This window comes from Alnus glutinosa, chromosome 4 (assembly GCF_958979055.1).
Source record: "Alnus glutinosa chromosome 4, dhAlnGlut1.1, whole genome shotgun sequence".
NCBI lineage: Eukaryota > Viridiplantae > Streptophyta > Magnoliopsida > Fagales > Betulaceae > Alnus > Alnus glutinosa.
Window position 1 is genome coordinate 714,788 of NC_084889.1, and position 139,519 is coordinate 854,306.

The following is a 139,519-nucleotide window of genomic DNA, read 5'->3' on the forward strand; positions in this document are numbered from 1 at the left end:
ATGTGGAATTTGGAACTAAAAATGAGTCATTATACATGCTAACATCAAAACATTGACCAAAATTGTAAAAATAGTTCACAAAAATATATGACAAATCTAATTATCTAGATCATTTGACATATGATTGGGGAGAACTCAGCAAAATACCCAAATAATTAACTTCAGAGTGATGAACCAGTTTAGACTTGAATTAGGTCTGTAGAACCTTAGTTTGTACACAAATGAAAACACATGAATTATATTCAAAACAACTTTTTTTTAAAGGTAAGTGTTGGTAGTGCCGAAACCACTGATTTTTGAATAAGGTACCTGTCAAACAACAATCAGGTAAGTCATTATTAATCTAAATTAATTGACTTGACCCCACAACAAAATTTGATCATGAGGTTGAATCATTATCTAGTAGCAATACATGAACGACCAACTAGCTATTTTTTCTCTTATTGTATTTAAAGGGCTAAGATTATTAACAAATTCAAAGACAAATTTATGTGACACCATGCATGGTTTACACTAGTTTTATGTATTCTAAAATTATCATGCTAACTCAATCGGTTAAGCACTCCTAATACCTCATTTGATATCTTGAGAATAGCTCCTACTATAAATTTTTTTATGGTTCTAGAGAACATATAACACAAAGCATAAAGGGCATATTCTAGAGTTACAAACATAGAAAAGTTCGTACTCTGAATGGTGCATGTCATAAAGAACCACAAGCCCATCTAAGCAATCAGTCAAAATGGGTTTTATGCCAATTCGTTGCTGCAGTTGTTTCACACTCGACTTACCAGAACCGCCTTTAATTTGCTGTCTGCTATCTCCATGAATCTTCTCGATTAACAAAAACAGTTATATGAAACTCTTCCCTTAAACAAACCATAAAATTTAGTGAGTTACAATAAAGGGAAAACTAAGATCCTCCCTTGTCGCATTTACAACAACTAAAAAAAATAGTGTAGCCACATGTTGCATTTTGAATGGTACCACATGGCGCTGACGTGGATTTTTGTCATTTTTTTTATGAAAAAATGGACGAATGTACTATTTCCATATTTTTCCATATCACAAGTACTACCTATGATAAAAATAAAAACTCAGTGAGCAAAAAATAAAGTTTTTAAACCACGTTGGGCAATTTTGTATTTAACCCTAATTAATACCTTATTGTTGAAAGCCACTCCTGGATGGATCCTCTTTCTTTTTTATTATTATTTTTTTTTTGAATGATAGTGTGATTGCATTAATCCATAGATACATCAATATCTGCTAAGACAATACTATGGATAAAAGGCAGGCACTCCTCTACCCATACCATGTCTAGCATTTGAGAAATAGCACACTTAGCCAACACATGAGCCACCTTATTGGCATCCCTCCTAACATGCCTAACATCAACAGAAGGAAAATGAGAGAAAATAGTTTTAATGTCATCTAAGAGTTGTCCACAAACCCGGTTGGCATAAACCTTCCTTCTTAGGGCTGTAACCACCTCCAAATAGTCCATTTCAAGGATGATAAGTCTTCCTCCCATTTCTCTTCCGAACTGGATAGCATACCAGGCGGCCATGGCTTCTGCAGCTTGAGGGTTAATAGGGTTGGCAATTTTTGACACGACCCGCGAACCCGACACAAACACGACGCGGGAAAATAGGGTTTGAGTTTATCATAATCGAGTTCGGGTCATAATCGAGTTGACTCGATTATGACTCGGTTAAAATCGGGTTGACCCACCAAACACGATTAGACCCGATTATATTATAAATAAATAAATAAAGAAGTCTCCAAAACAGCAAAAGTGCAAAACCCTAGCCGCAATCCGCAAATGCCCGCACCATTTTTCTTTTCCCTTCACCTTTTTCGCGCCGCACGCCTACTTGCTCCAAGCCTCCAAGAGACTGTTCAGTGTCCTCTGTTCAGACCCCTTCTTCACTTCACTATTTATCTTGCGCCGGGGATCTGAGCTTCAGGATCTTGCAGTCTTACTGTTGGAGATCATCAACGGTAGGCACGCCATCGACGTGAACTACAACCCACACTCGGTGGTCGACTAGGCGGTGCCATTGATCAAGCACAGCGAATTCGTCAAAATCTGCGACCGCCGGATCGGTTCTCGGATCTAACTGTCCAAGCCCAACCGAACCTGCTCTACCTCATGTCCTCCGTCCTCATAGCCTATGGGATGAGGCGGTGCCGGTGAGCAGTGGCCAGTGAGCCAGTGAGCAGGAATGTGTTCGTCGGGTTCGTGTCGTGTAACCCGATTCATTATTGGGTCGTGCTATAGTTTGAAGTTATGACCCGATTAATAATTGGGTCGGGTTCGTGTTGAACCCGATTATGCAATCGGGTCAGCAAGGTCGGCACGAACCCGACCCGCTTACCATAATTGCCAAGCCTAGGGGTTAATAACAAAGGGAAGATACTTCGCTTTGATTGCCACCACATTGCCATCATCATCCCGGATCACTATACCCATCCCCATCTTCAGAGTCTCCTTATTAATGGCTGCATCCCAATTTATTTTCCATTTTCCTTCCGGAGTCTTGCTCCAAGACATAACCGATGCAGGTATGAGATTAGAAGAACCCAGCCCAGGGAGGTGACTCTGTGAGAAGCAATCCAAGGAATTCTTCACAGCAGCAATTACCTTACAAGGAAGAGTGAGCCCCCTTCCAAAAACATAGTCATTTGACTCATTTCATCTTAGCCACACCAACTTGAATGTTGTAAGTACTTCCAACATATCACCTGGATCCAATTTTTCAAAGAAAAACAAGAGAAGTCCCCTACCATAGGTACTTTCACAAGACAATTTATGGAACCGCCGATTACTCTCCTACCATACTGATTTAGCTGCTGGACACCTCCAAAGGCTATGAAAGGGAGTTTCTAGTTCCCTAGAACATATTGGACAATGGGAATTTGGCACTATTTTCCTTCTATACATATTCAACATGGTGGGGGAGTAGATCATTAGCCACCTTCCAGCAAAAAGTTTTCAGCACCGGGGGTGCTTTCAACGACCAAATGAGACTCCAGATTTCATCTGAACCCTTCTCACCCGAACTTTCTCCAATTTCTCAAGCCTTATGTTTCACTTCCATATGGTAAGCACTTTTCACCGTAAAAATTCCAGAATGCGTGTCTTTTCAAATAATCTTATCAGGTTGCCCAAGTGGACTGATAACAACGCTTCCAATACATGCCACATCCTCCGACCCAAACAACCTACGAAGGAGAAGATCTAAGTTCCAACCACCCAAATCAGGATCAATGAGGGTTTCCACCCAAGCCTCAGGGCCTAATTCTCCACTAGGAGGTTGTAGTAACCGTGTATGGGGGGGAAGGTAGCCAAGCATCACCCCATATTTTAATACTAGCACCGTTTCCCACTCTCCACCCCACCCCCACCCCATTTTCCACAAGTGGTTTAGCCCCAAGAATGCTTCGCCAAGCAAAGGAAGGGCGACTCCCCAAGCGTGCCTCAAGAAAAGACCCATGCGGATAATACTTTTTCTTTAAAATTCGGGCTAATAGAGAATCAGGTGAAGAAATAAGCCTCCAACCTTGCTTTGCAAGCAAAGCTTTGTTGAAAATTTACAGATCCCGAAAACCCATACCGCGACTTTGTTTGGAAATCCCTAACCTCTTCCAACTCATCCAAGCAATACACCCCATATTGGACTTGTGTCCCCACCAGAAATGGCTCATCAAGGAATTGATGGATTTGCACAAAGCCTTTGGTAGCTGGAACATACTCATACTGTAAGTTGGAATAGCTTGTACCACCGCTTTGATGAGAACTTCTTTCCCCGCTTGAGAGATGAACTTTTCTTTCCATCCATCCAACTTTTTCTTCACCCTATCGCGGATTGCAACAAAGGTCCTTGTCTTGGATCACCCCACCAAAGCTGGAAGACCAAGATATTTTTTAAAACTCGCCAAAACAGAGACACCTGAAGAGCTACGGATGGAAGTTCTAAAGGCTGTCGGGGTATTTTTACTGAAGAATATAGAGGTCTTAGCTGCATTTAATTTATGCCTCAAGGCTTTCTCATAGACTTGCAACACTTGGGAAAGATTATTCCACTCCAAAGAATTTGCCATACAAAACAAAAGAGAATCATCTGCGAAAAAAAGGTGGCTTAGCCTGGTTCCACAGGCCACTACCGAAACTTGTGAGATGTTGGATTCAGATTTAGCCTTAAGAAGTAAAGAGCTTAGTCCCTCCGCCACCAACAAGAAAAGATAAGGCGACAGAAGGTCACCTTGTCTCAGCCCCCGAGAAGGAATAATCCTTCCAAAAGGTGTCCCATTAACCAACACTGAGTAAGAAACGCTCTTTTTAGGAATGTACGTACATGCCTTAAAATATTTTGTTTAACTTTTGTATAAAGAATTGAATATTCTTTCAAGAGGAGGCACAGTTTTGTGCAAGGGTGTTGAGTCACTTTGCCTTAGTATTGATCCCCAGGCACAGTGAATAACACCTTGCCAAATCCCCTTACAGTTTTATATTGACTTATCAAAATATTCTTTCAAGATGCCCTTAGGAGAAATTAGCACATGGACATTGGCTTTTTAATTAATTATTTCAGGTTAAACTGTTAAACTTCATTGCTATTCTCTTTAAAAAAATAAAATAAAAATTGCTCATCTTTTTTATTTGAAGTTATTCAACTTAGCTTCTTTTTTTTTTTTTTTTTTTTTTTTTTTTTCTAACATGTTGTGATGGTGGGTAAGAGTTTTTGAAGTAAGTTTTATTTTTAAATAATAATAAAAAGCGATGATTAATGTGATATAAATTATAAAGAAATTGTATGGAAAAATATTTTTTTTTTTTGTTTTATAGTAAGCTCTCTTTTTTTTAAAAAAAAAAAAAAAATTAATTTTTATTTAAATAGCAATAAAAATAATTGATGATACAAAAAAATGAAAAAAGTTAGAATGTCTTGAAGTTAATTTTTTTAAGAGAAAGTGAAAAATGAGAGGGAAGGGGAAGTAGGTTACCAAACACATTCGGTGTTTCTTGAACTCTACCCTTCTTTGAGAGCGATTTCTATGAGGTTGTGGCAATGGTTGCATAAAACCATACTTTTGTGCCATTTTGAGAGCGATATCTATGGGGTTGTGGCAATGGTGGTATAAAGCCATACTTTTGTCACATTCAATGAGAAAGTGACAAGTTAGCTTGGAACAACTTAAGAAAAATAAACCAAAACATCATATTATTTCAAATCTGAATATTTTTTTTTTACTCTCTTTAGGTTTTATCTTTAGGATAAAAAGTAAAAGGATTTTTTTTTTTTTTTTTGGTTTTTCCTTCAAATTTGCAATATGTAGTGTTTTGATTTATTTTTTTGAAGTTGTTCAAAACAAACTTATTATACTCCCATTGGAAGGCACAAAAGTATGGTCTCGTGCGACAACCCATAAAAGTTGTTGTTATAGTTTTCGGTATGGTGTGAATATGCACGCTCTTTTGATGTTTTCACGCTTCTTAATAATTATGCAAAACAACAAAAACTAAGGGACCCTTCCGGGGGTTCTCTCCGATGCCTAAATTAGCTTCTGTAAGAAAACAATACTCTGTGCATAAAAACTGAGTCATAGTTTATACCTGGGGTATGAGCCTATTTATAGGCAAAGAGGTGGAGTCAAAGCTGAATTAGAATTCCTACTCCTTGTCGATCTAGAATTGTTGTCAGAGTTCTAATCGAGATATAGAATTGATGTCAGAGTTATTATTGGACTCTGATCCTTTATTAGACTTCTAATCTAATATTTTCTTAGACTTCTGATCTGATTGGACCATAAGTCCTATCCCAATTCCACCAGGGATAGGACTACTGATCAAACTATACTTGGGCTAATTAGAGTCTTATCCCAATTTACTGAGATAACTGTTACCTGATTTTCCTGAACTCATTGGATCGGGTTAAGTGTAATTTATCCCCAACAAAAGTTATTCTAATTATTTTTAGGTCGATGACTGATTTGAGTGGGCTGATCATGTGTTTTCATCACTATTGTATTTGATTCATTTACATTTTTATTGGAGGCCGTAAAATCCTTATTTTTACGCCACATCCGAATAGAACTTAGAAGATGCTATTTTGAATGAAATGCGATAATTTAACCCATTTAATTCAAACTCCTATCAAGAATTTTACACTATGAGAGTATAATTTGTTTATTTTGAGAAAATTCAAACATATGTTAGTTGACTTATTACTTATAAAAAAAAAAAATAATAATAAAAATTTAAAGAGTGATTGCCTTTAGTAAAGGAAATAGGTGGCCAAACAGCTATTTTATTATTTTTATTTTGTAAAATAAGAAGTTAAGCGTGTTCAAGCTCTCTGATTAAGGTATTAGGGGCTAATAAGCCTCCTTTGTTCTGGAAGTGGGGGAAAAAAATAAAAATCATGTCCCACCAATTGGGGGAAATTGTGGAGATTCACTTTGTATCATGAAAGTTTTCCTTTCTTTGTTTATTTAAACGCAAAGTAAAAAATATTTACAATCTATTTAAAAAGATTTCGAGTGAGGTTATTGGGCTCTTAAAACAGGCCACTGCCCACTGGGCTTTTGTCCAATTTGGGACTGCGCAACAAAACGGTGCGTTTGTCACCGGATTCGTTGTAGCACTGCCACTGGTACGGCGCCGTTCAAATCAGGACCATGAGCTTTTTTTCCTCTCTTTCTACGAGGCCTGAGATTTTTGTGGGATTTAATCTGTGTGGGTAAGCTTTTTCTGTTTTTCGTTTCTCAGGCAGGCCTCTCTGCATTTGCTTTCTATTTCTGAAAACTACCCAACGAAGTTTTCTTTCTCTGTTTTTATTTTTTTGTTCTTTGAATAATTTATGACCAGTTTGTTAACCTTGGCACGTAGATTAATGTGCATGTATATAAGCTCACGATGTGTTTCTTTATGATCTTGCAAGATTCATTTTGATTAATCACAATTCTTGTTCCACCGGTTTTTCATGACACTTACCTGGGTGCCCACTAATTGTTTGATGAAATGCCTTACTGAGCCGGGTTCATTTGTAATCTATTAGAAAGGTGCTGAAAGAGTAACTCTTTGTGAATTTAGAAGCAAGACAATGCATACTAACTTCTCACAAATGTTCTACCCTTTGCTTATGATTGTGCATCCTGCATATATTTGGTCCTTCAAGCATTGTGCACATAGTTATATGTTGGTATATGCAGGAAATGTGTTCTTTTTAGCTTTGATTTTCGCTAGAAGAGTGATTCTTCCTTCTAGGGACATATGTATATGCCTATTTTTTTAGTAAATATTTTCATTTATTGTCACGAGGCCTGACATCAATGGTAAAGAAATCTAATTAGAGGGTGAAAATTCAGGCGTCGTCTATCTAGATCACTTTTTGTAAGCCAATTGCTTCCATAGGAAACCATCTTTCTGTAGTGTCGTCTAGGTCGCTGATTGAGGAAAGGGACGATTGTTTTTTAGTAAATACTTTGTCTCTAATTATAAGGAGAGAGGGAGGAAACAGAGGAGTTCAATAAGTGGTGGTGATGGTGTTCTCTATTCGCTTGATGTCTTAGAACATCCTTGATTTTGCATCTGCAAAATGATTATCTTGATCTTGAAGAAGCAACAAAATGCTAGTGGTCAAATTTAGTTACACTTTCATCCAACTATATTTATTCATACCTTTTTATTATTCAGGATTTATTTTTCTTGATAGATTGTGAAGCTAATTTAGTGATTCTGCATGTAATATTACAAAACCTAAAAAGTTTTATTATTTGACATTGGACTAAATCTGTGACGATTGAAATTTAGACCTACATGTATAAGCTACTTTCTACATGTGGGGCTTCACCTTTGCTTTCGACTAGTTTTGGGGTTGATGAGATTGATCTTTGTCTGTAGTCCATGGTGGGCCGGGGACACAATGTGATCATCACACAATAATTTGAAATCTCACCATGTGATGATAAATCAAGGACACACTTAAATATTTCACTACTCACTTAAAAATTTTACTGACTATTAAAGTTTTTATTGGACGGGGGAACTAAAAGATTGAGAATTTCCCGCTGCTCTAGCTTTGTCAAATGTGTATTTTACTCTTTTCCCCTTTGAAATTCAAACAAGTTTAGTTCACATCCAGAGGTTTTCCCCTTTCTTGTGGGTTAGAAGTCGGGGTATGACAATTAGGGACTTGTTAATCATTTTACCAATTATAGACTGTTAAATCAATTTGTATTAGAATTGTAGTAAAAGTTGTAGTATTTTAAAAAACTATTATTATTATTATTATTATTATTATTATTTGTAAAGGAATTGCTAAATAGCGTGGCATTCGGTAATACGTGAACGGGGCTACTCTTTCGTTGCAGTATATAACTCCAGTAGTATGCTGGAGAGAGCTACTGCCTCTGCTTCCTGTATCACGAAAAGGTAATAGTGTCTCTTTTCTGACCTTCTTTCTCTTTCTCCGTGTCAGTTACACCCACATTGTTGGAGCTAGTCATGGAAGCGTTAGTGAAGAAATATCAGCAAAAGTTCAAAAAGGTTAGGGACGAGATGAACCGTTGGGATGACCTCCAATCTCGCTTACTTTCACAGTTCAGGAATGTCTCCTCCATCATCGAGAGGTTGCAGGTTACGCTATTCTAACCCACCCTAATTTCTCTTTTTTATACAGTTATTACTGTTTATTTTTTTTCTCTCAAAATATACTTTTTAGACTTTTGACCGTTGGTTAATTTGTCTGTGATCAGGTGCTTCAGGACTCCAAAAACTATGGTGCTCTGAATTGCGTGGACAACATTGTAGACACGGTGCTAAGAAAGCAGATGGAGTCTTTGGAGATTATTTTGGTTTCTATGAAAAAAACCATGTAAGTGTTGAAAATTTGTTTTATTGGTTATTGATTAGGGAGAGTTAAATATGCATATCGGTTGTTTGATAAATTTACTTTGAGACTATTGGAGTTTAGTTGCAATAAATTGAGCAATCGCATTTTATATTATAGATCTAATCAGGTAACTCAACGGATCATGGAGATAAGCAATTTGTGTATCATACATTTTTGCCGCCTCACATGTTGTTGGCTCAGCATTTTCCGCATCTGGAGGATCTTATTTTTCCCTTTATTTGTTGTAACTCACTAAATTTTATGATTTGTTTAAGGGAAGAGTTTCATAGAATTGTTTTGTCAATTGAGAAGATTCATGGAGATAGTAGACAGCAAATTAAAGGTGGTTCTGGTAAGCCGAGTGCGAAACAACTGCAGCAACGAATTGGCATAAAACCCAGTCTGGCTGATTGCTTAGATGGGCTTATGGTTCTTTATGACATGCACCATTCAGAGTACGAACTTTTCTATGTCTGGAACTCTAGAATATGCCCTTTATGCTTTGTGTTATATGTTCTCTAGAACCATGAAAAAATTTATAGTATGAGCTATTCTCAAGATATCAAATGAGGTATTAGGAGTGCTTAACCAATTGAGTTAATGACTTAACTGTTTTTTATTTGTCAGGTACCTTCTTAAAAAATCAGTGGTTTCAGCACTACCAGCACTTACCTTTAAACCCAGGTGTGCGAAAAAAGAAGAAGAAGTTGTTTTGAATATAATTCCTGTATTTTCATTTGTGTACGAACTAAGGTTCTTCAGACCTAATCCAAGTCTAAACTGGTTCATCTCTGAAGTTAATTATTTGGGTAATCTGCCGAGTTCTCCCCATTCATATGTCAAATGATCTAGATAATTAGATTTGTCATATATTTTTGTGAACTATTTTTACAATTTTGGTCAATGTTTTGATGTTAGCATGTATAATGACTCATTTTTTTTTAGTTCCAAATTCCACATGCATTCTACTGGTGTTTGGCTTAGACATGAATCTTGGATTATTTACATTGCAGTGCCAGTGACCTATGTGCTCTCCAACAACTCTTGGTTGATCAGCCTAACATCCCCAAAGAGGAAGGTATGCAAAGGACAAACAATAAAATGTCAATTAAATCAAAGAAAAATATGGATAACACATAAGAAAAGGGAAATACTGGTTGTTGGCAACTGGGTTGCTGTGTTGTTGACATCGATTTGTGGGAAATTTTCTTATGGTTAAAGAATACATTGGCTCAAGGAAATAGTTATTTCTTTTACTTTACCAAGTTTTGTAGTTTATTTATATTGGTTTCGGTTCTATCTCTCATAAATGGTTGCTGATTATAATACATTTATCATTTGATTGTCTTATTTTCCCTGCAGTTCAATCCATCTTTGATGTGATATTTGCAGAAGAAATTTGTTGATTTCACCGTATGATTGGGTAGAAAGTTTTGTATTGTGGATACCTGGAGCTGTGCGCATAATGGAGTTTGTTTGAATCATGTAATGGACAACCGGATGCACTTTTCTTTAGAAAGTTTTATAGTTTTTCAATAGGATGTTGAAACATGCTTACACACTTTGGTGGTTCATAAATGATTGTTTTGCATATTGATGTTGAAGTAAAAGAGAGAGTGAGCTGATTTTGGTATGTTTGATTGGTTGATCTTGAAGTCCATATCCATGCATGAATGAAGATGTTTTATTTCTTGAGAATGCTATGAAAACCACGAGGTATTTTTCTGTTGGTTGTAGTAGACTACTATGCTCCATGTTCTTGTTTCAAACAACTCTCGATCTTAAGTGTCTTAGAGATAATTTTCTGTTTTAGAAGCTGGGTCCTTGAGCTAGTAGGTTCGGCCATGGAGGTGTTGGCTGTGAGTTTTGTAGGAAGAAGGACAGAAAACAAAACAGTAAGCACAAGGGAATACGTGTCTTACATGGGAAAAGGTAATTAAAAACACACACACACACACACACACACACACACACACACACACACACATATATATATATATATATATATATAAGTAAAGTGTGTCATGAAAATGATGGTTTGAAGGATAAATTAAAGGAAAGAAGCAAGGGGGGTGTCATGCTATTTCGTAGGATGAGTTAAGAAGGAAACAAAAATGAGTGAGGAAGAGTCCTAGACTCCTAGGGGCCTAAGAGGCATGAGAAGTGAGAGATACTAGGAATAAAATAAAAAGAATGGAAAGAGAAATGTAAGGAAAATATCAATTTGTAGGAATTCTTAGAATGAGTCCTTAAGGTTAAACAACTTTAATGTTTATGATTGATTTTTCATGCTTTTGAACGTCTTCTTCAATTCTCTGTTGCATCTTCACTCTGTCATAACTATTTGGGAGCACCTTGAGATGGATTCGGGAGATCCGTGAGGCCCAACACCACAACCACGAAGACCCCTCCGTTGAAGGACATAACCGCCGGCATTAGCAGGTACCCGATGGCCGAGTTCACCCCGAAGAGCACAGCCTCGTTGATCCTCGCCACCGACCACATCCCCCCTCCTTCGAGGGTCTTCCCCTATAGCAGAGGTGCCTTGATCTGCCCCAGCGGCTTCCCAGCCGATCCTCCAAGTACAGGTAGAAGGCAGAGACGATGAGGAAGGCGAGGAGGATGAGGCAGGCGAGGAGGGCGATGAGGCATTAGTAGTCCACGATGACGTGCGCCAGAAGTTGAACAGTAATCGCTCGGCTCTGTTGAGATTGGGGAGACGGGTTGGGGGTTTGGGGAGACCGGAGAGTGAGAGGGAGACCGAAGAGAGAGAGAAATGAAAAAAAATAAAAGAAAATGATTAAAAAATAATATTTAAAAAAAGTAGAGAGTGAACAGTAGTTAAAGTAGATAGTTGTACTTTTTCAACAGCTATTATAACTTTCATTGCTGGAGATGCTCGTATATATTCTGGAGTTGAATGCTACTACGTGGATATAGGAGGTACGCAAACAATATTTTGCGCTCAAATAGGGTACTCAGAGTTTGGAGGAATTTATTCTCAGGTCATGCCATCATGCATGTGGTGGAAGAAAGGCATATTTTACAAACACTCAGATCAAATCTTGCACGAATGGAAAACCAACGTTAGGATGTGGATGTTGTTTGCTTTCTTATTGGCTTGAAGCCAGAGTATGAACTGGCTCGTGCACAGATTTTGTGTAGTTTTAAGCTTTCCCTCTCTGCATGAGGTTTTGTTTTAAGCTCTAGCGTTCTATACTCTTAGGTTATGAGTTTAGTGGTCAATAGTGGAGATCGATTACCTTTTGTTGTATCCTGTGGTGGTTCATGTGGAGAACCTGGTAGTAGAGGCTGCCGTGGTTCAGGCTTTGGAGCTTGCAAGCTTGCGGAAATATGTGGGTGGAAGTTGAAAGAATGCCACAGCAACTGTATCTTCAGTTTGAGGAGCTGGAAGGTGGAAATGGGTTTGATTGTCGGGCATGGGGAGTTTGTTGTGATTATGATTCGAGGGTCATTCCTCCATGTCCGTACTCTCAAAGTGGTGGCAGCGGCAGCAGCAATGGACGAGGTGGCGAGTTGCATGGTTTTGCTTATGAGCCTAGACTCCGTACACTGGTCACCGGACTTCTGGACCAGCTTACCACCATCCCATTTCAGCATTTCAGTGGTTAATTAATTAGTAGTATTTAGGCAATGCAACGGTTGGGGACGGGGGTATATTTCCATCCAAAGTGACGGATAGGGAGATGGAAGGTCTTAATTGCCACATATCATTAACATTAGGGGGTCATTTACTAATTTTTAAACATTAAGAGCCATATTGTCATAGGGTGAATATATCAGAGAGGTAAAGTGTAATTTCATTTTTTTTTTTTTTAGATCAGGATATTCCAGAGTGCCTATTTGGTGGACGATACCGCGGGCTCAGGCCCCTCCTTCGGTGGAGACCTTATCTCGTGTAGAGGTCCATAAACAGCCTCAGACTAATTCCTGGCCCCAAACCTATGGCCTACTCAGAATTGGGGCGTTGAATCTCAAGCTTCACTCGAGTGGCTGGCCTCAAGATAAAAGTAACACCAAGCTGTTTCGAACTAGTGACCTTATGGGGATTATCCCCTAGAGGCCCCCATCCTTTGTTGAGTGGTAAGAATTCATTAAAATTTTATGTAATTGTCCGTTTAGATGTTGGATTTTTTGAAACTATAATTCAATTCTAATTCACTATACGAATTTTGAGGCTTGACTTTATGAGATAAAATTTGAAAAAAAAATTGAAAAAAATATGATTTGTTTTTGAAAAATGTATAAAAGAATCTTCTTTTATGTTGCCAAACCAGAATAAATCACCATGGATCGAGAGATATGATTTAGGCTATCTTTATTATTTTGAGCATTTTTTTTTTAATTTTTTTTTCTTTTATTTAATGCATTAACCCCTTTGAGTTTGTTTGTTTTTTTTTTAAAAAAATACTTTTCCCAAGAGTTTCAAGAATGTTTGCAATCAATTTGTGTCAATGCTGTGAATTTGCCGTGGAAACTAAGGGAAAAAAAATAGTGAATTAATTTGTTGATGCAATATTGAGAAGTGTACAGTGATAAAGTAGAAGTTTGGAAGAAGTTGAATGTCATATAAGAGCAGCTTCCCAACTATTTTCTCTAAATATAGGGAACTAAACTACTTTTTACTTCCCTATCAAAAAACATTTCACAGCAGCTTCCCTTTATTTTTTTCTATATCATTAAAATATTATTTTTTTACTTTTACTTTAATTAAAAGTAGGAAAAAGAAGATAAAGTAGGAGAAAAATAATATATTTTGTGAATAAACAATTGAATGAGATTGGGAAGCACTATTCACTTCCCAGGGAAAATGAAAATTTTTAGGAAAGCTGGTGTAGAGAGATTTTTGTAACTTTCTTAAAATTTTCCCTAAAACTTGGGGAACATACCCCATTTAGAGAAGCTGCTGTGAATGCTCTTAGAGACTTTGTTTTTCCATACATTCTTGAAATTCCCCCTCCCCTCCCCTTAGAATTTTTTTTTGAGTGATTGAAAAATATGATTGATGTGATATATAGTTGAAATAATTTATATGGAAAAGTGAAAAAAAAAATTATATTGTAGTGAGTTTTTTTATTTAAAAAATAATAATAAAATTGTTGATGTGATATAAAAAGTGAAAAAAGCTAAGTATGTTTTGAAGTTGATTTTTTTTTTAAGAAGTAAAAATAAGAGAATGGGAGGGGAAGATGAATTTCAAACGGGGCAAACATTCTTGAAAACACTTTTGTTATTACCTCTATCCTTTTTGCTCTTAATCCCTACTTGCTTTCTGCCTACATTAAGTTCCAAATAAAAAGTCCGATTTGAAATTGGGAATATGGATATTGACACGATCACTAATCAATGTGTGATGTAAATTCTTAGTATTTGACATCCTTTAGTGAGAGAGTAAATTATCTTTTTTGTTTGGGGGTTTTCATATGATTTATAAGCTAGATTTTTGTTTTTGTTTATATCATTCCACTCACATATGTTTTAGAGTGCGTTTGATATTGCGATTTCGTAGAGAAAAAAATGAGATTTTAAACCAAATCCAAGAAAATGAACCGTTTGAAAATTACTTTTTAAAAAAAGTGCGATTTGAAAACGTAGAAAAATGCTTATTTAAATCGTAGGCAATTGGGTGCTTTTTTGAAAACGCAGTATTTTAAAAGGTTAATCTGCGATTTTAAAAGCAAAACTGTGATTTTGCCAAACGCTTAATTGTGTTTTTAAAAATTACTTTTTAAAATCCACTTTCACTATTTTATTTAAATATTTGTTTTAAAGCACTAACATTTCAAAATCATATACATATATTTAATTGGTGAGTATTGTAGATTTATTTGAAAATAGATTTTCACCTAAATTTACATCCTTAAACTAGCTGGGTGCGAATGATCTTAGATTCTTAGAATTCGCGAATTAGCAACGACAAATTGTTTTAGTAAGAATTACTGCCGTTATTCGACCTGTTGCAGCGGGGTTTCAAAGATGGGAGTTGCATAAAGGTTAGGCAGTGGGGGGTGGAGTGGAGTGGTGGACCACTTCCATCCCGGTGTCATTCTGGAACAGAAAGAAGCCGCAGAAAGACAAACAAAAGCAAACAGAAAACGGAGAAACAATAAGATCCCGGAAATTATGAGACAATGAAAGCACATTGCGGACCAAGTTCAGAACTTTGTCTTCCTTGACTTTAAATATATATTACCAGATAAAGTAAGTAACTTGTGCCATGAAATGTTTTCCCAACAGTTTTGATGGTGGGAATTCAACCAACATATGCTCATTTCTAGCTTATATGGTTTACGCTTCAAAAGGTTGATCGAGCCTTACCAAGAAGAAGGACGTAGGGAAGGAAGATTGCAAGTATATAAAAAACATCATACTTGAAAGTTCAGCTCTACTTACGTTACGTACATTATATTGTCTGTTACATCAAACGGCTAGCGGATAAAGATATATATATATATATATATTATATAGTCTAAACAACAAGCAATTCAAGCAAACATAGAGGGAGAGAGAGAGAGAGAGAAAAAGGAGCAAAAACCTCTTCTTCTTCTTCTTCATGAATCATCTTCTGGTTCTTCTGTGATCAACAAAAGAAACCGAAATTTCCATTATCAAAGTTGAGAGCATAACTGAAGGGGTCGTAGTGGAAGCTGAACCTCTTCTGGTGCTTGGCCCGGGCCTTCACTTGTCTTCTAACCTCTGCTCTAACTCTCCAGAACAGACTCCTCAATTTCCTCTTCCCGCACATGGCCACCACGTTTGGATCAAAGCACAACCCAATCACACCCATTTTCTCCACCGCTTCCAAAAAAGCTAGCAAGCAAATTAGCAAAGAAGAAGAAGAAGAAGAAGAAGAAGAAGTAGTAGTAGGTAATTATAAGTATGCAGTAATTTATATGGGTAATGGGGAGGGTTGGAGAGGAAGGGTTTTTAAGTTAAAAAAAAAAAAAAAAGTGTTTGTGTAAATGTGTGCGGCAGGAACAGGAACAGAGACACAGACTGCTTTATATGTCTCTATGCATTGTGCGGTCGCTCTTGAGAAGTCTACGGCGCTGTCTGTCTGAAAGGGTATACGAGGGAAGGGAGGGGATAGTAGTGTGTCACATGGGTAAACCACAGAGACAGAGAGACCCTTTTTTTTTTGATTTGGAGAGACCACTGCATTGCTACCCAAGTCAACAGCCTCACAGACACACACACACAACTTACACAAGAAGAAGAAGAAAAAATAAAAAAAAACTTTCAAGAGAAGATGCCGCCCATCACAAAATTCGCTTTTTGGGGGCTTTGATGGACGGATGATTAGACATGTTCTTTTGTACTTCTCCTCTTAATTTATTTCATTCTTTCTTTTCTTTACTCTTTTTATATGAAATTTCTTTTGGAATAATGTTAGAAATGCACTTTTATTTTATCGCTATTTCTCTTAAATAAAAACATTTTTTTCCCGATACACATTATGGTCATTGACTCAAGAGTAAATACAAAATAATAATAATAAAAAAAAAATAAAAATTGAATGCTATATATATATATATATCTGCGACCAACTAAATATAGTGAATTTGCCTAGGACAGCTCAAATTCCGGGTAAAATGGGGGGAATGGTATTAGGAAGCATGAATCGGCGAGCCCAGAGAGAGAGAGAGAGAGAGAGAGAGAGAGATGGACCTGGACCGCGATTCCGCCAGGACCACTACCAGCGGCAATTGGTAACCCGTTTGAGCCGTCACTTTCAACTTTCTCTGCGAGTTTGGTGGGGAAATAAATGGATACAAAGCGGTGAATCAAGATGGAATGTAATAAATTTATGCTCTTCTATAATTTTTCTACTTCATTCTTTACATTTTGATTTGTAAATTTGTTCTATCTTAATTAATTAAATGTATTTTATTTGAAAATTTGTTTTAATGTGACTTAAAGATAAAAAAAAAAATTAATATTAATTTTATTTTATATTTTAGATTGCTTATTAATATCTAATAAATAGAAAACATAATCATGTTTGTTCATATTCGGCATAAACGTGATTACAAGCTTATCTGAAATGTTGCGCCAACGCCCTACGTACGCATGAGTCGGTGACGCAATGAATCCAATGATAATTATTGAATTATAAGCAAACATTGATTACTCCTGACATTAAAAGTTACCCCTAATTATTAATTATTTACTCTTATGGGAAAGCAACCCACTTGCTGCAAGTAAACAGGATGTTTCCGTTAAATAATTCTTAAACCTTAATTGTGAATTTAATGAAATTTGCCTTTCCGTATCAAAAAAGAATGAAAAGCCCATAACGACTTTTATTGCTGCCACTAATTTCCCTGCCAACCTCAATCTACCTTTTAATTTTTTTTGTCCACATCCGGGTACGTTGTTAATATATATATATATATATATTTTTTTTGGCCAAAATGGCACTAATAATATGGATAAAAATAAAAAATAAATATTTTTTATATGAATATTGTTTTTTACTATAATTTGATGGGTTTTGTTTTTTCAACGGACAGAAGGTTATTTGACTTACTTCAACCTTGATTCCTTGAAGAAGGTGGTCAAGTAGTTTTCGTAGATTTAAATGCAAAGGGCATTTAGGGAATCTAGACAGCAACCCCACCCGAAAAAGCATTCTGTAACTTGTAAGGAGGATCCGTCGCTTTAAGGGTATGTCTCAAGTTGATGGATGTGTGTGGGTTGAAAAGGTTCTTCTTTTATTTTAATTTTTTTTTTTGCCAATTTCGAGTTTTTGACAAACCGGGTAAAAAGTTTATTATTTTAACTTTTACCTGACAAGGACCCACGAGGGCCTGGCGGTACACAACACTCTCCGTCACTTTTTTACTCTTTATATGTATAAGTATACGCACCATCCTTCAATGTCTCCAAAGCTGCTCTGCCTCGGGCTTGCGTTTGCTTTTACGGGTTAAGCTAAGCTAAGCTAAGCTGCGACTTACTTTTTACTATAAGTATTAGGATAAGCATCTCTACAATTTTATTAAAATTTAATAAAATTATAGATTTTCAAATTATATAAATTTAATTCATTATTTGCATTCAACGGCTTAAAAAAATATAACTAATAAAAATTGGACATATTACCAAAGTGATAACTGACCTTGAATACAAACGACCCATGAGATTTCATCTCTCAGCTCATCGTAATAAAATGGAATTAAATGTGCCTTCAAATTAGTCTCTACACATCGGGTCAAAGCACACACCACTTAAAAGCACGTAAAAGTTGGTTCCGATACTTGATTCTTCATACACGGAGGGTGCCAAGTGCCAAAGTGGCAACGGCCAAGTATCTCTCACCAACAATTAGTTGGGCTTATGCCCTTTTGTCAATCGAAGCCCAGTTTCATTATGCCCAGTTTGCGCTCACGATTGCACGGATTTTTCAGTGCCATTTATGACAAATATGTTGAGCATTTTAGTCCAAAAACACCTCGCTTAAAAACATATATTATAAATTATAAATGTAAAATCAAGCATAATAATAATAATAATGATAAAAGATATATACTACTCCTCCATCTCATATCTATTTCTTTTTTTTTTTTTTTTTAAAAAAACAAAAAAAAAAAGTTTACCATCAGATCTCTACCTAGAACCCTAATACACTATATATATTTAATGGTGAATTCGAAATAAATATGAATAAAGATAAATAGAAGATGAATAAGAAATGAAAAAAATAACATTTTTTTTTCATGATAAAATCTGGTTCAAGAGATAGACTCAACTTGAGTCTTGAGACTTGAGTCATGGACAGCGGAAGGCACCTAGAGTCATTTTGTTAGGTAAAAATGAACCTTTTTACTTTTTGTTGAGGACATGTGATATAAAAGTTGAGATTCTTGCTAAGTATGACTTATGTTCCTCATCTTATGAATGGAGTATTTATAATTATGAAAATGTTTTATGGTAATTATTTTAGATGCTTAATTAACACATTTGATGCTTAAACTTTAACTACTCCCACATTTATTTATTTATTTATTTTTTCTGAACATGTAAAAAGCATATAATCTTTTAATTAGCAAGTGATAAATACATATTTTTTTTTTAATAAAATGAACATGCTCAAAAAAAAAAAAAAAACGACCCAATTTAAAGAAAATTTATGTCATTTTTTTAAAAAAGTAAAAGAAAGCTGACCATTTCTAATTGGGCCTTGATGTATTTTGGCCAATAAAAAATGTAACTTTGCTCCTCAAGGAAATCAAAACAAAAAAAGAAAAGAAAAAGTCATCCTTTACCGAAAGCATAAATTAAATATCGTCCGAATAAAATAAAAAATAAAAAAAAAAGAAAAAAAAAGGAGAAAGAATTGCTTTTATTATGTTGTGCTAAACTCATAATTATGCTAGATCTCCTTCCTTGTTCCAAACGCTACCGTTGGGTCTCTCGCTCTCTCTGATTCGGTTGACTGCAAACCCTATGAACATCTGAGAACAACAATGAGGGCCGGCAATCACGCAGGTAGGGTTTTCTCTCTCCCCCTTCTACTTCGTTCCCTTATCAATTAGCTAATCACTCTTTAAGTTTTTCTTATTGTCTCTTGCTTTTACGCGATTACTCTCCTAGTATAGGTCAATGCCCATTTCAAATTTCTAAATTTGGAAGCTTTTTCTTACTACTTACTGTCCTTTGCACTCAATTTTTAGCCCTTGGTTGACTTGTCTTTGGAATAAATTGCTGTCTTTTTTCTTTTTCTTTTTTTGTTAATGGGTAATTTTCATTTTTTTTCTTCTTTGACACAAGATAAGATAGTGCCTTTTTCTTCAAATTATGGGGGCTTGCATGCAACTTTGTGGGTGATTATCGTTTGTGTGATGGGTATGGTTGATTATTCAATTTTATTACCATAGATAGAAATTCAATTAGTACCCAATCTGGGATGATCAGGTTGTGAGAGACTTCGAGTGTTTGCATTAGGATTTGGTTGGATTCGATGAAAATGGTACTCCAATTTTCTTGAGGAGTTCAGGGTGGGTTGAACACTTATTTTTTTGGCATTCTGGTTGCCTGAATAACTTGTGCATGACAACGGTTGGAGATACGTGGCTTAATAACCTAATGCTGGTTTTGTAATTGGCAAGCCAAGTTTGAAACTTTGAGATTTCTCTCTCTCTCTCTCTCTCTCTCTCTCTCTCTCCCCCCCCCCCCCCAAAAAAAAATAAATGGACTGTTAGTGGTATTGTGAGCTTGCAACGAAATGGTGGTATTGTGAGCTTGCAACGAAATGGTGGCCTTGTGTTTCTAATTCCTTTGCGTGCTTTCTCTTTGCAATCCTTTTTCCTTTTCTCTTTTAACATTAAAATTTTTGAGTTAATGTTATACTACATGGTAGCTACATTTTCTTTGATGTAGCGACAAGCTTTCGCATTTGTAAGACTTACAGCTTTTTTCTTGTTTACGGCTTGTTATGAGTTTGATTGATTGTACACACTTTTTCCTCGTACAGAAAGGAAAAAGAGAAGTGAATTTTCTTGACAACCTTCTTTTGCTTGATGATCAACTAAGAACACAACTGAAAATTCCCTTTTAAGGTAGTGAGAAGCTTGCACCTTCATTTATTTTGATGGTGGCAGAATTTTGAGAACCTTCCCTCGGTGACTACAGGTTAAATGCTTATCCTGATACTTATCTTATACCAGCTTATTCTGTGGATGCTATCTCTGTTAAAAGGATGAAGAGATGGGTCGATCATCTCTCTCCCCCCCCCCCCCCCCCCCCCCTTCCTATCATTGCAGGATATTTTTTGAAATGTGGTCGTTTTTTCCCCTCTAATTTAATGATCGATGCCATAGTTTGTAGTAGAGAAAGTCTCTTGTTGGAGCAGTCCCACCTTTGTCTTGTTTACTGTAAGTGGAAGGAGAGGATTAGGCACAACTTTGTTTAGAGGGAGAGCACATTCCTATCTATAAGTTTAAACACAAGTTCTTAAATCTTAATTGTTCTAAATGTAATTTTTTCTCGTAAATGATACGTTATGTATACAAAATAAGTGAAGCACATCATTATATATCTACTTTTTAATAGTATTTTTGGAATAAATAAATCATTGTTTAAATGAAGAGATTGTCTTTATCAAGATAAATGAAATGAAAAAAATAACATAAATTGTGCTGGTTTTGTAGTCTTCAGGTGTTTTTCAACCTAAGAGAGGGTTTTAAAAAACTAAGGCCATGTTTGTTAATGACTTTGTTTTTTGTTTTATGTTTTCAAATTAAAGACATCTACAAACAACCCAAACATAAAACACTCCTCCAAACATAAAAGTTGTTTTCATGTTTATGTCACATCAGAATATTTTCAAACCAAAAAATAAAAAATAAAAAAATCCCCAAAACACATTAACAAATATACCCTAACATTCTTTGAAAGTGTGTCGAGGCAATCCTTAGCTATGTAATCGATTGAGTACGATGACTGTTTAAATCCTTTCTTAATCTTTGGTGAGTGGTTTATTGATGGTCCAAATAATATTTTATGTTTCTTGCTCAGTAGTGTATTGACTGTACTTCTTTTTGCATACACAGTAGTGTACTAATTACATGTATTCAGTATTCATGTAGTTTATAATCCATGTTTTGCTTCAATATCATTCTTGAAAACTGTATCCAAGAAGATTCTTGTTTATTTGTAACGAGCTTTGCTGTACCCTTTCTTTTGTGCCTTGAAATCTTATCATTTTGATAGAATGCATTTGACTTTCAAAATGAAATTTGAATGATTCCCTTTTTTTTTTTTTTTTTTTTGATATGTAATGTATATTCATTTAAAGCGTAGAGGGGTGCAACCTAGTACATATGGAGTATACAAAAGAACCCCTAAATCAAAGAGAAAGAAGAACATTATTCTAAGAACTCAAAAAAATTAGAAACATGCACACTATTCCATGCCACTCTCCATATATACATGGTGTATAGAATCATCTTCTTCAATTCTAACAATCCATTCTCACGATCGTCAAAGCTCCTTGCATGAATGTGTGAATACTTTTCCTAACAAATTCTTTTTGTTCTATCTCTTTTGTGATATACATTTTCTAAAGCTAGCCTGCTCATGAAAATACTGTTTTGAAGGAAGTGGGGTTGCGATTCATTAGATGCCTGACCATGTGGATCATCTTCGTGATTACGTTGATTCAGCTTGGAGATGTTGCTCGCTTTTAGTTGGTTGCATTTCCAGCCTACTTTCAAGACATTGCTCAGAACTGGTGAGTTGAAATATATCATCTCATAATTTGATACTCCTTTAAGTTATTTTGTATCACAATATATCACTTTTGCTTCTGAATGCAGGTTGGCTCATCTTGTGATAATTTTCTCTCTAAATTGATTGAAGAAAAGGGAAGTCACCATTCAAACCATATACCTGTGATGGATTTTATAGATATCAGTTCATCTGATGATGATGTGGAGAGTTGGGACATAGATGGTCAGAGATCTCCGCCTTCTAGGATTCTTCCTTCATGGGCTACTACTCATGGCACAAATTCAAGAACTACAGGTGTCAGACTGATTTTATAAATTATGAACCTTCTGGGTTCAAACTCAAAATTTACATGTATGAAAAATGACGTAGCCTTTTTTTACACTTGCAGGTTTCAGTGTACAGTCTTTTAACTCTCCTAAAAGAGCATATGCTTCAAATGGAAGCTCTTCAAATGTTAATACTCATTCACAAGAAAAGCTCCATTCACATCCTGGTTCTAATGACAATATTAGGATCCCGAATCGGCAGATTGCCCAAGTGGAGGATTCTGACTATTATACAGATAATGGGAATGTGAGTGAGCCTTGGACTGTTAATTCCCGAATTGCTAGCCTTTCTGGTGCTGACTATGAGAAAATTTCATCTCAACAGGCTCTTACTAGGACCCTTCCACCATCTCTACAGCCATCTGCACCAATTAGTAAATCAAACAGTTTAGCAGGGAATAAGGGCAGCAGTCAGGTTCGTGATACTTATGACAATACTTACCATTCAGCAGGGCCTAGTGTAACCAGCAGCAAGGGTTATCTGCGAGACCAGTTTAGCAGGAGCAAGAATGAAGAAGTTATTATGTACGACAACAGTGGGAACAGGATCCTACCTCCATCTTTGATGCATGGAAAGGCTATTTTTTCCAACCAATTTGCTGGTTCAAGTGACCCCTCATACCGTTCCTTGGCAGGGGAAGAAAGGCCAGCTGAAAATGATGAGAGACTGATTTATCAAGCAGCATTGGAGGTATTGGTTGCAGTTAATTGCTACCATGTTTTTCATTTTGAGCTTGGTTTATAACTTTTCCTGTTTTTAACTTTCAGTATAAATTTAAACTGTTAGATAAATTGACCTTCAATAGTGTTAGGCGCCCTTTGAATTCCCTTAAATCCATTTTGTTAAGAGTTAAGATCATTATAATTGGATAACTGTTTTAGGCAATATCCATTGTGCTTCATTTTTTGCTTTTATTGATCTTCCAAAATTTAGTTGTAACATTTGGAGATACTCTTGTATGCCTATTTTAATTTCTTTTGTTTTCAATGAATTCACCACTTATCAAAAGATGATAAAAGGATTGGGTTTTGTTGTGCAATAGATCATGACGATTACAATAAATAACACAAAACAATCACCCACAAGAACACAAGAATTTACATGGTTTTCTCGATGTGAGGCATGTCCACGGTGAGAGACGATCATGAAGAAATTCATTAATCAAAGATGGAGTACAACATTTTGGTGGAGAAAATCCACCAAAACCTAAATCCCAATACACCCATATCTCGCTCTCACAAAAGACTGAATTTTGTTTAGACACAATTCTCTGGTTCTAACATACAAAAAAGAACATGAGAATAGAAAGAGATTGTAACTCACACCAATAAACTATTTATGTGGCAGTTCAAGATCTTCTTTTTCTCATTTTTCTCATTTCCTGTGGCTTCTCTTTGTTGTGCACACCCAAACCCAAAAAGCTCCAATTTTTCTTTTGCGGTTTCTAGAATGGAGTGATTGTGTTATGCTTGCATAAAAGGAATGCCTGAAATATATTTACTTTTTTTTAAAAAAAAAAAAAAAAAAAAGGTTGGTTAGGAACCTAGGTAGGAGAAAGAAGCTAGGTTAGGTAGGTCTTTTATGCACACACATAGCTGGCTTTAACCTCTCTTAAATCACCTTTGAAAAATACTTGGGTCCACATGATTTGATGGAATATCAAATCACCTAAACCAATCTTCACCTTGATTTGTATTCCGTTATTCTAACAATGCAAATCTCTTCAAGGGACAATCATAAACTACAAGTGCCACTCAACTTCAAGCATTGCTTAAACTTGTGCATAGGACCCAGTTTTGTCATAAAACCATGCTCCTTTGCTAGTCCCTTTGCCCAAAAAATCTCTTAGCTTACTCTGTTTTCTTGTAGACTTATTTGCATCCTATAGCCTTCTTTCCACTGGGAAATTCTAGAAACTCTCGAGTTTTATTTTTCCTGTAGTGACTTCAATTCTTTTGGCATAGCTGCTATCCACTGTTACTGTTCTTCCAGTTGATAACATCCTGAACACACAATGGGGATCTCCACTGCCAGCTACTAAAGCAAAGTGGACTACCAGCAGTACGTGGAGTGCTGCTGTGTGGAAGATGGTGCCTACGGGGAGTTTATGGAGGGAAATGAATGACATATGTTTTGAGGATCGTGAGAGGACTTTGGAGGAGATTAAATTCTTTTTCTTCAAAATTTGTATCTTTGGACAACTGCTTATGTTTCTTCCTTAACAATTAGTTTTGGTCATTTCATTGTTCTTTTTTGCTCTTTCTAGTTAGGCATTTCCTCTTGTATCCTTCCTATGTACTTAGGGGCGCCTTTACGCTTTTAATGATATTTGTCGATTGCTTATAAAAAAAAAACAAAAGTACCGTTAGTTATTTTTATAACTCCATTTCTGGTTGAAAAACTATTGCCAAAAGAATTCAATGTGCCTAAAGATATTATATTTTTTTTAGAAGATGGAATATATTTAACGTTAGCAAGTGTTCTTACAACCTTATAAAACATCCTGACTTTTATGTAACATATTTCAATAAGCTTACACATAGCATCATTGCTATCAAAACAATACCAGCATTACAATATTAAATCATCTCAAATCACTACCTATTCGAACATATGATATGAGCAAGCAAAATCCAAAATCTAAGAATGTATTAGAGAATCTGTATTTGAAGAAACTGAGAGAAGATCTGCGCTAACCTCATTGTCATTAGACTCGACTTTGGCAACATTGAATAAATCTATGGAACTTTTATGATTCTTTTTATCTTCCAACCCCGTAAAATCTTCTGTAGTGCCATTTCTTGCGACAATAATAGCACTTCACATCTTTTGCATTCGACCGAGATTCTTCATCCATTGCTGATCGTGACTTAGACTGAGACTGCCTACTTTTATCATTCTTCCCCTTAGACATATCTCTTCAATGCTTTGGGTTAGATCTTGCCACAGGCCCATTAATATGATTATTGACATACTTTCTTCTTGTTTCATGTGACAAGAGAGTTCTAGTCACTTCTTTCAATTTTAGAGTCTCTTTCCCATTCAATAATGTCGTAATCAAGTGATAGTGATCATACGAGAGAGGGGTTGGGGGGGTCAATGCTAACAGAAGTATTGATTTATCTTTTGCTTCAATTTTCATTCTAAGGTTTAAAAACCGTTTTTCGACATGTTAAACTTACTGAGCTGCTCAAGAAAATCCGTCTTTTCATTTGTTTGTAAACCATATAATTGCCTTTTCACATACAACTTATTCGTCAATTGTTTTTCACCATATACAGGCTCTTTTAATTTATGCCAAATTGTCAGTTTTTTCTTAATAAATCACATTATAAATAAATTCATCTGACAAATTTAGATGAATTGCACTAGCAAGCTTGACATCCTTCTCTTCCCACTCGTCATGGTTCGTCTTTTGCTATTTTAGCCAATAATGCCTTGTAGACTCTTTGTTGAATCAAAAGATTTTTTATTCTTCTCTGCCAAAGAGAGAAGTTATTCCTATCATTGAACGTCTCCACTTCATGCTTGGTACTCACCATATTTACCGTAATTTTTTATCTGAATACCGAACTTGAGCTTTGATACCACTTGTGCAATAGATTGCGATTATAATAACTGACACAGACCAATCACGCACGAGAATACAAAAATTTACGTGGTTCCCTCGATATTAAGTACGTCAAGAAATTATTGTGAAGAAAAATCATCCAAACTCAAAATCCAATACACCAAAATTTCACTCACACAAGATGAAAATAATTGTTCTCTTACACAATTCTCTAGCTCAGCACACAATAGAGAACATGAGAAAAGAAAGAGAGCAACTCACACTTGTAAACTCTTTATATGCACAGCTCAAAATCTTATTTTTCTCATTTTTCTCCTCTCATGCTGCTTCTCTTTTCTGTGCGCACACGAACAAAAGCAACTATTTTCTTTTGTGCAGCTGCTAGAAGGGAGTGAGTGTGGGTCTGTCTGGCAAGATTTTGAAAAACTCTTTTCGCTTCTCAAACGCTGATTATCAAGTATCAGTTAACTAAATGGATTTTCAGATGTGGCCACACCATTAACACATGTTTTGAAACAAATCACAAAACTCTTATAAAAAAAAAACACTTTGCACAAATCACTATTCAATAAATAAAACATAAACATTTATCAAAAAATAACTAAACACAATCCCCTTTTTTTTGGTGTGGATGTTCCTTATATATATATATATATATATATATATATATATATATAAAAGCAGCTGGCATGGTGGCAGTCCACCTGCCATGGCCGCCAGGGCTGTATGCTGGCCTCCAAGGCCATCCGACAGCCTCGCTGGCCGCCAGAGCCATCCGGCGGCCATTGTGAGGCCACCAGATAACCACAACGGTGGTGGCCACCAACATGGAGCACTAAAACCCAAAAAATTTCTTAAAACTTTACCAAACCAACCGTGTATTGTGCTTCAATAATAGAAAGGACCAATATATATATTAAAAGTTGGTTAGGCACCTAGGTAGGAGAGAGAAGTCAAGTTAGTTAGGTCTTTTACAAACACATAGCCGACTTAAACCACCTTTGAGAAAGACTTTGGCCGACATTTTTTGATGGAATATCAAATCGCTTCAACATGTTTAAGAAGCTATTGCAAACAATTCCAACCTGAAGGTATTAATGCTAGGAAGATTCTCTTTAAGTTGATAATTATACCAACGATTGTGCCTTTATGTTTTTGATTAACATACCATAATAGCAGGGTAGAACCAGGATTTTTGGTGTGGTGGGGGAAACTTCATGATTGTTCATGGTGTTACATTTCCTTCTCTGATTGTTCACTCACTATGATTTGAAATGATGGGTGACTTTTTTCCCAAATTTTCAAGCAGGGAAGAAATGAAAGGGGAATTTGAGGAAAAAGGAAGAAATATGGTTAAGTAAATAAGACAACCATGAATGCAAAAGTCAAATGAAACTTGAACAAAATTTTGTTCTTGTCAAATTAAGAGTACCATAAAAAAAAATGTTGGAAGTAAAAACCGCTGGAACCTACTAGAGTCCTAATGAAACATTAGAATGGAAAGCGAAATTGAGGAAAAAATGAAACCCAGAAGGCATAAAAGTTTCTAAAGATTACAGCTTTAGCAAAATTTCAAAAAAAGAGAAATTTCAGAAAAGGAGAAAAAGGTACTTGAACAAATCTCAGAGAGAGAGAGAGAGACAAATTGTGAGATGGATACAGTGAGGCTAGTGAGTCATTTGGTATTATTCGTCTCAGGTTCTCAACAACAAAGACCTAACTTACGCTGGTTTTCATTCGTCAATTGTGGAGTTCTAGGGCTTTTTGCAAGAGAAACAACAACTAGATAGACGATAGTGTTGTGCCTTTCAGTCACTTTTGACATGACGCTATAGCATGGAGAGAGGCACAGAGCTCAAAGTGACAAAGTCCCACCAAAAAGAAAAGAAACCAGGTTTAGAGTTTCGTTAGAAGCAAACGATGGAAACAAATGGAATAAGGTATTTTCAGTTTTTCATGATGAAATAGGGGTCAAAACTAAAAGAAAAATGTTGAGGGTGGACAAAAATATTATTTTGGGGGGACAAATTTATCATATATTTCAAGAGGAATTTTGAAACTTTTGGGGGGACATTCGCCCCCCCACCCATACAAGTGGGTCCGCCCCTGCATAAGAGTGACAAGTTTTATTCATTTGTAGACAAGAGTCAGAAGCTTAGGTTTCATTGAGGATAAATAAACATCAATGAATACTGTCACTCTTGTGAAGCGTAGCAAGTCTACTGAACGCTGTTGACTGAATAGTCTCCATTTGGTATTGACATGAATTTTTAATCTCATGGTAACTAAAATTAAAACATGTTGTACCCTTGAAAGCCAGGAGGAGCTCAAGAAAGAAAATTTCCTGTAATTTAAAATTACTTCTAGTTGTAATGGACAATCTTAGCTTTTTTAGAAGGCTCAGAATTGGATTTGTTGGATCTTATATTCAATTTAGTAGTGTAGTACTTGAATCGCATTAACAGTGCTTGCTAGTGGTGGCTCAAATTGGCCAAGTACTCAGTTATATTCTCGACAACATGTGTCAGAAAGAAAATTATGATGTATTTCTATTTGCAAGATGCTCAGTGAGATCCCTTTTTAATCATTTTCCTGAAAAATCTTTGTTTTAATATTATTGATGTTTGTGTGCTTCATTTTCTTAGTTGCATTTTCTCTTGTCCAAATAAATTGGAACACTTTCTATATTTTTCAGCAACTCTTTATTCAAAATTTGAGGGGGTATACAGATTAGACATTATGTACTAGCACTTGACATTCATATTTGAGTTTGTGTAGGTGCAGCTTAAGGGAAGTGTTGTTTACCGTGATTGCTAGTGTAGCACGTATTTGTGTTTTTGGAACATGATTAATAATGTGATAGGTTAAGAAGTTTAAACTTTAACGACTTTGGTTTTTGCAGGATCTAAACCAGCCAAAAGTTGAAGCTACTTTACCTGATGGTCTTTTGTCTGTTCCTCTTCTAAGGCATCAGGTGTTGCTTTTTACCTTTTTATTATTGGTTCTTTTTTAGGTGTGATTTATATGGTTTTATGTTTAAATCGTTGTTTTTAACAGAAAATTGCACTGGCATGGATGCTTCAAAAGGAAACTAGAAGTTTGCATTGTTTGGGTGGAATTTTAGCTGATGATCAGGTTAGTCATCAAAAGGCTAGTTGACCTTTATATCTGGCTTCTTCCATGACATAGGATTCTTTTTTCTACTTGGACTCATTGTGCTTATATCTCACAGGGCCTTGGTAAGACAATTTCTATGATTGCCCTTATACAAATGCAGAAGTCTTTGGAGTCAAAACAAAAATCAGAAGATCTATGCAATCACAAAACTGAAGCATTGAATCTGGACGACGACGACGATGATAATGCCAGTGGCGGTGTGGATAAAGTCAAGAAGTCTGAAGAATTTGATGATTTAAAACCTATTCCAGAAGTGAGTAGCTCTACGCGGGCATTTAGTAGGCGGAGGCCAGCAGCTGGTACATTAGTTGTGTGCCCAGCGAGTGTTCTTCGACAGTGGGCTAGGGAGCTGGATGAGAAAGTTACAGATGAAGCTAAGCTTTCTGTCCTAATCTATCATGGTGGCAGTAGGACAAAGGATCCTGTTGAATTGGCAAAATATGATGTAGTTCTCACTACATATTCTATCGTAACTAATGAAGTTCCAAAACAACCTTTAGTTGAAGAGGATGATGCTGATGAAAAAAATGGGGAAATGTATGGATTATCCTCTGAATTTTCCACTAAAAAGAGGAAAAAGGCTTCTAACATTAGTAAGAGGGGAAAAAAGGGGAAGAAAGAAATTGATAGTTCTACTATTGATGGTGGTTGTGGTGCGCTAGCAAGAGTAGGTTGGTTTAGGGTGATACTAGATGAAGCTCAAACAATAAAAAACCATCGAACTCAAGTGGCTAGAGCGTGTTGCAGCCTGCGAGCCAAAAGAAGGTGGTGCTTATCTGGAACACCTATTCAAAATGCAATTGATGACTTGTACAGTTACTTCAGGTTCCTAAAATATGACCCATATGCTGTATACAAATCCTTTTACAATACGATAAAGGTACCAATATCCAGAAATTCACTACATGGGTACAAGAAACTTCAAGCAGTTTTGAGAGCTATAATGTTGCGTCGTACAAAAGGTGAATCATTTCTCTTATATTTTGAGTGTTTGGAGTTTATTTTTTCTTTTTCTTTTTTTTTCTTTTGGGGGGGGAGGAGGTTATTTCTTTTCTGCATGTATTAAAAATTGCGATGGAGATGGTCAATAAGCCCAGAAAAAAATGGAGATGCTCAATATGATCCATGCTGATGCATAGATTGTTCTCTCTTTTTGCTTGCTTTTTTGGATCTAGCCTTGTGTTCTCTTATTTCTTGTCTAACCGAGGGATGCCTCTTAAGACTTGATGCTTTGTGTTAATTCATCGCATATGCATGTTTTAATTCATTGTAGATGAAGATATCTTCATTAGAAAGATCGAGTCTTTTGGTTGAATTATTATAGAAGTTTGTTCGTTTGTTTTTTTGTTTTTTTTCTTCTATGTTGAGAACTTTCTAAGAGTAGTAAACATGTTGGCCCCATCATCTTGTGATATTGGGTCTTATATTAAATACAAATATAAAATCATTCCAATTTTCCTTGACTTGGGATGATGAATATGATGGGCCTACATCATTTTCATAAAAGAAAAAGCACAATATAAGTAGACACATGCATGAACGTGCATGCACACACGGAGAGGGGGGGTGGGGGGGGGGGGGGGGGTGGGGGGGGGGGGGGGGGGGGGGGGAGAGAGAGAGAGAACTTAGTCACCATCCACTTGGAAGGATAACCACTGAGTATCTTTCTCAATGTTTACCATTTGCAAATTTTTGTGCTCAATCGTGTAGGTTTATTTGATACTCTCTACACGATCATGTTAGCTTTAGATGACCCCAATGTGCCTCATCCTCTTCTGCCTGTTTCTCCAACATTCAGTCCCCCCTCCCGAAACAAGTTCATGCTTGAAAGAGTTGAAAGCTTCTCCTTCTCTCCCCATGCAAAGAAGTCCTAATTTGAACAACATTTTTATTGGGAGAGCATCAAAATAGAAGCTAAAGTAGATACAGGGTGCTGATCTTTAAGGATATCTAACCATGAATAGAAAAATATATGGTGCAATGAAGTTTGTTTTTGTATATGAAAATTAGAAAACAATCATTTACATGATTGGAGAAGAGCCTAATAAAGTAATTATTCTAGATATAGCTATTGTTTGGAATCATAAAGAGGATAATGGATGGATTATCTAATTTATCTTGACCATCTTGTTGACGCCGTGGTCATCTGATTTTTTGAGAGCCCTAGGAGGGTCAAATATGAGGTCTCTCTTGGATGAATCTGTTACTTGACTTAGCAATGCGCCCGAGCAGATGCTTCTATAGTTTTTATAAGGTATATTTATCTTATTAACTGATATTGAATATTTTTTAGATCATAAAGAGTATAATGGATGAATAATCTTGATCATCTTGTTGACGCCATGGTCATCTGATTTTTTGGAGCTCTAGGAGGTCAATTATGGGGTCTCTCTTGGATGAATCTGTTACTTGACTTAGCAATGCGCCCGAGCGGGCCAGAGACCATAGATGCTTCTATAGTTTTTATAAGGTATATTCTTATAAAAAAAAAGTTTTTATAAGGTATATTTATCTTATTAACTGATATTGATAAATTTTTAGGGCTTAAGGAGTCACTTTTCTTGTTTTCTTACACTGGCTACTTGGAAAGGCCAATTCGTGGGCAAAGAAAGGAGCTTTGACTTTTGGAGTTTCTTTGTTGTTTCCATTTCTAACTTCTTTTGACAATATCTATGGCAGTTTTGCATTGTGGACATTCTAGATTTATAGCGGTTTATACTTCATATTGAGTTCTTTAAATCGTTTTTCTTCTCATTCTTTTTTGGGGATCCGTTGTGCACTTAAGTATCTTGTTTTGTCTTCTCAAAACTTTTCTTACTATGTTGTTCTACTGAGCCAAATCTATACTTGAGGTTGCATGTATTCTTTTTGGTGTTTATATACCCATGTTCCTTTTACTCACATTAAATAATTCAAGCAGGCCAACACATGTCCACCACTCCTACTGAACCTATTCTGTAGAGCTTGTGAGGGGTCAATGAGAGAGAAAAAGGTTTTTGTTTGTTTGTTTTGGGGGGGGGGGGTGGTTGAGGAAGGAATTGTTGGCATTGTGCAAGATGGTAACCCATATCCTCATCCAAACATCGATCAACTATTTCTGCTTGATCTAAAAAGAGCAAGGATTTCTATTGACGAATGTGATTGTTTGGATTTTGCCTTATGTGTACTATTATAGATACTACAAATTTTTTTGCTGATGTGGCATGTATCATTTGAACGTTCAACAACATTTGATGTTAAGGTGCTGATTCCAGTTAGTTTTTATTGTTTAGGAACATTGATTGATGGGGAGCCTATAATTAAGTTACCACCAAAAACAATTCACTTGACTAAGGTGGACTTCTCAACAGAGGAGCGGGCCTTCTACACCAAGCTAGAAGCCGACTCACGTTCACGATTCAAGGTTCTGATCATTCCATTTGTTTCCCACCTTGGAAAGTCGATTATGATAGTGCCGGATTTTTTTATTTTATTTAACTTGGGATACTTGGCAACTAGCAAGTGTGCTATTTCTGATAAGCCAAGCCTAGTATATGGTGCTTAATTAAAATGATAATGTGTTATGCACTTGATTTTGTTTATTTAATCTTGGAACTTCTTGGGAAGTTTGCAACATTGCACTTGTAGCATACCTTTGTTTCATTGTGATATGTCATGCACGAACTTAGAAAGTAATAGTAGCCATTGTATGACATTTTGAGATCTGAAAATGTGATTGTTTCACCATCAAATTTTGTGACGATATTGTTTTAAGTAAATAGTTGGTTCAAAACATTTGGGTGTAACCTCCCCCCAACCCAAAAAAGAAAAAAAGAGGAATGTATAAAGAGGAATACAAACTCAAAGTTTTAGGGACCTTGTTGGGTGTAGTATTGGATTTAGGCATTGGGACAGGTAAATGTAAGAAGTACTGATGGAATAAGGATTGAATTAATCATACATGCTTATTTTCCCCCTCGATTTATAATTCCTGTATTTTGGTTGTTCTGCAAATGATAAAATCATCAATATAACAAGGAAATTTTGTATTGATATTTACCTCAATTTAAGATATGTATGGTATCGTGGTATCATGGTTTTCAAATGATACTTTAAATCCTAATGAAATTTTATATGGTGTTAGAATCAGAGTATATGACAATAAGGATACCGATACAATGCTATTAGTACCTTCAACTTTCTATGAGATTCTTCTTTTTCTGATTTTGTAAAGACTGAGTTCTGTTTTATGTGATGCTCTATGCTGAATTTTTGTGTAACTTGAAATTATGAGTTTGTATTTTGTAGGCATATGCTGCTGCTGGTACCGTGAATCAGAATTATGCAAATATTCTTTTGATGCTTTTGCGCCTCCGTCAGGCTTGTGACCATCCACTTCTTGTCAAAGAATATAAATCTGACTCTGTTGGAAAAATTTCTCTTGAAATGGCGAAGAAACTTCCTAGAGATATGCTGCTTAATCTATTGAATTGCTTGGAAACTTCCTTTGCCATCTGTCGTGTATGCGATGTGAGTTTTCTGAATATGGGACACTTTGCCTTTCCCTCTTTTGCAATTAGCTGAATGTGGCTTCTAGAAACTTTTGATGTAACTCTTTGCATCTACTGGAAAACACATGGTCTGAATGTTCTCATTGTTGTTATGATTTATACAAGGTTTTTGTAGATTTACGTTGCTTATTTCTTAGGGCTATATAAATAATTAGATACATGTGGGTGTTCTAAATTTTGAAGTGAAAGCAGGGTGTTTTCATCAAATAAGTTTGTTAAGGGCTCATCTATGAAATGTGTACTGTGGCCTCATTTTGTCACAGGAAGCACTTCAAGAAATGTGTGTGATGCAGGAACAAGGAGGATGAAGAAGCTTAATTAGTTATTGATTACCGTACGATTATGATTTTCAGTTTCTATTTTTAGTAATGGTATACAAACTTAGTCAAATCTGGAAAGGAACAGATCTATTGGCTTTTATGACGATGGATTCTATGTTTCCTCACTGAGGCTTGAGTTTGTTTTATTTGTGGGTTTAACTAGTGTCCTATGTAACTTGGTGATCATTATAAATAGTTTGTTATAGGCGTTGGGTTTAAACCTGAATTGAATTATTTGAGTTGAAACACGCATGTTTTCTTTTGCTTATGTTTTCTAAGCAAACCTTTGTAGATCAGGGTTTTCTTCTTCTCTCTTGCTTGATGGAGACATCTTTTTGTATTTTTACATGTTTTTGTATCTTTATGCATGTATGTATAATATGCCCAATCTACTTAATCATATCACATTTAAGCAATTTTTTCCTCAGATTTATCATTGATTCCTTGTGTATTTGGTCGTTGTTGTCATTCTTATTTTATCTTTTAGCAAAACAACAATAGATAACTACGTAAAAAGAATTTTCTGTCACATGACCTTCCTATCTAATTCTTCTAGCATCTGATGCTTTTACAGGATCCACCTGAGAACCCTGTTGTTACCATGTGTGGCCATGTTTTTTGCTATCAGTGTGTATCAGAATATTTGACAGGTGATGATAATACATGCCCTGCACCTGAATGCAAAGAACAACTTGGCTCTGAAGTTGTTTTTTCCAAAGCTACTCTGAGCAGTTGTCTCTCTGATGATGTTAATGGTAGTCCCGTGAGTTCTCAGTTAACAGAGAGTTCAATAGTTATGCAGAATGAGTATAGTTCATCTAAAATCAGAGCTGTTCTTCAGATTTTGCGGACACATTGTAATATGCATAGTTCCATAGAATGTAATGGAAGCTCCCCATATTCTGAAAATCCATGCGCTGAGAATTGCCATTCAGGTGTTAGTGCTACAGAGCACTCAACATCTCACTCGAAGCCACCAGTTGAAGGACCAATTAAAGCAATTGTTTTTTCCCAGTGGACTAGCATGTTGGACTTGGTGGAGAATTCACTGAACCTGGCTTGTGTAGAATACAGGAGGCTTGACGGCACAATGACTCTGGGTGCAAGGGATAGGGCTGTTAGAGACTTCAACACTGATCCAGAGGTTTGGCCCCTACCTTGTGGAATACTTTTAGTTTGTTTTTCCTCTAATATCTCTTCTTCTTCTTCTTCTTCTTCTTCTTCTTTTTTTTTTTTTTTTTTTTTTTTTTTTTTTTTTTTGTTTCCGACAAGGTGGATATTCATATTAGTAATAAAGCTATCTATATGCCATAATGGATTAGCTAACAAAATGCTGTTAAAAGATAGGAGGTTACTGCAATACCACCATGTTAGATGTTCTTTGTTGTAGTTCGTTGGTATCACAAATGTTGATATCATGCATGATTGTTTCCCTTCCCTTTCTTATTGCCTTAACCTTTGTTGTATTTTCAGTATCTGAATGACCGAAACTTTTTTGCAGGTGACTGTTATGCTGATGTCGTTGAAAGCAGGAAATCTTGGGTTAAACATGGTTGCTGCATGTCATGTTATTCTTTTGGATCTTTGGTGGAATCCAACTACTGAAGACCAGGCTGTTGATCGAGCACACAGGATTGGACAGACTCGTCCAGTTACTGTATCACGGATCACTATCAAAAACACAGTGGAAGATAGGATTTTAGCTCTCCAGGTATCGTCGTTTTCATTATATTTGTTGTTCTTCCTAGCTCCAAGTATTGGATTTGTCCTTAGTTTTCTCGCTTTAATGGTTTTTCAACATGGTATGGAGTTTCCTTTGTTTTAAAAGTTCCTTGGTTCAACTCTGATTAACCCCATCGTGTTAAGTTTCTTCTGTTTTGCATGCAGAAAGGCTGCAATTGGTCTAATGTTGTTAGGTAGGCTTACATGTGAGGAAGTGTTAATGTTTGTGAGTGTGGTATAAGTTGTTGTTGGCCCACGTCCTAGTAGCTTGAGTTTTTTGAATTGATGGTTTAGTAACAGTTTCAGCCTGGTTTAAGAATCATCCTACTATCTTGAAAGACATAATAATTATTCATGGTTACTTTTTTTTTATGAGGAAAATTCAAATTTAATTCCCGAATTTTTGGGTGATATCAATTTATTCCGTAGGTTTTTAAATTTCACAATTCACTCATTTGGCGTTTCATGATTTTCAATTCGTTTCTTATGTTGAAAACTAATTACATGGCATTAACCCCCCAATAATGCCATGTAATTAGTTTTCAGCAGAAGGAGTTAATTCAAAAACGTGAAAAGTTTAAGGAGTGAATTATCGGTTATAGAAATCCAAGGAGTAAATTGAAATTGTGCAAAAACCCAAGAAATTTGACCAAAATTTCCAGTTTTCATCTTACTTTTCTGAATAGTACTTGCATACAATTTAACATATATGAGGCTTTCGAAGTACAGACATTTCTTGAAATTGGCATGAATGATCATATTATGTATTATGAAATATATTTGTAAATTGTAGATTGCTCTAATATTCCATATAGGTTCAAGACTTATTGAAATGTAGATTTATAAAATTCAAATATGAGGATTTTCGCTTCAATTAACAAACTTAGAATTTTTGGTCCATTTTCTTTGTTCCATAAGAAAGAAACCCCTTTAAAAGTTATAATTTTTGACAGTAAGGTCTTTACCGGTTCACTTTATTTTGTGAGTTCCTATATTCCGTTAATGTCTTGCAGTGTTTCCATTATGTTTTCAGAACGTCCCTTTGTGCCAGTCGATGTTTTAGTTAAAATGGGAGTAGTGATATTTCTCTTATTAGTGTTGAATGGCCTTTGATAATTAAGAATGGAGACCCTCGGCTTCGCTAGTCTTAATAAGCCACCAAATTTGCTGCTACAAGAGACAGATGTAGGTCCATTTTATACCAGACTTGCTGCATCATGTTAGATATGAATTTTTGGAAACAAAAATTTGTGGTCTAGTAAATTGGCAACAGATAAGGTCAGTGGTTAGTTAGGTTCGTAGGTGTGAGGAAGTAGAACATGTGCAAGAAATGAAATATCTATATAATTTCCTCTTATGTTGTGTTTCTTTCTGAGCTTGTTTTGCAGGAAGAGAAGAGAAAAATGGTTGCATCTGCTTTTGGTGAAGACCAAACTGGGGGTTCTGCAACTCGCCTAACAGTGGAAGACCTGAAATATCTGTTTATGGTCTAAACTAAATACCATATATGTTCCCCTTTTACTCCATTTTTGAATTTTGCTCTCTTGGTATTTTGTCTAGAAAAAAGGAAGGGAAGGTCAAAAAGAGAGTCAAAAATTTGAATCTTGATGAGCAAGCTAAGTCATTTTACTCTTTTGTAGTGCCTGCTGCTCCTGTGGTTTAACCTTGTAATGAGTTAGTGCATCTCAGTGGTAAAGTAAGTTATATGAGTTCTAAGGCCCCATCAAGGCATTTTTGTTCTCATCAATGGCAGACTTAGCGAGCTAATGCCACCTGTAAATATATTCTAATGAATTTATTTGCGCACCCACCCAAAGATCTAACTTTTTTGTAGTTGACCTTTTCTATTTATTATTGTTAATAGTATATATAATCTTCTCTACCAAAAATCTCTTATAACATTTTCTATTTATTAATGTTTTGGTATATAATCTTCTTGCCGATACAAATGCACTTGAAAAGCATAAGGAATGTGCATCCGAGATAAGGTAGATTAGGGTCTAAATTGCTCTACTCAAACCCAACCCCCAAATTCTTTAAAATATGAGATCTTGATCACATGTATTTTCGATTCTCGCATGCATGTTGATTTAATAATTTAATAATTATAATTTTGTCGAATTAAAACTTGAAGCACAGTGATAAAAAGAAAAAAAGAATTATATCAAACAAAATAGAACATTTTGTTATCAATAATTTTTGCTAATAGAGAGGTGGGTGGGTATAATGTTTTCCAGATAATTGGAATAATTAAAATTGTAAAATAGTGTATGGTGCTGATATCTCATTTTATGATGAATATTTTATTTTGTTATATTTGATAGTGTACACCTGAAAACATCATTTTAAAATATTTAAGGGAAAAGTCTACATATCTCTTCAAACTATCATCCAATTGATTATGGGTAAAAATGCGAGCGGATAATAACTGTCCATATCCGCTACTCGCACCTAATTGCTATCTGTACATGCGGTTAGCAAAAATCAATATCCGCATATGCGGATACGAGTAGTGGTTTAGGGAATGCGGATGCGGTTAATAATTGCATCCGCACTTCCTTTATATTTATATATTTAAATTCAATAAAACTATGTCGTTTTGGATTTGGTAAGTGTATGATTTTTAGGTTATGTTAGGTTTTTTTTTCGTTTTTTTTTTTTTTTCACTATCATCTCAAAGTAAAAAACGCATTGCATTTACTTCTTCTTTTTTTTTTTTTTTTTTTTTTTTTTTTTTTTTCTTTCAGTAATCCAAAAATCTCAATTACTCTATAAGATAATGACTCTCTATGACTAATAATCGTGAATTGTATAACAAGTGAAATCTTAATTTATTTAAGCTTGCATATAGTAATAATTGCATTATTTAATATTGTATAGATTTAGATAGTAATCCAAAATGTCTATTACCTCGTATGCGTATAATAACCACATTTAATAACTGTACGGATGTGGATAGCAATCACATGATGTAGATGCAGATATTGCAGCATTTTCATCCCTAAGGCTAGCAAAAAGTTGTCAATATCCCCCCAACCCAGCAATAAGACAAAAAATGACTTTATAATTTTTTTTTAAAATTTAAAAAAACTTTATTTTTCTTTAAAAAAGGAAAATACGAAAATTTTAATTTTAATTTTGTTTTATTAAGGGTATTTTCGTATTTAAGAAACATCGACAATTTTTGGTAATTTGAAAAAAATATTATAAATTAAATTGTAATTTGAGATGGGTATGTAGACTTTAGCCAATATTTAAAGAATGTGACAATATATTTAAAGTCTAACCCATAGCAACATATATATATATATTATTAAATTTATAAAACTTTATCTTAATCGGGAAATAACACCTCTCTATTTTTACCTATTTCTCCATAAATAAGTAGGACAAAATAGAAAATGAATCTTAGTTCTTAAATCATAAATATTAGTAATTAAAAAACGTTGAAGCTCATCAGCCCAAAACATAAAGACACAAAAAAGAAAAAGAAAAAGAAGGAATACGGTACAAAACGCCACCGTACGTTGAATCTCTCTGTTTCTCTCTCAAAAACTGGGTCTGTAAGGGCGAGTGGAGGCAAGAATGGATTCTAGTAACGGCTACCACCACCATCAGCAGCAGCAATATGGTGAGAAGCGCTTCGGAGCGAGTCAGAAGGACCGAGTCCGCAGGGGAACTCGGGGTGGTAGGTCTCGTGACCTGAGGGACGGCCATGGCCATGGCCATGGCGGAGGTACTGTTGGAGTTAGGGTTTCTGAGCAGCAGCAGAGACCTCCTACGGACTTCGACATGGCCTACTTTCACTCCTACGCTCACGTTGGCATCCACGAAGAAATGATCAAGGTTTCTTTTTTCTTTTCATTTCATTTTTAACTTGCTTATGAAATTTCGTTACTTCGTAAGTGTGCTTGTTTATGCACTTGATTTTGTACATGTTGCATACGTTATGGGGTTCAATTTGATTGATCTTGTTTTGTAGCATTGTAATTTTAGCTTTATGTTTGTTCATGGATTTTGTTACTGGGATTTTTCACTTTCCTTTTTGCTGTTGTATGTTTCTTCTCTGTTAACTATGATGTGATGGGTTTGTCTGGAACTCGATTATACACTCGTCGAATTTATTTCTCTTCTAATTTCTATCATTATGTTATTAGCAATAAGATGATCATCGAAATGTGAGGATGATAAATTGGACGAAACAAGAGTGAATGAGCCAAATAAGAGACTAATGTCTGCATGCATGTGAAAGTCGTCTAAGATATTTTCATCAATTGGTTTTTGTCATGTGTTGCACAGAAAAAGGTTGACTAAGATGGTTCAGTCCCTTCCTTCTGGCCATTTTAACAAAGACCAACAATTTTACAGTTAAAAAGGAAGTGATCGTTTTCCTTTTTTGAAGTTTAGGGTACTACACTGACGAGGTATAACCACGGAATAGTTTTTTTTTTTTTTTTTTTTTGTTTAAATTTTTTTCTAAGGCTGCGAGAATAAAAGAAACAATAGCATGACAGAGTCTTGATTAATGTACCGGTGACAAAGAATGATTTAATTCAAGTTGATGAGGTGAAAAGAGGTGGAGGGATACCTAAGATAATATGGATAGAATGAGTAAATAAAGATATATTACTCAGGGAGGCAACATATAGCATGATTTTGGATTGGATAGGATGATGGAAAGGAATACTTTTGTTGACCCCAATTAGTTGATGAAAATCCATATATTCAAACTCCGATTTAATTCTGAATATAGCTTAGAGCCCGTTTGGGATTGCGGTTTCAAAATTTGCGATTTAAAAAAATAGCGATTTCAAAACGTAAACTATAAAAACGCAAATTTTAAAATCACACTTAACGTTTAGTAAAATTTTTAAAAAGTGTTTTTTCTGTCGATTGAGTGTTTGGATAACATTAATATAAAAGTGCAATTTAATGGACAAATTACCAACTTGGACATTGTTTATAACAGTAAAATAACTAACATTGTTTATAAGCCTCTATTTCACCCCCTCTGAAAGTTCTTACCTCCTCTCCTTGTCAATTTCATAACTTTGTTCCTCTTGATTCTTCTGCAATGCCATCACAAGCTCTGCAAGCAAAGCCATTTATGACATCCGTGATGTTCGTTCTTTGTCTTTCAGACAACAAGATGGCTTCCCCATCGGCATTAATAATGTTGAACTGCAACAACTAGTATAGTCACTGAAATAGCATAGTAATTTAAAAGCTCCATTGCATCAATAGCAGAACAGTCTGTGATCTTATTGTGAAGTGACTTCTCCACTAAAAACCTTGCAGTCAGAACTAAAAATGTCAGCACCACAAAAGCCAGACCTATCCTCCCAATTATGGTTGCCACTCCATTAAGCTTCACCTGAAGTGGTGTCTCATCTTCTCCCCCTTCACTTAGAGTAACCATCAATCTTCCTCGACCAGCTCAAATTGCTAATGCAGCCAATGTGACCATGTGAAAATCCTGTTGCATGGAAGGCCAAAAAAAATCATCAATTTAGAATACCCATATGCTTGGAGCATGTTGTGCATATTATGTGTTTGATGAGGACCCAAAGTGTATGCCAGTCTTTCTGTTTTAGATTAGAATGGTGTGTTATCTCTTAGTCAGGCCATATTCTTTTCATGCCAACATCCCTCTTTCTCTCTCCCTCTCCCGCACTCCATAAGTATTAGAACAAAACAATATGCATATTTTACATATTGGAAATGTACTCCAAATTTCAAGAAGCAAGTTTGAGACATCAAATTGCTCGCTAAGTGTTTGAATGGGCATCACAAATGGGAAACGATTGTCACTATCTATACAAGGAGCTGGGCATTATTTTTTCTAAATTGGAACCTCTGTCCTTTACTTGGGGAATGGCTTTTGCCTCTGTGTTATTGCTATTGGTGGGTTCTTTTGAATTCATTTCTACTATTTTCTTGCAGCATTCTATCAATTTTTGTAAATGCTTGGGTTCATTGATTAAAGTATACCCGTAGAAGAAAGAACCTGAGCCTTTGAGTGTGAGGAGTTAAGCTGGTATATGTGGTTATCATTTGATTATCATGACGCTATCAACTAACATCGTAATCTCTCTTTTTTCTTTGAGCTATACAGGATCGTGTAAGGACTGAAACTTATAGGGCCGCGATCATGCAGCATCAGAGTTCTATTGCAGGCAAAGTAATGAAGTTCTTCTAATCTCAGTTATGGAACAAAGTATCAAAATGAAAGAAAGAAACATGTGTTGTTTTGTCATATTTTTCTTTGGAAAGGGATTTCTACACGTATGTGTGAGGACTAACACACTTGGCCTAGTACATCTAGATCAATTGCTTTATAGATGTTTTCAGGTTTTATAATCTCAATATATATAGGCCATCATAATGTTTCGTGTGTTTGTGTGGTACTCATGGCATGCAGAGTCACTTTGAAGAAACAGAGCTTATATAGTTCTCTTCCTACTTTACCTATCAAAAAAAAAAAAAATAGTTCTCTTCCTACTTTCTTAATGCCATAATGCTTACAGGTTGTGGTGGATGTTGGCTGTGGCACGGGCATTCTTTCTATATTTTGTGCTCAGGCTGGTGCAAAACGAGTAAGTCTCTTGTAGTTAATATATGCTGAAATGTGCATCTGTATATTCAACAATGTCATGTGGTAAGATTCACTAAACATGTATTTGATGTTTGGAAAATGTTCTACAAAAAGGGTGTTATGTTATGTTAAATATGTGATGGATTTCCATGATGTGTATAGTAACTAAGCAGTTTCATGTCAATTATATTCCATGTTGCTAGATTTTTCGTAGTAGGCAATTTCTTCAAATTAAAATTGACCGTCTTCTCTTTCATAACATAAATTAATGCCTATTAGCGTACTCTTTAGTGGTAGTTGGACGTTTGCCAAACTTCTTGATCTGGAAATTCTGTTGATTGTTGATATATGGAAAATCTGTCAATAGTAGATAATTGCTTCAAAATGATGTTTTATGGGGAGCTTGAAATATTGAGACTAGCAATGTATATTGTTTGAGGTGGTAATGCTGTTTTTTGAACTTTAATTTTATAATATTCAATATACTTTCTTTCTTTGCTAAGATTTCTGCTGATCCATTTATATAGGTTGTAGCAGCGATGTATGATATATTATTGCTTGCAAACTATTTTTTTTTGACCTCTCAGTTGTGGATTACACAAGGTTGTTGTTTACTTTTTTATTTTTTTCCATTTCATTTTGTGAACGAATAGTTTGACTCTCTTTATAGAGTATGCTTTTGTTTCCATATTTTCATTTCGATTGACTTTTTAAGGTTTTGTCATTTCTTGAACTGTAGCTCCCACTTAAAAAAAAAAAAAACATTTGATCATTAGTGAAAAAGAAAACAATGACTTTTTTCTTGGCCACAAGGAGACACCATATTGGTTCCTCTTTTTGTGAGTACTTGATTGCTTGTCTTTTTTTTTTTTCTTTTCTTTAACTCTCTTCAGTTTTTCATTTTGGTCGTAAAATATTTAACATGCATGACATATTTCAATTGGTTTTGTTGTTTCTAGGTATATGCAGTTGATGCAAGTGAGATTGCAGTGCAGGTATTTTGTGGTACTAATGCTTATAATTGTCTCAATTTAGTATTCTTGTGAAAATGTTCACAATTTTGCCCTAAACGTTCTCCATTTTGTTTGAGTAGCTTGGTTTCTATGGTCTATGCATTGAGCTTTTCTCTTATATTTTTTAGATTCAGTACATATTATCCATGAATTTGGGTTACAACACTGGAATTATGGTTTCAAACACTTCTCTCTTATATTTTCTAAATAGACATTGTTGATTACATCAGGAAAAGTGGGGGAAGTCGAGTATTGAATATGAGTTAGTTAATTCATTGGATTCTCAAGAATAAAAAACATATTGGCTTTGTCCACTTCATTTTCTAAATACTGTAATTACCATTTCTAAATTCCACAACTTCTATCTTACATTAGAGATGATTGTGAGTCATTACCTATTTCTTATATGTGGTTCAAAGAAGCAAGTTTGTCCGTTACAATTTGGAGGTCAGACATAACCTAGTGTCCTTTTCTGTATCTGATCACATTTACTCAGTATTTATGCATCGTACATTACTTGCATAGAGCCAACCTCGATTTAATTGGGATTAAGGCTTGGTTGAGTTTAATTGAGTTGAGTATCTCTACGTTAGTTGCATATTTGCTGGTCAAAAGATAATTGATTTTCTCATGGAGTAATATTAGATATTGCATCAGTTCATTGTACCTTTAAAAAATTTGTTGCCTCTTGACAAATAATACATTCTTCCCTTCCTCTTTCTTTGGAGTTGGTGGGTGGACATGTTGGTTCTTGTTGTCTCTCTTTCAAAAATTGTTGTGATGAATAGCAACAGTGAGTGTTAAATGTATTTTCATGTTTGCATTTTGATGCACCCAGCAATGGGCTGGAGAATTTGATAGTATATATCATCGAGTTATAATTTGTCTGAGGTTTTGGATTTGGATTGATCTCTTTCTTTTGTGAACAGGCAAATGAAGTTGTGAAAGCAAATAATTTATCTGACACAATCATTGTGTTGCATGGGCGGGTTGAGGTAGGATTTTCTACACATACTAAGGGCACGTTTGGTACGCGGATTAGAGCCTGAAATGGAATAACTATTCCTGTGGAATAGCTAGTCCATCCGTCTGGTTACTTTATTATCTTGGGAAATAACTATTCCACATAAATAGCTATTCCTCAAAATGAAAGGAGAGGAATAGCTATTCCTTTCCTGTTGGAATAGCACATAGATTAACATTCACACAAGCCCTCCAGGTCTCTCTCCGAAACATTGCGTTTAGATATGGGAGGGATTATTCCCACTTCTAAACAAATCGGGTTGTATGAGATCTTGGATTGCGCATCAATCAATTTCATATCAGAGTCTTCCTATATAGAAAGGGGCTTTGTAGCATTTGTGAGTTTTAACAGCAAACACAAATGTGCAATGGCTCTCCAATCCAAATGAACCAAGCATAGGCTCATCTTTGTGAGATATTTTTTATGATAAGTGAGGAACTTGGGAACCTTGTCAAATTAGTGAGGAACTAATGTCCTTCCAGAAATGACTCACTTCTTCTTTCCTTCACTCCTATAACATAATTATTGATGAGAACATGCAGACGCAGCAGTGTCCATAAAAATATAAATTAGAATTGTATTATAAGGTTGTTTTAGAAAATTTGATTACACTATGATTCCATTCACTAGCACTTGCACTGTACCAAACAGTGGAATACATATTCCGGGTTCAATTCCAGTGTTACAACTAAACTAATGAATAGGAATACCTATTTCATTCTAGCTTCTTCGCGTACCAAATGTGCCCTAATATTTTTCCTATTCAGTGTTTTTAATGCTAATTTTCCTATTCACATTCACTTTATTATTATATAATTAAAATTTATCCATAAGATTCATTCCTTCTAACCTTGGCCTTTGGAATTAGAAATATCAAGTTATAGTGTAATCTAACCTGTCCTGATATGTGTTCATAAGTGAGGGAAGGATGGTGGCCAAATTTTTATTGATTGGTACATGCAACTCATGCACCATTATGAGATAGAAGCCATGATCTCACTCTCTATGCTTCGTTTAGAAGGGGGGGGGGGGGGGGGGGGAGGGGTGATACCATTTGGTTCAAGGTCACTAGTGGATGGTGGCTAGACTCATGAAAATTTAGAATCTTTGGTAGGGGCCTAAACCCTTCAATGTATGCTAGGAATGCTTGCATTCTAGATTGATCCTTGAAGGATTTGTTTTGCCAGTCAATACGCTGGATTTATGATTTGTTTAACTTCATATTATGACTTCTACAGGATGTTGAAATAGATGAGGAGGTTGACGTTATAATTTCCGAGTGGATGGGGTACATGCTGCTCTATGAGGTGATTACCAAAACTTTGCGTGCTGGATTTCATATCTAAACACTGTACAACACATAAGAATTCTACCCGGAATACATTGGCACATGGGTATATTTTGTAGTTTCTTGCCTTTTGACAATAGTTTACTGTTTTTCTTAACTCTAATGTGTATGAGGCTATGCATTTTATTGTAGAGTATGCTGGGAAGTGTGATTACTGCCAGAGATCGCTGGCTAAAGCAGGGAGGTCTTATACTTCCTTCAAATGCAACGGTATCTTGGTTAACAAGCCAACTTTAGTGTTTTTATTTATTTTTTTATTTTTTGGCCAAGGTAAAAAAGTAATTTGTTTGTGTTACGCTGATTTTAATTTGTTCTGCTTGCAGTTGTACATGGCACCTATTACACACTCTGACAGATACAATGAAAGCATTGATTTCTGGCGCAATGTTTATGGAATTGACAGTGAGCACACATCTACCAACTAGCATGACTTTCTCAATCATTATGACAACAAGATACATTTATTTTACAATTTTACTTATAGATGTAGCTTCACATGCTAACAAGAAATCAGATGTTTGGTTCTTTATTGTGTTCACATAGGGAATTTTGTAATGCATATTGATTAAATATTTTCATGCAAAAAACACTCTGCAATTTCATGTTATATTGCTCCGTTTATATTGTTCGTTGCATCTGTTTAAAATATATTCGTTTAATGTATGCCTTGTCCATGAATACCTATATGGGTTGCTTATATAACACCTTTAACCTTTGCTAGAGTCTAATACTTTACAAGTATATGTGGAGCATTTTTGTGAACTAAACATTGCCTGTAGTAGAACACGACATCAAGCATCTTGTTTAATCCATACCTATATTTTAGCTGCAACATTTATTGTGAAGTCATTCTAGTTGAATAATCTGGATTTCAACCGTTTTTAACTGGTAAAGTATATGTGGGGTCTTACTTATCAAAAAAAAAAGTATATGTGGGGTCTTGACTGGGACCTCCTAAAGAAGATCATATGCTCCTACATGTGGTTTGGAAGTGGAGGTCTCCAATCCAACAATTAATATGTGGAGGAGCCTTGATGCTTTAAGGTTGAAGACAAGGTGTTGGGTCTGATATGCAATGTGCAGACTGGGACTTAATTAGGATAGTGGGGATGACTTATTCAGTATAAGCTTTTCTCTTGAGATTATATAGAGGTTCAAGACTGTTTATTTATTATCAGTAAGTATGGTTTAGTTAATTGTGATCGCGCAATTATAATATTCTGTATTTGGACACTTTCTAGCCTTCCTACGTACTTCTTGTCCCTTTCCCACTTACCAGCCAGTATGGCTAGAAGATTGTAGTGGATCCAAAGGACTTTCTTTGGGATGGTTTTTATGGAGATCATAAGCTTCATCTAGTAAATTGGAAGACTGTTTGCTCTCCAGTTCCTAGAGGAGAGTTGGGTGTGAAAAACCTCAGGTTGTTTAATAAAGCTTTTTTGGGTAAATGGCTTTGGAGATTCGCTCATGAGGAAAATTCCTTATGGGGACGGGTGATTGTTGAGAAGTACATGATTCAGAGAGGGGGCTGGTGTTTTGAGGATACTTGAGCGCCATATGGGGTGAATCTTTGGAGAAATATTAGAAATGGTTGGGGGTGTTTCTCAAAATTGGTCTCCTATAGAGTAAGAGATGGTTCTCGCCTTCGCTTTTGGAAGGACATGTGGTGTGGGGAAGAAACTCTCAAGTCCCTGTCTCCATAACTTTTCTCTATAGCTCGAGACAAAGAGGCTTTAGTGTCAGATTACTTGGACTCTTCTGGCTCTTATGCCCATTGGAACCCAAGTTTTCTCAGGGCGGTCCAGGATTGGGAACATGAGTCTCTTGTTACATTTCTCGATCTTTTATACTCTTCGAACGCTTTTCCGAGTGAAACAAATAAAATGTTATGGTCCCTAGCTCGTAATCACAAGTTTTGAAGTGAAGAGCTTCTACAACACATTACAATATGGAGAGTCTTCTGTTTTTCCTTGGAAGAGCATTTGTAAGGTGAAGGCTCCATCTTCTATTGCTTTCTTCATTTGGACAACAGCCTTGGGTAAAATCCTTACGATTGACAACCTTAGGAGGTTGGGACTTATTCTTGTCAACTGATGTTGTCTTTGTAAGAAGAGTGAAGAGACCGTAAACCACCTTCTCATCCATTGCGAATTTACTAGAGTTTTGGCACCTGGTTCTCATTCTTTTTGGAGTCTTGTGGGTCATGCTAGGCACTATTTTAGAGTTACTTCATTGTTGAAGACGCAAGGGCGGGGACAATCCAAAGAGGCCATTTGGAAAGTCATTCTTTCTTTACTTATGTGGACCATTTGAAGAGAAAGAAATAGACGTCTTTTCTTGGGCTGTGAGGCAAATGTGCTGCTTTTAAAATCCTCTTTCATGAGCTCCCTTTTAGATTGGGCGCTTACTTTTGTTCCTAATTTCTCTTTTAATCTTGTAGATTTTGTTGAACTTTTTAAATTTTCGACCCCATTAGGGTGGTTGCCTCTCTTGTATATTTTTCATATACGCATCTTCTTCTTTTTCTTCAATAAATTATTATTCATTAAAAAAAAAAAAAAAAATTCTATTTGGATGCAGTGTCTGCCATGTTGCCATTAGCAAAGCAGTGTGCATTTGAGGAGCCATGCGTGGAGACAATAACGGGTGAGAATGTTTTGACATGGCCACATGTGGTGAGTTTTCTCATCTTGTTCCAGATTGCATTCATTTGTTGTATAGTTTTCAATCTATCCACTGATGTTTTAATGAAAATAGGGTTTTGGTATTGTAAATATAACTACACAATATTTTGTAGAGAAAGTCATCGATATGAAGATTTGAAAAATTGATTTGTCTGATTGTTTACAGGTAAAGCACGTTGACTGCTATACAATTACGATTAATGAGCTAGAATCTGTTACAACTAGATATAAGTTCAAGTCAATGATGAGAGGTACTCTCTCTCTCTCTCTCTCTTCAGTATTTATATATTCGTATTTCCTATTCTTTTCTTTCACTGCAGTATTTATATATTGTATTTCCTATTCTTTTGTCCCTGTTTCACTAGATTTTTCTTTAACCTTACACTTGCAAGGCTTGTGATCAGTTTCATTCCATTATCCAGAATGAATCTTGCAGCCCTTTATGTTTTGTCTTCTGAACCTCAGTGTTTTTTGTTGTGTTTGTATTATCAGAACTTTTGCGAGTCCAAAAGTCATTATGCCTGCTAACCACATTGTTTCAGTCTGTTTTTACTGTATATTTCTTCTCCTGAGTTTTTCATAAATGCTTTTGTTCCAGGTCATTTCTCTTTAATTCTTTTAGTATATTTTTGTTGCCACTCCTGTGGATATTTCTTTGCTTTCTGAGTTTTCTTTGATTTCCAGCTCCGCTCCATGGGTTTGCGTTTTGGTTTGATGTTGAGTTCACTGGACCTTGTGTGTCTCCCACCATTAATCATACACCATCATCACTTGTTGACAATAATCACATAGATGGTAGTCAGAGGAAGAAACGGGCAAATCCCAATGAAGCACTGGTGCTGTCCACTGCACCTGAGGACCCTCCAACACATTGGCAACAGGTAGTGGTGCTGTTCATCTCTAACCTGGCGTACATTCACTTGTTGAATAACACATTCATGCACATGTTTTCAACTCCAAGGTCTTGACTTATCCCATTTCATACAATTAACTTTTTCTGTTGGTTAAAATTGTCTATAATGCCATAGAACTTTTGCAAAGGTAAATATGACTATCACGGTGTCAAAAGGTGGAATATGTGGCCAGAAATTATGTTGATTATGTGATTTCAAAAACATATATGGTCACCCTTTGTTTTTTTTTGATATTTTAGTACAGACGGACTAAATTCCAAGAGATAGAAAGAATAAGAAACAATCCTACGTGTTTTTTTTTCTTCTTAATGGGCTAAATACATTTTTTCCTAAAAAAAAAAAAAAATTGTATACAATCATCCACTTGCTGAGCAGTTTATTCGTCATTAACATGGAAAAAGTTGCGTATGAGAAACCTCTTTTATTCTTAAGATATTGTTGGCACGGTCAATGTTTTTCAAAATATCAGTGGCTAACAGCTAGTAAAGCTGACTTTTCATGTCAAAGGTCAATAATGTCTCAGAAAATGATATTTATTTTTGGCGGGAATGAAAGATCCTTCAGTTCAGTCTGGTCTTACCTCATTATTGCAATTCTTTTGTTATTGCATAAAGTTAATCTTTATGTTATGATGAATTCCTCTAACAAATCAATTTTGCAGACATTGATATACTTTTATGACCCAATAGAGGTGGAGCAAGATCAATTTATTGAAGGTTCTGTGACACTATCACAAAGCAAAGAAAATGCTCGATTCATGAATATTCACCTTGAATATGCGTGAGTGATAGATGGCACATTGGTTTTTCTTAAGCTCTATTCATCTCTCCTCCTTTTTCAAACAAGAGATATCTTATCAATGATCTTTGCTCTTGCAGTTCGGGGGGTCGATCCTTCATCAAAGAGTCGGTAATGCGGTGATCACCCCAAGGACTCTCCTCCTCGTTATCCGGATCGGGCATCTTGGACCAAAAGGCTGCACAAGTAATTTAGAAGGATTTCTTGCCTGCATTGCTTAAGAGAACTTTGCTTCTCCAAACAAAACTTGGGAGGGTGAGAGTTTGGACGCACGGATTTCACTAATTTTAACCTGATAGAGTGACATGAAGATAGCTAATTAATTATAGGCGTAGGTGAACCATTTCAGGAAACTGTGCTCATGCTTTAACATTGTTGATTTAATTAGTTTGCTCTTGAGGTTGTATTTTATTCGGTAAGGCTGAGTTGGTAGATGAGGGGATCATTCATTTCTCTTAATTCAACAATCTGTTTCTTGTGATGCCATTTTTTGAGCCTACAAAGTGGCCGGTGTATCAGTTATAACTGTTGTACCTGTAATTTGTTTTAACTCTATGGAAAACTCTTAAAGATGCGTCTTTTAAGACTGTATTTGCAAATATTACAAGTTTGATTATCTCAAGCTCTTTCGTTTTAAGGGTTTTTTTTTTTTTTTCTCATGCATGTATCATGTATGTATGTACACTAGTACTCATTTATAATAAATTTTTTTTTTTTTGGATGAATCATTTATAATAATTTATTTACACCCAAAACACAAAAACAAAAACTCATCAGAAACACAAGACAGCTACCCGGCTGTTAACCCAAAATTTGTTCATTAAGATTCTCAAGACTTGTTTTAAATCTTCTTCCCAGCTACTCGAGAACAAACCTCCCCAAAAATATAAAAAAAATATGCTGAGAAATTTGCTCCCATCTCCCCCCCTACAAGGTACAAACGGGGTTAGCGTCGCACGACGTCGTTTGAATAAAAATTGGCAATATTGAATCTCAGCCGCTCATGTGTTTTTTACACGGCATCTGCCAGAGCACTTCGACTTGACAATTGTTTTTCTCAATCGTATCCAGCCCTTCGTAGTTCGTAAATCGTACTGGAGTACTGTAGAGACCAACTAGAAATCCCTTCCAGTTCAACATTACCACCCAAAATCTGAAAACCCTAATTTCGACCATTTCGCCATGGACCCGGAGATCGCGAAGACCCAGGAAGAGCGGAGGCGCATGGAGCAGCAACTGGCTTCCTTGACCTCCGTCACCTTCGACACCGACCTATACGGCGGCAACGACCGCGACGCCTACGTCACGTCCATCCCCGTCAACGAGGATGACGAGAACATCGATACCATGGACAACGAGGTCGCCCGCAAGCTCGCCTCCTACACCGCCCCCAAGTCCCTCCTCAAGGAAATGCCCCGGGGAGGAGCCGATGACGACCACGACGACCTTCTGGGGTTCAAGAAGCCCCAGCGCATCATCGACCGCGAGGACGACTACCGTAAAAGGAGGCTCAACCGCGTGATCTCTCCCGAGAGGCACGACGCCTTCGCCGCCGGGGAGAAGACTCCGGACCCCTCGGTCAGAACCTACGCCGACGTCATGAGGGAGGAGGCGCTCAAGAGGGAGAAGGAGGAGACTCTCAAGAGGATCGCCAAGAAGAAGGAGGAAGAGGAGGCCGCCGCCAAGGAGACTAAGGCTGCTGAGGATAAGGCTCCCAAGAGAAGGAATCGCTGGGACCAGTCCCAGGACGATGGGGCTGCCAAGAAGGCCAAGACGACGTCGGATTGGGACTTGCCGGAGGAGACAACCCCGGGGCGGTGGGATGCGACTCCAACTCCTGGGAGATTGGGCGATGCAACACCATCTGCGTCTGTGGGAAGGAGGAATCGCTGGGACGAGACCCCAACGCCTGGGAGATTGGCAGATGCCACCCCGGCCGGTGGGGCTACTCCGGGCGCCACCCCAGCTGGGATGACGTGGGATGCCACGCCAAAGCTTTCAGGCCTCGCCACGCCCACTCCAAAGCGACAGAGGTCAAGGTGGGACGAGACGCCCGCCACCATGGGCAGCGCGACCCCAATGGAGGGGGCAACGCCTTCAGCTGCGGCCGCGGCGTCGTTCACACCTGGGATTACCCCTGTGGGCGGAGTCGATCTGGCGACACCAACGCCGGGGGCAATCAATCTGCGTGGCTCCATCACCCCAGAGCAGTACAATTTGCTTAGGTGGGAGAAGGATATCGAGGAGAGGAACCGGCCTTTGACCGACGACGAGCTGGACTCCATGTTTCCGCAAGAGGGTTATAAGATTTTGGAGCCTCCAGCATCCTATGTGCCTATTAGGACTCCAGCGAGGAAGCTGCTCGCGACGCCCACTCCACTGGGGACGCCGCTGTATTCAATTCCCGAAGAGAATCGCGGCCAACAGTTTGACGTGCCTAAGGAAGTGCCTGGTGGCTTGCCGTTCATGAAGCCTGAGGACTACCAGTACTTTGGTGCGTTGTTGAATGAGGATGATGAGGAGGAGTTATCCGCTGAAGAGCAGAAGGAGCGGAAGATCATGAAGCTGTTGCTTAAGGTCAAGAATGGGACGCCACCGCAGAGGAAAACGGCGCTGCGGCAGCTTACTGATAAGGCAAGAGAGTTTGGGGCCGGCCCCTTGTTTAACCGGATTCTGCCGTTGCTTATGCAACCCACTTTGGAGGACCAAGAGAGGCATCTCTTGGTGAAGGTAATTGATAGGGTGCTTTATAAGTTGGATGAGTTGGTACGCCCGTATGTGCATAAGATTCTTGTTGTGATTGAGCCCTTGTTGATTGATGAGGATTACTATGCGCGTGTTGAAGGGCGAGAGATTATTTCCAATCTTAGTAAAGCTGCTGGCTTGGCCACCATGATTGCTGCTATGCGACCGGATATTGATAACATTGATGAATATGTCAGGAACACAACCGCTAGAGCTTTCAGTGTTGTTGCTTCTGCTCTTGGGATTCCTGCTCTCTTGCCCTTCTTGAAGGCCGTGTGTCAGAGTAAGAAATCATGGCAAGCTCGGCACACTGGGATTAAGATTGTTCAGCAGATTGCTATCTTGATCGGTTGTGCTGTGCTTCCTCATCTGAGGTCTCTTGTAGAGATCATAGAACATGGTCTGCTGGATGAGAATCAGAAGGTGAGGACAATCACCGCATTGTCTCTGGCTGCTCTTGCTGAGGCTGCTGCCCCCTATGGTATTGAGAGCTTTGACTCAGTGTTGAAGCCTTTGTGGAAGGGTATCAGGTCACACCGTGGGAAAGTCTTGGCTGCATTCTTGAAGGCTATCGGCTTTATCATCCCGCTTATGGATGCGCTATATGCTAGTTACTATACTAAGGAAGTTATGGTTATTTTGATTCGTGAGTTTCAGTCACCCGATGAGGAAATGAAGAAGATTGTTCTGAAGGTCGTGAAGCAGTGTGTGAGTACGGAGGGTGTGGAGGCTGATTACATTCGCAATGATGTTCTTCCTGAGTTCTTTAGAAACTTCTGGGTCAGGAGGATGGCTTTGGATAGGAGAAACTATAGGCAACTTGTGGAGACAACGGTGGAGATGGCAAACAAAGTTGGTGTTGCCGATATAGTAGGGAGAATTGTTGAGGATCTTAAAGATGAGAGTGAGCCTTACAGGCGTATGGTCATGGAAACCATTGAGAAGGTAGTTGCTAACTTGGGTTCATCTGATATTGATGCTCGGTTGGAGGAGCTTCTTATTGATGGAATCCTTTATGCCTTCCAAGAGCAGACCAGTGATGATGCCAATGTAATGCTTAATGGGTTTGGTGCGGTTGTGAATTCACTTGGGCAGAGAGTGAAACCGTACCTACCCCAGATTTGTGGTACCATAAAATGGAGATTGAATAACAAGAGCGCAAAGGTGAGACAGCAAGCAGCTGATCTCATATCAAGGATTGCTGTTGTCATGAAGCAGTGCCAGGAGGAACAACTGATGGGTCACCTTGGTGTTGTCTTGTATGAGTATCTGGGAGAAGAGTATCCAGAGGTTTTGGGATCGATTCTGGGAGCTCTTAAGGCAATTGTCAATGTTATTGGTATGACAAAGATGACTCCTCCTATAAAGGATTTGCTTCCTAGGTTGACACCAATCCTGAAGAATAGGCATGAGAAAGTCCAGGAGAACTGCATTGACCTTGTTGGACGAATTGCTGACCGTGGGGCTGAGTTTGTTCCAGCAAGGGAGTGGATGAGGATTTGCTTCGAGCTTCTTGAGATGCTTAAAGCCCACAAGAAAGGAATTCGGCGAGCTACGGTGAACACCTTTGGGTATATTGCCAAAGCCATTGGACCACAAGATGTCCTGGCTACCTTGTTGAATAATCTCAAGGTGCAGGAGCGGCAGAACCGTGTCTGCACAACTGTGGCCATTGCTATAGTTGCAGAAACCTGTTCTCCCTTTACGGTTCTGCCAGCGTTGATGAATGAGTATCGTGTGCCAGAGCTTAATGTGCAGAATGGTGTCTTGAAATCCCTCTCTTTTCTGTTCGAGTATATCGGTGAAATGGGAAAAGACTACATCTATGCTGTGACCCCATTGCTTGAGGATGCCCTCATGGATAGGGATTTGGTTCACAGGCAGACTGCTGCTTCTGCTGTTAAGCACATGGCCTTGGGGGTTGCTGGTTTGGGTTGTGAGGATGCTTTAATCCACTTGCTCAACTACGTGTGGCCAAACATTTTTGAGACTTCTCCGCATGTGATAAATGCTGTCATGGAAGCGATTGAAGGAATGAGGGTGGCCTTAGGTGCTGCTGTTGTGCTAAACTACTGTCTTCAGGGGCTCTTCCATCCTGCTCGTAAGGTTAGGGAGGTCTACTGGAAGATTTATAACTCACTGTATATTGGAGCACAAGATGCTCTTGTGGCGGCATATCCTGTGCTGGAAGATGAGCATAGCAATGTATACAGTAGGCCTGAGTTAATGATGTTTGTCTGAAGTGCAGTTTCATATGGGGACTGATGTTATAGTGTTAGGCATTTTGCTTCTTTTGGCTGCTGTAGCTTGTTTAAAATCAGTATATTTATTAGACAATATTGAATCTCTATTATGCGTGTGGGTACAGGACCTTGTTTACTTGAAATAATCTGCTATGTCAGAGTATTGCAACTCATTGATTTTATTCTCTTACTTCTCATGTGGTCTTGTTTTTTGTGTTTTGAAGCATGTTTTTTCAATACTCTTGGATTTCCTTTTCAGTAAAGTGTCAAAGCATTATCTGCAACCTTGATGAGCTTATTAAAAAAGCTGAGCTTCACCGAACTGATTGCCTTTAGTGAAGCTGTTGCTAAGGAGTCTTGTGCCATGAATGTTGTAGGGTTACCTTGGGATATGCGTAGAAGAGTGGTGACTTTTTTGCTTGCAGGAGAGGACAATTGGGTAGTAATCAGAATGCAATGCTGCACTGTGGAAGATGGTTTCGTCCAGCCTAGGAGCATTCCTAATGAGCTTGCTAAACACCTTTTTTCACCAAAATTTACTGAGTGTGCTCAAAATGCTCCCTGCAACGAGCTCAGTAAAATAGCAAAACTTTGCCTCTTGTCACGGCAGGTCTGGCGAAACAGAACCACCTCGCCATTTCTTTTCTTGACATTTTTTATTCCAGGTTGTGCACTCTCATTCTCTTCCTCTTTGTGTGCTCTCATTCTCTCCCTCTTCGTGCCAGGTCTGTTTGGTTCTATAAATTTCTGTTTTTGTTCCCTTTTATGCATGTTGGGCTTATTTGTTCTGGTCTCTACGTTTGGTGTTGATTTTGTTTTGTTTTTAGTTTTTGTTGATTGGGTGAGATCTGGTGCTTATCTACTTTTTGTTGAGACTGCGTTGCTGCTCTGTTCATCAAGCTCCTTGCTACTGGTGGGAACAAGACAAAAACACCTGGTCCTGGGGCACAATCTGCAAAATCTAGGTCTTTTCATCCGAATCATTTCAGGTTTTCTTTTTATCCGAATCATTTTGTTGAATTTTGCTTTTCCTTTTTCTTTTCCATGGTTTTCTCAGCAACCAAACAAATGGGTATAGCTTTGTTGGTGCTAGTCTGTGTTTATGCATCTATGGTATTGAAATGATTGAATTTGGTAAATAGGTAGCCATAAGTAAGAACAAAAACTATTTGTGTTCTGTATTATTTGCTCCTAATTAGAGTTTGTGAAGAATAATTTCTTCACAACCTGGCAAGTGCATTTATGAATCTGTTGTAATTCTAGAAAACTTCAGGATATTTGGGAGTTTTAGGAATGATATCTGAATTAGTTGTCTTCATGGGATATTTGTGGACAATTTCCTACGTATGTTAATTTGAGATTAATTCTAGTTATATTTGCTTGGAGCATTTTCTTTGGGTAATTCTGGATAAAAAGAGAGTAAAGTGAGTAAAATTCAGGAAAATTGGAATAAATGTTAGCACTTCAGTCCCGGCTTTGTGCCGCATTATTTCATCCGGCTTTCTCTATGTTTGTACTCTCCCTTTTGCCATAGGTGGTTATCTACCCCTCCTATGTACAGCCTTTCACTTCTTCTCATCAATGAAGTTCTGTTTCTTATAACAAAGAAAGAAAATAAAATAGATATCAAAAGAGAGGAAACTAATTCCATGTTTCAGTCTTGGTTTACCTTTAAAGAGGAAGAGACTGCATAGGAAGTTTTCATAAAACAAGTGGAAGACCATTCATGCTTAGGAACGTTAGACGTTGAGCAGCTAAGAAATACTTTGTTCATTACATGAGCGGCTTTTTAGGATGGAATTAGAAGCATGTATGTTGGCAAGAAGTCATAGGTAGTGCTAGTTTGGGAGAATACATTATAAATAAGTTTTTGTTATCAAACAGCCCTAAAGTTCTTGAATAATCACTAATCAAGAGTAAGATTGTGTTAACTTAAGAAGTTAGATCTAATTATGAAAATAGAATTGGTATTAATGGGATTTTAACATTTAATGGAGACAGATTTTTATAATGGGGGCTGCAGGTCGCTGCATTTTTGCAAGTTGGCAGTAGTTCTGTTGATGGTGGGTATTCAGTAAACGTGTGTAATCAAGAATGGTGTTTGCGTTACTGAGGTGAATTGGGGCAATGGTTTTGTTCATGGCATTGGAGGATAGACAGAATGTAAGTGAATTGTGATTGGCTGTGATCATCCTCGTGTCTTCCTACCTGAAGCAAAATTTTGTTTTCCATATATATGGCCAAAACAGTGTGAAGCAACTCTTTTTTGCCTGCTTGAATTTAACAGTTCAAAGTTCATATATCTGCTTATTTGTCACTATATATTATTTTGCTTAGTGCTGATAAATCCAAATGGAGATTATGAGGGAGTTGCTCATGTTGTGCTTTATATTTGTTTCAATGAGGTTGATTGTTTGGATCCTCATTATGCAGATTGCTTAAATGCCACAGCTCTTTTAGCAGCACCAACTCGTCTTCTTTTTGGTTTTGTCTTTTTCACCCTCTGAAAGCGGGAATACTTTAGGACTCCATTTCTTATTATTGAACACAAGATCAGAAAAAAGTGTGTATCCCTTGTTCGCTGATAGTGTGTGCTGTTAATATTACAGCTGCATGAAAAACGCATTTACAGCCAGCTTAAAAGGAGTCATCTTGTACTTTTTTTTTTTTTTTTAAGAAATAAATTTTATAAAAAAATGTAAGGCGCTCTTACGTACACAGGAAGCATACAGAAGAACAAACAAAACTGCCCACAAGAAGAAACCCAAATAAACCTTTAACCTTAAGACCCTCAAACCCAAAACTTACGTGAGCGGCACGTGAGCCTTGCCTTTCCCTCACCGAGAAGACACGCTTGCATCGCCGTAGTGAATAGAACTATTTAGGTTCAACACCTCCCTCCTACATTTGTTCTTTGGATGTGCGCAAGCTTAACAATTTGAAGGTCTTCTTCAATGGCATCCTGAAACTCCAAGGAGGGATCCTCAACCTCCTCACCATTCGACACCCCCCATAAGAGATGCATTTGGTTCTTGTGTTGAATAAGGCTCAAATTGTGTGATTGTAAGCCTATTTTTTCTCTTCCCTGGACGGACGACATTGGCACAAGGTAGCTAAGTTTGCTTTTCTTTGATAACTTGATTATCAATCTAAATTGATTGCTAGAATTTTTATATATATCCAAGATAGATTACGAAAACCTGGTTGATTGCTCAGACTTTTTGTTGTTTTACAGGATATTCCTTCCAAGATAGATTTTTATTATTATTGCAGGATGTTGTGAACTATAGGATTGAACACTGTTTAAGCCATGTAGCAGGAGATGCAGAAGAGTGTGCAGTTTGTGCTGGTACAAGCAAATGCCGGCTCTATTAAATTTAGAAATTGCAGCCCAGAATCATATGGGGGCTCTCTCTTATAGTGGGGAGCCATTTCAGCATTAAATCTAACGGAAGCATTTGATCAAAGAATCATGCAGTTGTCTGCTGGCTATGATTTAAGAGGATGTGCCATTATTTGGAGAAATCAGGTGAAATGTAACCTTTTGTCAAGTCTTTTATCAAAGTAAGAACCATGACATGTTTGCGTCCACTCTTTATCAATCTGAAGTGTGTTGCATCATTTGAGTTTGCAATGCTCCTGTGAGGCTAACTGAGTAACTGGATTAAAATGCTCTAATAGTGTTGGGGTGCCCCTGCCAATTTCCTGATGCGGTCGCGTTGAATGTAATAACTATAACATTAAATGTATTTGCTTCCTTATTGTATTTGGTACAATCATGAATTCAATACTTGAGGGTGGTCCTGGATGAACTCATGTTGATGAGGCTTTGGTCTCTAATGATTATTAAGTTGCAATGGCACAGGCACCGCCGTTGTAGTTGAAGATTTGTCACCACACTGATGGATCAAAACATGAGAGAGATTACTACAAGAATAGTTGCTACTATGAGGGAGAGGAATGGATTACCATAAGAATAAATCTTCCAACAATCATGAGAATAAAGAAATGATAAAAAAGAATATTTAAATGGAGTGAAGAGAGATTTGGAGAGTTTGTTGTGAGGTGTTTTGTAAAATGGCTATCTAAACTAGAGAAGTTGAGTTTTCTAACTAAATTTCAGCTAAAGAATAGCTCATTCACTATGAATGCTGTAGTGTGATATCTTTAAAGAGATGATTTAAGCTCACAAATCTATATGCATTTGAAAGGATTGACTCGGTTATCATGTACTATCCTCAATGAACTCTCTCACCAATGTCACACTTCATTTGTTGGAGTATTGCTATATAAACTACACTTTTATTTTATTACTATCTTACCATGTTGACATGGTGTTGCCAATCAATCATTATCGTAAGGACATAAATTTTTTATAAACTGGTTTATAAGAAATTTTCTACAACCCACATATAAGATTGATATGTGTCCCTTAGCATGTGAAAATACATGTTATTTAAATATTATGTACTTCTTACTTGCTTTTTTAATAACATTAATATAAAAAAAAAACATGTGATTCTCACATGTTTAAAAGACATGTTTCCTTTTTATATGTAGATTGTAGAAAACTTCTTACAAATCAATTTGTAGAAAATTTTTGTCCTTATCATAATCACCAAAAAAAACACGTCATCACGTCAAAGACTCAGTACGTCATTATCATAATCAAATTGCATGGATTCTAATTGATTTAGCTAAAAGAGCCAAGAAACTCGATCATTTGATTCTTTTTCCCATTTGGGTAACTAAAACAAGGTTACATTCATGAATGTTGTTATGTCAAAACGGTCCATTTAGGATTGGATCAAAACACCCTCATGTATGGGCCCATTCGAATTCTTATACTCGCTTATTAAAGGCCGAGGCAAAGGCCAAGGCCGCCGATGTTAGAGAGAGAAAAGGCGGAGAAGAAAGATGGAGCGGAATAAAAAGAAGGCGGCGGAGAGGAATGATGAGGTGGAAGAGCTACTCCAAGCAGCTGAGGACGAGTTGCTCCTCAAGCTTTCCCTCCATTCCCACATCTCCCGCCTCGCACCCGACTACCTCCCCTCCGATCTCGACCGCCGTTTCCAAGCCCTCAAATCGCGACCCTCTGTCCCCCCTAATCCGTCTTCCCATTCTCTATCTCCACCGCAAAACTCGCAGGAATCAACCACGTCTAGTGTGGACCAAGATGAGCTCTCTGCCAGATTCCTTGCTCTCAAGGGCTCTCACGGAATTCCTGCGGATCCCAAGTTATCATCCTCCGGTGATGATGATGCTGCTGCTGCTGAGGATGAAGAAGATGAAGTGGAGAAGTTAATTCAGTGGGCCAAGGATGCCGCTCGTCTCGAGCGCTCTCCTTCGTCCGACGACGAAGACGACGACGACGACGACGACGACGACCCTGCAAAGGTACATCCTCGGAAGTAAAATGGGTCTGCTCTTTTTGTGTGCAGACTACACGGATTTACTTCTTGTGCGATACCCAGGTCAACTTTCGTGTAGCCATTTCAGGAAATTAATATTGAATAAAATAAAATGCGAGCTTCTTCTTAGCAACTTGTCTTGTTCAGTCAACTTTCGTGTAGCCATTTCAGGAAATTAATATTGAATAAAATAAAATGCGAGCTTCTTCTTAGCAAATTGTCTTGTTCCCGGATTGAGATCTCTTACAATTGATTCATTTCAAATAAGTGTTGGCTTTATTTTGGGCTGCCGAAGATCTCATTTCATCCCCGACACCCGTCTCACATTGCTTTACATCCTTGCTTAAGGACAAAGTGCGCCATGGGATTTCGTAGGCTTTTTCCATCTTTCACACCAATTTTATCATACGTCTCTAATTGCGTCTTAAAAATTTAAAAAGAGCAGTTAAAATCGTCATTTTTTTCAAACAGTGAGTTTTGGGACACAAAATTGTCCATCAACAAACTCAACTCTCTCGTTTGCTTGGGGAAAACAAGTGTAGAACCCATTGAACAGTGAAAGGGACTGTGAGGGAAGATAAATATGTTTCCTATTGTACATGTCAATGTATAACAACTAGATAAATATTGACTGCAATGAAGCCTTAAAAAGAAGAAAAAACAATAATATCTAACAACTACCAATCAAGTGTACAAAATCACCCTTCACCAATGGGCTGAGGTTCATAATCTGATGAAGAGCCATGGACACTCAGAAACCGCTGACTGTAAAAGAATGCCTTCTCCTCCTCCTCAAGGTTGTTGAAATCTTGAAACTTTTTGTCTATATTACCCAAAACAAGTTTCAATTTGGCCGAAGTTTTCCTAGTATCCTGCAGTAACGGTATAAAATATCTGCATCGTTTAGAAAGCAAGTAGAATATATAAACAAGGATGAGAATCAAATGGCAAGGTTTCCCTCACCTAGCATGAAATTAACGGAATTCATCATGGTACTCATCATCCTCATCGTCCTCGTTGAATATAGCGCTGTAAAATACGTACGGGTTATCGATCATCTCTGTCAAGGTTAGACGTCCATCTTTATCAGCATCTGCCTGCAACAATCAAGTCCACCAGATAAGCCATCGAACTTGAACCCAAAACCTAATTGAAAAATTGTTATTTCATGGAATTCACCATCTCTGAATTGTCCTAATTGGCATTCACACCATTATGTTTCACTACTGAGTCAACTAATATTGCCACGTTTCATCACAAATTCAACTTTGAACATAAAAGTCTGGGGGCTGGCCCTTCTCAGACAAGAGTATTTGATCTGGCGCAACAAATTAATAATTACAACCACGCACACTTGCAATTTGATTCATATTATGCAGCATGCCTCAACAGACACTGAATAGTCCAAACAGAGAATTAGCCGAATCTCTCTCCCGAACCAGAAAGGAAAAGAAAAACATAATAATAGCTCAAATTTGAGGAAATATGTATGTGATTTGAGATATGTGATACATTTGTCTTCTGTGAGATATATAACTCAGTTGCTTCTTGTCTAAGTTCAAGATGTGCTTCAAGCATGTCGTTGCATCAGTCCATGAACCTCTAATGGGAAAGTTTATACACAACTAGCACTTCTGGGAAAAAAATATTTTTCTTAATAAAATGAAATTGTCAAACCCAAACAGAACCACAAGGCATAATCGATCACAACTAAAATGGTCTGAATTTTTAACGATAACATACCATTTGAGCAACCACAATAATGTTCCCAAATCAGAGCTCCCCTCTTGGCGGAAATCAGCTTGTGAGTTCTATGAACCCGGTAGAAAAAGAATGCTACCCCCTAAAGGTCCTTGGGAGACCAGATATCTCCTTTAGCATACTGATTTATCTCCTAGAACCCATGAGATCAAGAGATTCCTAATACCCTGCGCAACATGCAGACTTCTATGAACTCCTCCCGCATACTTTATTCTATCATCTGCTTGCAAACTCATTATGCAAATTTCAGCAGAGCCAATATGCTCCGGGAGATAAGGACCTTAAGACCTAGATGATCTGTGCTTTTGATAAGTAATTCAAGGCCAGATACTTCAGAGAAGAAAATTAGATGAGTCATGCTGATGCATGATCCGCACTTAACCTGTCAATACCCATCTTTACTACAATGCCAAGAGATAATGCAAGATAAGTCCGGAACATTAAGTTACAGAATCATGGACAAGAGGAGCTAGATCTTAATTTTAAGATTACGTCGATGATTAGAAATCTTGTGAATTTTCTTGTATACTTCATGTGTACTTGGGTTGCGTCCCTTGAGCTTTTTAATGAACTTGTTTTACTTATTTAAAAGAAAAAGAGAAATCTAATGAACACAAAGCATAAAAATGTCTAGAGAGAGACAATTACTCGACCAATATTAGCTGAATGGATAAGTATGTCAGTGATATCACTGAGGGCCCTATTCTCATCCCAAAATATCATACTTGAAGCAATAATAATAGTCAGAGAGAATCATTCTTTTAAGACATGAGTTTTAGAGCATGTAAGTTTCGTCGAATGAAAGATTGACTCGTCTTCTGTTCTTCCAAGGTTTGTTAAGAAGCAGTCAAATCTAAAAGAAAAGTTAGAGAGGATTCTGATAAAATCTTAGGACAGCAGATTAATGTTAAAGTGTATATATATCATAAAGTAGGTTGGCTCTATGTTTCTGCTTGGATACACAAACTTGACCAGAGATAAGTACACAATCCCATCTAGTAATTTTGTTAAAATAGAGGGGGGAGAGAGAGAGAGCCAGCTGAGAAAAGGATAAAAGAAAAAACAAAGGAATACAAAAACAAAAACCTCATGGCCATATAAAAAACAGCATACACGAAAATACATCCAGGTGTACATAAAGCGGGAGCCTTAAAAGGCATGCGCTGGCACATGCACATGCGCACGCACAAAGAAAATATAGACACACACATCTAAAAGGCCTTTAAAGCACTTTAGATCCAACTTCAATCACTAAGACCATCTACTCCCTAATTGTTGAAATTAATAACATATAGTGAGAATACCATTAAATGGAGTAAAGTTCCATAAAATAGAAACTAAATCTGCGAGGCTGGCATCTCTCCTCTTATCAGCCTCATCCATGACAACACCTTATTAGTATATTTATGTACGACATGCTGCCTTCACCTAACAGATTGGCTATCTCCTAGACTCCCTAGGGTAATTTTATTATGTTGCAGTTTTATTTATTTTTTTAATTTGTTGTGTGGTAGTTGTTTGCTCAATTTTCTCTTTTAATTTCCTGGGTTTAATAGAGGGGTATGTTAGAGGGCTGAAAAAGACCTATAAAGGGAAAAAAGTTGATAATTGTTAAATCTAAAACCTAACAAAATCTGGCTAGCTGTATTTTTCTCCCAAAAGGAACGTCTTCTTTTTAAAACAAACCCTAATCAGCCTCCAGTTTTTTTTATTTTTTATTTTTAAGTAATAAACCGATCTCACTTAAAGCGTAAGGCGCCCCTTAATACATTAGGAGTATACAAAGGAAACACCTAAGTAGAAAGAGAAAAATGATTTCCTCTTTCTTAAACAAGAATGGTGGCTGCAAACATTTCTTCCAAAAAGATGTTTTGCAAGAAGTGGCCATAGAATAAGCCCTCTTTGAGTTGTTTTTCCAATGGTCCAAACCATGCGATCATTGGACACATAGTTGATTTGTCTATGGCCTTAAAGCCTTTCTTTTTGGCCCTAACCAAATCTGTCTAAGGGACCTTAAGGTGACTTAAAAACCCTATGAAGACTAGATGTAAGTGGTGTTGAGACCTACACTCTAAAGAGCATGAGAATAAGCTTGCCTTGCATGGTCCATGTGTAGTAAAATTGAACATACATGCATAGTGTGATCATTCAAGAAAAGAATCAAATTTGAAATACGAAATAAGTGCTTAAAGAGGAGAAATCATATCTGCCACTTAGTGTGGGAAGCAATGTTAGGAAGATCAAATAATGGAAAAGAATAAGCGATGTACAAAAGCGTTAACAGAAAATAATTGTCCATGAATGTTTGCTTAGGTTGCTAAGTGATGTGTGTTGAATTCTTGAAGCGAAGGAACAGGGCAAGTAGAATCACACACAAATGGGAGAGGGGGAAGGGAAATTTTATCAGTAAGGGTTAAGGGTTAAGTAGATGATCATACCTTTAATTTCTTCAAAATGTCAATGCAATGTTTTTTAAAAATTGTTTTCAAAGTATATGATTTAATGTTAGCCTTTATTTGGTACCCCCTTTTCATACATCGAAAACTATATGTTTAGAAAAGGGTTTAAATGCAAAATATTTTATGTGCATGCTTCCGCTATGTTATGAACATGTTTTTTTTTTTTATAAATAAGAGCAAATTTATTAAAAAAACAGAGTTAAGGCCCCTAGTACACATGGAGTATACAAGAAGCAACAGTCTCACCATCGACCCTACAAAAACAGCCCATAAAACAACTCAACCCTAAGCTCCTAAAGCTCACACCCCTCAATCTTATCCCACCTCCTATGTTGCTCATCAGGAGCAAATAGGAAAGCCACAGTTTTATCCTCTTCCCCCTTGTCCCCGGACCCTATTGAAGACCAAAACAAGGACCACTCCATACGAGAAATAGCCTAGGAACCACCCGTAGAGTTGAAAGGACTCGCTCTACTAGAACAACCCCCTTCAGAGAAAGCCCACATCTTCGAGTTCCCCTTGACCCACCGCCGACTTTGGCTTCCTCCCTTTACGCTTGTATTGAATCAATGGCTTCGACATGGGTTCTTTCAATGGAGAGAAAGGAAGAACCCTCCCTATCGGCGAGCCCACCTCATAAGGATGAAAATCCCCCACCGAACCCAGCCCAGTCTCTGCCGACGGACCAGCATAGTCTTCGGAAGAAGTAGCAATCGTGGACGACGCTATTGAAATTGCCAAACTGGACGGAGAAAAAGTCTTCTTCATGAGCAACTTCTGAGTGAAATTGGGGGGGAGACGCGCTTTGCTCTTTGCTAAATATGTTATAAATACATTATGATGCTTGATGAAAAATAAATGAAAGAAAGGAAAGACAAAAGAAAACAATTGTATGAATGCATGAAAAGGATTTAAATTGTTCATGTTGCCATATGAAATGATGTGCAGTGGTACTAAAGCTAATGGGTGGGGGCAGCCATCTTGTATGGTCTGCCGGGAATGGCTCACTTGAGTACGCCATCATTTATCAAGTGATGTTCATATCCTAGACGTGGCTACACTTGTGGCCAAAGGAGCGGAGTCGAGATCCCTTACATACAGGACGTAATTGTGTGTTAGCCACTAGGAAAAAGAAGTTTTATGATATGTGTGAACATTGACTTGTATTTTTCATGTTTTTGAAATGGAAGTGTTTCTAACTTTGTGTGATGTATGTTGTGTCTACTTACTAAGTATTCGACTCACCCTTTTTTTTTATGTTAAAAACAACTTAGATGATGTCGTAGATGGTTCTGTAAGCCTGAGAAACTAGAGTCGGCAGCCTTCACCTAGAAGAGGACTTGAATAAGTGCACATAGCACATTAGTTTGTTTTGTTCCAGCATGATTTCCATATTAAGACTAAGGGTTTTAAGGTTAAGTTTTAATGAGATAGTAATACAATGGATTAAGTTTTTAACTTCTTTGATTTTCAATTTATGGAATTCTTGTCTCCTTATGTTTCTAATTCGAGTGATTCGTAATATCGTCTTCCTATGGAAAGGGGGTTTTATAGATGCACAGCTTAATACATGGTAGTAATTGTAAACTTTTACCATACATCAGATGAAATAAGAGTAAGAAATCTATTTGAATGAAAAGTTCTTATGCTCATCTAAAAATAGGGATCTTAACAGCACATTATGATAATGAGTAATACTATATACTCAACTCTCATTCCACTCCTATGCAATTGGTTGGATGTGTCAATACCCATAAGCCCCTGGATTAGACTTTATTAAAAAATGAAAAGATTTAAGGTTTACGGGCACTGCTACATCAGCCCAATTATATGGGAGTGGGATGGGGGTTGAATATTTAGCATTACTCTATAATAATAAGCTTCTCTTAAGTCCTGAAAGTTAATTAAAAGATATATGAGAGAACCAAATCAAAGACCACTGAAGATGCAAAACAAGTCTCCAGATTGTTTACAACACATTTAATCACTTATCATTTAATAGGCCCCTCACCATCAAAAGATTTACTCATGTTAGTACATATGCAAAATACTCTACTGCATAGTAAAGATCCACCTTCCAAGTGGCTGAAAATTTATCTAGAGCTTAGAAAACTCATATCTGCACATCAAATGATACATCAAGTGCAAATAGACACATTTCTCATAAATTAAATAAGAAATCAGTTTTCAGCCAAATGAATACCTGTGATATGATGTACTCTGCTTGCTGTTTCGCATAGTATCGCTCAGATGGGTGAAGTTTTCCAATTACAGGTAGTAGTTCTACATCTGACAAGTATCTGTGAAAGAAAAGTACAATGCAAGCAATTAATAGTATACATCATTCACAGATCAATATTCATATGAGAAATGTATCTTTGATGAGTACCCATCACTATCTTTATCAAGCTCAGCAAACAATTTTCTAGCAGGGGCCTCCATCGAATCATTGTCTTGATGTGTAGAATTGTGACCCTCTTCATTATAGCTTCTTACCATGTCAAAGAGACCATGAAAAAATTCTTTGAAATTAACCTTCCCATCTTTGTCTGTATCTCTTTCCCTAAGGATGCAAAAAGGCAAAGTGAACAATTGGCCAAGCAAAAGCACTGACTTTCAAAAAAATCAAAAGCCACATTCAAGATGAAACTAATTGAAGGAAAAGTGAAGCAATATATGAGAGGATAGATTTAACAGAAAAAAGTCGTTAATCAAAACAAGATAACAGAATCGCCTGGGTAACAAGCAGTTAAATATCCTCAAAATGGGGAATAAATGACTTTGAATATAATTAGTAGCAACTAAATTATGCACATGTAGCCAGAAACTAAAAGGTCAAGTCCCAACAATCAAAGAATTCCCACCTCAGATACCTAGATGGTCTAAACCACAATACGTAGACAATTAGGTCCATATTAAACAGATTGAATTGAGAGCTGAAGAACGAACAAAATTCCATCCAAGTTAGTCAAATATTTACATGAAAGTTGAGGCAAGTGAGATTCAAGAATCAAGTCCCTTCTAAGAAGCAAATTATAAAGTACACTATCAATTCACAAATGAATGATGCACCGTGCATGATGCATTAATTGGCCTGTCGTAATAAATAAAGTGATACAGAAACTCAAAAAATCTAGATTAAATAATTTAACATTTAGAATATGATATAAGAGAAGGGGAATCTATATTGGGAGAAGCAGATTGACACCTACTAATTGAATTGATAATCTAGTGTTTTTTTTTTCACTATAAGAAATTTGTTTGATGCCCTTGGGGAATGATCTAAATAGGTTGGTCAAAGCTTTGTAGCTCACCACGCAGCAAGAATGTACAGCTACAAACTTGAATGAAACGTATGATTCAAATGATTTTATCTTAAACATGGGGTTAAAAAGGATGCAACAGTTTATCACTGCCGGAGAAGAGAACTTGATGAAACTCATCTCACCTGACTTCCTCCTTACACAGCCAATTTAGTAGCTTTGGGTTTTTGGTATCAGCTGGGTGCATAAAGCTAGAAATCAAGAATAGAAAAGTTGAGGAAAGGCATTAGCTTCAATTGGAAAAACATAAAAAAGCTATTTTGCAATAGAAGAAACTTGCTAGACAGTAGAAGCTCACTCATTGAACTCGGTTATATTTAAGAGACCGTCTCCATCTGCATCTGATGCATTGAAATGCTCCTCTTTCCACCAGCCCATATCATAGCCAAAAGAAGTATTATCTGGTAAGTTAAATAGAAATCAGAATTCTGAGACAAACTCATACAGAAATGAGGCCATGATGGCCTCTGAAAAGACATAAGCTATAGCCCTAAAAAGAGCAAACTGATGGCAACATTTCATTGTAGACGACCCAAATGGTAAGGAAGGCCATTATCTGGGTCATCCCCCAGAATTGAAAAATATAAAACCTAAAAAAAGAATAGTTACATGGTAAGGGAAACTAAAGAGAGACCTTACATCATGAAATGGGGTCAAGAGGAAGCATAAAAATTAAGAAGCCAGCTTATAATGTTCTTATGATCCAATTTAGGAAACCAAATTAAGATAAAAATTAGAAAATCTAATGAATTTTTCATTAAGTCAAGTGAATCTAAAGTCAATTGAACCATGAAAGATATAACCAGATCAATGGAACTTCACAAAGAAAGGCAAAAGGAAAAAACACATATCCACCAAAAAAGGATAGACACTCTCTCTCTCTCTCTGTGAAAACTTCATATCTCCATCAATTCACTGGACTACAATGATATTACCGAACAATAATAGTGAAATCAGAAAAGAAATACATCAGGTATCACAAAATATCCAGGGTTTAGAAAACCAAGGAAAAAGAAAAAGAAAAAAATCGTAAATTCCACAACATAGACTAAAATCGAGCATATTTAAAAACATACTACCAACCCAAACAGAAATTCCACAAGCAAAGTATCATAAATTAACCATTATCCAAACATCCATCGAACAAAAGAACAAAAGAAAAAATCTACAGAAAGCAAAGACGTTCACCGACCCGCATTCTGAACCCAACTTGGGGGGTCATACTCAGCAAAAGAAACAAACCCATCTTTGTTCTTGTCATGAGTGTCCAATTCCCTCTGCGTCCTATGCATCACTTCCCTATTGGCCTGCTGCAAGGTCCACTCGGTCAACTCGTGCTCGGTCACGAACCCATCAGCAGGGTCCACATCGATCTTCGGGAAGAGCAACACCAGCCTGTTGGTTACGTTGAACCTCTCCTCATCGTTCAAGTAGTCCTCGGCGTCCATGAAGTCCTCCCACTCGGGCTGCGACTCGGCGGCCGGGGCCGAGTCCACGTGATCGAGCTCGGGGTGGGCGTGCTCGAAGTACTGCTTCTCCCACTGGCGGTCCTCGCGGCGGAGCTCGATGTCAGCGACAATGGGGTCGAAAGGGACGGGCTCATGGTGGGTGTTGTGGGCACGGGGAGAGAGGGTGAAGTTGGAGCGGAGCTTGAGGCGGCGGTGGCGGTGGTTTGAAGGCTTCTTGGGAGAGTGAGAGACGAGAAGGAGAAGAAGGACTACTATGGTTATGTATATGAAGATGGAAACTTTGCCCATTCTCTATATTCTACCCAATCCAATTTATATGCACTGGTATCTGTTTTACAATGCAATCAAGATTGCAACTGGGTTTGTCTATAACATTCCAAAAATTCAAGATTTTGGGTGATTGCAGGCAGATGGAGAGAATTCAAGATTTGGGTGTGCGAGAGAGGGAGAGAGAGAGAGAGGGGATCTAGTGGGTTTACGCAGAGAAGAGAGAGAGAGAGAGTCACGAAGGAATTTGACTAGGAATGGGAGTGGAAGTAGGACGCATGAACGTGAATGTGGAGTTCTTTTAGATCTGCTGGGAAACAAACACCAATTTATATGTTGTTTGTGATCTGTCTGTCTACCTCTACACTCTACACGCCCTTTGGCGGTGCCAACTTCTATATGTTTTTCTCTTCTAGTTAAGCACTACTTCTCGCCTCTCATGATTTTTTTTTTTTTTTTGATAATATAGAGTAATCTTATAATAAGCCTACCATTTCCTTCCTTTAGCTGAGATGGATGGGTTAATAAATTATTAAATTCAGTATTCATTAAAAAAAAAAAAAAATTAACAGCATTGTCATATTAATTTAGTGGAATGAAAGTAGGATATTATATCGAATAGGAATATGATTAAAAATTGAGGGTATATATATATATTTAATTATCAGCATTTATATTTGGTGCATCTAACCATATATTTTGAAGTTAATATTGACATGTTTTTAAGTAAATTTAAATAATATAAAACTACGGTATGATGTGCTTTCCCCAAAATTAGTTGTTTTAACTGTTGCTCGGGCTCGAGGGAAGTTGGCTCTTGTTGATAAAGTTGAGGCAGGTTTTTCGGAAGATCCTGGACAGCTACCCACTAATGATCCCATGATTGCCTCACTGGTGTTTGCCATGGGTCCGGCCTCTTGTCCACCCAATCCCCAACGTACAGGTGTGAATCCACATCTGCCGGCTCAGTAGCTCCCTCAGCCAGCCCCAGTCTTCGTGTTTGGGCATTCCGATAACGGTGAAACTAAGTCTAAGGTTACAGCAAGATCACAACTTCCAGGTACTTTTACTTGGAAAAGGAATGCTCGGAGTACGGTGGGATCGGTGTCTCGTGTTGTTACGGGAAAGCGGAAGGAGGATATTTCTGGCTTATCCACAGCTGATAATGAAGGGACAATTCAGAAGAAGAGTAGGACCAAAGGTGGGGTGCTTGGTTAGGGGGTTTTGGCAGTGGTTGGTTCTCTACCTTCCCAGCCAATATTGGAAGGAAGTGAAGTTGATTCTTAGGCCATAACGGAGGCTGTCCAGCAACCCCGCCGCCCGTAATGAATATGATTAGTTGGAACTGCCGTGGGCTTGGGACCCCACGGTCAGTTCGGGACCTTTGCCAATTGGTAAAGGAAAAACATCTCGGGATTATGTTCTTAATGGAAACTTTGTGTTCAAAGAAACACCTTGAATTTCTCAAGGTGAAGTTGGATTTTATAGGGTTATTTGTGGTGGACCCGGTGGGACATAGTGGGGGTCTCGCTCTATTTTGGAGGGAAGCAAAGGAGGTAGAAATTTATAATTATTCTCGTCGTCATATTTCTGCCATAGTTCAATCGGGTGAGGAGCCTTTTTATTGGAAGCTGACCAGCTTCTATGGTCATCCGGATGCAGCTAAGAGGGAGGAGTCGTGGGCTCTTCTACGTCATCTCCGATTTCATAATCCTATTCCTTGAATGTGTATCGGGGATTTCAACGAAATTTTGGCTCAAGATGAAAAGGAGGGCGGGGCTATGAGACGAGAAAGACTGATGGATGGTTTCTGGGAAGCTTTGGAGGATTGCCGGTTAAGTGATTTAGGCTATCAGGGGTACAAATTTACATGGAATAATGGTCACCAGGATGATACATTCACCAATGAGAGATTGGAAGGGCTTTGGCTAATCTGGAATGGTGGGAACAATTTCAAGAGGTTGGAGTCTTTACTTTGGCGGCCAGAACATCGGATCACCATCCTATCCATGTATGTTGTAGTGACTCTCCTACTGAATTTTTTAAATTTCAACGTTCATTTAAATTTGAGGATAGATGAACTTTAGAAGATGAGAGTGGGGAGGTTATAAGGGGTGTTTGGGAATCTGATTTTCAGCATGTTAATCCGATGGCTGCTGTCCAAGGTAGATTGTCCCAATGCCAGCAAGCTTTTACTTGCTGGAGTAGGAGAAAATTTGGAAAGGAGGAAGAAGTTTTAAAGAGGAAAACAAAAGAGCTGGCTATCGTCCAAGGTTGTTCAAATCATGAAGGCCTGCAGGCAATTTTAATTCTCAAAGCAGAGATTTATGGTTTGATGGAAGGGAGGGACAGGAAGTGGAAACAGAGGGCGAAACAAAGTTGGTATAGCAGTGGGGATCGTAACACGGCTTATTTTCATACATGGGCTTCACATAGAAAGAAAATGAACCGTATTGCTCAGATAGTAGATGAAGATGGTAGGTTATGGAAAAAAGGGCAGGATGTCTCTCGGGTTTTTGTTGATTATTATACTTCTTTGTTCTCTTCTCAAGGACCTCAAGGGATTCCGGATTGCCTAGCTTTTGTGGAGCCTCAAGTCACAAGGAGGATGAATCAGTCTTTGCTTCAACATTTCTCAAGACAGGAAGTTACTTTTGCTCTTAATCAAATGCATCCCCTAAAGTCCCTGGGTCTGGATGGATACTCGGCGGCTTTCTATCAAAAATACTGGTACTCTGTGCGGGGAGAGGTATGTAAAGCTGTTTTGTCATTTCTAAATGGGGGTCGGTTAGAGGAGGGTTTGAATTGTACTAACATTGTCCTGATTCCCAAAGTGCATTCCCCTACAAAGGTGACAGAATTTAGATCTATTAGTCTTTGTAACGTCCTTTATAAACTCATCGCTAAGGTGTTGGCCAATCGTTTAAAAAAAAAATTTCCCAATGTGATTTCTCAAGAGCAAAGTGCATTCATCCCCGGGTGACTCATTACCGACAATATCCTAATTGCCTTTGAGACTCTACATTCTATGACACTCGAAATAAGGAAAAGGAGGGATTTATGGCCCTTAAACTCAATATGAGTAAGGCCTATGATCGAGTCGAATGGGATTTCTTGGAGGCGATTCTGAAGAAGATGGGCTTTGATGACCGATGGGTCTTTTTTATGGTGTCATGTGTTCGTACTGTGACTTATTCGATTTTTGTTAATGGTCAACCGCATGGACATATTAAGCCAACTAGAGGGATCCGACAAGGGGATCCTCTTTCCCATTTTTTATTTATTTTGTGTGCTGAAGCAATGAGCTCTCTAATTCACCAAGCTGGAAGGGAGGGTTTAATTTATGGATTTCCTATTACTAGGGGGGGTACTAACATAAATCATCTCTTTTTTGCCAACGATAGCTTGCTTTTTTGTAAGGCTAAGGTGCAGGAATGGGAGAAAATCCAGTTAATTCTAGCTTGTTATGAGGCAACTTCTGGTCAGAAGGTTAACCGGGAGAAAACTTATGTATTTTTCAGCCGAAATACTCCCTTACTTATTCGGCAGGAGCTGATGGAGGTAATAAGAGTATCTTCTACACAACATTATGAGTGGTATCTTGGTCTTCATGCCATTATTGGGAGATCAAAGAGTAGTAATTTCTCAAGGATTAAGAGCAAAATATGGGCTAAGATAAACGGATGGAAAGAAAAGTTTATTTCCCATGTTGGGAAAGAGATTTTGATAAAGGCTGTCCTTCAAGCTATGCCAACATATACCATGAATGTGTTTTTTCTTCCTAAGGGTTTTACGAAAGATTTAAATTCTCAGTTGGCTCGATGTTGGTGGGGGCATAAAGGGAAGGATAAGAGTGTACCATGGATGAAGTGGTCACGGATGGGTGTTTCAAAGGACAGGGGTGGACTGGGGTGGACTGGGGTACAGGGACCTTTTTGCTTTCAACCTTGCTTTGTTGGTGAAGCAATAATGGCGCCTATTACAGAATCCTGACACTTTAGTGGGGAAATTTTTTCAGGAGAAATATTATAGGGGAAAGGGGTTCCTGGAGGCCAATTTGGGTACTCGCCCTTCTTTTGCTTGGCAGAGTATTTGATCTGCCAACAACCTTGTGGAGGGTGGGACTATTTGGAGAGTTGGTAATGGCAATCAAATTCGTGTATGGAAAGACCGGTGGCTTTCCTCTTATCATTCTAATAAAGTACAGGCTCTTATTAATTTCTTACATGAAGATGCTACAGTGAGTGAGTTGATAAATCCAAAAATAAACTGGTGGAATATAACTGTGGTGGAGCAGATTTTTCCCCAGGAAGTTGCTGATCAAATATGTGGAATCACCATATCACCAAGAACTAACCAGGACAAACTCATCTGGGCTGCTACTTCCACTGGTGTATTTTCTGTAAGTAGTGCCTACCATCTTCAGCTTGATATTATGCAGCGGGTGCAAGCTGGCGTATCATTACATTCAGTTGTCCATCCTGGGTGGAAGTTGATTTGGAAGTTAAATATCCCACGGTCAAATCAGTTATTCTTATGGAAAGGTTGCAATGATATCTTACCAACTAAAGAGAAGTTGTACAAGAGGAAATAAGTCTGATCCTTTCTGTCCACAGCGTGGTTGTGAGGTTGAAACGAGTGGCCATTTTCTGTGGAGATGTTTGGCAGTAGGCACTGTATGGTCAATATGAACTCCGAAACTTCAAAAAGGGGTAATCCGAGACGGGGATTTCTAATCGATTTTCTTCTCTTTATGCAACCGGTTGGACACATAGGAGGTTGAATTGATGGCAGTTGTGGCTCAAAAGATGTGGCATAGGCGTAATAACCTGGTTTTTGGAGGTATTAATTTGCAGCCCATGTGCTTGTTAAAAGTCGCTACAGATTTCTTGGCAGAGTTTCAATCAGCCCAAGCCTCTGTCAACACCTGTAGGCCTCTAGGCGAAGTGGCTGTTGCGAAATGGAGTCGTCCACATGAAGGCTGGGTTAAATTGAACTGGGATGCGGCTGTGAATATCAAGAAGAAGATTATGGGGGTAGGTTTGGTTCTTCGAGACCATTTCGGTGGTGTCCCATGAGCGGTGAGTTCCTTCCACCAGTACGTTATTGATCCGATGGTGGCGGGAGCATTTGCAGCTTGGCAGGGGATTGGTTTATGTCGAGCTTTGGGTTACCAATATCTTCAGTTGGAGGGTAATTATAAGGTGGTTGTGAAAGCTATTCTCTCGGATAGTTTATCGCAAGTTAAGGTTGAGTCTATTATTGTCGATATACATGCACACGCCAATTCTTTCCAACAGTGTGAGGTGAAGTTTGTGGGGAGAAAGGGCAATAGTGTGGCTCACTCGTTAGCACGTTTGGCTGTAAATCAGGAAGTGTCTGTTGTCTGGGTAGATACTTATCCGATATCAGCCGCAGTGTCTGTAAGGAAGGACCTTGAGTCTTCCAAAATTTATAGTTAATGGTATTTTAGTATTTCTAAAAAAAAAAAAGAAAAAAAACTTTAAATTCTTACTATGAAATAGATACTATCAATTTTATTTAAAATGAAGAAAATCCTTGTCTGTAACATATAGCATTTCTCTTTGATATCTCTCAATTTGATTTAATTACCACATATGAGATATTATATGTAAATTCTTTCTATAAGACAAGCAAATTGACATTATTTTGCTTACATTACTTTATATGATATTATCAAAAATCACAAAGAATTTAAAACACTACATTCGTAATTTCATCAATTTAATTAATTAGTGATGTTTAAAAAATGTAATTAATTAGTGACAAATTAACCACAAATTAATTAAATTAATAAGTCATATTTTTTATTTAATTATTTCAAAAACTGTAAAAGGCAACACATTTTTCCCATGTTGAGTGAGTAGCCACCATTGGCAACAGTTATTTCTTTCTGTTTTAATTATATCCCTTTGACTCATTTGTTGTTTCAATCGTGCTCTGACTGCCTTTTGAAGATCACTTTTTGCTCATTTCAAGTTCCATTTTATTATTATTATTATTTTTAAAACCCTAATTCACAATTCACAAGCAAATCAAATTTCAAGGAGCAGGAAGTATTGCATTTTTGTTGCTTTCAGAAGCCCAACAACAATCTCGGTACATTTTAAAACCCGGCCCACGCTTCATGGGCGCATCCATCAATATCTGGGCTATCTGGGCTCGCTTCTACATTAACTTTTTTTTTCCTAAGCAAAATAAGGTTGATAGATTCACACGCATGGGTAATTGGAATATTTATCAAAATAAAGCCCACTTGTTTTTATCCGCTTATAAATACAGAAAAAAGAAAAAGAAAAAGAAAAAGGAAAGGAAAAGGAAAAGGAAGAAGCACATTTTTGTCCTCGACCCTTGCCATCGAGGCTAAAGTGTAATTTAACCTAAGTCTCATAAATTTAATAGTAAATTTAAAAATAAAAAATGTGTAAATATATATATATTAATTTAATTTCTCTTTTCATGAGTGCCCCGCAAGAGTCTGTGACCGTGATACTACAAGTTTTATTATACTTTCTTGACCGTTTATATGAATAATATGTTATAAGGTATGAACGAAAAAACTAAGTAATAAAATTAACAAAATTAGTTGCTTAATTTTTTTCATATTAATTCATAATAAACTTAATAATAAAAATCAGAGTAACGTTAAAAATTATATTTTTATACTATAAATAAAATATTAAAATAATAATAATAATAATAAAAATGGTTGTAGCACACATCAAGATTTGCAAATCCCCTGTGAAAAGTTCACCCAATTTTCTGTCATTTAAATTGAGTAAAAATCGGGAATAAGAAAGTAAAAAAAAGGATATTAATAAGTCAACTGCGTCATGCACATCATGCCGTGGGCCACCTCACGAGTGGGATCATGTGCTTTTGTCCATCGTAGGCTCGTGAAGTTTTACGGTCTGATGGCGTGGCATACGGTCGTTAAGTTCACTTCAAAGGGTGGCAACTTGCACTGATATTTCAATACTGATTTGCTGACTAGGAAAAGGGAACAAAAAAAAAAAACTTAAAAGGGTATTAGGTGTATACTGTAAGTTAGTTCTAATTTGGATAAAAAAAAAATTATAATCATATATCCAAGAAAAGAGAAAAAAAAATAAAATTAATTAATAATTAAACTTGGTGACAGGTCCTGTCGCTGATATGTAATATGTATGTAGAGAGAGCCTTTTGACTCATTTTTGTGCAACAGTCTCAGAACTGAAACAACGCCAGCGGCGGCAAAAAGATTGATACTTTTGCATGATTTTCTCTCACCCAGAGAAAAAGGTAATGACTCACATACAACCATGATGCACTTTTCATTTTTCTTTTATCTTTTTGAATTTTTGGGGAATTTTTTTTTCCCTCTGCAACTGCACATAGTTATCTCATCTTCTGACATCTAATTGTAATTGGTTTGTTTGTATGGATAAAACGAAAAGAAAAGAAAATAATTTTAGATTGCCATTTCTCTCTCTCTCTCTCTCTCTCTCTCTCTCTCTCTCTCGATGTGTTATCTGTCAGATATTAATGGGTATGCAGATTCCCAGTGGGTTTTGCAACTTGGTATTGAGGCCCTTTTCAATCCCAGCTGTTTTTTTGTAGCAAAGTAGTTGGTGGGGATGGGGCCAATTGACCCATCCTTTGCACCTCCTCTGTGGATATATCAGGATAACCCATCAACATCACCCATAATTTCAATGTCTGCCCCTTGTAAATTTTCACCCCAATTTCAAGCTCCTTTTCTTAACACCCTAATTTTGTTGTTTTTCATACTTGTTTAGTTGTTTGTTATGTTTTGTTTTGTTCTTTCTTTCTTTTTGTTTTGTTTTGGGTTTTTTTCTGGATTCTGGGTGCTCCTAATTTGTTCTTATTAGGCCCCCTTATTCTGCCTTGTTGTTTGTATTTTCTGTGTTTATGAAATTTTTTAGTGGTTAACTTTTTAACAAAGTGAGAAGGGGTGGAGTAAGGTCTTGGGCACTCAAGGTTAGGTTTTTCCTTTCCTGTTAATACAATCTGTTCAGCAATATATGGAAGAAAAAGTTTTGATTGTTGGTTAAACTGTCAAACTCTAGATAGTGGCAGTACTTTGAATTTTCGGAAATTCTGTTCTTTTCCTCCCAATGGCGTTTTGTGTAGTTGCTGGGATTCGTTGTTTTCAGGGTTAAAATCTCAGGAATCACCGACTTGAGTATTTTCACCTATAGTTTAAAACCCCGGAACCTTTTAGTGGGTTTTACTGTTTTGGTTTTTTCTTGACTGAAAAAAGGTTGGCAATTGAGATAGGTTCTTTCTAAATTTAGTTAGGATCCACAGTCTTGGGTTAGGGGTTTCACCTGGGGTTTTTCAGTTTAACATAATAGCACCCTCTTTACTCTGTAAATTACAGTTTTTCCAGTTGTTTGATTTTTTTTCTTCTCTTATTATGTAACTTGGGCCTAGATAATGTAAATTGGCTTCTGGCATTCTCACACCGTTTTAAATTGAGAAGTTTGGATTTTTATGTCTTCTCTTATTCGCAATTGAGGAGCGTGTATGTATGTAGTTTGTCGTGTTTTTACTCTGCAAGGGTTCTTAGGAGGAGGATAAATTTTTGTGGGCCTGAGCTGTTAAAGCTGTTATTGTCAGTAGAACTTTTGGTTAACTGGGTTTTTTGTTTTTTTGGAATTGGAAATAGCAATTTTGAATGCCTCTTTCTCCTCAATTATAGACTTCTGGGTTTTTCTTCTTTGTTTGGTTTCTCCGGGGTCTCTTTCATATTTCACCATCCAAAACCCTAGTTACCATTCTATGAATTCACCGTTGCATTAAATTTTTTTTTTTTTTTTTTCCCACCCTGTTTAAGACTGCCATTTATTGCATCTGTGATTTTATGGTTTTCAGATATTTCCCATGGTCTAACTGAACTTCGTGCCTTTTTGTTCATCAATCGGTCAGCAATCCACAAGAGTCCAAATTTTGAATTGTGGAGCAAATCACTATTGAAATCTTCACATACTTCACTAAGTGTAGTGATTTTTATTGGAGGCGATCCCTGCTTTGGTTTCGTTGGCGTTTTCTGGGTCCGTTTGTTTCTCTTCTGCTTACCTATGTAGTCTGACATCTCTGCTTCTCATAATTTAGCCCACCATCAAACTTGTTATTGGAATCCGACTATAAAAGTAATTCAGATCCGATTTTCAAGAGCAAGTCCAGAAAGTTCACAGCTTTGGTGCTGGTTTAGCCTACACCATATAGCAGCTTATTAGATTTCTGTGGGTAATATTCTGCATAGTGGATTCAGAATAAGCTAGATGACTGTGGATGAAGCGGGTAGTAGCTCCATATGGAGTAGAGAGCAAGATAAGGCATTTGAGAATGCCCTGGCAACTCATCCTGAAGATGCTTCAGATCGATGGGAGCAAATTGCAGCTGATGTACCAGGGAAAACCCTAGAAGAGATTAAAAATCACTACAAGCTCTTGGTTGATGATATTGACCAGATTGAATCTGGCTGTGTGCCTCTGCCGCAATATAATTCCTCTCTAGAGGGTTCAACAAGCCATGCCGGTGATGAAGGAACTGGTAAGAAGGGTGGCCATGTGGGGCATTATAACAGTGAGTCTAATCATGGAAGTAAGGCTTCAAGGTCAGATCAGGAACGCCGTAAGGGGATTGCTTGGACTGAAGATGAGCACAGGTCAGATTTATCATTTCTGATATGTTTATTTTCTGGTGCAGTATGTATTCATTCGTGGCACCTGCGAACGAATCTAATATTGTTGGCACATGCAGAACTATCTATTTATGGTTAAGATTGGTTACTGTTGCATTGCTTTTTTTGTGATTATCGTGTCTATGTGCTTTTTAGATCAGTTGTATCTTCCTGTCTGGCATCTTGTACATGGTTCTGCTTTAAAATAGCAAGTTCTTTCTGGAGATAACTATTACAAAACGAGCTGTCTCTGATCACTATCAGACAGATTAGTTATAGTAAGCTTTGATTTTCTGCATAGCTTTCTTAATTGAAGTATTGATGCTGTGGCGTTTTATGTTAATACATGCCTATAACCTAATAACCATTTGTCGATCCCATTAGTATGAGGTGGTAATATACCCGGAAATTTAATGATTTAGGTGGAGTTGTATGTCCTGAGATGGTAATGATTTTTACGTGAAGGAAAATGTGGATTTCAGTGTTCCTGTTTGGTCTCTTCTATATTCATCGTGAACGGCTAAAGTGGTAGTTGGCCATGTTGTTACGGGGCTCTACTCTGATTTTGGTTTAATTTAGAGATTTGCTTTCTTTTAATAATAGTGCTTAAATATGTTTTTCCATGATACCAATAATTATTTACTCATAATAAAAAGATCTAAAAAATATGTTAAACTCATCATACCGATAAAGATTATAATCGTTTACAATGGTATCCAAACATTGTGTTAGTCTTAGTGGTTAACCTCTATTTTACCTGGCTGTAACCACAATACTAAAAAATGATTAGTAGGAACTAGGAACACATGAACTCTACAAATATTAATAAATTTTACATCTGTAAGCGGTTCTCTATCTGTATATCCAAAATATTGTGGGAGAGAGAGAAAATCAATGGTCAATATTTTCATGATCATGGATATGCTCTCACGGCCTTGGGCTTGGTATCTTTGATGATTTAATTTCTCAATTTGTCACCTAAAATTATCAAAAAAAAAAAAAAAAAAAAAAAAAGGGCTTGTAAAGCTTCAAAAGGTCAGCGCTAGACCAACTCTCTCAAATATTCATAGATATCAACTGCTTTTTGTGCTTCTTGCTTGTTTGATGTTAGGCTTAACAGCAAGGAAGTTGGCCTTCTGGTATTTGGATTGAGAAACTGACTCAGCATAAATGGAAATGAAAAGAAGCTGTTGTAAATAAGAGGATTTCACAGAGGTTCATGAATGAGATGTGCTTAGACCGGCCACCAACTATTCACATGATGTCCAAGTTGGCAATGCCTAAGCAATGGAGTTGCTTACCTGTATCCATTTGCTATATGTTCTATCTGGGTTACATTAGGAATTCTAGATCAATAAATGGCTCAGCTGTGATGGTTGTTTAACTGCACCTTGATTGTCCCAAGCAAGTACATTGTCTAAGCAAATGGTCAAGTTGATCTCATTATTTCAGTCTAGCCATTTCAGAACTTTTCTTAACACTGTTTGAAAAGTATGAAGGGTCTAACCCTTGCCTTGTCAAACCACCTAGCATGAATGGGTGGTGGTCCCAGTGGATATACGGCCTATGCGAAATGGCCTGGACCCAAAATTAGATGTTTCTGACCAAGAAAATTGTCCAAGGAAACAATCATTATGGGGTTGAATTTTTTTTGTTTGTCCGGCTTGTGGATTTTGCTAATCACAGATATTTAACAACTTGAGCCATCAAACATATTGAGTGAATTCTGCAGGTTTGATATCCTCCATCATAAAATTCTTTACCCTTGATTTTCAGTCTTGATACTCTGTTCCAGCGAGTTCTTATGTGATATACTACTGTATGAACTTTTTATTGGTTTTAAACGTTGGATAAGGACACAAAGATTAATTGATTTACTTTCATTTGGCATCAGACATGCGTGGGCAATAAAATTATTCTGTCTTTAGAAATATTTGATTTCTTTTTGTAACATGTATGGTAATAAGTTTCTTCAATAGGTAAATCCATTCTCTTTTAGTACGCAGTTTTCTATTTCCAAACCTTGAACCCTGAATCAGACAGGATTTGTTTATCTATCAAAATCCCTTTGGTAGTATCATTTGGCATCTCTTATGTTTCTCTTTTGGTGGTTGCCCTATATTTCCTTTAGCAGTTAGCAGTTCTTTTCTATGTTAATTCATGTGACATTAGCTGTGAAAAAGTTTACTTTGTTGCAAAACTTGAATATTACAAACCATCGAAAGGCAAGGTTAGTTTGATTGCAGAACCACAAATATTGAAGCTTTAAATGTTCCTCTCTTGTTTCTTATCTCTCAAACGGGTTTATGTTGCCTTTTATTATTAAGCAGTTAAAGATTTTCATGTTTTTATGGTTAAATCTGTTCCCTTTTGTCATAATTGTTTTCTTTCAAAATACTTTCTGAAATTCATGTGCTATGCATTAGAGGCTTCAGGTTCTGCTTCTCTTTTATCAAGTTAGCACTCTACCAAAAGCATCGATTCTTGGTATTTTTCCATAGTTTTCAGTTATGTAGCCTCATAAATTTAGGTTATAATGGCGTAATTTTTTTAGGTAAAAATGGCTCAGGGGTAATTTTAGGTATCTCTTAGAGGCGCCCAGCCCAAACTTTGCATCTTAGAAATACCTTTACCCATGGATTATGATATAATTCAGTATCTGCCTAGTTCGATTGATTTTCCATAATATGTTGGTAACTGTGATCTTTTTTTGACCTAATGTATATTGTCGCCACTTTTTAGTGCGAGTTTGCACGTTGGAATTCATCCTCTATAAAGTCTCTGTGCTGCGTATGTGTGGGAGTTTCAGAATGTTATGATAATTGATGCATCTGTTTGAGCCTATTGCTTTGACTGCAAAGGGTGGTTGCTGGGCTTCCTGAGCATGTAATTTCTGAAATATGCTAAAAGTCATCTGTTGTAAGGCTACATATCGAGGAGCTATGAGCGTATGTTGATGTTTTGAAAAAGAAAAAATTAAAGAGGGATGAATCGGTGTTTTGAAGATACTAAAGCAAAATATGTTTCAATTTAGATTCTGTCTTTCAAATGTTAGACTTGGTTTGATTCTGTAGTGTGTCATATTATCCACTCTTAGTAAGCCTTAATTTTTGTATTCTTTTGACAACCAGATTATTTCTTCTTGGTTTGGAAAAATATGGGAAAGGGGACTGGCGAAGTATATCTCGAAACTTTGTGGTGACACGAACACCTACACAAGTGGCAAGCCATGCACAAAAGTACTTCATCCGTTTGAACTCGATGAACAAAGATAGGAGGCGATCGAGCATTCATGACATCACCAGTGTTGGCAATGGAGACATTCTGGCACCCCAAGGACCAATTACTGGTCAAACAAATGGTGGTTCTGCAGGAGGTTCCTCTGGCAAATCAACCAAACAAACTCCTCAGCCCCCAGCTGGGCCGGCAGGTGTTGGCATGTATGGCACTCCGACGATAGGGCAGCCGATAGGAGGATCCCTTGTCTCGGCAGTTGGTACCCCAGTGAGTCTTCCTACAGGAGGCCATATGGCATACGGTGTAAGAGCCCCTGTACCTGGAGTTATGGTTCCTGGTGCCCCAATGAATATGGGTCCAATGGCATATCCAATGCCGCATACATCTGCACATAGGTAATGTGTCATCTAGCTGCAACACGTTCAAATGACAGAAGACTTAACGCTTGTGCTCTAGTTGGGTTTTTGGGATATCCTTTAGGTCAAAAGCCTGAACATTTTTTCTTATTTGGTACAACAAGTTTAATGTTTAAGGTCATTTGTCTATTTTTGTATCCGTTTGAAATAAGCTGTATGGGTAGGAAGGAATTACCTGAATCTGTATAGACAACTCTGGAAGAGGTGGCGGTATTTATAAGTAGAACAGGATTCTAGTTTGTTTGTCTTACAAACAATTTAAGAGCAATTATTAGTCTTTAGAGGTAGTCAGTGCTTATGTTGTAAAGAACCCTTTATATCTTTTACTATTTTGAGTAGCATATCTAAGCCGCCAGCCGCCAGGCTTTGCTATATATCTATTTGAACTATCCTTTCTTGGAAGGCAATTGTTTTTTTTTTTTCTTTCCCTATTCAATAAGGGAAAAGGTTACAATAAAAGGAGGGCAATTGGTTTAACATATATTAACATGAGCTTTCTTTGGTGATTGTCCAATGTTACTGTTGGCGGAGGACTATAAGTTGCCTCTACTAGACACTGGGAATTGTAAATGTACATAACTGTTCTGGAATACCTACTCAAATGGATATAAGCTTGCGGACCTTGTTTCATGTACAATCCCACCCCAACTCTTGCACAACTCCGAGGTACATTGGGGTGAGGCCCACACAATAGGTCTCACCCTAATATGTCTTGGGGTTGTGCAATAGTTGGGTGAGAATTGTTATTTTCGCATTTTCCTAAGCTTGCAGTTATTGAAGTATCTTATAGGAAAATGATGGGAACAAATTGTTGCATCTCTTTCTTATTAAGGCACTAGGCAGGGTCGTTTTCATAACCCTTAAAGATTGAATTGTCATTTGTCTAGGACTCGAGCATTTACATCCGGCTCAACAAATTTACTTAACCATTTGTCCAAACTACCTAAAAGAAGATTGTGGTGTTTCATTTTTCAAACAACTAGGGATCCTTGTATTCATGTTAAATGGTATGTAATAATCTAAAGAGAAGTACTCTTTGTTGCATGCGCCTCCTGGTGTCATTCCAATGATATCTTCTCTTCCTCAAATCATTGTTCTTTCCGGGAATGTTGACGGCTGGGCAGTAGGCAGCATGTTAATTCTTATGAGTTAATGACCAACATGTTGAATGTTGACAAATGAGCCATAATGAGGTTCATGGGGCCATTTGGGTGACATACTAAACAAGCAACCATTCAAGAATGGACCTATTTTTTTATTAAAAAAAATTCAAGTGGGAGGAGAAAGATGTATATGCATTTATTCTTGTGTCCATATAAAATAGTTTTTATCATATTTTATAAAAGAAAAAATCATCATTTTTTTTATTTGATAAAAATATAAAGATAGTAAAACGAAATGATATTAACTTTTAAACAGTTTTTAACTTCAAGTTGAAAAAGACCAAGAACTGAAGAAAGACCAACGGATGAAATTTGTTCTCGTTGAGCAACTGGTAAGGTTTTAGGGTTTAGATTGAACCCATGAATGCAACACCAAGCCCCTCCTTTCCTCGCACACTCAGAAGAGTCCCCAAACCCCCAGACATTTCTTCAAGACCGCACAAGCTCCTCACTTCCCATTCTAGCATTAGGGTCTTAGCCACCCAGAATGCACCAAAGCCCGCAAATTCTTGTCCCCAAAATGCCCATTATGATCCAGGAAATTTACCCCTCTGGACTGCCACTGAGATAGCTGAAGCTGTAAATGGAAGAATTGTGAAATGGGGTTCTCCTGGGACCATTTCTACAGACACTAGAGCCCTTGAGCCCAACCAATGGTTCTTCGCCATTGCCGGCGAAAACTTCGATGCCCACGATTTCATAACCCCGGAATTATCCGGAAAAGGATGTGTCGGAGTAATCGGTAACCGGGTTCTCGAGAATTGGGATAAGGGTTTTGTCGAAATCAGTGGTGATACTGTGAATTCATTGGTGAAGATGGCCAACTATGCAAGGCATAGGTTCGATGGTGCATTGGTGGGAGTGACTGGTAGTGTGGGAAAAACTACTACAAAGAGTATGATAGCTTTGGCTCTTGAAAGCCTGGGAAACCGGGTTTATCAAAGTCCCGGGAATTGGAATAATAGGATTGGAGTTGCTTTGTCATTGATTGGGATTCCTAGAAATGCAGGAAGTGTGGTTTTGGAGATGGGGATGAGTGCAAAGGGCGAGATTTTGGAGCTTGCAAGGATGGCTAGGCCGTCCATAAGAGTGATTTTGAATGTGGGGTCTTCGCATTTGGAGAACTTTGCGAGTTTGGAGGAGGTTGCAGTGGCAAAAGGGGAGATTCTAGCGGAAGTGAAGCCCGGGGATATGTGTGTTTTGAATGCTGACGATCCATTAGTTATGAGCCTTCCTATTCCATATGGCGTTAAAAAGGTGAGTGAGGTTAGTCTTTATTTATTGTTGTTAATTTGATTTCACATTCTATCAAATATCTGAGTTTTTGGAGAGTTTTAAGTTCTGAATTGCTTTGTTTTCTATATGGTAGTTTATAAAGTTGCTTTGTTTTCGATCTGGTTTGGTGTTTGTGACAATAGTGCTTGATCAACTCTAGTAGTATATCACAGTCTTTCAAGCGGGCTGTTGTTGTTCTGGCATGATATCAGCGAACTGTGCTAGGATTTAATATGTTCTGTAGTGTTGACATGATAAAATTCCCACATGGATGGCCTTTTAGTTTTATTCTTGATGACACTATTATTGGTGGGGAAGTTTTGAAACGAACGTCAAAGAGTATTCTGATGGTTCACCCAGAATGGAGTTCAATTTTCTTGTTTTGTATAGCTGCTGTGCTTGTTTCTTCTACCTTTGCCGATTCATTTAATGAGAGGAATTGGGTTTTATTGAGTGTCATCTTTGTTTACATTGAATCAGTAAAAATTAATCTTGGAGTTTTGATTCAGTGGTAACTATTTCCTTGGCTTTATCAGGTGCTCTTTGGTCGGAGGGAGGGGTGTGATGTCCGGTTGATTGTGGCAGAAAGTGTTGATGGAGGTCTTGGAGTTCGAGTTGTACTAGAGAAAAATAAAGAGAAGTAAGATCATTATAGAATTTCAAACCCTTTACTTTTTTCATTTTTCGGTGACATGTGAGAAAGGCAGTTTTTTTCTTTGCATCTTCTCTATGCATCTGAATGAAAGTTGTTGCATGCATTTTATATCACCACTTAATAATGACCTAGATTTAATGTAATTGTCCTTCTCCAGTGGCTTTTAACGTAAAACTGAAAGGAGTATTCTGACTGCCAGGGCAGGGAGGCCCAGAACTTATAAACATTCATGGGGATTGTTGAACTTATTTTCACCATGTTGAGACCATAAAAGGATATTAATATATTCTTGTTTATTTAAATTTTTAATTGAGCATTTGTCGGTGCTTTCTTTTAGCTGTCAGATATTTCACTCCTTCCCATCTTTTAATCATGTTTATAATAGCTTTAATCAACTTTAAGCAGTGATACTTACAAATTTCATTTCAATGGCGGTTTCATATCCAGGGTAGAATTTCTAATTCCTAGTCCCGGTCTGCATCTGGCGACCAATGCATGTGCAGCAGCGGCAGTTGCAACTCTGTTGGGTGCTTCTCTTCCTCAAGTTGGGATGTGCTTGTCAAGATTTTGTCCTGTTCGGATGAGGTCGGAGCTTGAAGTTGCTAAAAGTGGCATCAAAATAGTAAATGATATCTACAATGCCAATCCTGTTAGCACCAAAGCTGCCATTGACCTACTAAAGAGCATTGATTGCTGTGGTAAAAAAGTTTCTCTACTCGGAGACATGTTAGAACTTGGTTCATTTGAGATGAAGTCTCATGAAATGATTTTAAACCATTGTTGTGATTCCCGTATTGACTTAGTTGGCCTCGTTGGGAAGAGATATTTTGCAGCAGCTGAGAATTTGAATTTATTTGATAAGATAAATACTGTACATACCCATGATGCAGCAACCCTTGCACTGGAAATTGTGAAGAGGCTAGATTGTAATGATGTTGTTTTGGTGAAGGGTAGTCGTGCAATGAAAATGGAGAGCATAGTTGATGCAATTAAAGCAATGAATCTGCAGAATCCATGTTTATAGTGATTCTTATTTTGATGCTGATAAGGCTTCTGAATTTTACTGGACGAAAGTGCTTCTTTTTGCAGTTTACTCTCCCTGCCGTTCATTATTTTGAAGTCCTGAGCATTTTCAGCATTGAATTCTAAAAGCGCGGCAGGCTAATTCAACTTTGTTGACGAATACATGCCATTCAAGCACTCTTTGTACGTATATATCTTGAGGAGGGAGCTAATGAACCACTCTTGTTTATAACTTTCTAGACTTCCCTCAAAAGGTCATATGGATATACTATGCAGTCAAATCCCGGCATGTTACTTTCATGTCCATGAGCATGAAAGCGATTAGACACTTAATTCAGCTACAGACTGAGATATGTGGAGTAGTTAAAATTGCTTTATATCAAAAGATTTTTTTTTTTTTTTTTTTTTTTTTTAAAATAGGTGTGTTTCCACTAGGCCTATTATATCTAAATAGATGATGTTCACACAAGATGGGCTGAACATGTCACGACTCAACATGGAACATGTCAGGATTTTTATCCTCTAAAATTTTTTTGACGATTTTTTATAAACTTATATATATATATATATATATGCATGCGCGTATGATTGAAAGGATAAAAAGGAAAAAGTCAGCAGTCATGAAACGAATTGAAGTGGAAGAGCCTTTATCCTTTCATTTTCTTATCTTAGAATTGAAGAGGGCTGGCATCACAAAGTTAACATTCCAGCTCACAAAAGCTTCAGTTACACCCCCTCGCTTAGTCGCTATAAGAAAAAGAGGCAACACATGATGCATCTCCGGATTGTATTGAAAAGGAGTTCCAACCAAACAGGACATTTCACTTGATCAGGAAAAAAAAAATTGGTGGCCACGATCACCAAATGTTGCTTGTCGAAGGTTTGGTGGGGTGACTCTGTCAGCGCTTAAGTTAGCCATACATAAATTGTATATGCGGCTAACATTTTTCAAGATGCAATAGAATGGTTCACTATTATTAGGGTGATTAATACATTAAGACATTAATCCCCACTATACTTCAATTTTAAAGTAAGTCCAATACACCAATAGAATTATCAAAGAAGACTTGGAGATTCCTACAAAATCTTTTTTCTAAAAGCAACTAAACATTTACATGTCATCTCTTCAATAATTTTTGTTTGGGCAAGTATCTTTACAAGTGCATGCCTCTGCCTTTACTCTCATTGATGAGCAATAGATGACTCATGCAACAAAAAGTTGAGATTCCCACTATTCTTATCCCTTTAAATACATATGCAGAAGGATACAAGGCATGATCAACCTTACCAAGCCTCACTTCCCCTGATTTCTGCCAGAGCAGAAAATTCTACAGCAGAAGCTGTTCCAACTAGAGCTAGAAGTGAATTTTACCACTACTTATCAGCCATGAAAACCTCCCTTCAGCAACATGTAATTGGAGTTCCAATTAGCTCAGCAGCATTCCTATTTGAGAGGTCTACAACTAGATACTTACCTGATCTTTCTGGCCAATACAATCTTCCATCTCATAAACATGGGTCTCCTTCATGCAAACAGAGTAAGACTCTCTCTCTTCTCTCTCAATCAAACAATTAATTTAGATAAATCTGTTTTAGTAATGGGGTTTGTCTTAATATTGCAGGTAGAGTACGTTCAATTCTTAGTAGGATGAACAAGCTTGGGAAAAAAGCAGACAGGTTTACGCATGGAGTCAGAGAGCATGGTAATTAGTAATTTTGTTTTTCTTAGTAGTCCGAGCATGCATTACATGTAATCTTCTGAAAGAAGTATTGAGTGAAAAAGTTGCTTACTTTAGTTCTTGTGAAACTGCAGTCCGGCTGGCACCCAAAATCACTGAAAGTTTGAAGGGGAAGTTGAGCTTGGGGGCTAGAATTCTTCAAGTAGGTGGGATGGAGAAAGTCTTCAAGCAGTTATTTGATGTTAGAGAAGGAGAGAAACTGTTTAAGGCTTCTCAATGCTACTTGTCAACCACAACCGGCCCTATAGCAGGTCTCCTCTTCATCTCCACAGACAAGATTGCTTTTTGCAGTGAGAAACCCATCAAAATCTCTTGCCCAAGTGGAGAATTCAGCAGAATACATTACAAGGTAACTCACATCATCATATCTATTACACAAACACTCTCTCTCTCTCTCTCTCTCTCTCTCTCCATGCCTGCTAACACCTTTAAGAAATTTGTGCAGGTCTTGATCCCACTAAGAAAGATAAAGACAGTCAACCAAAGTGAGAATGTGAAGAAGCCTTCGCAGAAGTACATAGATATAGTTACCGTAGATAATTTCGAGTTTTGGTTTATGGGTTTCATAGATTATCAGAGAGCTTTCAAATATCTTCAGCAAGTAATCACTCAATAGTGATTGGAGAATACGTGTCTTCCCTCTGCTTCATCTGATGTGTTTTGTTATTTAAATAAGCATGATACAGTTTTGGACGGTGTATATATTTCTAGTGATGAACAATGTTAATATACATTCTGCAGCGGTTATTGCTTAAACTCACGTTGTGGACCTAATTAATACACATCAAACTTTTTGTCTTCTGAGGATTTTATCTTACATGAAAAAAAAAAATTATGCTAACCATTTACTCAAGTCATTAGCTTGATCTATCGAAAGATTAGCTTGTAAACACCTTATCGTTTCTTTTGGTTAAGGTATGATAATTGGACATTAAAATTGGTTTTCTTTTGAAGCCCAGCCCTTCTGGGCTCAAGCTCGAAGCCCTCCAACGATCTCCCTACCTCCCTCTGTTCGAAATTCCTTGTGTATATATAAACTAAAACTCAAAATCAGATAGAATTTGAAATACGTGATTCTGTTTGTCAAATAGCAAAAATGAGATCGGCCATGGTTGTTAGTCTCACTCTCACGGTGATCTCCACTGTCTTTACACCAGCATTCGACAACGCCAACGTGGCTCCAACTCCACTTGCAGTCGGACCAGTTATTGGATTCCTTCCAGCGTCTCAAGGTGTGACGTTCCACATCGCATAAGAATTGGGATGTGCCTATATGTATAAACACACCATTTTTGACACAATATGTTTTAAGGCCGTGATTGCCATAAACCAATCAGAACTCTGCAGTTAAGCGTGCTTCTGCGAAAGTAGTACTAGGATGGGTGAGTTTCTGGGAAGACTGGTTTAGGTGAGCCAAAAGCAGACAATATTGTGTCGTTGGGGGTAGGTCGTTACAAATGGTATCAGAGTCATTGTCCAACGTAAGATGGGAGAGCGTGCACAAGCCCATAAGGGTCACGACGGGCACTTGTTGGGACGCCAAGAATGAGGTGATTCCATCAGGGTCGCCAGCGAGGACGTTCCCAAGACGGGGTGGTTGTGACGTCCCACACCGCCTAGGAATGAGGATGTGCATATATGTATAAATGCACAATTCTTGACAGAACGCGTTTTAAAGCCGTGATGACCATGAACTTATCAGAACTCTGCAGTTAAGTGTGCTTTTGCGAGAGTAGTATCAAGATGGGTGATCTCCTAGAAAGTATGGTTCGGGTGAGCTAAAAGCGAACAATATTATGTCGTTAGGGGTCGATCGTTACACAAGGTCCTCCACCAACAGCCGGATCCGACAATGCTTTGTCTAGAGACGTTATCTCCTATGTGTTCGGGCCTTCGAATATCACTCCTCTGCCACCAGCCTTCGGTTACATCTAGCCTCCACCACCCCCAATCCCTGCAACTGCAAGAAGTCCAAGTGGTTGGCCGACTAGGTGTACAATGTCCTAAAAATTGGCGTGAGTGTACTTTCAGTATTTTGGGCAAGTTTCTACTTAAGAAAATTTAAAAAAAGGAAACCAAACAACATGTCGAAGTTAATTTGGATTCAATTATTGACCTCGATTTTTGTGATGTCGACTTGGACGTAATTTGTATACAGCATTGAGTAATTTGTAAATTAGGCTAACTATAATGACAAATTTTGTATTTTTTGTTATGGAAGTAATATGAGGATAAGTTGGAAATCGTATTATAGTATAATTATGTTAAATGGTGATAGTTATCTATTTGAGTTAGTCTTTTAATTACTTATAGCACTATGGTGCATAAGTTATTTAGTAGTAGGTTTCTATTGTTCTTTTAGAGTCAGAGTTATCTTCGAGTAGGTTATTTATATTAAGGGTTTATCTTAGAATAGCTATATCTTTGTAATTGTAATTCTCTTATTATAGGCGTGAGTGATTAATAAAAAATGTTTGAAAAGGGTTTTAGATTCCTTTTAAATCTCAAAGGTCTAGGTTCTCTCAAAATTTAAAATCTATCCCATTGCATGTTTGTGAAACTATGCATTCACACGTAACATTTTTTCCTATTGAAATCTGCAAATAAGGATTGTTCTTCGGAGTTGGTTAATGGTCTGACCGATGGAAAAAAGAGGATCAAAAGTCTATTTCCACTTTTTCAAAGAGGGATAAAAGTGTGGTGTAAAGCATTACTCTTTCTAATATTATACAACACAAAGATTTAAGCTTTTCTTCTTCTCTTTTTTATTTTTTATTTTTTCGAGGGGGTTGGAAGTTGGGATCTCAGAACCTTTGAAATAATATAGATGTACAGTTGAGAATTTTTGTTCTTCTTTAACTTAATTCTATTATGACTCTTGATATGTGATATTTTTGCAGTATTCACAAGTAGAAACAACACAAGATCTTGGTCAGAGCTAAATGACGCTATCTTAAAGCCACTTTTTTTTTCTTTCTCCGCTGAGGTCCTTAATTGAAGCTAGGATTACATTTTCTGCTGCCCAATCTACATTTTCTCTGCAGCAATCGACATGTGGAGACAAAAGTATTGTCTGCCAACAATTTAACGTTAAAAAAACCGGCCTTGAATCTTCATTGGTTCAATGCTGACATGAGCATTTGAATATAAAGAAACCCAAAAAGATTGGTTGCAGTCCAGATCAGCGTATGACCAGTACTTGTCCTATCTACCTGTGACTTAATGATGAGGGTTTTATTTATTTATTGGATGAATATGAGGGTTTTTATTCATATCACTCAAATCAAACATTCAGCAATGAATTCTCACAAACGTCACAAGCTCATTCAACTTGCGACCATTTAGGTGAAAGCAGCCATTTCCCCTTTCTTTATCTTATCTTATCTTGGTTCCAAATAGGCTGGCATCAGAAAGCTAAAATGCCAGCTCAGAAAGCTTCATTGGCACACACTCACATGGTCAGCAAAAGAGAAAACAGGCAGCATATGACGACTGTGTGATAGAAAATGTCTTCCAAATAGTCAGGGTATTTTATTTACAAAGACCCTTTATTAGAATGGTATAATTTTCCAAAAGATTACCTTGGAAGAACCCCACTTCTATATATTTTATGTAATGACTCCGGAAATCACCGACCGCATCTAAACTATTAATCCAAAATGATTAGTTAGGTTACAATTAGAGCTTTGATGTAATCCTAATCTGTAAGGATTACACTAGCTTTTATCTAAATAGCTTATCTAGTCTAAATAGAAGTAATAGTTTGAATAAGAATCTTATCTCTTCTAGTGAGAGAAGACGAGTAATAGTAGTTGTTTTCATTTAAAGTTTTATTTGAATAGCAATAGGTTATCTAGCTGAATGTATGTGATAACTCTATCTAAAATAGAGTTACACTCCTATGGGGAGTTTGCTAGGTTTATTGTGTATTTAAAGGAATGATTATGGAATATATGTTATGTTGAATTTTGTTAAGTAAAATACAGTCTCACTGTGTTTTTTGGGAGTTCCTGGCTCACTCGAAACAACCAACCTATCAATTCTTGTGTTTTGTATTAATTGGTTCACATCAAGCTTCCCACTTAATATGGACAATCTATCCGCTCAATGTAGAACTAACTTTTTAGGGTGTTAGATTTTGTGTCCAACTGTTATAGACAATAAACTTAAATGTTGTAATTAAAAGTGTTGTAGAATGGTTGACTTGAGTGTGCATTACATAACAATAGGGACACCAATTGACTGAACATAATTTAATTTTGAAAATAAGGCAACATTTCAACTTCAACCATGTCACAAAGTCTTGGTTGGGTAATTTCGTTAGCATCAATGTTTGGATTCTTGCATAACATGAACCAATTTTAAAACACCCACATCCATCTTTCTTCTAATATTTCTAAAAGCAACCCAATATACACCATATCTTTGAAGGATAGTCTTTAAGAATCCATGGCTCATGGCTGCTCCTTTATTCTTCTGGATGAGCCAGAGCTGACTCATGCAACAAAAAGTGGATTAACCAACTACTTTCATCCGGCCCTTTAAATACCTTGGCAGAATACAATGTTTGATCAACCTAAGTAAGCATTTCTAACAGCCGACAACAGTATTTTACATCATATTCCCTTCTGTTCCAAACATGAAAACCTCACTTCAGGAATTTGTTGTTGGAATTCCAATAAGCTCAGAAGCAAACCCATTTGATAGGTCACTAAAGAGATACTTACCTGATCCTGCTAGCCAATACGATAATCCGTCACGTGAAAGTGTGTCTCTCACATCCAAACATAGTAAGAATCTTGTTATTGCAGGTAGTTCAGACTCTGTGCTTAATAGGAAGAACAAGCCTGGTAAAAAACGAGACAGTTTAGCACATGGAGTCCGAGAGCATGGTAAGTACTAAGTAGCTTCTGTTTTGTCTTTGGTTTTGTTTTCCTTCATCTTTTCTAGTTCTTCCTTGCCTCTGTTGGGATCGTCAGGGTCCTAAAATCTCATTCTTTTTTCTTTCAATATCTTTTGTTTTTAAGTTTTACCCAACTGAAATATGGTTTACATGGTTCAGATTTTATTTTGATATCTTTTAATTCTTGTGAACCGCAGTTAGGCATGGGCCCAACATCACTCAAACTGTGAAGGGGAAGTTGAGCTTGGGGGCTAGAATTCTTAGAGTAGGTGGTGTGGACAAAGTGTTCAAGCGGTTATTTAGTGTTAGAGAAGGAGAGAAATTACTGAAGGCTTCCCAGTGCTATTTATCAACCACAGCAGGTCCTATTGCAGGCCTACTCTTTATCTCCACAGACAATGTTGCATTCTGCAGTGACAGATCAATCAAAATCTCTTCTCCAAATGGAGAGATTATAAGAATACACTACAAGGTAAGTTGCAAAGGATTATTAATTCTGTTTCTCTCTGTGTCTCTGCCTGGCTTGCTGATTGCTAATATTATAAGTAACGTTCCCATGGTGCAGGTCTTGATTCCACTGAGGAAGATAAAGAGAGTCGAGCAAAGTGAGAATATGAAGAAGCCTTCACAAAAGTACATGGAAATAGTTACTGTCGACAATTTTGACTTTTGGTTTATGGGTTTTTTAAGTTATCAGAAATCTTTCAAGTATCTTCAGGAAGCTATTTCGCAAGCTTAGAGGAATGCTAGTCACTCAAGAAGCAGAAATGTTAATTCCCATCTTCTTCTCAGATGTACAGCTAGGAAATTCTCTATACAATTTCAGGCATTGTATTTTGTAATGATGAAACGCTCTCTGATTCTTCAACTATCACTTAACTATCAAATCAGATTCTTTTTGTGGTCAATGTTTAAATTTGTGAATCATAATTTTTTTTTTTTTTTTCCCTTTGGCATGGAATCAGTCGGCATGAACTGAATCCCTTTTTCCCCACTCATGCAAATGATAAACAACTTCTAGGCTCAACTGTTAACCATAATCCAATCACCTCAATCAGTGCAGATACGGCAGCGAAAGATATTGTGGAAGAGCAGCTACATCCATTTGAAGTTCAAATATGACACGACTGGGATAAATACAAGACAGTAGATAGCTGAATGGAGTCCATAACCGATTGCATTCTATCATGACTTTGAAGTTTAAATTACAGCAGATTTCTGTTATCTGTATAGCAACTTACTTGTATATTTTCAAATTCAAACATCTGTATTATTTGTAATTGTATATAAATTTACAATCAATACAACCATCTGTTTATCATGAGGCTGATTCCAATTGAACGCCAATTATATTTGAAGGGTGCAAAGGAACCATGTGAGTAAGCTGTCATCAGATTTTAGAGATGCATCTATGATGATACCAGCATGTTTCTGCTGCATCTACACATATATAAATAACTGATGGTGAAAACTGCCTCCAAATAACAAGAAATTTGTCACCCATATATAAGTCAGTTTAAGGGAAAGATACGATAGAAATGACTTTAATTGGAGTAGAGCAGAAGCATATATGATAGCTCAAATTTGAAATTGATTCCGGATGCTACAAATGACGTCCCACATCGCCTGGGAATGAGGATGTGCTTATATGTATAAATGCACCCTTTATGACATAACGCGTTTTAAAGCCGTGATGACCATGAACCTATCAGAACTCCGCAGTTAAGCGTGCTTCTAGGAGAGCAATCCCAGGATGGGTAACCTCCTGGGAAGTCTAGTTTGGGGAGCCAAAAGCGGACAATATTGTGTCATTGGAGGTGGGTCGTTACAAATGGTATCAGAGCCATTGCCTAGCCTGAGATGGTGGGAGCGTGCATAAGCCCAATGAGGGACCCCAGTGGGGACGCTGGGTCCAAAGAGGGGGTGATTGTGACGTCTCACATCGCCTGGGAATGAGGATATGCTTATATGTATAAATGCACCCTTTATGACACAACGCATTTTAAAGCCGTGATGGTCATGAACCTATCAGAACTCTACAGTTAAGCGTGCTTCTGCGAGAGCAATCCCAGGATGGGTGACCTCTTGGGAAATCTGGTTTGGGGAGCCAAAAGCGGACAATATTGTGTCATTGGGAGTGAGTCGTTACACTACAGGTCCTGCATGATAGCTCACATTTGAAAGCTAAGGTTCTTGTTCTAGGGCTTGAGGGTGTGAGGAGAAGATTGCTTATTGAAACAGGAAAAATGTAAAATTGGTTCCGTAGTTGGTTTAATTTATAAATCACTCCATGTGGTATAAAAATTAACTGAGAGGTCCCTGTGGTAGGCGAAATTAACGAATTACTCCTGAAAGACAATTTCCGTCTACTAACTTGATTGAAACCATTAGGTTGACACGGCATACCCAACAAAAACGCGACACGTGTCATTCTTAAAAAAATATATTAAAAATTTGAAACTTATAATATATATATATATAAAAAGAAAAAAAAAAGGGGAGGGGTGGGGGTTGCGACCCACCCGCAGAGGTAGCTGGCGCCACCTAGCCCCATTTGGGGTGGCCCACAGTTGGGGGTGGGCTTCGAGCCACCTTAGTAACTCGCACGCCACACCCGGCTTATGGGGTGGCTGCGCGGCCTTCCCCATAGTCTGGGGTTGGCTTGCGGGCCACCCCCAGCCCCATTTGGGGTGGCTCGTAGGCCACCCTCAACCCCCTCTCCTTTTAATAATAGTATTGTAAGTTTTTAACTTTTAATATATTTTTTTTATTAAAAGTGACATGTGTAGTGTTTTTATTGGGCCTAACGTGGAAACCTAATTGTTTCTCTCAAGTAGTGGACGGAAATTAACTTTAGGGAGTAATTTGTTAATTTATACTACCACAGGGACCTCTAAGTTAATTTTTATATCACATAAAGTTATTTGTAAATTTGGCCAACCATAGAGACCAATTTTGTATTTTTTTTTGTTTCGGAAGTAATATGAGGATAAGTTAGAAATCGTATTATAGTAGAATTATTATAAATAATGATAGTTATATATTTGAATTAATCTTTTAATTACTTGTAGCACTATATTGCATAAGTCTTTTAGTAGTAGGTTTCTATTGTTCTTTATATAGGTATATTTAAAAATTAGAGTCAGAGTTATTTCTGAGTAATTTATTTGTAAGAGAGGTTTATCTTAAAGTAGATGTAGAAGTTTATATCTTTGTAATTGTAATTCTCTTAGTATAGGCGTGAGTAATTATTAAAAAGTAAGCATAATTAGTCATAAACCTTGTGTTGGAAAATAGTTTTAGATTTCTTTTGAATCTCAAAGGTCTACGATCACCTAGAATCTAAAATCTATCCTTGGCATGTTTGTGAAACCATTCACGCAACATTTTTTTTTTTATTACTCTTTCTAGGGTTACAACTTTCTTCCTTTTTTTTTTTTTTTTTTTTTGGGGGGGGGGGGGGGGGTTGGGGTTGGGGGTTGGAATTGGGATCTCAGAACCTTTGAAATAATATAGATGCACAGTTGAGAATTCTTGTTCTTCTTTAACTTAATTCTATTATGATTCTTTATGTGATATTTTTGCAGTATTTGCAAGTAGAAACAACACAAGATCTTGGTGAGAGCTAAATGACGTTATCTTAAAGCCACTTTCTTTTACCGCTGAGGTCCTTAATTGAAGCTAGGGTTACATTTTCTCTGCAGCAATCGACATGTGAAGTTAAAAGGGCCTATGTGGATAGGGAAATGCTAAATGTACAACTCTTTTGTACAATTTCAACACAACCCACTCACAATGGGGTAGAGCCCATACATGTGGGCTCTACTCCATTGTGAGCGGGAGTTGTGTCAAAGTTGTGATGGGTTGTACTCCAAATCATGTCCCATGTGGATATGTGTAGCCATTCCCTCACCCACAAACACAAAAGTACTATTGTCGGCCAACAATTTAATGTTAAAAACCGGCCTTGAATCTTCATTGGTTCAATGCTGACATGAGCATTTGAATCAAAAGAAAGCCAAAAAGATTGGTTGCAGTCCAGATCAGCGTATGATCAGTACTTGTCCTATCTACCTGTGACTTAATGATGAGGGTTTTTATTTATTTATTGGATGAATATGGGGTTTTTTATTCATATTACTCAATCAAACATTCAGCAATGAATTCTCACAAACGTCACAAGCTGCTCATTCAACTTGCAACCATTTAAGAGAAAGCAGCCATTTCCCCTTTCTTTATCTTATCTTATCTTGGTACCAAATAGGCTGGCATCAGAAAGCTAAAATGCCAACTCAAAAAGCTTCATTGGCACACACTCACATGGTCAGCAAAAGAGAAAAGAGGCAGCATATGACGACTGTGCGATAGAAAATGTCTTCCAAATAGTCAGGACATTTTATTTCCTCAGACCCTTTCTTAGAATGGTATAATTTTCCAAAAGATTACCTTGGAAGAACCCCACTTCTACATATTTTGTGTAATGACTCAAGAAATCGCCAACCGCATCACCGTTTTTAATCCAAAATGATTAGTTAGGTTACAATTAGAGCTTCCCACTTAATATGAACAATCTATCTGCTCAATGTAGAATTAATTAACTTTTTAGGGTGTTAGATTTTGGGTCCAACTGTTATAGACAATAAACTTAAATGTTGTAATTGAAAGTGTTGTAGAATGGTTGATTTGAGTGTGCCTTACATAACAGTAGGGACACCAATTGGCTGAAAATAATTTAATTTTGAAAATAAGGCAACATTTCAACTTCAACCATGTCACAAAGTCTTGGTTGGTTAATTTCGTTAGCATCAATGTTTGAATTCTTGCATAACATGAACCAATTTTAAAACACCCACATCCATCTTTCTTCTAATATTTCTAAAAGCAACCCAATATACACCATATCTTTGAAGGATAGTCTTTAAGAATCCATGGCTCATGGCTGCTCCTTTATTCTTCTGGATGAGCCAGAGCTGACTCATGCAACAAAAAGTTGATTAACCAACTACTTTCATCCCTTTAAATACCTTGGCAGAATACAATGTCTGATCAACCTAAGTAAGCATTTCTTCCTTGTATTCTAACAGCCGACAACAGTATTTTACATCCCCTGCTGTTCCAAACATGAAAACCTCACTTCAGGAATTTGTTGTTGGAATTCCAATAAGCTCAGAAGCAAACCCAGTTGATAGGTCACTAAAGAGATACTTACCTGATCCTGCTAGCCAATACAATAATCCGTCACGTGAAAGTGTGTCTCTCACATCCAAACATAGTAAGGATCTTGTTATTGCAGGTAGTTCAGACTCTGTGCTTAATAGGAAGAACAAGCCTGGTAAAAAAAGAGACAGTTTAGCACATGGAGTCCGAGAGCATGGTAAGTACTAAGTAGCTTCTGTTTTGTCTTTGGTTTTTTTTTCCTTCGTCTTTTCTAGTTCTTCCTTGCTTCTGTTGGGATCGTCAGGGTCCTAAAATCTCATTCTTTTTTCTTTCAATATCTTTTGTTTTTAAGTTTTACCCAGCTGAAATATGGTTTACATGGTTCAGATTTTATTTTGATATCTTTTAATTTCTTGTGAACCGCAGTTAGACATGGGCCCAACATCACTCAAACTGTGAAGGGGAAGTTGAGCTTGGGGGCTAGAATTCTTAGAGTAGGTGGTGTGGACAAAGTGTTCAAGCGGTTATTTAGTGTTAGAGAAGGAGAGAAATTACTGAAGGCTTCCCATTGCTATTTATCAACCACAGCAGGTCCTATTGCAGGCCTACTCTTTATCTCCACAGACAATGTTGCATTCTGCAGTGACAGATCAATCAAAATCTCTTCTCCAAATGGAGAGATTATAAGAATCCACTACAAGGTAAGTTGCAAAGGATTATTAATTCTGTTTCTCACTGTGTCTCTGCCTGGCTTGCTGATTGCTAATATTATAAGTAACGTTCCCATGGTGCAGGTCTTGATTCCACTGAGGAAGATAAAGAGAGTCGAGCAAAGTGAGAATATGAAGAAGCCTTCACAAAAGTACATGGAAATAGTTACTGTCGACAATTTTGACTTTTGGTTTATGGGTTTTTTAAGTTATCAGAAATCTTTCAAGTATCTTCAGGAAGCTATTTCGCAAGCTTAGAGGAATGCTAGTCACTCAAGAAGCAGAAATGTTAATTCCCATCTTCTCAGATGTACAGCTAGGAAACTCTCAATACAATTTCAGGCTTTGTATTTTGTAATGATGAAATGCTCTCTGATTCTTCAACTATTACTTAACTATTCACAAACAAATCAGATTCTTGCTGTGGTCATTGTCTAAATTTGTGATCATATTTTTTTTTTCTTTTTTGTTTTTGTTTGCTGTGTCATGGAATCAATCCCCATGAATTGAATGACTGAATCCCGTTTTGCCCATTCATTCATTTGGTAAACAACTTCTAGGCTAGCTTGAGGGAAAGGCAGCTGAATATAGTTAAGAGGCTATTGTTTGTGTACAACTATTTTGAAGAACAGACGCTAGGAGTAACACATTGATGACTTTTCACCCTTGAAAATAACCTTGCAAAAATCTAACCACAGCCGTGAGATCCCTCGAATGGCATCATAACTAATTTTTGAGTTTTTATGCTTGATGAAAATCTCTCTAAGCAGACAAAAAGTAATGTTATATGCTAAATACCCTCTTTCGAATGAAGCAGGAAAATGATCCCAAAGCAACCAACTATGAAGAGAAACTCCACATAAAAGCAGAGTCTAAACAATGCTAACTTAAACTTAGAGAGTTATAGCAGCAGATCTAAGACTACCTACAGGGCCAAGAAAATCTTCAGCTTCAAATGTATGTGTGTGTGTGTGTGTGTGTGTCTCTCTCTCTCTCTCTCTCTCCCCTATAAAAAGATAATCATATTCCACCATAAATGATATCACAACTGTCTCTCTCTTTGCTGCTATTTTTCATCATTTCTATGTTTAGTTAAAGGAAGGAAGGCTTAATTTAGAAAAAGAACGAAAAATGGCCACCACCAACAAAAAAAGAGAACCAAATAGAAGAGGAAAAAACAAAAAAAAAAAACAAAAACAAAAACAAAAACAAGAAGAAGAAGAAGAAGAAGAAGAAGAAAGCTCTTGAAGATAAGAAAAGTAAAAAGGGAGCAAGGGTGGAGGAGGTCAAGCTCCACAATTTCTTCTTCTCCTTCTTGTTCTTTTGTTCCCTTGGTTGATCTTCTCTGGGGTTTGATCGTTTTCAATTTTTGGAGAAGAAATTGTGAGAGTGAAACAAAAACAGAAAGCAACATGCAGCCAATTCCATCATCATCCACCGGTAACACTTAGATCCTTCTAATTAGCACCTGGCCTGCTGTTGAACGAGTTGGATTTAGGACTTGAGATTTCAATTAGGTTGGTTCGTTTTTCTTGTTCTATTTCTTTTTTCTTTTCTTTTCTTTTCTTTTTTTTAACATAATTAAGCCATAGTTTTCACATATCATTGAGCGCCAGAAGATTTAACAACTATGAAATTAAGATTTATGGAGTGTCTATGAATGAGAAAGATTTAACAACTATGAAATTAAGCCATAATGAATAAATCCTCCACGTTTTTTATTTTATTTTATTTAAGTAACTAAAATTCATTAAAAGCATATAGGGGTACAACTCTAATACATATAAAATAGGACAAAAATTTCTTATAAACTTTCATACAACTCACATATAAAAGTGATATGTGTCATTTAAACATGTGAGAAACACATTTTTTTTTATTAAAAAAGCATGTGAGAAGCACTTGCTATTCAAAAAACATGTGATTCTTACATGCCAAGAGACATATGCGAATTTTATATGTAGATTGTATAAAATTTCCTATAAATCAATTTGTAGGAAATTTATGTCCTATAAAATATACAAGGGAACCTCTAATACAAAAAAAAAAAAAAAAAAACCCTAAACTTTAAAAAATTTAGAGAAATTAGAAACAGACAAGCTATTAAACCCTACTATCCATAAATAAAGGGGTTGGAATAGTATCTTCTTCAACTCTGTCGTCACAGTTTCATGATCTTCTAAATCCTCCACATGTGAGACATGAATAAATCCTTTGAATAATAAATTTTTTTCAAATATATATATATATATGAAAATTCTAACTGATGAACACATGTGAGACATGCAAAAAATAGTAAAGCTAGCTAGAGCTTAATGGAACTCATATACTTTTTCCTTTTCCATACTACATAGGAAAAAAAGGTTGAAATATCACCAAAAATGTCACATAAAATCTAGTTGATGATCCATTTGCAGAATACAAGGTTTGATGAACCATATTATATGACTCTGGTAGTGCATGGAGAACATTCTGTGCTAGTTGAGAGACAAAACTTGTTGGGATTCCAATGCCCGAGCAAGTTGTTGGGATTCCAATCGGCTCAAGAGCAAAAGGACACTCACCTCAACCAGCTACCCAAGTGTTATATTCCCTCTCCTGCATGCAAGTGAGCCCTGACCTCCGCATTCACGCAGAGTAAGCCTCCCTAGCCTCTATCTCTCTCTCTTTTAACAATCAAAACGAAGGTGTATGTTCTAATAATGAGATTGCATGTCTTGATATTGCAGGTGAAGTAAATTCAGTGCTTAAAAGGATGAACAAGTGTGGCGAAAAGGCAGGGAACTTTGCTCATGCATTCCGAGAGCACGGTAATTAAATTCTATTGCTTCAGCTTATAAGATTTGAGAATCTTTTGCTTCGGACTTTCATTGTCTAAAGAGTCTCACGTTGAGATGATTTAGAGTGAGTGGATTGTAAAAATATGTACTCATTAATTTCTTACTGGGTGCGATTGAGCTTTATAAATGATTCTTATAGAAAAGCATCGAATTGATTAATCATTTTAGAATGATAGCGCATATATGACTAGCGCTTTATATGAATCGCTACAAATAGTATTAAAGCAACTTTGTAATATCATATGGTATTGTAACATTGCATGACATGGCCCATCAGGAATTTAAAGCTAAGGGGGTGGAGAGATTGTAACATCTTAATCCTACCTTTGAAGAATGAGTAACTCACATAGAATGAGTATTGAATTATAAAAGCACTCATGAATACTAAATTCTATGTTCATTCCTTACTAGGTAGAATTAAGCTTTAGAAATGATTGTAAAAAGCTTAAAATTAATTAGTCATTTTGAAACAAGAGATGTTATTAGCGTTTTCTCGATATCATTACACGTTGCCTCTCCGGGCCATCCTTAATTAGTTTTTTAGGGATTTCCACTATTGCCTTATTTTTGTTTGGCTGATGGCCGGGAAGTAAGATATATAAAAGCATATATATAGAAAAATTGACAGTTACTTACAGTTGGAATTGTGACTTCATAATTGTAAAATTCTACTTTCAGCTTTCCTTCCCTCAGGCTTATTAACAACCAAACTCTGCGGTCTGAACATGCATGCACCACTTGTACAAAACAACGTTGAATGATGAGATTTTTTAAATTTTTTTATTCTTTTTCTTTTTCTTTTTCAAAATGTTGAAAACTGCAGTGAGATTGGGGCAGAACATCACTGAAACAGTGAAAGGGAAGTTGAGGTTGGGGGCTAAAATTCTTAAAGTAGGTGGGTTGGAGAAATTCTTCAAGAAGTTATTTAGTGTTTCAGAAGGAGAGAAACTGTTGAAGGCTTCCCAATGCTATTTATCAACCACAGATGGTGCAATAGCAGGCCTCCTCTTTATCTCCACCAACAGCATTTCCTTTTGGAGTGAGAGATCTATCAAACTGCCCTCCCCAAATGGAGAATTGCTTAGACTCCACTATAAGGTATTCAGATTAATTATATATATTCTCTCTCTTTCTCTCTCTCTCTTCATGATTACTATCCATTTTTTTGCAGGTATTAATCCCACTCAAGAAGATAAGGACAGTTGGGCTTTGTGAGAATGTGAAGAAGCCATCAACCAAGTACATACAAATAACTACGTGGGATAATTTTGACTTCTGGTTTATGGGTTTCTTAAATTATCAGAAAGCTTTGAAATATCTTCAGCTGGCAATTTCTCAAGCTTGAAAGAATCAAAAGTCATTTAAATGAGTGTAACAAAACCTGAAGCTACAAAAAAGCTCGATTCCATTTGAGTGTAATTTTCCGGATTAGAAATTCTCATCCATTTTTCAATCATAACTTTATGTGCATGTGTAGAAAGATGGTGATTCATTTCTATATATATAGTGCATGTAAGTAGTTGTAACAAGTCCGATGGAGTTTTGTAAATAAGATCGCATAAATAGCAAAGGGCCAGCTATATGTTACGATTTAGGAAAAGTGTTAATTAGATTTGCGTTGTTACTCTAAATTGATTAATTAAATTACAATTGAAGCTCCTTAAAATCACGTGCGTATAAAGTATGGTCTCATTTAATAAAAAATCAATGTGAAACATAACACGTACTCATTAATACTTTTATAATTCATCCATTTTCATATACACAATTGATCATCTAGATCTTCTCAATATAAGATTAACTTTCTAGAGTATATACCATACTCTCTCACACACCTTGTAAACTTGTTCTATATTATGCATGGATTAGGCTACAAAATATTGTAGCTTACAACTGGCTTGGAGTTAATTTTCCAAATGCCATGTGTTGTTGGTACAATAAATATGCCAAATATCTCCGTAAAATTAGCATTTTTTTTATTTTTATTTTTAATAAACACTCTTTTTTTATCTTGGTGGAAGTCTATGGCCAATATTCTTACCGTACAAAAATCTGGTCCAACACCAGGCATGATTGCAGTGCCTAAAATGTCAATTAGTTAAGGTTTACGTCAACTCGGGATTGGATTAAAAAGTAAAAAAATCGTACAACGTACCCACGTGAGCGGAAGTCCAAAACCAAATCCAAAGACCGATGAAATTTGTAACCCCACCAATATAATATAATATTACTTTCCCAGAAAGAAAGGAAGGATTTACATTTACTTTCCAGACCGACGTGAAAAAGTTCTTGACATTTGGAAATTTAACAGCATTTTATAAGCGGTAATTAATTGTCGGTTGGGTTATGTTCTTCCTCTTCCAGTATAATTTAATACTGTCAAAATCTGTCGACAGCTCACAATATATTGGCTTTTGTTGCCGTCGTCAACAACATAGCTGTTTGCAAATAACAGCTGAAAACGCACTTGTAGTAGTAGATCGAGAAACCTCCGGTCCCCCAAACACTTTTCCCATTAATAATACTGTTAAACTCGTGGAGATCACATCTCTTTGTGCGTAATTATTGATCCATAAGTTTTAGGACGGTTTATTACCGATTTGGTTAAATTTTGAACTTTTAACATTTCACCACGGTTTTGAATCGATCGGCATTGATCTATAACGGCACTAACTCGATGATAGTCATTTTTTCTTTTGGCGGCTCTTACTTATTAATATTCAATGATTTAAAAACTACACCCATCGGATACTAATTGTTAAGGGCCTAACTATTGATCCAAAAGTTTTAAAACTATTGGATATTGATGGACCCAGATCAAACGTACCCATCGGGTCTGGACGAACAGCTCATTATATTCTAGACGGCAACTCGTCCAGACCCATATAGGCTTTTCAACCCATCTCAACGGCTGCACCCAATAAAGCCAGCAGCATAGTATACAATTCCTCCCTTTTGCAAGAAAGGAAGAAAAGTGACCATCGCATCAATAGGAATTTCTGAAAGTCCAAAAATATCATTAAATGCAACCTTCACCACCTTCATCGATGAGACAACATTAAATGTATCCCCCATTAGAGAGGCATGTTGAAACATTAAATGTCACCTAACCTATGATAAAGAGAGGAGACTAGGACATCCCTTCACCGAGCCGGTGAGTTACCTGCTGAATAATTGTTGCAAACAACCCTGCCACGAGACAACATATATATGGCAGGAGGCCGGGTACATTGGCACCACTCCACCGGGAAAGATAATTAAGCAGAGTATAAAAGATAAACCTCTTATCAACACACACTCTAACATATACTAAATGATCTATACGGCTCCTCAACCCCAAAGAGCCTCTTCTTAATTAGCTAGAGTCTTACTTGACTTAAGTATTAGAGGTAATCTCCCGTCGTCTCACCCTGATAGGCCTCTAGACCTTTATTATTTAAGTTTTTGCAAGAGAAGTGTACGTGAGAGTAGCTAAGTGGAAGTAGCTAAGTGAATTTCGGCCTTATTCATATGCTAATTTAGTTAAACTCTTAACCTTTAGAATCTCATCCTTAATTGCCCTAAAGAAGCAAAGAGGGCTAAGAAAGTTAAGGTGATAAGGATGAGCAGAGAGTGTAGAAAAGGCAGGGATAGCATGCCTTCTTTGACTGGATGACATGGCTGAGGAAATACATATTCAGTGCTAATTAATAATGTTTCCAAAGATTTGAGCACATTGGTGATCAAAACTGTTTTTGGGAAGGCATTGAAAAACGTCTCAACTATATGTATGCATTTGGATTTCGGACCCACCAAAGATTTAGGCACAAAAGGTCAGCCTAAAGATATCATAGCATCATGTTCTAGCCATTTTTATGATTTTCCATTGGCTGGCATTAATGTTGTACATCAATGTGAATCAATCATATATTCATATAGGAACCAAATCGATCTCCCGAATTGGCATGGTAGCCTCATACTTCATTATAAATAGAAATTTTCAACAAATTTGCCGTTTGAATATATTGCTAACGAGAAAATTCTTATAAAACTCATATATTCGAACAAGTCTCGCGCAGGCCAGGACATAATATAAATTTTTTATTTTATTTTATTTTTCTATCTGAATGATTGCAAATCGAGATAAAAAAACATAAAATAAAGTAAATAAAAAAATGATAGGAATCGGCCTAATTATAATGGTATACATGCATCTTGTGTGGCTGTAGGGGTGTGACGTCCCACATCGCCTGGGAACGAGAATGTGCTTATATGTATAAATGCACCATTTATGATACAACGCGTTTTAAAGCTGTGATAGCCATGAACCTATCAGAACTCCGCAGTTAAGCGTGCTTCTGCGAGAGCAATCCCAGGATGGGTGACCTCTTGGGAAGTCTGGTTTGGTGAGCTAAAAGCGGACAATATTGTGTCATTGGGGGTGGGTCGTTACAAATGGTATCAGAGCCATTGCCCAGCCTGAGATGGTGGGAGCGTGCACAAGCCCAATGAGGGACGCCAGCGGGGACGCTGGGTCCAAAGAGGGGGTGATTGTGACGTCCCATATCGCCTGGGAATGAGAATGTGCTTATATATATAAATGCATTATTTATGACACAACGCGTTTTAAAGCCGTGATGGCCATGAACCTATCAGAACTCTGCAGTTAAGCGTGCTTCTGCGAGAGCAATCCCAGGATGGGTGACCTCCTGGGAAGTCTGGTTTGGTGAACCAAAAGCGGACAATATTGTGTCATTGGGGGTGGGTCGTTACAAATGGTATCAGAGCCATTGCCCAGCCTGAGATGGTGGGAGCGTGCACAAGCCCAATGAGGGACGCCAGCGGGGATGCTGGGTCCAAAGAGGGGGTGATTGTGACGTCCCACATCGCCTGGGAATGAGAATGTGCTTATATGTATAAATGCACTATTTATAACACAATGCGTTTTAAAGCCGTGATGACCATGAATCTATCAGAACTCCGCAGTTAAGCGTGCTTCTGCGAGAGCAATCTCAGAATGGGTGACTTCCTGGGAAGTCTGGTTTGGTGAGCCAAAAGCGAACAATATTGTGTCATTGGGGGGTGGGTCGTTACAAGGGGTGGAGGGGGTTCAATTGCAGGCCCATGGGAGGTAAACATGACGGCAAGAATGATGTATATATGTGACTTGTTCCTTTGAAATACAACAAAAACTTTTCAAAAGTGGCAGTCCGTACATTTTTTTAAAAAATTTTAATATTAAGGTACTCCAATTTCTATATAATATTATTATATTAAAGGTAATTTGAAACGTCTGGGATGGTCAAGGTGCTAAATATGCGTAGAGAGATTTAAAATGTCGTTTGATTGCCGATTGAGTTGAAATTTGAGGGCACGAGCTGCATAAGAAAAGATGGCTAGCTACTTTGGATACTTTTGGACGCATGGATTTCTTACCATGCTTTAAATACTCTCTTATCTTATCTTATAATAATACTTAATATATATATATATATGTATAATTTCTCAAATGTTTCTTTCTGTTCTGCTATATATGAACGCGTCACCCAAACATGGAGTCACAAAAGACAAAAACATAAAAAAATCAAATCAAATAAAATATTAGTCAAATATGGACTCAAAGTGATCGATGATCTTGGCAATAAATTAGTCCAATTAATTTACTCAGATAATTAAGTTATTTGGTTAAATTAAGATCAAGGAACAAAGGAAATTAAAGAGAGGCCCGAAAAAAAACATTTTGGTGAAGAACATATGAGCGAAGAAACCAAAGCTCTTCTTAAAATGAGTGGACCAAGCCACCCAAGTCTAGTTTAACTAAGGCGCGCACGCTGAGTAACTTTTGGGTGGCCATTGTATTTGTACGTAGGCTTTCCTGGACACTACTTCAACGAGATCTCAATGCTGCCTACTCTAAACCATCCAAAGTCAAAATTACACAGAGAGAGAGAGAGAGAGAGAGAGGGAGAGAGAGGAGATCCCAATGCTGGCTGCTCTAACCATCCATCCAAAGTCAAAATTACAGAGAGGGAGAGAGAGAGAGAGAGAGAGAGGTTGAATCAGATAATTTTATCTGTTGATCAAGATCGATCTATGACTTGTTGCACATTAAACTGTAAAATAGACAACGAGTTCACACCTCAATTTGATTATCATAAACCACCTCATCTTAATTGGAAAGGTACAAAAACTCATAGTATAAACGAATTTCAACATGTTAACAAATAAAAATTTGTCTATATACAGTATAACCTAGCATCACAAAGCCAAAAAAAGCTAGAAATCTGCTCCTTGACGATCTGATCTCTAGAGGCTAGCTTCACATCGATCGGATTCAAAACTTTAATCTAGACAACTCCAAGAAAAAAGAAAACAAAACGAGTATAGAATTAATGATCAAACACTAATTAAAAAGATCGAGAGCCTGATTGCTTTTTACTCAATTCTTCGTAGAGTCCACCACCGAGTTGTGCCTCTTGGACGGACCGGAAGGCGGCACAGGTGTCCCTTTGGGCAAGAAGCCGAATATCTGGGCGCGATATCGGAAACCCATCTCGTCCTTTCCCCGGTGAGGCTTCACGGGTATTGCTGCACCGGGCCTGGTTGCGGTGCAAGAAGCAATAAGAAGGAAAACGACAAGGATGAGAGAAATGGCGTTGCGTATGCATGAAGCAATATGAATGGATTTAGGAGGAGAAGCCATTGGAGAATGTTTGGTGAGAGCTATGGAGAGGTTTAAGGAAATGGGCAATGGATATGTTTTTACCGAAAGGGAGGCATAGTCGAGGTTTATATATGCATGAGGAAACAGGGAAATGGGTTCGGTGCTAGGCATCGCAAAGAGGAGGAAGCCGAGATGGCGGAGAGTTGTGAAATACACGCTAACGCTAACGCTAACGCTAACGACTATTGAATTTGAATGTCAACGGTTTGAAAATAAATGTTTCTTCATTTCTTAATTTGTAACAATTTGGTGCCGCCATGGGACTTATAATTCTTGAATATTTTCTCTTTATCCCAGTTTTTCTTTGCCTTTTGGTCAATAGGAAAGATTTTCCTGGAAAATACACCTGCCACGTGCTTGTCAAATCTTGAAAACTAACTCAGTGCCACATGTTGAGTGCGTGGAATTTTCCATTTGGGACTCACGAATACCATCGCTTAGCTTTCTTTTAATTAATTCGAGACTGCATGTGAATTGACAATGTCTTTAGACTCTTTAATTTGTGGGGTTGGGATCGATCAAATCCACCCTGAAACCTCTTCTCACGAATTAAGATCAAATTAATTTTTTTTTACCAAAGTTGATTCGTATTCGTGTGTCGGCTCCGGTTGATTTTATGAATCAAAGCCTTTTCTTTTTGTTAATGCATGTGAATGGGCAAACAGTTTGTTGTGAACTAATTAACTTTTTTTTTTTTTTTTTATGGGGGATAATTAAGTATATATCAGTGTGAATCAAAGACTCCGAAAAATGCTGGTGGACTTCCCATGCCGTGAGGCTAAATGAGAATGGTATTTATGAGCTGAGTGGCACAATGCGTATATAATTTGTGTTTTTCGTTTTGAAAATGAAAGAAAAAAGTAATTAAAGGAATCTTCTCGGATCCAATTTAGAAGAAAAGTTTGTTTATGTTTGAACCGTAAAATGTTTTGAGGTTATAATGGATACACATATTACATTTGGCTTAAATGAGCATGCGAAGAAAAAAGAAAAAAGAAAAAAGAAAAAAATATATATTTGTCAATTGTCAATGTATCTTTTGCGTGCGAAGCTCCGATAAGGAAACAAGCTTAACGGGGTCCACCAATCAATCCTTGTTTAACATTCAACTTGACAGTGATAGACATCTAAGACACGTGTAATCCCAGTAGAGACCGCATCTTTTCTTATTTTGGTTTTTTAATAAAACTATTATTATTATTATTATTATTATTATTTTAAAGTGGCTGAACCCAAACAAATTTATAATAAATTAAATCACATAAATCTTCATTACGCATGCGGTATTGCTATTTATTATTATTTATTCACGATAAGATCGAATTCGAATGATTAAAAGTATTTCACAAAATAAGATCGGAGGAATTTTTTTTATTTTTTATTTTTATTTTTTTAAAGTTTAGTCAATTAAAATAACATATGTTCAAAATACATGTGATCGATTTATACTTGACAATTTAAGAGATTGAAATTCTTCTAATTCAATTTGAAGGATGATGCACTACATAATAAATTTTTTATAAGCGAGCTTTCCCAACAGGCCAAGCCGGCCTATTCTCAGTAAAGCTCCAAGCTAGCCTGCTATTAACGAAACGCTATAAGCTAGCCGTACCTAACCTAATTTAGGACGACCAAAATACAGCTGATTTGGGCAAACCTTACCCAATTTGATTAATCCAATCGGATTCAGCCTGCTTGGGGCATAAAGAGAGACCACATCCACCATATCTCAACTCTTACTGGCCGCTTAAACTACTAACACTTCATTATTCTCGAAAATTGATCAAATATTGTGGCCGGGGGCCAAATAATCAAATATTGTTAGCCAATGAACTACTCCATCAATCGACAGATCTCGAAAAAATACTTCAATTTTTTCTAATATAAATACTAACTTAAGTGTCGTAGTAACTCCCACACTGAGCCCTAAAAAGACACTTTTAAGCTTATTTTCCTTTTTATTTTTTAGGTGCTCGTAGTCAAAGATATGGCGTGCGATAAGCTGATTCTTCAAAAAGAAAAACTTGATTCAATTAATCAAAACTGTATTGCCCATACATACACCATATACAAACAACTATAACTAAAATAATATTCAGGGAATGATAAAAATTATAAATAAAAAAAAAATAAAAAAATAAAAGGGTCTACGTCGTGAGTCTGGGACGAGGGTTACGTGTTGAACATGTGCCATTTGTCTAGTGGTTTGGTGCGCCATTTATTGTGACACATTCCATGTCAAACGTCAACGTGGAATGCATGATCACAACCGTAGGATTATGAGACCGACATTCGGACCTGGTAGCCGTAAATGTTGGCGGAGACCGGATTTTAAGGAACGGGTTTGTTGAAAGACGGGAAACACTTACGCCATAGTTAGACTAAGGGACTAAATGTGTCGTTTTTGTTAAGAAAAAGTCGTAAATATTGTGTTTACTTAGAATTTGGGACCAAAATGTGTCGTTTTTGTTAAGAAAAAAAGTCGTAAATATTGTGTTTACTTAGAATTTAGGATCGGAGAAGAGAATGCTGGTGCCTAAGCGTGAAACACACGTTGAGTATTACTAGGAGTGTTTATACTATATATACATATATGCAAGACTTATCTCTTTAAATAAATTTTGACCTGTCTAATTAATTTTTATGGGTTTGAGATTTACAAAAATTATCTGTCCGAATTGCTAGCAATTTTAACAGATGATGTGAGAAACTCTTCTGTCTGGATAAATAATTGAACAGAGCAAAATTTATAAGTCTAACAAAATCTCTTACATTACCTGTCTGGATGAATAGATAATTGACGTGAATTAAATATTCTTACCGGTCCGACTAAGAGACCAAGATGCATGCGTTGATTTTGAATAAGAAAAAGTCATAAATAGTGTGTCTACTTAGAATTTGGGATTGGAGAAGAGAATGGAAATTGCTTAAGCGTGAAAGACACGTTGAGTTAAGTATGTGACATATATATAATGTCATTGCATGTAGCACGACTTTGTCGACGTGTTGAAACAGCCTAGCTTTGAGCGTACTCGATCTGGCAGTGGCAGATGCATGGCTGTCCGAAATTAAAGGGGCAGTCCACTTCAGTGCTTGCCAAGTCCAAATCAAAGGGTAGGCTAATTTGGCGGTGGTCCGTCCAAGGAAGGCTCATACTTTTGCTTTGCTTGTTTGGCTAGGGTTATGTTACAAATCACATTCCTATCCTACCTTGTGCCTGCGTCCACCTCCTCAACTCCTACTTCTTATTTTCTCCATCTTTTCCAAGAAACCACTTGCATATTAATTGCTTATCTTTTTATTTGACTGTTTCTTTAATTGGCTTTTGCCATTTTGAACAAAATACCAAAAATTGTATCATTTGAGAATGTATTTTTTTAAAAAAAAAAATTACGGTTTGAAGATGTAGAAAAATCTGCATTTTTGAATAGTATATAGGTAAGAGGGTGCGTATTTAAAAATATAAGATTTTAAAAAGTAAATAACGATTTTACCAAACACTTAACTGCATTTTTAAAAATCGTATTTTGAAATTGCTATTTTTAAAACCTTACATTTTGAAACCGCTAAACCAAACCGATCCTGAATATTTGTTTCGTGTTCTCGAGTCAAATATTTCAACAAACAACTCAAAATACAAACCATTCATCAAGACACAAAAGCAAATTTTCATCTTTATGTTAAGTCAAAACACTTTTTTAGACTTAAAAAAAAAAAAAAAAAAACTTTCAAAAACACATAAACAAACATATCTAATGTCCTTCTGGGCAGTTAACCTTACTCTTATGATCGAGTCAGGAAAAAATATTTAAATGTTAGCAAGACCAGCATGCATGAGCTATAAAGGGATAATTTGAATAAGATAAATGATTTGGCTAATCTGAATGACTTCTATCTATGGATTTTGTTAATTTTTTCTTTTTTAATTGAATGTGGGAAATAGGTTACAAGAGATCGATGATCTTTCCTAACTCTTTATCCGTATAGAAGAGAGAATGTGAAATACTATAAGAATGTTTCAAAAGACAAGATGAAAAACGGCCCACTAAATTAAAGCATGTGCACGATAATTGGTATATATATTGAGACACTTTCAAAGCTTAAAAGAAGAAAGACCCAAACTATTATCCGATAAACAATTAGAAAAAGACCAAGAAGAAAAAAGGGATCGGAGGGGGCCGGGGAGGCATAATTTCATGGTAGCTGTAGTTGTCCTAAGTGATTGTAAATTTGTAATGGCCAAATTATCTCGGTTGTCACTGGTAGGCTCTCTTATGTGGATGTTAATGCTAGAGAAGTACATGCTATCCATTTAGTAGTAAAATATGCGGTTTCAAGTCATTCTTGAAAGGGTTTCTCTCATCATCACACTCACTACCCATCAACAAAGCGAGAGGCTCTTCTCCTATTGGACTTTTGCCCTTATAATAAAATATATCCATATATATGATCAGGAGCTTCGGCCACCTTATCTAAAGATGAACGAGCCTAAAATCTATCTCCAAGAGTACTAATTAATCACTGAGCACATCAAGTTGCAAAGTGTACGTACTACTTTCAATACAATTTCTAGGAACATTCCCAGTTCTTAATTCCCCTATTCACTCTTCAACCAGAAATAGAATCAACAGTAAAAAAAGATTTCCAGTTGTAATATAATCCCCTTTTTTCTTGTTGCTTTTCTTACTTAAAATAATAATAATAATAATAACTTATTGCTGAGGTTGGGCACAAGAGCATTTATGGGTTGGGTTGGACCAGCAATTTACCCGACCAGATTCGCCGCTGGTACTTGGTATGGAATTTGAATCACATTCTCGTTATATGCCTATCATGAGGCATGACCGTTGAGCTAATTCTTTGCAATACTTAAGGCACTTGTGGATCGATCCCCTTACAATAGAATGTAATTTGGTGCCATTCTTAATCAATACCGGATCAAAATTCAACCACTTCCTAACCAGTGCCATTTCTTTCACTTTCAGTCACATCAAGCCAAAAAAAGAAAATAGATACTTTAATTAATATATTAATGGTGAGGAAAAAATAAAGAAAAAAAAGGAAAGCTTTTTTCCGTTGGGGACCGATGACAAACAATCACCCTCCTATAGCCTTGATACTTGAGAGTGTGACAACAAAGCTAATTCGCTACTCCAATTCAAATCAAATTTATTGGGTTTGCAAGACAATTAATTTGAAAAATGCTTAAATTAACTTTTATTTCAAACTTTTTATAGTCTAGTTTGACCGTTCACGTAATACTTATCACGTCTATTACAAATTAAATTTCTTTTCTATTGAGATTTTGCCTCTTTCAACCAATTACCCATGTGCCACCACACTCTTGGAGGAGATTCATACCATGGCCAGAAAACTCATAATTAGGTCGTGGGTCTCCACAGTTAGGTAGCGGCTGCGAAGGCAACGGTGGAGGAGGCAAGTCGAGGCAATGGAATAAAAGCCTTTGGTGGTAGGTAGACTGTCACTTTAATTTGTAATAAAAATTGCTGTTAATAAAAGCCTCCACGTTAAATTGTAAATTTTGAGCAATTGGTCCTGGCTTCGGTACAAGGCCTATGAACGCAGCACTCCCTTCAAGCTGGGAAGGTCCAAGCTAGGGTGAGTTTGGGCAAAGGCCTATGAACGCAGCACTCCCTTCAAGCTGGGGAGGTCCAAGCTAGGGTGAGTTTGGGCAAAGGCTAGCCGCCTAGCCTATTGACAACCTATAGCTAGTAACTTTACAAAAAATGGCATCCTTTTGTGATTTGACACAACTTTACCAACAATAGCTAATAATTTTTTTTTTCTTTTTTATATTTATATTTTTAATTTTAATTTAGTCTTTTACAAATTACTTGCTGTGGTACAAAAAATTTATTAAGGATCCATGTGGTAAATTATAATTACGAATTATTCTCTGAACCCGTTTTTCGTCCACCAAATTAACAAATTTCGTTATTTTGCCACATCATATTCAATAAAAAATCGACATGTGTCCATTACAATAAAAAATATATTTTATTCACCTCAATCATATTTATTTGAGCATCGGAATTATCTCTCGCGTCTCACTCTAACAAACATTTGTGCTAATCTTTCCCCTTTTTAAGCATGTGCTTTGGATCGCTACTTTAGCCCACAGTCAACTTCTCTAGCTAATTATATATCTTTTAATTAAATAATTTTCATGTTGATTAATTGACTTTTCTTGTCATCTTCTTTGGCCCTAGTTTAAATAAAAAAATGTAACTCCATAGTTCACACCAGCCCGACGCGCAATTTCTCTGACTCGGGTAGCTTTAAAGAGTATAAAACTCTTCTTTCTTTCTTTTTTTTTTCTTTTTTTTGGTAGATTATGTAAACAAGTCAACATATATAGTTTTTCTTTTTATTTTTAAATTATTGAAATTTGACGTCTTCAATTAAGTGTTAGACCAACTTTTTATCCCCATCGTAACAAGTAAAGGCTGATGTGGTAACACTAACAGCTGTGTCAGCTCATAGTCATAGCTAGCTAAAACCCATTAACGACGTTGTTGCAATTGTGACTAATGTCGCTTGTTACTTTTTCTTCTTTCTAACAAAACTTTTTCTTCTTCAACTCATTTATTTTTCAATTCAACTGACATATATAGAAACCAAGTGAAATTTAGTGCCAGCCAGGTGTCACTTGGAGCATGTCTGCATCTGATTTTGCATCCTTGTGATTGGATTATTTATCTAGAAATCCAATGGACAAGGGGGAAAATAGAGGAAAAAAAAATGAAAATCCCAATAAAAAAAATGTTATAAATCCAAATTAAATTAATTCAATTGAGTTTGGATCAGGGTTCTTTGAAATTCTTAAAATAGTGACTATTCATTTTAAATGAATGGATGTGATTTTGCCACATCATCTATTTTAGGACCTTTTTTTTTTTAAAAAAAAAAAAAAAAAAAAAAAAAAAAAAAAAAAAAAAGGCTTCTTATAATTCATGAGAGTTTGGGACGTACAGCCACTTTATTACATATTGAAGAGGTAGACTGACAAAACAGTAAAATAGGTCGAATACATTTAAACGATAATTTAAATTTATAGAAATCAAGATAAGTCATCCATAGATAGTGCCGATGATGAGTTGTCTTCATCCTTCTGCACATTATCTTCACTTGAATTCTTCACATTTCTGTACGGATTGGCCACAACATCCCTATTGATGTTTGAAGATTAGCCTTAACAGGAGGGCCAACCATAGAGAAACCTTAGGAGTGGTTTGTGGTTTGGCACCCTCTCAAGCCTTGAGGGAGGTGGTCGACCATTCTTGAATCCGACCATTTTTAAGGCTTTTTGATGGTGTTCAACCACCCTTGGAGTGGTATGTCTACCCTCTTTGGGTGGATGGCCCCAAAGAAACCATATTTTTAATTTTAATTTTTCTTTTTTCAAAATGGATAACGTGAAAAAATTACAGTAGTTCAATTACACTTTTAAGAATTGCATACGTCTATAATTCTTAAGAATGACATGAATTGTTATCCATTGAGATTGTGCAGACTCACTTCAAGCTCAATCCTTTTTATGCCTAGGTGGAAAGCATTAAAGGCTCGTTCAGTTTGCGGACTAGACTCCAGGAATGGAATGACTATTCCTATGAAATAGTCATTCTTATGTTTGGTATGAGTCTATTCTTTGGAATACCTATTCCCATTGGAATACTCATTCCCTTATGAAGAGGAATACATATTCCTCTAAAAAATGAGAGGAATAGTTATTCCAATAAGAATAGACTAGATTTTCCAAAAAACACACAATTAATTATTTTTTATTCTCTTTCAGTTTTTTTTTTTTTTTGAAAAAAGTGTGAAAATTCAAAATCCCACCCCCTTAACGTTGGCTGGCCGACCACCCCAATGGGCGGTCGGCCAGCCACAAATGGCTCCGGGGGTGGTTGCACCACCCTCGGGGCGATTTGGGGGTGACACAGGCCACCTCCGAATGGGCTTCGAGGGTGGCCGCGGCCCACTCCGCGGCCACCCCCTATATATTTTGTGGGTGGCCGACCACCAATTGTGGTGGTCGGCCATCCTATAGTTTTCAATTTTTTATTTTATAATTTAAGTTTTTATTTTTTTTATTTATTATTTTTAAAATTTATATAATGTGGGGTTTTTTTTAGTAATTTTGATTGTATTCCAATTAATGTATATTAGTTGTTACCAAACTAAAGATTAAGAATAATCATTCAATTCCATCAACTTCTATTCCTAGGAATAGCTATTCATTTTCCTAATGGAATAGTCATTCTGCAAACCAAACGAGGCCTAAAGCATTTTTTTTCGAATTACTTTTGTAATTTAAAATTGCTAACAATTTAAATAACAAATATAAGAGTCATAGGAAGCCTACAACTCTCTCAAATTTACTGTGAATTACTAAACAAAATATCTAAACAAGTGCACACCAACACATGTACATTAAGGCCTTGTTTGGTAAGGGAGGGGGAATTGGTAGTGGGAGTTGGAAGTGATAGACGTAATATAAAGTAAAAAGAATTTATATAAAAAAGTAAAAAAAAAATTATTTTATAGTGAATTTTTTTATTTAAATAATAATAATAAATTATTGATGTGATATAAAGTTAAAATATTTGAAAGTTAATTGTTTTTGGTATAAATAAATAGCCCTAAACAAGCCCTAAACGCTTTTTTTTTATCCGAGTGGAATGCTATGAGCTGAAAGACTGAAACTTCAATTGTTGGTCAACTTTTCTTTCAATCTTTTTACTTACAAAAAAGAAAAAAGAAAAAAACTTGTTCTTGTTATTGAAGACAGGAATCCCTGGTGAAAACGCAGGAAGAAGAGGAACATTCAATTTTCCTGCCCAGAAGCCAGAGCTTAGAGCTCTTTAATGCCCTAAGAACAATTCAAAGAAACCAATCTAGAACATATATAGAGAGCTGAGATTAGCTGTCAGAGCAAAGAACCTGTTTGGCAACCCATTGCCAAATTTTCAATTTCCTTTTCACTTCTTTAAAAAAAAAATCAAATAAAAAACATTCTAACTTTTTTACACTTTTTACATCATATCAATAATTTTTTATTACTATTCAAATAAAAAAATTCACTACAAAACAAAATTTTTTCACTTTTCTATAAAATATTCACCAATTTTATATCCCATCAATCACTTCTTATTACTATTCAAATCAATATTTCATTTTACACTTACTTACCAAACAGTGCCTTTATATTTGTCTACCCCCTTCCTTTACATGTACCAGCCTCATCGTCATCATTCATCATCATCTCCAAACACAGGGACCACAAAGCACCGTACACAGGCTAGCTACCTACCTACCTACAAGCCCAACCTACACACGCCATGCAGGCTACAGCCTACAAGTCTAATAATCCCCCACACTTCCCTTTCACCTTATTAAAGTCATACCGGAGTTACTGCCTCGCATTGATAACCCAATAAAAATGTTACAGAATATCACATATTAAGCAGATTTCAGGTTTAGTCTTCCCGAGCTGCGTGGGTTGTTTTGTCCTTCAAGAATCCAAATGAAATTATTTCTTGGTATTTAGAAGTGTAATCATACATTTCGCACTCATTTAATGACAATTATTTCATACATGTTGTTAGTAATGTATTTTAAGTAATTTTTTTCTTTATTTTTTTAAAGTGATTTACATAAAAAATCACTTAAAATATGTTACGTCAATTGAAGTAAAATGAGTGTGAAGATAAAATAGTTATAGGTCTCGTTTGCACCGAGTAATCTAAAATAGGCTTGGCAATTCGGGTCGGCAGGTCGAGTTCGTGTCGACCAGGCTGACCCGATTACACAATCGGGTCTAACACGAATCCGACCCGATTATTAATCGGATTGAAAATTTGAAACCGAACACGACCCACCTGCCAAACGTGTTACCCGAACACGACCCGGGTAACACGTTTACTTTCAACCAAACCCCGATTGTTCAGAGAAATAGAGAACCCAATGTTTATCAAAACAAAACCAATAACAGCGCTAACAAATCTAAGGGAAAATTCGCCTAAATCGGCACGATTAAGCTCTGAAAACAGGTCAATTCGTGAGGCTGTGAGGCTATGTGAATGTTGATTCGTCAAAGGAGGTGTGAAAGTGAGAACAAAAAACTCACAAGAAAAGATATGCGAGTCGTGAGTCTTCCGGCGGTCGTGAGTCAAGCTCTTCCGGTCGTGAATTAGACGTGGTCTGTCTTCCGTTCTCCTCCCTCGTCGGTTCCGGTTTTGAATCAGACAGAAGCTCTTCCGGCGGGCGTGGGTCTGTCATCTTCTGAGGGCAAGTCAAGCTCCTCCGACGGTCGTAAGTCTGTCTTCGGTTCTCCTCCTTTGCTGGTTTCGATTTTGCTACCTTCGGTGGCCCTGGATGTCCCTCCGGCGCCGGTTAAGCCTTTAGCAGTTTCTGGCTAGGGAGAGAGACCTAGGGTTCGTTTCAGCCAGATTTCACATTTCAGGCTTTCATTCTTTCAAGTTTCAGCATTCTCTTTCTTTTTTGAAGTTTTCGGGTTTTTTTTTTTTAAAAAAAATGGGTTATAATCGTGTTAGAATTGGGTCGACCCGATTATGACCTGAACCCGATAATAACAAACTCAAACCCATTTTTTTTTTTTTTTTTTTTTTCATATCGAGTTCGCGAATCGTATCAAAAATTGACAAGCCTAATATAAAATGTAAAACTTCTTTGTTCAGGACAAGTAAGTTATGTAATCTCTTCTCTTAGACTGTCGAGCAGCATTATAACTGAAAATCCGAACCCAAATTTAGAAACTCGCAAGACAAACTAGTTCTAGTAAATTGTTCTCGCCATGTCTATTGGAGTAGTTCCTGCTAGATGTGTCTTGTACGTATTACATCTAGTATCTACAAAATGTCAAAGAAGTTTATGTACGTACTCTTCTATTTTTGTATAATTTTTTTCATAAGCACATTTAATTTTGGAGAGTATTTCTATTTTTGTATAATTAATATCACGCTTATACTTCAAAACAAAATTAATATCATGTTTAATTCTCATTTTCGTAAAATATTATTCTAAAATGAATGATGAGAGGTGTTCACAAAAGGTAAAATTCAGAGTTAGGAAGTAGAAATTTTACACTAGGAGAAAATTAAGATCAAATTCCTGTTACATTTAAAAGGTAAACTTCAAAGACTCGAGACTTCTCCAATTAAGAGTCAGACACACCTACAGGAAACAAATCCAAGAATAGAGCTATCAATATTTGTACCAGAAAAACCCACCAAAATCCATCAACACCATAGCTCTGAAATCCCAAAGAGGCCACAAAAAGGGAATTCTGATTCGAATTCGCATCAACCAACTTGGTTCTTGTGTTGGGTTCAAGCACATTGAGCTCTTGCTAGCATGGTTTCACTCCATACGGAACATGGCTAGCTGACATTAACCCAACCGGGTAACAAAGATTTGGGTTGTTCCAGGCTCCAAACCTCCTCCCCATTTTCCCATAAAACTCTGCAGAGAATTTAAGCTCTCCTGTCAGATTGTTACCATTTAGGTAGAGTGCACTAATGCAAGGCAGAGTAGCTAGCTTTGGAGACAGCTTGCTTGTGAGGTTGTTGTCACCAAGACCCAGAAATCTCAATCTCTTTAATTTTGATATGGACTCGGGAATCTCCCCTGTCAAGCCAACGTTAGAGAGATCCAAAATGACCAACTTGTGTAGGTTTGACCACTCTAAGTTCATGAGGTCTCCACCTATGGGGTTGTTGGACAAGACCAGCTCTTCCAAGGAACACACCCCCTGAAGTGACTGGGTCAACCCACCAGAAAATTTGTTGTTTCTAAGGTCCAAAAGGGTCAGATTCTCCAACCTACAAATCTCACTTGGTAGCATCCCTTCCAATTGATTGTTGCTCAAGTCGAGCTTCAAAAGTGATGTTAACCCTCCAAGAGTGAATGGCAAAGGCCCAGATAGTGTATTCCTACTTAAATCAAATATTAGCAGCTGAGTCAACCCGCCAAAACTATCAGGAATGCGACCAGTAAACCAGTTCCCAGTAAGAACTAGACGCTTTAAGTTGATCAAGTTGCCAATATTTATTGGTAATTCCCCTGTTAATCCATTTTCTAATAGCACTAAAGATTGGAGCTTCACGAGGTGGGCACCAAAGCTGGTAGGAATTTGTCCAATGAGGCCAGGATTCGATCGGAACTCTAATGACTCCAAGCTGCCAGCAAGTTTCTCCCAGCCATTGGAGGGAATGGCAATGGGATGTCTGCGGGGTGAGACGAAGCAATTCAAGAATGAGAGAGTTTTGAGGTGCTTAAGCTCAAATAGTTGTGGTCTAAATTCCGGATTTTTGGCACAACCAAGAGAATTGTCATGAACAGGTCCAATATTCAAGGCAGTCACATACCAAAGCCCGTCAAACAGATCACAAGAGACATCCTGTAGAAGAAATATATTCATGTGAAAATTGAACTTCAACAGTTGGTAAGAAATAGTGGCTACAATGATCTACTAAGGATGAAAAGTGGGTACTGAACTGGTAATAATCCTCTGTATGGGACAGGAAAGAATGCATGTGTGCAAAAGATGTGGTTTCCAGAACTTGAAAGTTTTTCATTTTGTGAGCCAAATCTCACTAAAGTGCTCTAGACCTGCCATTTTCCATTTTCGGCTTTCTTCAGAATATTAACCAGTTCCCAGTAACATTGTGGGCTAGAGACAAGTCCTCCATCTAAGAGTAGAGTAACCAAATGGCAAATGATTGAAGTGTATCTGAAATATTACTAAGTTATCATAATTTCATGAAAAAGAGTGCTAGTTTTCTATGTCCGGCAGCTGACAAAAAATGCTTCGTTCTGTTTCTGATACAATGATGATCATAATGATGATGATCATAACAATAATTAGGATCGATGGTCATGATGATGATTATGATCTTTCTAGGTGTCTTAATGTTAATGGGTTTATTCTATCGAAAAGAAATTCATAATTCACATTCTATTTTCAAATAAGTTGAATTCTTTGACATAAAAAGGCCATGATTTTGAGTGTCCAAAGTACAGCCATATAGATGAATACTCAATAGCTTTTAACTGTGAACGAGAAACTGAACTGGTTCTGTTCTTTTACCCCATGTAAAGGAAAGAGGTAGTCACAAGGCAGTTTTGCAATTCCACAGTGCAGATAGGTGGGAGCAAAGAGTACCTGTATAGGAGTCCACCCACAGGGATCTGGGAATAGACCTGAGCCATTCCACCAATTACCCACAAACCCCTGTACAGCAGAGTACAGAGCTTCCTTCTCTGTTTTCTCCATTGGAGCTACATGAACGTCTGCTTCTCCCAAGCACCAAGCAACCAAACAGAAGATGAAGACAGGAGAAATGGCATTGTTGATGGTAATGAAGCTCTTCATCATGGATATTCAAAATCTTCCAAACCCAAAAAGAAAATGGACCACAGCAAGCTCGATGCAGAAGAAAATAGGGGAACCCGGATTACTGAAGAAGCCTGGCTTGAATTTAAGCGAACATTCAAGCGATTCAATAGCATAGGCCTTTCATTTTCTATCCATAAAAGCAAAATGGGATATTTTTGTTGTTATAAAGTTTGTGATATGGGAGTAAGATAAGAAATAGACCCAGAAGAGCAATGAACATAGGACACAAATCCAACAACGCAGATGTGAATTATGAATATCAAAATGAACATCCACAGGAGTTTGTTTCTTTAGAAAATCAGTGGTTTTTTAGAAAACCCAGATAGAAATGAGCGAGGAAGGTCCAAAGAAAAAATGTTGAAGGAAGAAGGTAAATCAAAGTAAGAAACCTGAGGCCTTTCTTGCTTGTGTTTATGGAAAAGCTAAGGAAGTATATCATATATAGCAGAGAAAGCCCAATATCTAAGCACAGTTCTCGAAGCTCAATGTAATAATAGTAATGGCAATAGTAATAAAATCGGAATAGTTGTAACTGGAGGGCTTCATAGTGAAAGCGAAAGGTAGGGTTGCTCATTATACGACTCTGCTTTTGCACCCTTGTGAACATTGATTATTCATGTCTATCAATTGTCATAATTAATTTGTTTTGATATAATAGCTTCCTAGCTAGAGATACGGTCAAAGGGTGTGGTAGTTGGGAGCTTGGGAGAGAGATATATGGTTGAAGATATGGTTAAGGTTGTGGGATTAGTTAGGGTTTAGAAGGTGTTGGGGGGACCATAATCCATTATTGGCCATGCAAAAAGAGAGATGGAAGGAAGTTCATGCAAGCCAAAGCCGGGTTTATATTTGCTTCCTTGTTCACTCTTTTTGGGCTGTTGGATTTTTAACAGTTCTCTGAAACATAGAAGAAAAGGCGCACAAAAGATCAGTGAAGAAAATCAAAGTGCGTCATTACAGCTGCTTGGCTGCAAAATGGGGATATATAGATGAGTTGAGCCTGCATATATATATATATATATATATATATATATATATATATATTTTCAACTTTTAAATTCTTGGGACATGATGGTCATTAGATGTGCAGCCTTACTGTCTAATTGGTACTCATGTATGATGTACAACCCAAACCAGCAAAACCTAGAGGCAATGGTGGTGTACGATTATGACCAGACACTTCTCACTTTCCAGTCTCTGAACAAAGAGGAGCCAAGACATAGGTGTATAATGATAGGTTGGAAAACAACTGAAAATGAGTTTGGACCACCGTTGGGGGTGGACTACTAAAAAGGCATAGCCCACGCTATTCCATAATTTTCTCCACAGGCCTACCATAAGCTGACAAGTCGTTTTCCGCCTTACCTAGTTGCCTTTTCGAGGTTACCTCCTTTTTGAGAGACACAGATTCAGAGAGAACCGAGAACCAGAAAAAATCATGAGCAACAGGATTAGCTCTTTCTTTCCTACACAACATAAATCTCCTACGTACTTTTAATTTGGACGAGATGAAATGGCTGAGTCACTTATAATTGAAGGACAGGTTTTCAATAATAAAATTTGATTGTAATTGATATGACAGTGTCATGTCCATTGTTACATCAGTTTATAAGTCTATGTAACATTTACGACGATAACCACTAAACAATCTAATTGTAAACGACGTGATAGACCGACAATATTACGTATACGTACATCAGTTTATAAGAGATTAATTGTAGTGAAAGTTGTTTAGTATTCTAAGATTTGACCTCACATGAAGGGAATTTTAAAATATTAATTAAATTCATAATTTCTTATACGTTTAATCTTTAAAGAAAACTAATATTTTAACCATTAGCCACTAATTAGTTCAAGAGAACGCCAGCTCTGGCTAGGTTTTCCTGCCTCAAACGTACAACTTCATTACAGTATTGTTAAGTATTCATTATGTACATAACAACTTTCTTCAGCTGGTTGGGGAGTTTTCTTTTATATATACGCTAATTAATTACAAAAATTCTAGTGAAAATTTTGAAAATTTGCCATTACGTACCCTCTTCTATATATAATTGCCTGGCTTTTCCACAAGCATTCATGCATGCAGATATCACCAACACCAAAATACCGAGGGACAGACGTTTCACATGTGCATGGGCGATCGAGCCCACACCTTGATGATCTTAAGATGGCCTGGCTTGCAATTGGGATGGGCTAGCCCAACCTGATCGATCATCAGATGAGCCTTCGGCTACATTTCAAATGATTGGCCCAGTCTTACGCAGCCTGATTGTTGAGAATGTGCTCCTTCAAGGGCACATCATAGACGTCGGCAATAACGTAATCATTGTGAGCAGGCTTTATTTAAAAGGTGCCGAATACTAGTAATTAATCATTTATGGATAAGATAATAAGAATGTGTTGGAAAATGAAATATAAATCAAAAGAAAAAGAAGTTGAATACACTAGCCTATATATATATATATATATATATAACTATTGGGTTAATGATATTTGTACATACAATATTTATTGTATAAATAACAGTACTTGTCATAGCCTTGACATGAAGAACGAGACATATTGATGACACGTGTGAATAAACACAAACACAATGTACACGAGTTTGCACATTGTACTTTTACACATGTTTTTCTTCTTCTTCCTCTTCTTCTGTGGTTATGGTTTTTTGTCTCTTTTAACAACTTTTTTTTTTTTATATATATAAGTTAATATCATGTTACTCTTAAGCATATAAATATGGGCATGAGGATTGATGTTTTGGTTCAAATAATCGAATTTCGAGTGAATAACACAATATATTTGAATCTTACATCTATTAAAAAATATGAAGTAAAAGATGTACATACTGTTATGTGTTCTTTTTTTTGGTGAATAAAGAACTTGAAGATATGCACGTACTCCATATATAGTTGTTAGCGTAGGGAAAGAAGGTTGGAGCGACATCAACGTCTGCGCGCTTCTCCCAAGCACCAAGCAACCAAACAGAAGATGAAGACTGGAGAAATGGCATTGTACGTTGATGGTAATGAAGCTCTTCATCATGGATATTCAAAATCTTCCAAACCCAAAAAGAAAATGGACCACAGCAATTAAGCTTGATCCAGAAGAATATCCATGAAGCTCTTCCTCATGGATATTCTTACTGAAGAAGCTTGGCTTGAATTTAAGGGAATATTCAAGCGATTCAGTAACATATATAGGCCGTTCATTTTAATTTCTATCCATAAAAGCAAAGCGGGATATTTTTGGAGTCATAAAGTTTGCGATATGGGAGTAAGATAATTAAGAATAATAGACCCAGAAGAGCAATGAACATTGGACACAAATCCAACAACCCAGATGTGAATTATGAATATCCACGTACAGGAGTTTGTTTCTCATGGGGGTTAGATTTGTTTTCAAATTTTCTATGAATACACTTCATTTGTGAACGTGTTTTACTTTCATTTTTTGACGAATTTTTTTCTCTATGTATTATACGTTCTAGAACTTGATTTTGAATTTCGTCAACCTCCGGAGAGTAGTGATAAGGTCAACATATTTTAATCTATACGTTCTTAAGAATGACTCAAGAAAATTTGGGAAAAGGCTGGGAAGTGTTTATTTGCTCAATGTCTAATCACAATCTCAAAAACAATGGACATTATTCCCCAAAACCCGGAAAAAACTTCACTGCCACCCCAACGTACGCTTCCCCCTTCATTCGCTTCTTCAAATTTCCTTAATTTAATTTACTCGACAGCAAGAGGAACAGACTCGGCCTGAAATGCATGTTACATGAAAATGGATCATAACCTCAAGAATTTGACATGGTAGACCCAAAACACAAAAGGTGTAGGAATTATATATTCAAACTAGATGGAAACTTACCAGCTTACGGTACTTGAGAGCATAGAACATCTCAATATAACGGCGGCTCTCGAGGCGATCAAGGTTAGACACATGCTTCCAAAAGCCGTAAACCCCAGTCAGGGTCAACAACCTCTCAGAATAAATCTTCCATGTGTACCTATATATGGAACCATACAAAGAATCAGAAAATTGAATATAAACAGTATCAATAACGATATAGAAGTGATGAGTACTAAAGGTAGATCGATCACTTACTTCTCAAGGATCCGCTGCAAACCTCCCTGAGAGATTTTGTCCCAGTGAGAAGGGTCTGCCTTAGCCTTCTCAAAGAAATCAACAAGGAGCTCGGCAGCTTGATCACCGTGGTAGGGATCAATATGGAAGCCAGATTTACCATGTACAATAATCTCAGCTGGGCCACCATTACAAGTAGCAAATGTTGGCAATCCACAAGTCATGGCCTCAACAACTGTCAAGCCAAAAGCTTCATATATAGCAGGCTGCACAAAGGCTCCCTTTGTGTCAGCAATGTATCGATAGAGTTCACCGTTCCTCACTCGGTTCATCTGCGATGAAATCCATCTAAACTGGCCATTCAACTTGTAGGTTTCAATAAGACCATGCATTTTCGTCATCTCAGCTTTCTCCTCATTGTCCTTAGACTCCTTTCTCCGATCCCCAGCAACAACAACAAGGTTAACCAACTCACGAAGACGAGTATTCTTACCATACCACTCAACAAGACCTGTGATGTTCTTCACGCGATCCAGTCTCGCCATTGTGAATATGATGGGCTTGTTTCGGTCTTTCAAGACACACCTGTTAGAGAGCAGTAGATGAATAACAATCTGTACAAATAGACATAGGAATTGGAAATATAAGTGGCAAAACAGATGGAGACTCACAAATGTTCTTCATTCTCCACAGGGGAGTAAAGGAGCTCTTCTATTTCAGGGTGGAAGGATGTCAACCTCTTTTCCTTCTCAGTGTAAGGGAAATAAATGCTCATATCCGCTCCAGGTGAAACAATGTTGAACTTGGGATCAAAGACATCAATTCCATGCACAACACGATAGAGTCCGGGGAGGGTGAAAGCAGTGTGACTCTCGTACTGACCAACAGTGTCTTTGCTGAAACCACAGAAGGGAAACAATATTAGTTAATTTCTCGAAAGAATACCAATTTCCGATAAGAGTGATCGAATTCCATAATGCAAGAGGGAGATATCACCTTCCAGCAATTTCTTGGAAAGTACTGGTGATAATGAAATCAGTATGATTCATGGCTATAAGATCAGCAGTAAACTGGGAAGAGAAGTGATACTTCTCATCCAATTTTTTCCAGTAAATATCAGATTCAGGATACTTTGTCTTCTCGAGGGCATGGGCTATGGTGCACTGCAAAGGACAGGAATGCAAGAAAATTATTCAGTAGTTCATCAGGTTGCAAAAATCATTGACCAAATGCAGCAAGAATCGCAAGAGATAAAAAGAATATCTTTTGACAAACCTGGGTAACCCCAAATTTATGTGCTAACAATGAGGCAACAATGTTCCCATCACTGTAATTTCCAATTATCAAATCTGGCTTCCCTTGTAACTCTTTAATAAGTTCAACCCCAACATCCTAATAAGAATGAAATTGTTCGACTTTAGAATCACATAGGACAACAAGGGTAGAAGTACTGACACTGGAAAATTCAAGAAACACGATAATGAGCAAAAGAACAACTCTAATCTAAAGTTTACCTCGGTATAGGTCTCAAGATATGGCCAAACTTCGAATCTTGAGATCCATTGACGGACAATGCCCTTCTCTGTTCTAAAGGGAACACGAAGAATATCTGCATGTTCTGTCCCAAATACTCTCTCAAGACGCTGACCACATGTGGTTCCTACTGCATCAGGGAGGAGTCGTGTGACCTGGGAATGTCAATTAAATATAGCATCAAATGGAGGAAAAAAGTCACAAAATAACATGAATGTACGAGCTAAAAGTATTCCACAAAAACATTAGCAGAGCTTACAATGAGGATACGAGGAGTAATATCCAAGCCTTGTTGCTTGATACGAAGAAGCATCTCACTCTCCAAGGCCCGAACTTGATCCAAGATATAGACAACCTGAATGAGAAACCAAGTATTTAGTCAACCTAAATTGGCACAAAACAACTAATTTAAACGTAATGGATCGGGCTTGTTCACTAACCTGACCACCAGTATCAGGATATCCCAAGACATTATCCTGTGCAAAATACCCATGGGGAGACATAATTACAACGTTAAAGACCATAGGGATTTTCCCAAGAAATTTCTCGAGGGTGCACGGATCAGGAGCCTCAAGAAGATCCAAAAGAAGTTGAATCATTTCTAGTACACGCTCAGCAGTGTCACCCCAACCTCTCACCAAACCAATATCCTGGAACTTGTGCTCAAACTTAGTATATGGTGTTTCAGGGGCAATTGTAGTCAGGTACTCCTCTGCCTTCCTAAGAACATATTGGAGAGCATTTACGTTTTGAATCCTGTCGTTGAGCATCATATTCTGCAGAAGAATACCAAATAATTTTGTAAGATAATTGAAGTCATACATTTTCAAATGAGAGGAAAAAAAACATTTTCACGGACAGAGACCTTCCCCTTGTAGCAGTGAACTCTGAGAAATTCAAGCAACGGGTGCATGCTCTCCTTGTCATGGAAGAGCTTTGCAGAAAGGTGGCGATTAAGGAACTCCACGCCATTCCCAATGGACTTTGAAAGAGTTGGGCGGGGAAAAGATGCAGTGAAGGGTTCAAAATCCAACTCAAGCACAAAGTTGCCGTTGGTGCTGCATAGAGATGAATAACACAGTTAATACTGCAAGTCTTAAAGCAATTGATCAGTAAATCCCAACAACAATAAGTCACCTTCCGTCCACGAGTTCCTCTTTGAAGTGCAAGTACTCGGGTACACGCAGCTCCTCCACCACAAGAGCGTGGACATTCACTCTGATGTATTCCCAAACACCAGGCCTTGGACGAACCGCCAAGGCAACCAACGGAGGCAGAACAATTGCTTCCTATATATATGAACCCCCCCCCCCCCCAAAAAAAGAAGAAGCAAAAAATGACTAATTGGCAACCATAAAGCCTTTGAAAAGAATGGAATGCTAAAATAAAATGTGCATGATCTATGTTTATTACCTGAGCCGATCTCAGAACTTCACCAAAGGCCCCGTCAAGAAGTTTCCTTCTGGTGGCCTCAGGAATTGCTTCGACCTCAGCAATAAGCTGATGGTGCTGCAGAATACCTTTTCCCTTGCCTATGATCCTTCAATACCATCATCACCCACATGTAAGCATGCGTTTTATTCACACCCCCAAAAAACCACTTGTTCCTCAACAAGTCATCATCAAAACTTGAACTAACTCTATCACACTATCACCAAAGCGAAGCGTGATTTTGTTGAAAGAAAAAAATCTACCATCTCATTGTCAATGTCCACCTCAAACTATCAAACAATGTTAATTTCCCTTTAAGACCAACAAAAAGACAAAAACAACCCTAAACTTTTTTCAATAAGACAAAAATGACTTTATAAATTCGAAAAAATAAAACTAAAACTAAAATATAAAAATAAAAACTAAAAACTAAAAAAAAAAATTTTAAAAAATCAAATTAAAATAAAAAAAAAATTAAAGAAAAAACGAAAAAAAAAATTAAAAAGTAAAAGAACGAATTTATAACTGATTTTTTTTTATATAAAAAAAGAAAAAGAAAAAGAAAAGAGAAACCCATTTTTATTTTTATTTTTTTTGTATAAATTTTTGTTATTTTTAATTTTTAATTTTAACAAATTTATGAAGGGTATTTTTGTCATTGGTGGAGACACTGATATTTTTCAATAGTTTAGAAGGGAAATTGACACAATTGATCGTTTGGGGTAAGTCAGGAAGACATTTACAATAAAGTAGTACGTAATTTGAAGAAATTATATGTGCTTTTTTAAAATAAAAAAATAAAAAATAAGATAAAGAATCAAATGCACAAGAGTTAGATCAGTCACCTTGACAGTAGTGCCACAATTTCGTTGCGGTTAGCAGCCAGGGTCTCATCCAAACGCTCACGGAGGCTGTGGACGCGGGTCAGAACACGTTCCGCCATGACTAGCTTCTCAAAAAAACGTTCAACTAGCACACGCAAAGAAACAAGTGTTAAGCAACAGATCCAATTTTATCCAAACAGATCTTAAACAGACTTCTTAAGGAGATCGATGGATAAACACCAGAAAGTAGGAAGATTTAATAATCGTTGAAAAGGAGAAACATGAAAACCAACAAAAGCATGAAAGAAAAAAGAAGAACCAGGACGTACGGTACCTAGAGAGACCCAAAAAGGAGAAACGAAGAGACAAAAAAGAAAGAGTAGAAGTGAATGATGAAAGGAATTAGAGAACTTGAACTTTTTGCTTAATATTGATCGAGTAGAATTGCATCATATATATTCTGTTTTTACATGGTAAGCATAAGGAAAGTATTTCACACTAGACAGAATACAATTAGGAAGATATCTTCAAGCTTTCCTTAGGTGTGCATTGATTTGAATGTGTGCGGGCTACGGCTGTCATTCTAGAGTCTTGGCCGGAGTGTAGGACACGCATAGGCTTGATGTATTGGGGACTTGCCTTTGATATATAGTCTACACCAGTTTAGGTGAGTTTCCATCGGTGTCCTGCATGATTGAGTGATGTACGTGAGGATGAGCTGCATGGGAGATCTTTCCTTTAATAGCCTTGCTGAGTGCATGATATGCGGCACTGAGTGGGTGATATGCAGCTTGTGGGTGATTGGCACGATTCACGGCTTGTTGATGCTGGATGTCATCAACAGAATCAGAACTGGATACAGCTGATGTGGCAGCTGTATCTAGGGATGTAAACGAGCCGATCCGAGTCGAGTTTTGGCATTCTCGGACCGGCTCATTCTAAGGAGATTTTAAACGAGTCAATCCCAAGCTCGAGCCGGGCTTAAGAACCTTTGTCCGGGATCGACTCATTGGGATAATACCCTAACTCGGGATCGAGCTCAAAATAATTATGAAGTCAATCCTCACGAGTCAATCCGAGTGCTCGACTCGCTTCAGTCGACTTGAGCTCGGACCAAACCCAATACTTTATTTGGGCTTCGAATCGAGTCCGGAGCCCGAGTCTCGAATTGAGGGCTCGGACTATCGAGCCCTAATTGGGCAACTCCGCTCGTTCAATTTAAATAAAATTTAGTGTAGGTAAAAAAATTACTAGAAATAATTGGAAAAAAAATAAAAGAAGAGAAAAAGAAAAAAAAGAAGAGAACTATAAACAAACTAAAACTACATTCATTACATATTTGATATTTACAAGTTACATACAAGATTCAACTAAAGCTATTAAGCTAAGAATCAAAAGAATGAAACAGGGACAACTTAAATTACATGTCAACATATATAGTTTGAGATCAGATTTGGTAATTTACAAAGAAATCAGTCCACCCTAAATCCTAATGGCCAAATTCAAACACTCAAAGAGACATCAGGTTTACAAAGTCAAAGAGTGATGTTCACCACTTCACCCAAATGGCCAAAATACAAAGAGAACAAAATTACAAAGAAATCAAATTCACAATGCCACTTGTGACTTGCCAAATGCTACTGCTTACAATTAAGTCCACACTGCACTAAGACAACAAAAAAAATGGTTTAACAATTTTTATTCCGTTGCATATTTAATCAAAGCTTTGTTTACTTTAATAAACATGTAAAGCGAGATTTATCATTTAAGATTTGTCTAGACAGACTATACATACCAAGTTTTAGAAACTTTGACTCTTACCCTTGTAAAAGAAGAACACGGGAATCCATTGGGGTTAAGGCAACCAGTCGAACCTCAAACTCCACATATGTGATTCTAAAACTTGAGGAAAATATTCCAAAACTGCAAAAGTTCTTGCTGGATAAAGAGAAAGTCTTAGAGGAAATTAAAGATAATTGATTTAAAGATAAACAACTAAGAAGTTGTAAGAAAGAGTTTAAGGAGTTTGAAAGACAAGATGTCAAATATCGGGAAGATTTGAAGCACATGGAGCAAAAGATCAAGAAACTTGATGATAAACTTGAAAATGCGAGGAAGATATTTGTCTAATTGAACCGAACACACATTTCTTTTTCAACTTTTCGCTTTCCATTTCAAGATTCATCAAAGATCATTGAGTAATTAGAAAATGAGTGCAAAAACTCCACAGACCTGATTCCAAAACTTGAGGAAAATATTCGAAAACTGCAAAAGTTCTTGCTAGATGAGGAGAAAGTCTTAGAGAAAATTAAAGATAATTGATTTAAAGATAATTTATGATTACATGAATCACATAATTACGTATGTAGGTTATGAAACATATCTGATGATAATACGTAGATCATATGCTAACATAGTTATAGTTATATTCATATAATAATGATAAAATGATATATATATATATATATATATATATATATATATATATATATATATATATATATATATATATATATATATATATATCCAAATTGTTGATTTGAATTTTTGAAATTTCGAGCCCTAAACGAGTCAGGTGTTCAAGCCGGGCCAAGTCAGGTCGAGCGTTGTTCGGGCTAGAAATTTCGAGTCATAAACGAGCCGGACGGGCAAGTCGGTCCGAGTTTGACCTTAAACGAGCCGAGCTCCTTTTTGGATAAGTAATTTATCCACGCCCCTACACGAGGTTCCTTATTGAATTTTTTTTATTAGCCACGTAGGGTTGGTATGTAAATTTGTAGTGTCAAGTTCTTTTTAAAATAAAAGGCATTGAAGGTTATAGTAGTCACATTGTCTGCATGTCTTTTTAAACTTCAGTCCAAGTGTCCATACTTTCCCCTCCAGTGTGTATAGTGCTCAGCGAGATGGGACTATAGTCTTCGTTTGACTGTCCGTACTACCAGGCGGTCTTTGTCTCGCCAATAGTGCCATCCTCCCCGCTAGCTGGCTGTAGTCTGTATGGGGGGGTTGTCCCTCGCTGTAAGTGTTCTACTTTTTAGTTTTCTCCCTACATGCAATCTCCTCTTTGGGAGCCGTTTTCCCACGCGCACTTGATTGCGCATGCACCACCGGCCAATCACACAGAAGACCCGATTGGATTGGATTTGGCTAGGTCCCATACTCGAAGAGCAAGTATGATGAGCTTCCAAAGCTGCACGCGCGAGAGTTTGGCTGTGAGCGACCATTTTTGTAGAGATTTTTTTCCCTAAAGGAGGGAGATTTACTGCACAGTCACATAGGACTTTCAAGGCTAGCAGGGGCTGTGGCCCTTGCAATTGGTTTTTTTAAAAAAATATATTTTATAAAAAAATTTGTTAAGTAATTAATCTATACTCCAACTAAGATCTCAATAAGAGCTCGTCGAAATTGAGATCTCAACAAAACGAATACAGGGACAATCTTGTGAATGTGCCAATTTTTTTACCGCAAAATCAAAATGTAAGTTACATCCTTGTCTTTCTTTTCGAAATTGAGTAAGAGATTTTCGGGAACAAGGGTGGGTAATTTGGTAAATAAACTAAAAGGATTTGCATATAAAATATTGCAAATTTTGAGAGCGTTATTGCAAGAGAGTGGGGGCTAAGAAATTAAGATTTTCAATTTTAAAATTTTTTAAAAAATTCTCACCACTTAATGCTATAATGCGAAAAAGTCTTTATTTTGGTATTATGAAGATTCACGGAATAGGATCCTCTTCATTTCATTTAATGAAATGGATACTCTCCATTTTAAATGAAAATTCGGAATTTGAAGTTTGTGCATCTAACAGTGTATATAAAGTCAATGCTGGCATGTTTTTCACAATTTAAAATAATGTGAAATCATAAGCTCATCAAGGTTGCAAATAATGCTTTGACACTTTACTGAAAAACACAATACTGAAAAGGAAATCCAAGAGTAATGAAAAAGCATGCTTCAAAACACAAAAAAAAAGACCACATGAGAAGCAAGAGAATAAAATCAATGAGTTGCAATACTCTGACATGGCAGATTATTTCAAGTAAACAAGTTCTCGTACCCACACGCATAATAGAGATTCAATATAGTCTAATAAATATACTGATTTTAAACTAGCAACAGCAGCCAAAAGAAGCAAAATGGTATTATCCTCCCCTCTACTAAACGAAGCATAGAGAGTGAATTTGAACAGGAAACATTAGCATTAAGCATTCATCAATCAGCATTAAGCATTCATCCAAAAATCCTATTTTGGGCAGCACCATTCATTCTCATTGATATTAAGAAATCGATTACAAAATTAAGTTTTGGCATATTACAATTTGACCTATCCCTAAAATTCATTCTCATTGATATTAAGAAATCGATTACAAAATTAAGTTTTGGCATATTACAATTTGACCTATCCCTAAAATTCATTCTCATTGATATTAAGAAATCGATTACAAAATTAAGTTTTGGCATATTACAATTTGACCTATCCCTAAACCAAAACTTAGGTTACTTTTCAAAAACCACTAGCTGCCTACAGTTTTGCATCTAGATACATATTAAGCATTCAAAATTTCAAATGTTTATATCCACGTCACAAAAATCTAAGTCAATATTTGAACCAAATTCCAATTGCAAATGTGGTTTGATTTTTTCATTTTTCTGACAATAATTCGAATACAGAAAGTGTAGCAAAATACTGATAACTATACCAAAGACAACTTTCAGGAGATCGAATATACGGTCGGCCAGGGTCTTGCAGCACTTGCCGAGAGCCGACGGAGGAGGAGGAGGCTTGATGTAACCCCCCAAGTGTGGTGGTGGTGGAGTCACAGTCGGAAGCCCGAACATGACAGGGACAACCTCTCTGCCATTGTCCGATGTGGCTGCTGGAAGGATTCCAACTACTCTGGCTGCCGGTGGAATTGGAGCCACGTGGGAGTGGTTGTCTAATTTGTCTGGTGGAAAGATTCTAGCTACTCCGGTTGCTGGTGGAATTGGAGTAGCGTCGGAGTGGTTGTCCACTACTCCGTGGTCAGTCGCTGGTGCAAAGTCGGTGGAGATCACCGTGAGGATGAGGGTAACAACTACGGCTGATTTCCTCATTCTGCTCTTTGGCGTGTTTCGATTTCTAAGATTTTGAGTTTTCGTGTGTTTATATGACGAAGAATTTCGAAGGGAGGGGGGAAATCGGGTCTAAAAACAGGATCTAGCTTGCATGCGGTAGTTTAAAATTACCGCATGTATGCTGTAGTGGAAAACGGTACCATTTTTCACTTAAAAATATTTGCAAAACTTAAACCTAATAATAAAAAATTTATTAAAACTTAAAAATTATAATAATTAAAAACCAAAAATAAAAAAAAAAACAAAAGGGATGGCCGGCGTTGCCCAAGGGGGTTGCCGGCAGTGGCGGAGCCAAGATCTTCGTTCAAGGGGTCAACATTAAAAAATAAAAATTGAACAAAAATTAATTATAAATGTTAAAAATTATGTTTAATGAAATAAATAATAATTCTACAAAATTTAATTATCGTTTAAAATTTAAACAACGATTTATTGACAGATTTGCAAAATTTATCACGAGCTTATTTAGAAATTTATTGGAGCTCAATAAAATAATTGTTGTTCTCCATAATATCAGGTAGCTACAATTATATATATATATATATATATATATATATATATATATATATATATATATATAATTCAAAAGAATAATCTAAATATAAAAATATTAATCACGGTCACACTACCACTTACGTTAAAAAACAAAGAGATGGAACAAATTATTTAATCTATGCTCCAACTAAGATCTCAATAAGAGTTCGTCGAAATTGAGATCTCAACAAAACGAATATAGGGACAATCTTGTGAATGTGCCAATTTTTTTACCGCAAAATCAAAATGTAAGTTACATCCTTGTCTTTCTTTCTGAAATTGAGTAAGAGATTTTCGGGAACAAGGGTGGGTAGTTTGGTAAATAAACTGAAAGGATTTGCTTATAAAATATTGCAAATTTTGAGAGCGTTATTGCAAGAGAGTGGGGGCTAAGAAATTGACATTTTAAATTTTAAATTTTTTTAAAAAAATCTCACCACTTAATGCTATAATGCGAAAAAAATCTTTATTTTAGTATCATGAAGATTCACGGAATAGGATCCTCTTCATTTCATTTAATGAAATGGATACTCTCCATTTTAAATGAAAGTTCGGGATTTGAAGTTTGTGCATCTAACGGTGTATATAAAGTCAATGCTAGCATGTTTTTCACAATTTAAAATAATGTGAAATCATAAGCTCATCAAGGTTGCAGATAATGCTTTGACACTTTACTGAAAAACACAATACTGAAAAGGAAATCCAAAAGTAATGAAAAAGCATGCTTCAAAACACAAAAAACAAGACCACATGAGAAGCAAGAGAATAAAATCAATGAGTTGCAATACTCTAACATGGCAGATTATTTCAAGTAAACAAGTTCCCGTACCCACACGCATAATAGAGATTCAATATAGTCTAATAAATATATTGATTTTAAACTAGCAACAGCAGCCAAAAGAAGCAAAATGGTATCATCCTCCCCTCTCCTAAACGAAGCATAGAGAGTAAATTTGAACAGGAAACATTAGCATTAAGAATTCATCAATCAGCATTAAGCATTCATCCAAAAATCCTATTTTGGGCAGCACCATTCATTCTCATTGATATTAAGAAATCGATTACAAAATTAAGTTTTGGCATATTGCAATTTGACCTATCCCTAAACCAAAACTTAGGTTACTTTTCAAAAACCACTAGCTGCCTACAGTTTTGCATCTAGATACATATTAAGCATTCAAAATTTCAAATGTTTATATCCACGTCACAAAAATCTAAGTCAATATTTGAACAAAATTCCAATTGCAAATGTGGTTTGATTTTTTCATTTTTCTGACAATAATTCGAATACAGAAAGTGTAGCAAAAGACTGATAACTATACCAAAGACAACTTTCAGGAGATCGAATATACGGCCGCCCAGGATCTTGCAGCACTTGCCGGGAGCCGACGGAGGAAAAGGAGGAGGCTTGATGTAACCCCCCAAGTGTGGTGGTGGTGGAGTCACAGTCGGAGCCCCGAACATGATAGGGACAACCTCTCTGCCATTGTCCGATGTGGCTGTTGGAAGGATTCCAGCTACTCTGGCTGCCGGTGGAATTGGAGCCACGTTGGAGTGGTTGTCCAATTTGTCTGGTGGAAAGATTCTAGCTACTCCGGCTGCTGGTGGAATTGGAGCAGCGTCGGAGTGGTTGCCCCCTACTCCGTGGTTAGTCGCTGGTGCAAAGTCGGTGGAGATCACCGTGAGGATGAGGGTAACAACTACGGCTGATTTCCTCATTCTGCTCTTTGGCGTGTTTCGATTTCTAAGATTTTGAGTTTTCGTGTGTTTATATGACGAAGAATTTCGAAGGGAAGGAGGGAAATCGGGTCTAAAAACAGGATCTAGCTTGCATGCGGTAGTTTAAAATTACCGCATGTATGCTGTAGTGGAAAACAGTACCGTTTTTCACTTAAAAATATTTGCAAAACTTAAACCTAATAATAAAAAATTTATTAAAACTTAAAAATTATAATAATTAAAAACCAAAATTAAAAAAAACAATAGGGATGGCCGGTGTTGCCCAAGGGGGTTGCCGGCAGTGGCGGAGCCAGGATCTTCGTTCAAGGGGGTCAACATTAAAAAATAAAAATTGAACAAAAATTAATTATAAATGTTAAAAATTATGTCTAATGAAATAAATAATAATTCAACGAAATTTAATTATCGTTTAAAATTTAAACAACGATTTATTGACAAATTTGCAAAATTTATCACGAGCTTATTTAGAAATTTATTGGAGCTCAATAAAATAATTGTTGTTCTCCATAATATCAGGTAGCTACAATTATATATATATATATATATATATATATATATATATATATATATATATATTCATAAATAATTAATTTAAAAGAATAATCTAAATATAAAAATATTAATCAATATAAAAGTTTGATTAGGTACCTAAAATTTTTCAAAACAGAGAAATTATATACTTTAGGTTTTCTTTTTTCATCAGCACCTTAAATAGATCAACATCGTACATATATTAATATAATAACTCGGTTTGGTATCTTTCAAACCAAAATCAAGTTTGACAGTGACGCCACTCACACTTGGAGTCTCAATGTCTCACACCACTTACATTAAAAAGCAAAGGGATTGAGCAAATTATTTAAACGATGCGTTTGGATTCTCACGGTCACACTGCCACTTACGTTAAAAAACAAAGAGATAGAGCAAATTATTTAATCTATGCTTCAACTAAGATCTCAGTAAGAGCTCGTCGAAATTGAGATCTCAACAAAACGAATACAGGGGCAATCTTGTGAATGTGCCAATTTTTTTACCGCAAAATCAAAATGTAAGTTACATCCTTGTCTTTCTTTCCGAAATTGAGTAAGAGATTTTCGGGAACAAGGGTGGGTAGTTTGGTAAATAAACTGAAAGGATTTGCTTATAAAATATTGCAAATTTTGAGAGCGTTATTGCAAGAGACTGGGGGCTAAGAAATTGACATTTTAAATTTTAAATTTTTTAAAAAAATTCTCACCACTTAATGTTATAATACGAAAAAGTCTTTATTTTGGTATCATGAAGATTCACGGAATATGATCATCTTCATTTCATTTAATGAAATGGATACTCTCCATTTTAAATGAAAGTTCTGGATTTGAAGTTTGTGCATCTAACGGTGTATATAAAGTCAATGCTGGCATGTTTTTC

General features: G+C 37.0%; 16 protein-coding genes across 26 annotated transcripts; 13 read left to right on the top strand and 3 right to left on the bottom strand.

Moving 5' to 3' along the window:
• Window positions 1-6,586: 6,586 nt before the first annotated feature.
• On the top strand, window positions 6,587-10,533 carry LOC133866820 (uncharacterized protein At5g43822). 3 transcript variants are annotated; one of them, XM_062303469.1, is made up of 7 exons: window positions 6,587-6,746; window positions 8,487-8,644; window positions 8,764-8,882; window positions 9,176-9,355; window positions 9,528-9,584; window positions 9,914-9,978; window positions 10,263-10,533. In XM_062303469.1, exons 2-7 carry the CDS (start codon window positions 8,513-8,515, stop codon window positions 10,304-10,306), a joined length of 597 nt encoding a protein of 198 aa, XP_062159453.1. In that variant the 5' UTR covers window positions 6,587-6,746; window positions 8,487-8,512; the 3' UTR covers window positions 10,307-10,533. The 3 variants fall into 3 exon arrangements, with proteins under 3 accessions (XP_062159453.1, XP_062159455.1, XP_062159454.1); XM_062303471.1 differs by having other exon boundaries at window positions 10,293-10,533; XM_062303470.1 differs by lacking the exon at window positions 6,587-6,746 and adding an exon at window positions 6,751-6,775.
• An 8,730-nt stretch (window positions 10,534-19,263) lies between these two features.
• On the top strand, window positions 19,264-37,707 carry LOC133865701 (helicase-like transcription factor CHR28). 5 transcript variants are annotated; one of them, XM_062302139.1, is made up of 14 exons: window positions 19,264-19,409; window positions 20,395-20,552; window positions 22,019-22,152; window positions 22,238-22,445; window positions 22,540-22,724; window positions 22,803-23,168; window positions 28,952-29,023; window positions 29,107-29,184; window positions 29,282-30,188; window positions 32,499-32,629; window positions 33,514-33,735; window positions 34,671-35,240; window positions 35,598-35,807; window positions 37,207-37,707. In XM_062302139.1, exons 3-14 carry the CDS (start codon window positions 22,042-22,044, stop codon window positions 37,309-37,311), a joined length of 3,165 nt encoding a protein of 1,054 aa, XP_062158123.1. In that variant the 5' UTR covers window positions 19,264-19,409; window positions 20,395-20,552; window positions 22,019-22,041; the 3' UTR covers window positions 37,312-37,707. The 5 variants fall into 5 exon arrangements, with proteins under 5 accessions (XP_062158123.1, XP_062158119.1, XP_062158120.1 ...); XM_062302135.1 differs by having other exon boundaries at window positions 22,540-23,168; XM_062302136.1 differs by having other exon boundaries at window positions 22,023-22,152; window positions 22,540-23,168.
• Window positions 37,708-39,302: 1,595 nt separating this feature from the next.
• LOC133867473 (probable protein arginine N-methyltransferase 6) lies at window positions 39,303-50,778 on the top strand. The gene is made up of 13 exons (XM_062304252.1): window positions 39,303-39,664; window positions 41,934-41,999; window positions 42,346-42,414; window positions 43,373-43,408; window positions 44,356-44,421; window positions 45,689-45,757; window positions 45,931-46,008; window positions 46,122-46,200; window positions 48,379-48,473; window positions 48,649-48,733; window positions 49,167-49,363; window positions 50,058-50,176; window positions 50,275-50,778. Exons 1-13 carry the CDS (start codon window positions 39,404-39,406, stop codon window positions 50,315-50,317), a joined length of 1,263 nt encoding a protein of 420 aa, XP_062160236.1. The 5' UTR covers window positions 39,303-39,403; the 3' UTR covers window positions 50,318-50,778.
• A 465-nt stretch (window positions 50,779-51,243) lies between these two features.
• On the top strand, window positions 51,244-55,289 carry LOC133867233 (uncharacterized). Its single transcript, XM_062303951.1, has one exon. It carries the CDS (start codon window positions 51,377-51,379, stop codon window positions 55,178-55,180), a length of 3,804 nt encoding a protein of 1,267 aa, XP_062159935.1. The 5' UTR covers window positions 51,244-51,376; the 3' UTR covers window positions 55,181-55,289.
• Window positions 55,290-55,424: 135 nt separating this feature from the next.
• On the top strand, window positions 55,425-58,950 carry LOC133867234 (uncharacterized). The gene is made up of 2 exons (XM_062303952.1): window positions 55,425-56,171; window positions 57,206-58,950. The coding sequence occupies exons 1-2, from the start codon at window positions 55,472-55,474 to the stop codon at window positions 57,232-57,234; spliced, it is 729 nt and encodes a 242-aa protein (XP_062159936.1). The 5' UTR covers window positions 55,425-55,471; the 3' UTR covers window positions 57,235-58,950.
• A 1,149-nt stretch (window positions 58,951-60,099) lies between these two features.
• Window positions 60,100-60,597, top strand: LOC133865572 (uncharacterized). The gene has a single exon (XM_062301993.1). It carries the CDS (start codon window positions 60,100-60,102, stop codon window positions 60,595-60,597), a length of 498 nt encoding a protein of 165 aa, XP_062157977.1.
• Window positions 60,598-61,159: 562 nt separating this feature from the next.
• Window positions 61,160-70,267, bottom strand: LOC133866385 (uncharacterized). 2 transcript variants are annotated; one of them, XM_062302893.1, is made up of 7 exons: window positions 69,329-70,266; window positions 68,435-68,537; window positions 68,262-68,327; window positions 67,203-67,376; window positions 67,017-67,113; window positions 61,557-61,690; window positions 61,160-61,465 (listed from the first exon to the last, which is right to left on the bottom strand). In XM_062302893.1, the coding sequence occupies exons 1-6, from the start codon at window positions 69,891-69,893 to the stop codon at window positions 61,568-61,570; spliced, it is 1,128 nt and encodes a 375-aa protein (XP_062158877.1). In that variant the 5' UTR covers window positions 69,894-70,266; the 3' UTR covers window positions 61,160-61,465; window positions 61,557-61,567. The 2 variants fall into 2 exon arrangements, 1 of the variants encoding a protein (XP_062158877.1); XR_009899867.1 differs by lacking the exon at window positions 61,160-61,465 and adding an exon at window positions 62,337-62,521 and having other exon boundaries at window positions 61,559-61,690; window positions 69,329-70,267.
• Window positions 70,268-71,596: 1,329 nt separating this feature from the next.
• LOC133865573 (uncharacterized) lies at window positions 71,597-74,466 on the top strand. Its single transcript, XM_062301995.1, has 5 exons — window positions 71,597-71,890; window positions 72,010-72,621; window positions 73,293-73,793; window positions 73,891-73,960; window positions 74,105-74,466. The coding sequence occupies exons 1-5, from the start codon at window positions 71,597-71,599 to the stop codon at window positions 74,464-74,466; spliced, it is 1,839 nt and encodes a 612-aa protein (XP_062157979.1).
• A 443-nt stretch (window positions 74,467-74,909) lies between these two features.
• On the top strand, window positions 74,910-87,422 carry LOC133865574 (uncharacterized). The gene is made up of 7 exons (XM_062301996.1): window positions 74,910-75,295; window positions 79,181-79,566; window positions 82,713-83,213; window positions 83,399-83,417; window positions 84,749-85,654; window positions 86,209-86,312; window positions 86,775-87,422. Exons 1-7 carry the CDS (start codon window positions 74,987-74,989, stop codon window positions 87,349-87,351), a joined length of 2,802 nt encoding a protein of 933 aa, XP_062157980.1. The 5' UTR covers window positions 74,910-74,986; the 3' UTR covers window positions 87,352-87,422.
• Window positions 77,062-83,636, top strand: LOC133865633 (transcription factor SRM1). Of its 2 annotated transcripts, none has more exons than XM_062302053.1 (3): window positions 77,062-77,174; window positions 78,771-79,566; window positions 82,713-83,636. In XM_062302053.1, the coding sequence occupies exons 2-3, from the start codon at window positions 79,181-79,183 to the stop codon at window positions 83,215-83,217; spliced, it is 891 nt and encodes a 296-aa protein (XP_062158037.1). In that variant the 5' UTR covers window positions 77,062-77,174; window positions 78,771-79,180; the 3' UTR covers window positions 83,218-83,636. The 2 variants fall into 2 exon arrangements, with proteins under 2 accessions (XP_062158037.1, XP_062158038.1); XM_062302054.1 differs by having other exon boundaries at window positions 77,070-77,174; window positions 78,825-79,566.
• A 1,168-nt stretch (window positions 87,423-88,590) lies between the features above and the next one.
• On the top strand, window positions 88,591-89,845 carry LOC133866580 (GEM-like protein 4). The gene is made up of 4 exons (XM_062303140.1): window positions 88,591-88,888; window positions 88,973-89,053; window positions 89,164-89,438; window positions 89,535-89,845. The coding sequence occupies exons 1-4, from the start codon at window positions 88,606-88,608 to the stop codon at window positions 89,703-89,705; spliced, it is 810 nt and encodes a 269-aa protein (XP_062159124.1). The 5' UTR covers window positions 88,591-88,605; the 3' UTR covers window positions 89,706-89,845.
• Window positions 89,846-93,508: 3,663 nt separating this feature from the next.
• Window positions 93,509-94,900, top strand: LOC133866678 (GEM-like protein 4). Of its 2 annotated transcripts, XM_062303286.1 has the most exons (3): window positions 93,518-93,981; window positions 94,190-94,464; window positions 94,558-94,900. In XM_062303286.1, exons 1-3 carry the CDS (start codon window positions 93,729-93,731, stop codon window positions 94,729-94,731), a joined length of 702 nt encoding a protein of 233 aa, XP_062159270.1. In that variant the 5' UTR covers window positions 93,518-93,728; the 3' UTR covers window positions 94,732-94,900. The 2 variants fall into 2 exon arrangements, with proteins under 2 accessions (XP_062159269.1, XP_062159270.1); XM_062303285.1 differs by having other exon boundaries at window positions 93,509-93,981; window positions 94,190-94,900.
• Window positions 94,901-98,907: 4,007 nt separating this feature from the next.
• On the top strand, window positions 98,908-100,269 carry LOC133866738 (GEM-like protein 4). 2 transcript variants are annotated; one of them, XM_062303360.1, is made up of 3 exons: window positions 98,937-99,366; window positions 99,576-99,850; window positions 99,944-100,269. In XM_062303360.1, the coding sequence occupies exons 1-3, from the start codon at window positions 99,114-99,116 to the stop codon at window positions 100,115-100,117; spliced, it is 702 nt and encodes a 233-aa protein (XP_062159344.1). In that variant the 5' UTR covers window positions 98,937-99,113; the 3' UTR covers window positions 100,118-100,269. The 2 variants fall into 2 exon arrangements, with proteins under 2 accessions (XP_062159343.1, XP_062159344.1); XM_062303359.1 differs by having other exon boundaries at window positions 98,908-99,366; window positions 99,576-100,269.
• Window positions 100,270-102,303: 2,034 nt separating this feature from the next.
• On the top strand, window positions 102,304-104,077 carry LOC133865575 (GEM-like protein 7). The gene is made up of 4 exons (XM_062301997.1): window positions 102,304-102,463; window positions 102,589-102,669; window positions 103,523-103,797; window positions 103,871-104,077. The coding sequence occupies exons 1-4, from the start codon at window positions 102,304-102,306 to the stop codon at window positions 104,042-104,044; spliced, it is 690 nt and encodes a 229-aa protein (XP_062157981.1). The 3' UTR covers window positions 104,045-104,077.
• A 16,433-nt stretch (window positions 104,078-120,510) lies between these two features.
• LOC133867144 (piriformospora indica-insensitive protein 2-like) lies at window positions 120,511-123,370 on the bottom strand. The gene is made up of 2 exons (XM_062303835.1): window positions 122,610-123,370; window positions 120,511-121,844 (listed from the first exon to the last, which is right to left on the bottom strand). The coding sequence occupies exons 1-2, from the start codon at window positions 122,820-122,822 to the stop codon at window positions 120,795-120,797; spliced, it is 1,263 nt and encodes a 420-aa protein (XP_062159819.1). The 5' UTR covers window positions 122,823-123,370; the 3' UTR covers window positions 120,511-120,794.
• A 3,199-nt stretch (window positions 123,371-126,569) lies between these two features.
• LOC133866539 (sucrose synthase-like) lies at window positions 126,570-130,842 on the bottom strand. Its single transcript, XM_062303097.1, has 13 exons — window positions 130,742-130,842; window positions 129,879-130,005; window positions 129,603-129,754; window positions 129,331-129,523; window positions 128,906-129,241; window positions 128,725-128,820; window positions 128,447-128,620; window positions 128,208-128,324; window positions 127,929-128,095; window positions 127,604-127,828; window positions 126,954-127,517; window positions 126,717-126,855; window positions 126,570-126,607 (listed from the first exon to the last, which is right to left on the bottom strand). Exons 1-13 carry the CDS (start codon window positions 130,837-130,839, stop codon window positions 126,578-126,580), a joined length of 2,418 nt encoding a protein of 805 aa, XP_062159081.1. The 5' UTR covers window positions 130,840-130,842; the 3' UTR covers window positions 126,570-126,577.
• Between the last annotated feature and the right edge of the window lie 8,677 nt (window positions 130,843-139,519).

Bases quoted from the DNA above. Each gene is read 5' to 3' on its own strand.
- LOC133866820 (XM_062303469.1), top strand. From the start codon at position 8,513: ATGGAAGCGTTAGTGAAGAAATATCAGCAAAAGTTCAAAAAGGTTAGG. The intron at 8,645-8,763 runs GTTACGCTATTC...GTCTGTGATCAG, and splicing joins CCATCATCGAGAGGTTGCAG to GTGCTTCAGGACTCCAAAAA. The intron at 9,356-9,527 runs GTACGAACTTTT...TTTATTTGTCAG, and splicing joins TATGACATGCACCATTCAGA to GTACCTTCTTAAAAAATCAG.
- LOC133865701 (XM_062302135.1), top strand. From the start codon at position 22,042: ATGCCTGACCATGTGGATCATCTTCGTGATTACGTTGATTCAGCTTGG. The intron at 23,169-28,951 runs GTATTGGTTGCA...TGGTTTTTGCAG, and splicing joins TTTATCAAGCAGCATTGGAG to GATCTAAACCAGCCAAAAGT. The intron at 35,808-37,206 runs GTATCGTCGTTT...CTTGTTTTGCAG, and splicing joins ATAGGATTTTAGCTCTCCAG to GAAGAGAAGAGAAAAATGGT.
- LOC133867473 (XM_062304252.1), top strand. From the start codon at position 39,404: ATGGATTCTAGTAACGGCTACCACCACCATCAGCAGCAGCAATATGGT. The intron at 43,409-44,355 runs GTATTTTGTGGT...TTTTGTGAACAG, and splicing joins CAAGTGAGATTGCAGTGCAG to GCAAATGAAGTTGTGAAAGC. The intron at 44,422-45,688 runs GTAGGATTTTCT...TGACTTCTACAG, and splicing joins TGTTGCATGGGCGGGTTGAG to GATGTTGAAATAGATGAGGA.
- LOC133867233 (XM_062303951.1), top strand. From the start codon at position 51,377: ATGGACCCGGAGATCGCGAAGACCCAGGAAGAGCGGAGGCGCATGGAG.
- LOC133867234 (XM_062303952.1), top strand. From the start codon at position 55,472: ATGAGCTTATTAAAAAAGCTGAGCTTCACCGAACTGATTGCCTTTAGT. The intron at 56,172-57,205 runs GTTTTCTTTTTA...TGGGGGCTGCAG, and splicing joins TTTCATCCGAATCATTTCAG to GTCGCTGCATTTTTGCAAGT.
- LOC133865572 (XM_062301993.1), top strand. From the start codon at position 60,100: ATGGAGCGGAATAAAAAGAAGGCGGCGGAGAGGAATGATGAGGTGGAA.
- LOC133866385 (XM_062302893.1), bottom strand. From the start codon at position 69,893: ATGGGCAAAGTTTCCATCTTCATATACATAACCATAGTAGTCCTTCTT. The intron at 68,328-68,434 runs GTGAGCTTCTAC...CTTGATTTCTAG, and splicing joins AATATAACCGAGTTCAATGA to CTTTATGCACCCAGCTGATA. The intron at 61,691-67,016 runs GTATTCATTTGG...TGATTGTTGCAG, and splicing joins CAGAGTACATCATATCACAG to GCAGATGCTGATAAAGATGG.
- LOC133865573 (XM_062301995.1), top strand. From the start codon at position 71,597: ATGTGTATCGGGGATTTCAACGAAATTTTGGCTCAAGATGAAAAGGAG. The intron at 71,891-72,009 runs GTAGTGACTCTC...TCTGATTTTCAG, and splicing joins CCATCCTATCCATGTATGTT to CATGTTAATCCGATGGCTGC. The intron at 72,622-73,292 runs GTATGTAAAGCT...CTTTTTTGTAAG, and splicing joins GGTACTCTGTGCGGGGAGAG to GCTAAGGTGCAGGAATGGGA.
- LOC133865574 (XM_062301996.1), top strand. From the start codon at position 74,987: ATGGTGGCGGGAGCATTTGCAGCTTGGCAGGGGATTGGTTTATGTCGA. The intron at 75,296-79,180 runs GTAAGGAAGGAC...AGAATAAGCTAG, and splicing joins CGATATCAGCCGCAGTGTCT to ATGACTGTGGATGAAGCGGG. The intron at 86,313-86,774 runs GTAAGATCATTA...TTTCATATCCAG, and splicing joins CTAGAGAAAAATAAAGAGAA to GGTAGAATTTCTAATTCCTA.
- LOC133865633 (XM_062302053.1), top strand. From the start codon at position 79,181: ATGACTGTGGATGAAGCGGGTAGTAGCTCCATATGGAGTAGAGAGCAA. The intron at 79,567-82,712 runs GTCAGATTTATC...TTTGACAACCAG, and splicing joins TGGACTGAAGATGAGCACAG to ATTATTTCTTCTTGGTTTGG.
- LOC133866580 (XM_062303140.1), top strand. From the start codon at position 88,606: ATGCAGAAGGATACAAGGCATGATCAACCTTACCAAGCCTCACTTCCC. The intron at 89,054-89,163 runs GTAATTAGTAAT...GTGAAACTGCAG, and splicing joins GCATGGAGTCAGAGAGCATG to TCCGGCTGGCACCCAAAATC. The intron at 89,439-89,534 runs GTAACTCACATC...AAATTTGTGCAG, and splicing joins TCAGCAGAATACATTACAAG to GTCTTGATCCCACTAAGAAA.
- LOC133866678 (XM_062303285.1), top strand. From the start codon at position 93,729: ATGAAAACCTCACTTCAGGAATTTGTTGTTGGAATTCCAATAAGCTCA. The intron at 93,982-94,189 runs GTAAGTACTAAG...TGTGAACCGCAG, and splicing joins ACATGGAGTCCGAGAGCATG to TTAGGCATGGGCCCAACATC.
- LOC133866738 (XM_062303359.1), top strand. From the start codon at position 99,114: ATGAAAACCTCACTTCAGGAATTTGTTGTTGGAATTCCAATAAGCTCA. The intron at 99,367-99,575 runs GTAAGTACTAAG...TGTGAACCGCAG, and splicing joins ACATGGAGTCCGAGAGCATG to TTAGACATGGGCCCAACATC.
- LOC133865575 (XM_062301997.1), top strand. From the start codon at position 102,304: ATGACTCTGGTAGTGCATGGAGAACATTCTGTGCTAGTTGAGAGACAA. The intron at 102,464-102,588 runs GCAAGTGAGCCC...TTGATATTGCAG, and splicing joins TTATATTCCCTCTCCTGCAT to GTGAAGTAAATTCAGTGCTT. The intron at 103,798-103,870 runs GTATTCAGATTA...ATTTTTTTGCAG, and splicing joins TGCTTAGACTCCACTATAAG to GTATTAATCCCACTCAAGAA.
- LOC133867144 (XM_062303835.1), bottom strand. From the start codon at position 122,822: ATGATGAAGAGCTTCATTACCATCAACAATGCCATTTCTCCTGTCTTC. The intron at 121,845-122,609 runs GTACTCTTTGCT...TTTCTTCTACAG, and splicing joins GTGGGTGGACTCCTATACAG to GATGTCTCTTGTGATCTGTT.
- LOC133866539 (XM_062303097.1), bottom strand. From the start codon at position 130,839: ATGGCGGAACGTGTTCTGACCCGCGTCCACAGCCTCCGTGAGCGTTTG. The intron at 129,524-129,602 runs GTGACTTATTGT...ATCTCTATGCAG, and splicing joins GAGGAACTCGTGGACGGAAG to CACCAACGGCAACTTTGTGC. The intron at 128,621-128,724 runs GTAAGCTCTGCT...TGACATTCCCAG, and splicing joins TTACTCCTCGTATCCTCATT to GTCACACGACTCCTCCCTGA.